Below are 144,179 nucleotides of genomic sequence, written 5' to 3'. Positions count from 1 at the left end.
AGAGCTAGTTAAACCCAACTAACCTAAGAACATCACACACATCCATGTCCGAGGCAGGATTCGAACCTGCAACCGTAGCGGTCGCTCGGTTCCAGACTGTAGCGCCTAAAACCGCACGGCCACTCCGGCCAGCTAACAGGAGTGATGCTACCTTTCATCACACAGTAGATCAGTTATGCGCTGTCACTCACAAGATCGGTCATACAGCACTGGCACATGACTCTGTGCAAGCACATGGTTCACACAGAGAGAGAGAGAGAGAGGAAGCTGAAGTCTAGTCATACGCTGCCTGCTACTCTGTGGATTTAGGCGCCTTGTCTGTGTAGACATAGCAGCCTTTGTCCTTTCATCATAGCAATGGCCAGTCTAGACGTCAGATCCTTCATCTCATACATCAGCAAATATATGTCAGTCTGTTTCCCATAGACAGTGATACTAGTACAGGTGTTTATGTACACCTGAGTGGCACATCGTGGGTAGTGTCCCAATACATGTGTTTTCACCCATGCAGGGTGTCCAGGCTTGGAGCACCTCTACATTCTTTAAATCCTTCGTGTGGGCATCTTCTGCTGTGTGAATGCAGGAAAATACCATCGTGCTCCGTGCAGAGCAAATTTGTATATCATCGAGGAAAGTAGTGCTACAAGTTGTGATAGCCATGGGTGTTACTGACAGTAAATATGGGTCACTGTTCGCAGCCACATTGTATGATCAAAAACTTATGGGTAATTCTCAGTAGCAGAAAATCTGCGTATGTTGTAAAGGTCGTGGCACAGTGCTACTTGGGTTGCTGCCTGGCTGACCGGGCATCCTCCTAAGAGGAATGGTGTGACTCCTTCGCTCATGGTTTCACCCCTCTGTCATGACAAGGACGCAGCCATTTACCTCCCAGTTGGGGTGGGGTCCTTCCCCTTCGATTGCACGTCTGCACTTGTTGTCACACAGCTGCTACTTTACTTAGCTGAACTGCCGATACTGCCGCATCCCACTTATGTCTCAAAGGGGTGACACAGTCGCCTTGTTATGGGGCAGGCACAAATGATACCATCAGGTCAGTGGCCTTCCAATAGCATGGTCACTTGGCCTCATTCTGCTGCCCGTCATACTCGTTCAGCAGGCACTCACTGTGGGATTATGCTGTCATATGTGCTGAATGTCGGCTCTGGGGCTGCTCCTTTCTCCCACGTGTGCTCCTGCTTGGTGTGCCACTCCGTGCCTGTTCAGAGTTGTCATCACCAGCCACCATCTGCACATTGGTCAGGATACCCAATTTTACTCAGTTGTCATCATACACAAAGTTAACATTTTCTTACTCTAAGTTAAATTTCAATGATTCTAGTTACAAAATTTATTCGTATTACTGTACTAGTACACCTTTGCTTGGTTTTAATGTTCATTGTATCCCCGAAATCATCTTACTTAATCAAAATACACTGCCAGAAAAAAATTGCAACACCAAAAGTGATTAACGGAGAGTAATGAAATTTCGGGAATATTTTTGTCTAGGTAACATATTTAAGTGATTAACATTGCGAGATTACAGGTTGACATAAGCGTGAATAAGCCAGTGCTAATGTGAAATGCTGGTGCATTAATAATCGATGTGACCGCTAGAATGCTGAATGCAAGAATACAAATGTGCATGCACTGTGTTTTGCAGGTGCTGGCTGTCAGTTTGTGGGATGGAGTTCCACACTTGTGCACCTGGTCAGTCAATACAGGGACGGTTAATGCTGATTGTGGATGACGCTGGAGTTGTCGTCCGATGATGCCCTGTATGTGCTTGAATGGAAACAGATCTGTTGATCAAGCTGGCCAAGGCAACATGAAGATATTCTGTAGAGCATGTTGGTGTACAACAGGGGTATGTGGGTGAGCGATATCAGTTGGAAAACACCCCTCGAATGCTGTCCAGGAATGGCAGCACAACAGTCGAATCACCAGTCTGACACACAAATTTGCTGTCAGGTTGTGGGGGATAAATACGGGAGTGTCCCTACTTGTATATGAAATCGCATCCCAGACCATAACCCCAGGTAAGTGTCCAACGTGTCAAGCACACAGAAAGATAGATTGCAGGCTCTCAGCTGGCACTGGAGCAGAGCTAGGTTTCATCAGAAAAAACAATAGATCTCCACCCTGCCCTCCAATTAGCTCCTGCTTGACTCCACTGAGGCCGCAAATGGCGGTGGTTTGCGGTCAGTGGAAAGTACGCTACAGGGCGTCTGACTCGGAGCTGTCCTTGAAGTAACAAATTTGAACAGTTCGTTATGTCACTGTGGTGCCAAATGCTACTCAGATTGCTGTTGCAGATGCTATATGATTTGCCAGAGCCATACGCCGAACACAGTGGTCTTCCCTCTGGATAGTGCCATGTGGACGTTTGGAGCCCGGACTTCTAGCGATCGTACATTCTCGTGACCACTACTGCCAGCAGTCATATACAATGGCTGCATTCCTGTCAAGTCTTTCTGCACTATCGGAGAAAGAACATCCAGCTTCTCGTACCGCTATTACGCGACCTCATTTAAACTCAGTGACGTGTTGATAATGGCGTCTTCGTCGTCTTAAAGGCATCCTTGACTAACATCATCTTACCATGTCCAATGTCTAAAGTAACTAACGTTCGCGACCATTGCGGCGTGATTTAAAGCAAAGCTGATTTGAATCCTCTAGTGCAACTGGCGCTACATTAGAATAGACATCATCCTCCAGGTGTAGAAACACATCCACCAACTTTCTTTTATGTTGTACAACTACTTCTTGGTGTTGTGATTTTTTTGCATCAGTGAATTATCTGTATGTCGTTATAAGACTTGCTTTTTACATTATTCTCTATGTAATATTTACATCCCTTTTTCCAATTTAATATTTATCTGTATTCATGTTATCACACATACCATCCATTATTGTGTTATGTGTTAGTGGTTTAATTATAGTTTGTTATGTCATGCATTAGTATCACTCATTTATTTACATTAAGTTCCCTTCTCATACATACAATGTTAGCTGCTCAACAATTTATCTCTATATCATTTTTCTGTCAGTAATAAGCACATGATAATATAATACCATCACCTTATACAACTACCCTTCCTCACCAAACTTGGCCTCTTTCTTTCTCATGCTTCATTTGCTTCTCCCCTCAGTTCTATTTTTATCTTGTCTAATCCTGTTATTTCAGTGCTACAACTGGAATTTCGTAATTAAGGAAGCAATAAATAATCATACAACTGATTATCTCATCAATAGGGATGCGGGATTTCAGCCTGAAACTCTTCATTGGCTGCTATTAAATCACGACGAGAAAATCAAGATTTTTCGAAAAAAGACCCTTCATAACATTGGTCTAGTTCGTTTAGTGAGTAACATCTGGCTGCACTGTCAGTAAACACAGTGTACAGGGCATGCGCAGGAGGTCATTCTGCGATTTTCGGCAGAGTGCGTTTGAGTATGCGCCATCTATCTGCAAATCACTGTGCATGCGTGATTTCCGCACCTGCGATTTCTTCATGCGTGTGTTCTATATACGGGGTGTCGAATTGCGGATACTGTCTGCCGTACGTAGCCAGCTGCAAGGTTCAACCACCTGAAGATGTTGGACAGTTGCTCCAAGGAAATATTGTGTAATTTTCACAGTGTCGTCTGGTAGTAAACCCATGAAGACTATTTACAACATATCCGCTGGGAAAGCTTGAAGAGTCAGTTCTATAATAATTGGAAGGTATTCCCTGTCATTCTTATTTTCTGCTGTCTAAAATTTTTGTATCATCAATCCTTGCATGCCAAGCCATACTATTTTTGAAAATGTTTTGATTGTGATCAAAATATCTTGCAGTAATGAATTCTGAGTTGGGTACACCAAGTGCGACATCTCCACCATTTCATGTAAATGCCATTAGTAGAACAAAGTGGACAGGAGCCCAATTTTTAGCGCAGGTTGCCTACATCAGGGGCAACTGTGACTTTCGGGGACAAACCTGATGTTGTCTTTTGATTGACAGGTTATGATCCCCTGCGGATAATCCTTACTTCTGATTGACAGGTCTTTAATCTATAGCCCCCCCCCACCAATCCTCCCCCTCCCCCTCCTTCTTCCAACCCCTCAGGAAACCTCCAACCCCCGTTCCCCTCACTGATGCAGGTACACTTTCAGGCCTGACTCATTCGAATAGCCACCTCCCACTCTATCAGTTTCATTGATTACTTCATTAAATTGATCAATTAATTAACCCCTCCCCCTCTGGTAAATCCCCCAACTCTTCTCTACCCTCTCCCTCTCCCCTACCTGAAAATTGAAGGCAGTTTGCAGTTAATGTGGAACATTAGTGTATACATGAAAAATTGTACAAATATATTGGTATCATCTTTGGTGGCTTAATCACTGCTGGTTCCTTTTAAAGTGAGAAAACCAGCATTCCCATTGCCATGGGGGCCTCACCTGATAATTGTGCAACAGCAGCCACAGGTGAGTTTCTGTATCACAGCCTCCCAAACCTGATAAGATTTCTTTACACAGAACTGACTCTTCTTTACACAGAACTGACTCTTCAAGCTTTCCCAGCGGATATGTTGTAAATAGTCTCCGTGGGTTTAGTACCAGATGACACTGTGAAAATTCCACAATATTTCCTTGGAGCAACTGTCCAACATCTCCAGGTGGTTGGTGACAAAGGATTTCATGACAGGAAATTCAATTACATTGCAGAGGATATATTTTTTTATTTACAAAATATTCAGTCTGCAGGGGTTGGATTTCTCTTGCTCATTATCTTTGCTGTTTGGGAAAATGCAGGTCTTGTAAGAAATAATTAAATCGATCTCTTTTTTTATTTCGATTGCGCAAGGAACACTGTCATGAAACACACGTCACACGTAATTACACTGTTAAAAATCGTTCAATCGCGAAGCATGTGCAAACCACTGGAATGCACAGAACGTCACCCGTGCAGGCCACACCACACTGGCAAGAGCCTAAGAAGCGACAGCGCCACACGGAGGTGTCCGCTCGGACCCTGTGACTAACAGACTGGATGTCATGCTAATCCTCGAACTAAAGCATCCGAGAAATTCCAGTTGAAACACGTACTCTTTCTCTGTTACCCTTCATGTTCTGCTAAGCCTGCACGTGCCATCAATCATCGTCGGATCAAACTGCAAACAAAACAGCCTTTATTTGGTAAACGCTTGCGGAATACTGACTGACGCATGTGAGAACTTCTTCCTTCCAAGGCAAATGGCTGATTGGGAATCGTTCGAGAAACACTGCTGAAGTCAATAAACGATTAATTTCTGGCCATGTGGTCATGATGTAGGAGATATAAGGCGAGCGCAATAGCTCACCGCTCCCAGTCGCAGCCAGTCTCTGGAAGAAGAAGAGCCATGAAGTCTCGCCAGCAGTCCAGATCCTCATCTGCCTCTCTACCACAGAAGAAACGTAAAGGTAAGTATTCTTCACATGTCGTTGCTACTATTATTTCATGTAGCAATTCCCTTTCTTTGTTCAACTCTAAGTCATTGTCTGTGGATTCTTATTGTTTCTTCTTCTTCTTCCTTTTCTTATTCTTCTTCTTTGTTCAGCAACCTCTGGGGCGTTTGGACCAGCAGCAGCAACCATCGCCTCATCGGGATTTGCAGCGAACTCTGGCGTGTCGGGATCAGCAACGGTAGCAGCACTGTGAAATCCTGTAGCGCACATAGCCCACTTGCTGGAGAAGGACAACGAGCTGGTATCGTCTGTCCTGCTCATTAATTTAGACACCCAGGAAGTGCCCAATTCTCCGAAGAACTGTGCGGGTGGCCCTAAACAACATGGTGCGGGTCAGTATTGGTCTCCGACGCATGCGCCATCTCAGAACATTCCAATGTTACTGGAAGGACAGAGTGTTGATGTGGTGGATGCGAAGCTGTCGATTCGCCCCCCCCCCCCCCCCCTCCCCAGTGCTCTACTGCTTTTCACTTCAGCTTATAACTTAGCAGCTAGTGGTTCAAAGTGCTTTAGTATTGCTACAGAAGCATCAGTGGACATTGACTGGCGTGTTGTGTTAGAGATTGAAAATCCATCGAGAAGTGTTAAAGTGTGGTTTACAGAGCTGGAATGGGATGAACTGTGTCGTACAGAGCATTACATCAATGAACAGATGGTCTCTGAATATTTTACATCTCCTGACATTTACTGTGCGTGTCTGACGCTTTCTATAACTTCATTTTACGGCGGCGTGACACTCATGTTGAGATATGGAGATCGATCCATTTGTGATTGTGTTTGGAGCAGCCACCTACGACCTAGCAAAATTCTTGGCATCTTTGCTCAAACCAATGATAGGCAAGTGTGCACATCACATAAAGAATTCTGGTGATTTTATCAGTCGACTTCAGTCACTACAACTGCAAAGTAGTGATTTATTGGTCAGTTTTGATGTGGTTTCACTGTTCACAAGGGTGCCTCTGGTGGACTCACTACACCTCATTGGCAATATGTTTGGTGCAGACATTACAGCGTTGTTTGAGCACACTCTCTCCTCTACATATTTTATATTTAACAACGAATTTTACGAACAATCTGATGGTGTCGCCATGGGGAGTCCTTTGTCTCCCCTGGTAGCCAATCTTTTTATGGAGGATTTTGAGGAGAGAGCACTCGACTCTGCCACTTTTAAACCGACAGTATTTTGACGGTACGTTGACGACACTTTTATAGTGTGGCCTCATGGTCTGGACCGTCTCCAAGAATTTTTACGTCACATGAACTCCATACATGAAAACATAAAGTTTACCATGGAGATAGAGAGAGATGGTTGTCTGCCATTTTTAGATGTCTTGGTGCGACGGAAGAGTGATGGCACACTTGGTCACTCGGTGTACAGAAAGCCCACTCATACAGACCTGTATCTACAAGCTACTAGTTGCCACCATCCAGCACAAACAATGGGCGTTCTCAAAACCTTGGTCCACCGTGCCCATACTATCTCTGACGCCGACAGTCTTCAATCGGAACTGGAACACCTGCAAAAAGTATTTTTGAAGAATGGCTTTTCACCTAGGCAAGTGAACAGAGTGATGAAGACCTACAAACGACGGAACAAGGAAGAGGAAGAGGCCTTTAGGTCGACTGTTTATCTACCATTTATTGGGAATATTTCTTCACAGATAGGCAGAATATTGAGAAAGTATCAAGTGAGAGTCATCTTTCGCCCTCCTTCCAAAATTTCATCACTTGTGGGATCCGTTAAAGACGACCTGGGCCTGCGTAAACCAGGTGTTTACAAAATTCCGTGTGAATGCGGCAAATCATATATAGGGCAAACAACACGAACTGTGTAGGAACGCATTGTGGAACACCAACGGCATACTCGCCTTCTCCAACCCACCAAGTCCGCAATCGCCGAACATTGTATTTCCACAGACCATTCCATGAATTACAACGACACAAAAATTTTGGCCCATACATCAAACTTTTGGAGCTCGATTATCAATGAAGCTGTGGAAATAAGATTGTCTGACAACGAGACTCTCATCAATCGAGATAGCGGTTATCAGCTAAACTCTGCTTCGAATCCTGTTATAGAGAAACTTCGTAGTCGACGTAGTTATCTGCATAAAGATGGAAATCGACCTGACACCGATACGCCAGCCTTTCACAGTGGAGGGCGCGAGGCGCAGCGCACGGAGCCGTTATGAACGCGCACGCTGAGCTGCGCATGCGCACTGTCACCTCAGAAGGCCTTAAATAGCGGAGCTCAGCGCGTACTCGATGCTCCAGTCTTACTGTGCCTTGTGTTCTTTTAACCGTCGCAGTGTGTGGCTTTTTATGTGTGCTACTTTTAAACAGTTTTTTCTCTCCATTTTACAGTCACCCCGTTTTTTTGTCTATTGCCTTCCATGATGTTCCCCTTTTTTATATCTATGTTCACCTTATTCTCTCCTTTGCTGTTTTTAAATGTCTTCTATTGTTTTGTTCTATGTCTTTCGGCTGAAGAGCAGCGCCTATGCTGCTGCCAGCCCGCCCCGATGGGGAATTGAAATACAATAAAGGAAAAAAAAAAAAGCATACTCGCCAGTACTACTACAGTGGCATTCACCTGAAGATGGCTAGAAGACTATGCGCCGAAATATCGTGGCAGGAAGTTACTGATATCCGGCAGTTCTCCCGTGTTTTTATGGAACAATCGATCCATTTATCTGCAACACTCCACCATTACAAACTTGTTTGGTCTACGGATAGCACTTCCCTTGTGCTGGAAAGACTGAATCATAAGCTGCCTTGTGGTCAAATTGTATATAAAGATATCGTGAACTATCTCTGTATGTATAGTGTACATGCAGATGATATAGAACGTCAATACGGTGTCAAAAGCAGAGACTAATCTCCCATCAGTTAGAGGGAAATACATGCTGAATTTACTGCATACACGAAACATTTATTCAGGAAATTCTGTAAAAAGTGAATCAGTTGTTTTTGTTGTTGTTGATGATGTGATGCAGCCTACGTGTCATTGAAGAAATTAAATAAAATAGATATAATCGCAAATCCTTGTTGTTTTTCATATTTAACTTCCCAGTCATTACATAATGTAAAATGTAGCCATTGTAGCTCACTCAGTAAGTTGATTGCGCTATAGTGGCTACATATATTATTATTGTTATTACTGTTATTATTAAAAGCGTTCATTTTTTCTATAAAAGCCTGTTGCATACCGAAACCGGACGTAGTCGGTATCATGGCCGGGTGGGTGAAGCATCAGAACTTTGTTGTCAGTGACTGGTCCTGTGAAGATGCAAAAGAAGACCTAAAGAAGAATGGAATATTCCTTCCTCATAATATACGAGCAATTATTGTAGGTGCATCCAATTGTAGCAAGACTAGTGTCCTCATAATCCTGCTAACACAAATAGACGGAGTCCGATTTGACATGTTTGTGTATTTTCAAAAAAACTGTTTCAGCTGTTACAGGAGATATTGCACGACGTAAAAGGCGTTACATTCACGACATTCGGTGAAAGCGTTGATATCCCCCCAACCTGAAAAAGTAAAGCCGAATACTGTGTTCATATTTGACGATGTTGCTGTGGAAAACCAAAACCAAATCCGAAAATGTTTCGGTTTCGGTCGTCATATGAGTGCTGATGTATTTTATCTAAGCCAAACACTTACCAGAATCCCGGAACAGTTGGTAGGGATAATGCAGATCTCATTATAGCCTTCAACCAAGACAATCTGAACTTAAAACACATTTACTAAGCTCATGTAGGAAGTGACATGCCGTTCAATGATTTTGTAAAGATATGTGCCGATTGCTGGAATCATTCATATTATGGATTTATCGTTATTGCTAAAACACGAAAATTGTATGATGGTAGGTACAGGCGAAACTTCCAAGAGTTTCTGTATACAGAGTGGTCCATTGATCGTGACAGGGCCAAATATCTCACGAAATAACCATCAAACGAACAAACTACAAAGAACGAAACTTGTCTAGCTTGAAGGGGGACGCCAGATGGCATTATGGTTGGCCCACTAGATGGTGCTGCCATAGGTCAAACGGATATCAACGGCGTTTTTTTTTTTTTTTTTAATAGGAACCCCCATTTTGTCTTACATATTCGTGTAGTACGTAAAGAAATATGAATGTTTTAGTTGAACCACTTTTTTAGCTTTGTGATAGGTGGCGCTGTAATAGTCACAAACATATGGCTCACAATTTTAGATGAACAGTTGGTAACAGGTAGGTTTTTTAAATTAAAATACAGAACGTAGGTACGCTTGAACATTTTATTTCGGTTGTTCCAATGTGATACATGTACCTTTGTGAACTTATCATTTCTGAGAATGCATGCTGTTACAGCGTGATTACTGTAAATACCACATTAATGCAATAAATGCTCAAATTGATGTCTGTCAACCTCAATGTATTTGGCAGTACATGTAACGACATTCCTCCCAACAGCGAGTAGTTCGCCTTCCGTAATGTTCGCACATGCATTGACAATGCGCTGACGCATGTTGTCAGGCGTTGTCGGTGGATCACGATAGCAAATATCCTTCAACTTTCCCCACAAAAAGAAGGCGAGCTATGTGCTGGACATCCATCATGTTGGAAGTACATCGCCATTCTGTTATGCAGTGAAACATCTTGTAGTAACATCGGTAGAACATTACGTAGGAAATCAGCATATATTGCACCATTTAGGTTGCCATTGATAAAAGGGGGGCCAATTATCCTTCCTCCCATAATGCCGCACCATACATTAACCCGCCAAGGTCACTGATGATCAACTTGCCGCAGCCATCGTGAATTTTCTGTTGCCCAGTAGTGCATATTATGCCGGTTTACGTTACCGCTGTTGGTGAATGACGCTTCGTCGCTAAATCGAACGCGTGCAAAAAATCTGTAATCGTCCCGTAATTTCTCTTGTGCCCAGTGGCAGAACTGTACACGACGTTCAAAGTCGTCGCCGTCCAATTCCTGGTGGATAGAAATATGGTATGGGTGCAATCGATGTTGATGTAACATTCGCAACACCAACGTTTTAAGATTCCAGATTCTCGCGCAGTTTGTCTGCTACTGATGTGTGGATTAGTCGCGACAGCAGCTAAAACACCTGCTTGGGCATCATCATTTGTTGCAGGTTGTGGTTGACGTTTCACATGCGGCTGAACACTTCCTGTTTCCTTAAATAACGTAACTATCCGGCGAACGGTGCGGACACATAGACGATGTCGTCCAGGATACCGAGCAGCATACATAGCACACGCCCGTTGGGCATTTTGATCACAATAGCCACACATCAACACGATATCGACATTTTTCGCAATTGTTAAACGCTCCATTTTAACACGGATAATGTATCACGAAGCAAATACCGTCCGCACTGGACGAATGTTACGTGACACAACGTACTTATACGTTTGTGACTATTACAGCGCCATCTATCACAAAAGTGGTCCAACTAAAACATTCATATTTCTTTACGTACTACACGAATATGTAAGAAAAATGGGGGTTCCTATAGTTGATATCCGTTTGACCTATGGCAGCGCCATCTAGTGGGCCAACCATAGCGCCATTTGGTTTCCCCCTTCAAGCTAGACAACTTTCGTTCTTTGTAGTTTGTTCGTTTTATGGTTATTTCGTGAGATATTTGGGCCAGTCACTATCAATGGACCACCCTCGTATATATGACTGCAGCAGTTTATCGCTATTACGGAGAAAAAGTAAGAGGCAAAATGCAGTATTATCGCATTCAGTTGTTTCTTTTTTAGTCTTTAAAGGGAAATACTTTTTTTCAAATAGCTACGCAGTGTGGTTTTCGGCCGTCCTTCTCTTCCGACGACCTTCTCCTTCACCTCACCCATCTCCTTTCTGACCAGCTTAATTCCCGTCGCTCCGCCATCTTCCTCTCCCTGGACCTCGAACATGCTTATGACCGCGTCTGGCATTCTGGTCTCCTCTTCAAGCTCCAAACCTTCGCCCTTCCCATTAACTATGTCCGTCTGATTGGATCCTTTCTCTCCCGCCGTCCTTCCTATGTCACCACCCATAACACGGATTCCTACACCTTTTTCCCCTCCGCCGGTGTGCCCCAAGGCTCCGTCCTCTCCCCCCTTCTGTACCTTTTGTACACGGCGGACATGCCGCCGCCGTCATCCTCCGTCCACCTTCTCCAGTTTGCCGATGACACCGCCTTCCTCGCCCTTGCCCCCACCCTCCAGCGCTCCCAACAGCTTCTCCAATCCCATCTTGACCGGTTCACCGCTTGGTGCAACCAGTGGTTGCTCAAGGTCAATCCCTCCAAAACCCAGGCGATCATTGTAGGCAAAACCACCCCTTCCTTCCGCCTCCTTGATTTCTATATCACCATCTATGGCCGTCCTATCGCCCTCACTCCCACCCTTAAATACCTTGGCGTCACCCTCGACCGTCGCCTCTCCTGGACCCCCCACCTCCGGACAATCCAAGGCAAGGCACGCTCCCGACTCAGTCTCCTCAAGCTCCTCTCCGGCCGTACGTGGGGTCTGGACCCCTCCACCATCCTCCACACCTATAAATCCCTCATCCGCCCTATCCTTTGTTACGCCCATCCGGCTTGGATCTCCACCCCCCCTACCTTTTATAAATCCCTCCAAATCCTTGAACGCCATGCTCTCCGCCTCGCCTATCGCATCCGTCTCCCCTCCCCCACGTGGATCCTGTACGATCTCATCCCCTTCCCCCACCTCCTCCTTTTCCTTGAAAGGATACGTATCCTGTACACCTCCCGTAAACTCGATCCTCCTCACCCACTAGTCTCCCCGATCCTCTCCCGCCCACGCCCGCTGCCGCGCCTGTATTCCCACATCCCACCCGGTCTCCATCTCTCCACCCTCCTTACCCTCTCCCAAAGTGGCTTCCATCAGCTCCCCCTCCCTGATGATGTCCTCCTCCCCTCAATTTACCCCTCCTATCAACTTTGACCCTGCCCCACCCCCCACTTCCGGTGTCCTTTCCTTTAGGCACCCTCCCTCCCTTCTCTTCCCTTCCCTTCTCTTTCCTTTTCCCCCGTCCCCTCCCTCCGCCCCTCTTCCCCTGGGCTTCCCCTCCGCCTTCCTCCCTCCCCAATATCTCCCCTGCCCGTGGCATCTCTGTTCTCCCCTCTCGCTCTCCCACTCCCCCTCCTCCTCCTCCTCCTCCTCTCTTGGCAGGTCCCCGGACTCGCACACGCATAGTGAACATTCGCGTGCCGGAGATCATCGCCATCAGTGTCTCGTGTGTGTGCCTTCGTTTTGTGTTTAGCGTTCTTTCGCAGTTACACCTCCACTGTTCACATGTGCCGTCGCCGTCCTCCGTGTTCTGTGCGCCGTGTCAACAAGTGTTAGTGCTTTTATCGTCCAGCGTGAATGGCTTCATGTTTATTGTTTTTTTGTCTCTACCTTTTTTGCCCGCCATTTTCATTGTATTGTCTGTGTCACCTATTTGTCATATGATTGTACCACTTAAGGCTGAAGAGCGGTGTAATATGCTGCTGACAGCCCGCCTGTATGAGGTGCTTAAAATTACAATAAAAAAAAATTTCAAATAGCTGCTTTATTAGGAAAAAACAAATACACAATTTATTACATTAGTAAAACTACAAAGCATGATATCCTTCAAAACAAACATTAAAACACAAAGGTGCATTACATTTTATACAAATGTATCTTGTGTCACTTCATTTGTCATGTTTTGCAGATACAATACCATAAACTCTCTCTAGGCACCTTCTTCTTTGGTGTTTCTGAGATTAGCAAGAGAAAGTGTCACTTGGTTAAGTGTAAGGGATTATTACCATCAGCTGATCTCCCACAATGTCCCTCTATTTATAGATGGTGTTGAGTCTCTAGTATCTCCTTCATGAGCTTCTGCTGAAAAACCATATATTTAAATGTTTCTTCACATTTGTGTTTTATGTAATGCATAATCGTTCAGCACAGACAGATCAACCAAATGAAAAAATACTTTTTTAAACCATTTTATAGTTTTTCATGCACATTCTGCTGAACTTAGCATCATGTCACACTTCTTGATGGCCTCGATATTTTCGGTGGAGCTTACAATGCAAGCTGCATTTCTTTTTGCTTCAATTTTATCATTTGTTGCGTTTATGAAGAGTCAAAAGCATCTTTCATTCTCACTTGTCCTGCCATTTGAAAACAAGAAGTTTATCTGGTGACATAAAGTTGATCTCAGAAGTTTTAAGTATTTTATAAAGCACCCATACCTTTATGGTTTCTGCTTACAGTTCCAAAAACATCCTCATGAGGGCGAAAAAAGTACCATTATGCTAGTGTACCAGCTGTCAACATACAGTGTATGACGTTTGCCAAGGTTTGGATAGAATGTACTGTTTGAAGAAGAGATGACTTTTGCAGAGAACTGAGCTTTCAGCAGTGCAGAAATTTTAGAAAGGAACGAAAGCATTTGGAAATGCTTATCTCAAATGATCCACAATACGCCTAATTTCCCATATTTTGTTATCTCCAGGGGCCTCATTGTTAACACAAGGTGTAACATTCTTAGTAACTGAAGGTACCTAGATTTTGACATAATTTATGCAAACATTAAAGTAGACAGTAATGGACTGTAGTTCCAATAACTCTTCATTTCGTTTGTTCTCACTTGAGCCATCAGAAAATATATGGCATGGAAACAGTAAATTTCGTCACTGTTTGTGTTTCACCAATGTTGCTGTCCTAATTTTTCACTGTCATTCTTGCGAATACACTTGTCATATAAATTACATTGTTCAGATAAGTAGTTTAAAGTTTCTTGACTAAAGAAAACTTGAAACTAGTCATACCATAGGAGTAGACAAATAGTTTAAAGTGATGATTTTGCAGTCAGAATGACTGTTATTACAGTTACATGCTTTGGGGTCGAAATCAGAGCCTGTCCATCAAAATAATCTGTTTTACGGATTTTAGCAGATTTGTCGGGCATATGCTCAGGCACTTCTTCAGAATTGGAGGAAGAAGCGATAGCAAATCAAAATCTATATCTGCACTTACTGGTTCAGGATTTACTGGTTCACTAATATTTTGAATATTTATGCTGATGGATATACCTGTAGGCTCATCAGCATTAGTATCTGTCCAACCATAATCAGCTGGGTTAGGCATGATGAAATCCTCATCATCACTTTGATCAAGAAGACTCAGGGGCTGATCTTCTGTAAACAGAAAATTACGTCATGTCATTGTATTCAAGAATGCAGAAAGCACAGCACACAAACTAGGTAATGCTTCAATACCAATGACCTCTAAAGAGAATTCAGTGTTCAATAAGTTATTTGGGTAATTCCCAGTATTTTCACAATTAGACCGCATACTTGTGCAACAACCATCTCTGACCTGCTGGCCAGGACATAGATGTTACATACATCTCACACATCTATATTACTGTAACAGAAAACAGCTGTAAATATTTTTCATAGCAAGTTATATATATATATATATATATATATATATATATATATATATATATATATATATATATAAACAAATATGATGTAACTTACCAAACGAAAGCGTTGGTATGTTGATAGAGACACTAACAAACACACACACAAAATTCAAGCTTTCGCAACCCACGGTTGCTTCATCAGGAAAGAGGGAAGGAGAGAGAAAACTGAAAGAATGTGGGTTTTGAGGAAGAGGGTAAGGAGTCATTCCAATCCCGGGAGCGGAAAAAGGGGGAAAAAGGGACAGGTATACACTTGCACACACACATATCCATCTGCACATATACAGACACAAGCAGACATATGTAAAGGCAAAGGCAAAGGTTTCCCTCTATATATATATATATATATATATATATATATATATATATATATATATATATATATACACTCCTGGAAATGGAAAAAAGAACACATTGACACCGGTGTGTCAGACCCACCATACTTGCTCCGGACACTGCGAGAGGGCTGTACAAGCAATGATCACACGCACGGCACAGCGGACACACCAGGACCCGCGGTGTTGGCCGTCGAATGGCGCTAGCTGCGCAGCATTTGTGCACCGCCGCCGTCAGTGTCAGCCAGTTTGCCGTGGCATAAGGAGCTCCATCGCAGTCTTTAACACTGGTAGCATGCCGCGACAGCGTGGACGTGAACCGTATGTGCAGTTGACGGACTTTGAGCGAGGGCGTATAGTGGGCGTGCGGGAGGCCGGGTGGACGTACCGCCGAATTGCTCAACACGTGGGGCGTGAGGTCTCCACAGTACATCGATGTTGTCGCCAGTGGTCGGCGGAAGGTGCACGTGCCCGTCGACCTGGGACCGGACCGCAGCGACGCACGGATGCACGCCAAGACCGTAGGATCCTACGCAGTGCCGTAGGGGACCGCACCGCCACTTCCCAGCAAATTAGGGACACTGTTGCTCCTGGGGTATCGGCGAGGACCATTCGCAACCGTCTCCATGAAGCTGGACTACGGTCCCGCACACCGTTAGGCCGTCTTTCGCTCACGCCCCAACATCGTGCAGCCCGCCTCCAGTGGTGTCGCGACAGGCGTGAATGGAGGGACAAATGGAGACGTGTCGTCTTCAGCGATGCGAGTCGCTTCTGCCTTGGTGCCAATGATGGTCGTATGCGTGTTTGGCGCCGTGCAGGTGAGCGCCACAATCAGGACTGCATACGACCGAGGCACACAGGGCCAACACCCGGCATCATGGTGTGGGGAGCGATCTCCTACACTGGCCGTACACCACTGGTGATCGTCGAGGGGACACTGAATAGTGCACGGTACATCCAAACCGTCATCGAACCCATCGTTCTACCATTCCTAGACCGGCAAGGGAACTTGCTGTTCCAACAGGACAATGCACGTCCACATGTATCCCGTGCCACCCAACGTGCTCTAGAAGGTGTAAGTCAACTACCCTGGCCAGCAAGATCTCCGGATCTGTCCCCCATTGAGCATGTTTGGGACTGGATGAAGCGTCGTCTCACGCGGTCTGCACGTCCAGCACGAACGCTGGTCCAACTGAGGCGCCAGGTGGAAATGGCATGGCAAGCCATTCCACAGGACTACATCCAGCATCTCTACGATCGTCTCCATGGGAGAATAGCAGCCTGCATTGCTGCGAAAGGTGGATATACACTGTACTAGTGCCGACATTGTGCATGCTCTGTTGCCTGTGTCTATGTGCCTGTGGTTCTGTCAGTGTGATCATGTGATGTATCTGACCCCAGGAATGTGTCAATAAAGTTTCCCCTTCCTGGGACAATGAATTCACGGTGTTCTTATTTCAATTTCCAGGAGTGTATATATGTGTGTGTGTGTGTGTGTGTGTGTGTGTGTGTGTGTGTGTGTGCATAAACATGTGGTGTGGAACATTGAAACAGTTAGCATTTATATACATCTGGAGCAGTGATAGAGATAATGAACAGTTGCAATTATGCAATAAAAAAATTTTAATGGTATAAAGATCTCATTTAGAAATGTTTAAAGTTGACCTCTACTTCTTGGAGTAGATTCTATGATATCGTTTGCCTCTTCCTTTTTTATTTATTGCATTGTAATCGTTTTGTACCAAAATGTATCTAATATTTTGTTTTGCATTGTCCATTATAATTTTTCATTTTGCATGATACTGGCTATCTAAATTTGAGATGAACATTTATATAGCATTTAAAACGTTTTTCATAAATTAAGTAGCCATTATCTTCGATTGTTACTACATGGCGCAACTTATTTTGTGTTCACATTGTGGCAACTTCAGCATGTGCCACCTCCAGCTGTTATCTCTCACAGCCCTTAGTAGCATGAACCATGCTACTTCATGTAGCTATAATTTTACTAGCATTTACCAGCTTTATGTCAGATCCAGTGTTTTTAATTTTATGTGATTTTAACATTAATTTCTTAATGTAATATCTTATGTGAAAAGAGAATTATTGGTTTTAAAATCGTTCGTTAGTTATTACATTTGAGTACAGTCTTCTTAAAATATGTTTGGGATGAAAACAGGTTATTCTTTCGTTTCCTCTATGTTAATGTTTTTTTAATCTTTTTAGGTAATCATGAATTTTCTGATGAAGACACCCATAGTCTGTGTCAAAACCTGGTAAAAGTAAAACTTTGTTGCAATTGGTTGGCTGTTGTGTACCTATTATATTTTCTTCCATTTTTTATACCAATGGTATCCAACATGTAACGTAAAGCTGTCATCAAGCCAAAGGATGGTTTGAACACCACAGTGCTTTACTAGGCATGGTCCTATCGATGGTGGCATGCCATTGCCTTCTTTTAACCTTTGAAGTGACTTACCCAACCAGTTATAGATTTTATTTATTTAATCGTGTCCAAGCCATAGACAACCCACATATTACATATACACACAAATACAAATACAATACACATATGTATAAGTAAAACAAACCCAAAATGCGGAGTCACATTACAATATAAAGACAAACATAGTATATGTATATATCATATCTCGTCCCGCCAAAATTCAGCGCATTTAACTGCCAGTGCCGTAGCGTTTGCCAGATCTTCTTTCCTGCACACTTCCCCCATGTTGCTGCATTCCAGGAGGTGGTCCATTGTTTGGGTCTGTCCGCACTGGCACATGTCCGTCCCATCTCGGTATCCCCATTTACACATGTTTACGTTGCATCTGCCCACCCCAGTTCGTAGGCGATTGAGGGTTCTCCATAATGGCCATTTTAGTTCATTTCCAGAGGCCAATTGTTCGTTAGGTGAGATTAGAGGGGCCTGGTCTCCCGTAGGCAGTGTTGCTTTCCATTTTGACAATCTGGCCTTTTGTTTTGAGGTTTCGAGCGGTTGAACTGAGGTGAGGAAACTCCGTCTTGATTTTAGACGTGTGTCTGGAGGGTTTTGTCCGAAGAGAGGATGGCGCTGCTCGCGCAGCTGCTTGAGGCGCTCTGCTTCGCTTGCTATAGCTCGTCTGATGTTGGGTGGAGCTATGCCACTAAGCAAATAAAGTTGGCTAACCAGGCTGGGTCTTAGGCATCCCGTGATTACGCGACAGGCATCATTCAGCAGAGGATCCACTCGTTTCGCATGCGCTGATCTTTCCCAAACTGGGGCTGCGTATTCAGCAACCGAATAGCAGAGTGCAAGTGCCGACGTACGTAAAGTATGTGGGTCGGCACCCCATTTTGTGGAGGTAAGCTTACTCAGGAGGTTGTTACTTGTTGATGGTTTGCCCCTGACCACGTCTACATGATGTCTGTAAGTAAGTGTGCGATCAAGTGTGACGCCTAAATAACAAGGAGTGCTGCTGAACGCGATCCGTTGGTTGTTCCACGTGATGTTTAGGGTATGTTTGGCGTCTCGGTTTCGAAGATGGAATAGGCAGGATAATGTTTTTGCTGCATTCGGGCATAGGCAGTTGGCTTCGTAGTATGGCGTTAGACCGTTGAGGGCATTCGTAAGGCTAATTTCTATGTCGTTAAAGTTCCGGCCCTGCACGGCTATTGCAAGATCATCTGCGTAAGCAAAGCTCCTAGTCCCTGGTGCAACTGGTTGATCATTCACATGTATGTTGAAAAGAGTGGGTGCGAGGACACTGCCTTGGGGTAGTCCATTTTTCTGGATACGCCATCGGCTTCGCTTCCCTCCTCGGTTTACGATGAACCGTCTGTTGCTGAGAAGAGTTGATATAATTTGTATCAGCCCTAAATCATTAGTCATAGCGTATATTTTAGTGAGCAGCAGTTTGTGATTTACAGTGTCGAATGCGAATGAGAGGTCGACAAGTACGGCTCCAGTAATTAGACAGTTCTCGTACCCATGCTCTATCAACTGGGTAAGATTCAAGACCTGTCCAGTGCAAGTTTTCCCAGGGTGAAACCCCGCCTGTTCCGGAACTATCTGATGATCAATATTAGGCACAAGTCGATTCAGGAGCATGCGTTCGAACACCTTGTACAAGCAGCAAAGTAATGTTACCGGTCTGAAATTTTTTGGCTCGTCCAATGGTTTGCCGGGTTTTGGAATGGCTATGACCTTGCCCTTTCTCCAGATTTTCGGGATGTTGTTTAGCCGGATACAGGTATTGAAAAGTAGGGGCAGCCAGTTTTTCGTGTACTCGCCAAATTTAAGGATCTGTTCATTCCTAAGGTCGTCTAGCCCTGCTGCTTTACCAGGTTTCAGAGATTTAAGTGTGGACTCTAGCTCTTCGATGGTAAATGGACGGCTGTAGTAGTTCGTGTCACTTTCGCCACTTCTTATTGGGATGGTTTTTGCCGGAGTCTTCGTTTTCCTATTAAGAACGAGTTGGTGCGCTATTTGGTTGGCTGTTACTCTTGGTGCTTCCGTTTGCTGCTTAGGGTCATTATTTAGCTTCTTAATTGTCTTCCAGGCAATCCGGCTAGAATGTTTCATGTCTACACTTTTTAATTAGATGTTGCCATTCTTCTCGGCGCTTCTCGATTAGCTGGTCGGTAAGTGCATTTGCAAGTTCAAGAGTTTCTTCAGAGAATAGGTTCTCCTCATACTTTTTCTTATATGCATCGTATAGTTGCCGGCTGTCTTTTGTTAGGCCCGGTACAAACTCCGATCTGCAGCCCCTAGGGATAGACTTTCTTGATACATTCTGGACGATTTCTATGAACTTATCGTAGTTGCTGGGTGTTGGTTCTAGAGTTTGCAGTTTCTCGTCGATTCCAATTGCGAAACCTTCCCAGTTTGCCCTCTTGAAATTAAATCTTCGTCGAAATGGAATCCGCACTGGCACCACTGCTGAAGTAACTGTGAGTTTGATGGGTCTATGTTGGGAGTGTGGAATAGGACCCAGGACATCTTCACGCACTCAGTTACCAAGTTCTGGCTGACGAAGACGAGGTCAGGGTTGTATCCCCTTTGCCACCTGCCGCTGTTAAAAGAAGGGGGTTAGTTTGGCGTCGTGTATGAGACAGAGTGATTCAGTATCTGCCCATGTCTCCACCTTGAGTCCGTCTTCATTAGATTCATTGTACCCCCAGCGTGTATGGTGACTATTGGAGTCATCCATTACAATACTGCCAGTGGGATGGGGAATATTGCGCAGCAGGTCATATTCGAATGGCGTATTTGGAGGCTTATATATTGATGTTATTGTCATATGATTAGCCTCAACTCTGAGAAGTTCAATGTTGTTTTTGTCTGAAAGTTGAAACCCATCGTAGGCTACTCCCTCTCGTATGAAAATTGCACTTCCGTATTGATCGTCAGGCCGTTCGATTGCCAGTTTCATGCCCACAATTTTAGGTCTATAGCTGTTTGGGCCACGGTGCGTTTCCTGTAGGCATACGACGTGACATTCGTTCGATCTGCACAAATCGGCCAGTATATCCTGTTTGGCAGGTGATAATCCCTCCACATTTATGGAGATGATAGTCAAATGTGGTCTTAAGAAGGACCGATTATGAGAGTCGTCATGCATTTTGTTCTCTCTTGTAATGGCTTGGTGGTAGCAGAATCAGCAGGACTACAAGTAGTCATCCGAGGGCCGCGGCGTGGACGCTTCTGCTGTGGCCCCACCAGTTATAGATAAGATCTACATTAAACAGTAGACCAGTTATTGGTAAGATCTACTGTTTAATGTGGAAACCCAATCGTGGTGCATCTCAGCATTTTTCGCACTAACAAGCAGTGGTAGAGATGAGAAAAGCGATCAGTAACAGATTAAAACTGTAGAAGTGATCAGGGAATTAACCTATGACCTTTATAATTATGGTATCTGACTTTATCAGCGAAACAGCAAGACACACTGAATCGCAGATAATTACCATTGTCACATATTCTTTCTGTTATTCTTGACTAGTGCTACATCATCTGCTGAATGTGCACTTGGTCATGGACCAGTAATAAATGCAATAAGATATAGTCCAGAACCTCTGAAATCTTAAATACATTGAATGTAAAAATCTACTGAATCATAATCGAAAAGATACATTGATATTAATTGCATATTGCCAACTAATCTTGCATCATATATTGAATGTGTGCTTAATCGTGTTTTATTGAATCATTAATGAATGCAGTACAATATATTTCACTACCTTTTTAATCTTAAATGCATTTGCATAAAGAATTATACTGGATGACAGTGAAAGATGCACATCATAATATTTCAGTTGGATTCTATATTATCAGAGCGCAAAAACATGAAATAAATTTTACAAGTGTGTACTGTTTGCTTGTACATTAATATCACACATAAATTATAAAACAGAGTAACAAAATGTGTATCAAATTGTAAAGCATTGTTATGTGTGCGAATTTTATCCATAATGAATGCAGCTGAATGATAACATCTACCAGTCACAATAAAAGTTTTGAGGCTTGTGCCGGTCTTCAGTTGACTTACCATCATTTACATGTTCCTATACTCAGTGTTGGAGATTACTGTTTAAATAAAAAACAAATATTGTGATGATGACTGAGTAGACACAACTGAAACAACTGGAAGTGGCTAAGTGAAATGTGTTGAAAAATGCTGTTGCAGTTACATATAGCTGGAGTATCTATAGCATTCCTACATTACATTTATCACATTTTTTTGTAAATACATTTCGACTTCTTACGATGTAACTGTGTATTAGACACTATGGTAATTATTGGTACTTCCATGTTATGCTGTTTATGCAGTAATGGCACTTGAGGTGTTTGTAGAGTTCGGAAGTGCAACCACTCACAACATCCAACTTACTTACATTGGATAAGAAAAGTTATGGTCAAAGAGCTTGGTTCTCAGATGTGCAGAAATGTTTCACACACAAAAGCAAGATAGATATTACACATTATGAAAATGAAATTGTTACATAATTGTGGACTCACAACTTGTAATGTGTCACTCCATTATCAAAGGCATAATATGGAAGTACCACTAACTACGGTGGTGACTAATATACGCTTACAGTGTAAAAAACTGAAACATATTTATAAAAAAATGTGATACATACACTGTGGAAAAGATAAGGATACTGCAGCTATATGTAAGTGCTATAATATTTTTCAACACATCTCATCACTTCCAATTGTTCAGTTGTGTCTATTTAGTTACTATCACATTATTTGTTTTTTATTTAAACAGTGATCTCTGACATTGAGTACAGAAAATTGTAAATGAATGTAAACCACCTGAAGACAGGCACAAGACCAAAACCATTTATTTGTTAAATACAATCACCTTCTGTAGTGACCAGTAGCGGTTATTATTCTACACCCTATTGTTGTGTATATTAGTTATGTGTTGTGAGGGACATTTATTAATATTATGATGAAGAATATATCGTACTGTCAGTATAGTGTGTTCTGCAATGTATTTTAGTAATTGTTAAATGTAGTACTGGTGAAACTAAGGAGTATAAACTGTCGCTGTGGCCACAAATATTAGCAGTACCGGTAATGTTTTAGTGACCGTAATTACTAACTGTGGTCAATTAACCTTAGTGTAACAGAACATTATGGGATGATAATGGTTAGTCACAGGTAGATTTCTGGTTATATATTTTTTCTGTGATGAGAAGTCAAATTAATTTTTAATTATCATTCATTGTCATTTTATTGACCCCCACTAATTTCCAAATTTTTCACTTTATAATTTAAAGAAAGTTAGTTAGTTGTGTGTTCCATAAATCGTATCTGCGATAAATGTTTTGATGTGGAAAGTGTCAACAGAACAAACTTAGGACACATATTACAAAAAAGTACAAAGTATCTGTGCGGCTACTACATGCTGACTATTTACAGATTGTTCTAAAAATAAATAATTATCTCTGTTCAAGAGTTACTCTGTGATATAGAAGCTTGTAGCCATATAAAAACAGTGGTTTCATTGATCCAGTATTTTATGTCACTTTGTTATATGCCAGAGAGGTCTTTCCGCGGGGGTGGGGTGCGGGGTGCAGATCCCAAGTTTTCAGTACTTGTGGAAGATTACATACACCCCGTTTACATGGAGCTCCCAAAATCGGATTTAGTTATTCGATTCCGTAATACCACTTCTGGCTGGTCATGTAAATGCTTCAAGATCGAATTTGCAAATCCGCTCCCAGTTGCCGGCTTTCCAATTCGTCTTTCGCTCCAATGTAAACGCATCCTGTTTTGAAACACGCGTGCGCTGTCATGTTTCATTTTGGTTTTAAAAATTTTGGATTAGTATGGACGGAGCGGCTTTTTGTATAGTGCAGGATTGGTAGAAATATAAGACTACAGCTGTTTATACCTCATCTTATTGAAGAGATCGGGCGATTGCGCTGCCTAAATCAGAAACTGTAATAGCTGTTTTCCGGGCACCATATTTAACTCGGCTAGCTAATGTGCTTCAGACCTGAACATATAAACACGACAGCAAAAAACGGTTTTTGAAATTCGGATTTCGTGTTTCAGAAGATGTATCGCATGTAAACGCAGTGATAAATATTTTCTCACGTAATATCGATAATAGCGAGCATGCGTTTAATCGATACAGAAGTCGATCACGTTATTGCACTTTCGATTAGAGCAGCAGTCTCATCCGAAAACGACTACGTATGCCACGGACGAAACACGAGGGTAGTGTGTATAAACGGTTTTGAGAAAATGGCTAATTTGAGACAGACTCCTTTGACTTGCAGTGGACATACTAGACCAGTAGTGCATTTAGCTTTTAGTGATATAACGGAATGTGGATACTTTTTAATATCGGCTTGCAAAGGTATGTCGCGCTCTGTTGTCGGTTGCTTAAATACTGACCTAGTTTCCATGGCCTATTTAATCTCGTTAAATCACATTTGTGTATGTTCGCTTGTGTTAATGTTTAGCTTGTGTGCATAGTGAAAGCAGTTAAAAAAGAGATGTCTTTGTTATAAGGCACTGTAATTTAAAGCGTAAGAGTGAAGCTTTGTTGTGTAGCAAGTCAGCCTTGATCTAATTCAGTGTAAATAACCTTCACCGACTGGTCGACTAGAAGGCCTTCATCATTTGAACAGTGGCCCTTTTCTTTACAGCTTTATGGAATTCCTTCCCAATTACGTAAATTAACTAAATATATGAAGTCTGACAGCGAAAGCCGGGGGAAACTCGTAATTGCTTAGCTTATGTGAATTAATGTGAGGAATGATTATTCGACCTTATTGTAATTAACTGTTTCCGCAGTTTTCATGTTTCAAGTTACGACAAGGGAGGTATCATCAAGAACTTGTGCTTATCACATCCAAAGTTGTCACAATAACACCTCTACAGCTAGGCCTACTGCAATTTTTTTTCCCGTAGTTATTAGTAGGCAGGAATAAGGTTGTCGCGTCTCCAGAGTGGTTCAGTAGGGTCGTGGTTCCATCAGTTTTAAATGTTAAGGATACAAATTGGTTTTTAAGTAAGCATAGCGTCCGGCTAAACGATGTTCACCAATGAAAATAATCTTTCAAATTGAGTATATATCAGTAGGAAATAAACTGCCCAAGTGATGTGATTTATATAGTATTAGTTTTAATTAGTAATGATGGAGACTGAATTTCTGTAGGAATACATACACCCTTGCAATAACGAGACATTTCGTTGTGGATGGAGTCGTGACAGCTGGACCAATATTAAACTGAGAGTGAAATGTTGTCTTAATGTACACCTGGCCTAGTCTCAAGTTTCAAGTAAATGAATTATAACAACATTTTAAAGTTGGTTTGGAAAGCTTCTTATAGCTCTGAAACTTGTTTGATGAACATCTTAAATAGATTATTTAAGATAAGGCAGAGATTGATAATGGCTCCTGTGGTAGGCTTGTTACTTCTACAGTGTAGTAGATTTGAGAAGTGTGTGGACAATTTTAGAATTGATTACAGATACGTATGTTAGATAACAGAGGGGCTATGCAACCATAGTAATATGGTATCTTATGCACTATAAACAATAGCAGATTGCTGGTCAGAGATCAGATGTTGAATTCACATTCATTTGGTGGGTGCATTTGTGTTCATCATATTGGAATGCATAAATTTGCCAGTAATGACTATGATTCATGTAACGATTTTTCCAAATCATTTTTTGACTTGGGCCCCCCACTAAAATCTGGGTTGTGGTGACAAAACAATCTGTAATATATCCTGATGTCTAGGTTAGATTGAAAGGTGATAGTTTGGTGGATTAAAGGGAGTCTACTTTCTTGCCAGAATGTGATATTTGCTTGGTTAGTTAATGTTTAACAATATCTGTGAACTCTTTACAATTCCACTATGACAGTTTTGCTGTGAGTTAGTGAAACGAACGAATATGAGCTGGAGGGGGGGGGGGAGATTATGGTGTCAGATTGACTTATAGCACAGCCTAATGTTTACATTTGTGCCATATTTAATGCATTTTCCCATTATTAAAGTGCCTTTCATCATAAACTAAAACTGCAAAGTAAATTCAGAAAACCTGTTTAAGGTAAGAGACAATCCAGTAGTGAGCATTTTAATATTTATTATGTGTGTATATCATACATAAACTACGAAAACTGCAAGGGCAGTCCTAAATTTAAAATTTTCTTCTGTTCATTGAACTTAGTTTTTCATCCCTTTGTTTAGCTAAGTCCTGTAAATCTGATTATCAGTTGAGGAACATAACGAGTTAAAAGTTTTAAAAAAAGTGTTATGTAAAGAATTACTAGGCACTTGGTTTCTGAACTATTTTCTGACCCATGATAAAAATGTTCGTAATTGGACCGAATGTTATGTTTCAGCCAGAAACCAAGCAACAAATTGTTGAATATGGCAGGACTTTCCTTCTATTCAAGATAATATAATGGATGAACTATATAGCTCCAGTAATTCCTGGGTATCAGAGCAAAACATAACTCTGGTAAACCAACACTGTCTACATTGAGAATATGTTGTCAGCCTTAAACATTTCAGTATAGTGTTAAATGTGGCACAAAGCTTTCCTCGTCTGAGATATGAGGTATGGGTTACTTACTACAGATGTTGTGCCTCAAGCTAGATAGATGGTTTTGCATTAACTCCGCAAATACAGGTTATTCCTGTCGTAGAATGCAGAACATTGGCGACATGTGCAGGAAAGACTCTCTAAGAATGACGGTGCTTGCCAATTATTCAACGTATGTGAGTTTGTTGCAGTGGTCGGAACATCTAACATATGCAAATGCTATAGACATTAAGTAACTGCAGCATATGGTGTGCTTAACTCGATTTTTTAATGACAATGATAAGGTCCATTTAGTATTTCGGTTAAGTTTTAGATCGGCAAATTTTATCCTTGCTGGTGTCTTTCTTGTTTCAATCATCTGTACATACAGTTTTCCACTCTGCCACTAGGATGATAGTTTGTGAATGTGCCATTCAAGGCTTTTATGACGAAGCATTGGACGGTGTTGCTTAAACTACACAGAACACTTGTTGAGGAAGATGTTGACTGTTGGTGGAACCATACAGGGCATAGACTCATGAGTATCAGTTTTTTAGTTTACCTTTTTTTAAATATTTGTTTTATAATGAATATTTTGAGTAATATGATGATTATGATGATGATGATATATGGAACATTATGCTACCTATTGTGACAAACCTGACTGTTGAAGACCAAAGAATGGAACACTGTGTCTGATGAATTAAAAGGTTTCTACGTTTTTAGTTACATGTGGTAAGCGCATATTGCTGCAACATTACACTTATTTCTAAAAATCTTGAGACTGCTCACCATCACCATGAGAGCAGTGCAGTTACCTTCCTGGATTTGTGCGCGCGTGCGCTTTTTCGTAAAGCATGGATACAAACTCTCCTCTTATTATATCACATTCTCCTCTGTGATCTGGTGACGACAGATGGCTCACCCATGGTTAAGGCTACTGTAAAAGTCGGCAGTCGGTGAGCATTCTAGACACAGGCCAGTGTTATAGGGGCTGTCAACTTCTACAATACTAATAAACATCAGAGATGTGCTTATAACCACAGTGGGGTATATGTTGTGGCACTGGTCATGATAAAATCATGAGAGCTTTGGAGAAAAGGCATAAGTACTATTTTGCGTTTTTTCAACCCACCCTGTGGCATGTTTTTGTCACCTTTCAGCATTGTGTGCTATATCCATGTACTAAAGGTAGAATGTTGCTTGGCATCTGCATGCTCTGATTACCACATGGAGCACCTTTCTGTAGTCATCCACAGAGTCAGCATCATCTGAATATTGTGAAGTGTTAAACTGATATAGTATGGAGTTTCAGTAATGTCATCTACCACACATACAGGAGCTTCAGAAACATCCCCTGTATGTTATTACCTTGTGTCCCACATTTGGCTTCCTTACTGTCAGCAGAAGATTTGTATGTCTCTGAATGTTAGTAAAGCTGTGTGTTCCCCCAGTGTAGCACTTATTCTTCTGGACCTATCTTTCACATCTGTCATTGTTTCTTTTTATACGTAATGTGAAAGTGAATCCTTGATTACAAACTTTTTTTACCCCTACATGGGTTTTGTTGATATTGTGAATAATTTGTCTGTACTTTATATCTCCATTTCTTTATAGGGTTTTCAGAAATTTCTTCCATTTCACATTTTTAATACGCTTCTCTAGGTCTTCAAATCCTATAAAAATGTCGAAAAAGTGTTACATGTTTTGAGAAGTGATAGCATTAGCCAAAATAAGAGAAAAATGCCCCGTACACAAGGGCTGTTAAAATGCATGCCTTAGGAGGTATGAACATTTGTTCATCTTCATTACTGTGAAACGCATCTCTTCTACTGCAAGCTCTCTCCTGTTATGAACAACTTGCACAGTGCAATAAACAAATGAGAACACAGTTCTGTTATTGTTCACAGATACAGCATACAGTAAACGTCTTTTCTTGGTGTTACTGTAAACCATATTTACAGTTCTTGGAAAATGTAGTGCATATGTTAGCTCAACTGGAACCAGTTCATGTTTTGATAAGTTTCTGAAATACTTTTACATTACAGTTTTATCTACACTCGTGCAGCAAAGTGGAAGCCTAATATTCCACTCCGGCATTGGCAGACATGATGATCTGTTCTGGCCTGGCAAATGGAAGCAGGTGTTGACTCCTTGCGTGGAAGCAGATTGCGTTGGAAGCTCTGTTGTGTCTCAGTAACAGAATCTGCTCATTTGTATATGGCAATCTGTAGGTTGTTGGTAATAGCAAAGTGCTTGCAATAGCAGAGCAGTGTTTCATAGTAGTAAAGATGAATAAGTGCTCATTGCTCTACAGGTATGCATTGTAGAGCCCATGTTTTCTGGACTTTTTTCTTGTTTTCTTCCATACTACCACATCTCAAAATATGGAATACTTTTTAAAATACCCTGTATTTTGAGTTTTTATTATCTTTCTGTTAAGTGCAGGAGTAAAATTATTTGTACAGTTTCTCCTTTTGTAAGTCAAACTTACATTTATCCTAAACCTTTTGAGCTTTTCTTTTTGTTCTTGACTCTTGTGGATAAAATATTTTTGCTGTATCTGACACATGGCAGCATTTTGAAAACCACTTCTGGCTTGGGAAATGACGCACCGGACTTTTGAGTGCCTTTGTGAGGGAATGTGTTTGTTGATTCTTTACTGAATATTGAACGAACTTCTTGTCCGTATAGGCAATTCAGGACTTCAACATTTATTTGAACATCTTGCAACCACACAGTCTTGATGCATGATGGATTACAAAAAGATAACTAAAGTTAATTACAATACTTCACAGTAATATTAGGCATGCTTGTATATTGATAATTTTATTTTAATTAGTCACAAATTGAAATTGCCCTTTTTTAAATGTTGTTGTCTTAAGTCAAGGTTAACCTTCGGAGTAAATGTAATATTTCTTTTGTAGCAAAAATTCCCAGAATTACACTATTATGTCATAGCACTTATGTACGTGACTGCTGTGATTCAAAAATTTTCTCATGTTGAGGATACAAAGATCTCAGAGTAAATCCAATAATTGAGAATCGGAAAAGGGTGCTTGGAGCAAATTTTTGCCAGCAGCACTAATTCAGCGGTTATAAACCCCTGTTTATGTGGGTAACTGTCTTGTCTCAGTTGACTACTGCAGTACCCATGGCATATCTTCCTGCACTGAGATATGCTGTAGTGTCCGTTTGTGTTAAAAGGTGTGATGGCCTAAAAATCTTGCATCTGCAGAGAGGTGGCTACTATGCAGTTTCGCATCCGTTTTCCTAGCGGAGGGTGTTAGCAGTTCATAATGGATATTAACTGAATGTCATGATATGGAACATCACTGCCAAATAATGGTATGTTTAGACCGATCAGAATGTCAGCATAACATCACATCCCTTAGCTCTACACTGGATGGTGCACGTAAGGTAATGAGAGAATCTGTACTACAAAACATCGGATTATAGTAGCAGCATTAAAGTACTGGCAATGACAGTAGTCTGGTCCTTTCAAAGTTCCAAATAACGTCTAAATCGTTTGTTGCTTTACGCAGCTTAATTTTTTTCTGTATTGAAATGATCTTCATAGTAAAAATTTTTGTTTACTTCCTTATTCGTGCACAGCGTAGGCTCTCTGTATGTCCCATTACAATAAATCGTAAATTATTTTTCAGTTACAGATATTTGATCTCTTGTGAGATAACTTTTGTTTAATATGACATCATATTCGCCATCAGCAACTGATATGATGTCCTTTAAAAAGTCCATGAGACTGTGAACCCCAACCATGAGAAGTTAACCAGCTGTCGGAGAATAACTCATGCATATTACACAATGTGACGTGAAAACAAAGCAAACAGTAAAATTAAGAAGCACAAAATCTCTTGATATTAAATAAGTAATAATGACTGTGCCATCTCCCATCATCATCAGTGCACTGTCCTCTCTGTTGCATTCCCAGTATTCAGTATATTTTGGATTTTAGAAATCTACATTCAGCACACTGTCATTTGTTCTGTGATATGCTGCCTTTGAGGCACTCAACAACCTGTGCTTCTCTCAACTTATCCCGTATCATTTACTTAATTTATTACCTTTCTGTGATTTCTTCAGTATTAACCTACAGTTCATAACCAGTAAATAATGCTCAGAGACCAATTTAAAATCTGTATTCATAGTCTCTCTTACCATTATATAACCTATCAGAAACCTTGTGGCATCTCCATATCTCTTCCATGTATAAAACTATTTTTCACAATTCCTAAATCAGCTGTTAGCAACGGTTAAATTATGCTTCACGCAAAATTGTACTATGCAGCTTCCACTGTCACTTCTTTTCTGTAGTCCATGTTCTACTGTTTTTCTTTTCTTTTTTCTACTATAGAATTCCATTCCCCCATCACAATTAAAATTTTCATCATCCTTAACTATCAGAATAATGTCTTTTATCTCATTGTACATTCTTCAGTCTCTTCACTGCTAGTTGGCATATAAATATGTACTACTATGGTGAGTGTTTGCGTTATGTCTTTCTTGACTTCTGTAATGTGTTCACTGTGCTGCTTGGACCAACCCAAGTTTTTGGTACCACACTTTGTCTTGGACCCATGACATACACGATCAGTTGTAACGTTGTGACCACCTACCTACTATCAATATAGACGTGTCCAAGTGATAGCAGCATCAGCTGGCAAGGAATGACTGCTACTCAGACACATCCACGGTGCATGTAGTATCAGTGAGCGTATTGTCCACCTGTAGAATGGGGAAGGTGTATGATCTATCTGAGTGTGACCGAAGGCATATTGTGATACCTCAGCAAGAGCATTTCAGAAACTTGCATAACTTTTTGGGTGTTTGAGGAGTGCTGTGGTGACTGTCTTCAATATGTGGCAAAACCAAGGTGAAACCATATCCACATGTCATTGGGTTGGGTGACCATCCCTCATTACAGATGTCAGACTTCATTGGCTGGGCAGACTGGTACAACAGGACAGGTGGGGAACTGTGGCAAAACGTCATCAGGCTTTAATGCTGGGCAGAGTACAACACACAATGCGCCAAACACTCCTATTGGTGGGCCTCTGCAGCTGATGGCCCATGCATGTACCAGTGTTAATGCTACATCGGCAATTACAACTGAAATGGGCAAGTGCCTGTCAGTGCTGGATGTTTGCCCAGTGGCAAAGTGTTGCAGAGTCTTGAAGCCCAGTACCTTCGTCATACAGATGGAAGGAAGTGAATCCTTCGTCTTCCAGGTCTTCCAGGAGAACAGCTTCTTGATAACAGTACTGCGGGACGGAGACAAGCTGGCAGCAGCTCCATTATGCTCTGGGGGAACATTTACGTGGACATCCATAGGCCCAGTGGAGCTCATGCAAGGCACCATGACAGCCAGGGAGCATTGTACACTGAGACCACATACATCCCTTCATGACAATCATTTTTCCCAATAGCAGTGGCATTTTGCAACAAAATCATGTGCCATGTCACAAGGCCCAGAGTGTGATAGTGATTCTGGGAACACAGTGGCAGGTTCCATTTGATGTGCTGGCCCTGTAACTCGCCAGATCTGAACACATCTTGGATGTGATTGAACGTGACATCAGAGCTCATTGCCCCCTCCCTGGAGTTTACTGGAATTAGATGACTTGTGTGTGCAGTTGTGGTGCCAATTCCCTCAAGCGATCTACGAAGGCCTCTGCTTCCATGCCACAAAGCGTCGCAGCTGTTATCCATGCCAGAGGTAGGCATGCTGTCTATTAAATAGTTGGTCACAATGTTCTGGCTGATCAGTGTAACTGTGTTGTGTTGTGTGATGTCATTGGAGTGTGGAGTCATTCAAATGGATCATGTGCACAGATGATGTGTTGGAGTAAGCGGTGGCGCACTCTAATGTTGGACGTTTGTGTTTCTAAATTGTGTGTGAGATAAGTTAGTGCAGCACTGGACATAGCACTTCGTGTTACTACGTGTTTCGGAGTCTGGTTTTGATAGTTTTTGATACCATTGTGCATGGCAACTATAAATAAATTTTAGGGTGGTTTTAGTAAACCAGTCATTTTACACAGTGTCTGTAAATCAATTTAAGGAAGGACAGGAACACAACAATGTTACAATCCCACTGGTTTTTTATTATTCTTGCATATCCAGATTTCAGCTATAAAAGCTGTCTTCAGTACTAAAATACAAGGAAGTTACAGACTCATAATTCATTTACTTAAAAAAAATAAGTAAGAGACCTTGTTATACAATAGCAGTGATCTAGCAGTGATCCATTCTAGTCAACTCACCATTTGAGTGATTTACCTTTCAACAAACTCGCACCAGTACATGTCACCGTATGACTTTACTGATGTGTAGGGAGAAGGAAACTGAGGTGGTTGTTTACAACTGCTACAGCAGCCACAGTTTGTGTAATGTAGTATAAGTAAAGCCCTCTGTATTACAAAAATAACTAACCCCTTTAATTCCACTGTAGTAGTTTAAGCCTTTTTAAAATAAATAAAGCCAGCAAGTATTTTTGCTTATCACCCTAAAATACATCAAGAAATGCCAATTTACAGTGTCGCAATAGGCACCACAACAACAAACACTGTCTGAAAGTGAGCTTTCGACCAACAAGGCCTTCATTGAAAATAAACAACATACATACACACACTCACGCAGATATGTCACACATACATGACCAGTCTCGGGCAACTGAAGCCAGAATGTAAATAGAACCTGTAGGTAACAATAAAATGGAAGATAAAAATAACAAATACATTTGCTTGCTGTACTGTGGCAGCTTTAGCACAAAAATAGCCTTGGTTTTTGAAAAACAGTATGCAAAGGTTTCCTTTTCAACTACAACCAACCTTGGATATGGTTTGTCTAATTATGTTGATAAAAGTGCAATGCGAATCAGGTGTGTCCAGGATGGAATTTCCAGATTGTGATTTCTATTAGGAGGGACAGACAGGTAGAAGATTTGAGTTCAGGTTTGGCGAGAGTGTATCTTTGTATAGCTGGGATATAGTTCAGAGATCCAACTTGAGAATGGCAGATTCATGGACCTCCTGGAGGAGAGTTACACTGCCATCTGAGGTCATCTTGTGTTCACCTGCTCAATGAGCAAGAATTGATAAAGTGAAACAGGTTTTGGGAACTCTTCGGTGGTCTCCTGCTTTGAGGCAGGACCCAGAAGGAAACTAATATGGAAATTTTGACCTAACATAACACTAGTATGTGGAAATGTAACTTTTTGTCAGTGGACTGTCTTATCTTCCATTAAGTTGGTACTATCAAACGTTATATCAGTTTTACCATCAAATAAGTGAAACACCGTTCGGCTATTAGTCTTACGGTCTAGATATGGTGATTTATTATAGTTTTCTTTGCAAGTATCACACTTGGATCTATACCATATGTTACATAATAAATTTATGTCAATAGACGACATCTGTGTGTTTTTATTAAATCTGTGTGGTTAAATTAAACAAGTCATGTTGATATTCGGTATTTTACTACAATGTTAACAAATCTTCATAAAAACAATATGTATGAACTTTTTGTATTTCTTTTATATTAATTATTTAATTTGTCACTTAATTATTATGATATGAGCAACTATGCTAGATTTTAGATTGGATGAGTTTCATATTGATGTGAAACTAAATTTTATCAAGATGATCTTAAAAAGAAATCTAATGTGATGTAATAATTCTGTATAGGACAGCTGTCAGAACATATGAATGATCTTCTGCATAAGATTTAGTGGATCACTTCACCACTATTATATGAACAAACACATTGTGAATCAGCATTTCCTGACTTATTTTAAGGTGATAATCAAATATACTTGCTGACTTTATTTATTAAAAAAGGCTTAAACTATTATATTGGAATGAAGGAGGTTAGTTATTTTTGTAATGCAGAGGGCGTTATTTATACATGATGCAAACTGAGGCTGCCGTAGTTGTTGTAAACAACCACCTCAGTTTCATTCTACCTATACACCAGTAAAGTCATATGACAACATATAGCTAGTGTGATTTTCTTGGATGGTCTGTTGACTAGATTGGATCATTGCTGTTGTATAACATGGTCTTTTTTATTTATTTCTTATGTAAACTGATTCTGATTCTGTGATTTCTTTGTATTTTAGCACTGAAGGTGGCTATTTATAGCTAAAATATGGATATCCAAGAATAATAAAAACAATGGTTTTGCAACAAATTGCTGGGTTCCTATCCTTCATTAGTTTGACTTTATTGGCTTATCAACAAGTTATTTTAGTGTTATTAGTTGTTGCTGATTTGTTTTCAGTTTTGAGATTGTTAGTCCATGTTGTTAATGGTTTCAAATTTTTTTCCCCATTTGGTACTAGGAATGGACCATGTGACTAAATTTACTGCTTGTTTGTTATTGCTATGATGGGCATTTATATGTCTGTTACAATTAAATTTCTCCATTATACAGCCTTTTGGTGATGTGTGTGAGGTGTCAGCAGTGTGGGAAATTTATGAAATGAATCAAAGTAGTTGCTTCTCGAACCAGGGCCGAGTATTGCCATGTTGTCATGATGATATTTGGAGGTGGATTGGGAGTTCCTGGTTTGAAAATTCTGTGCTGCTCATACAGTGTGTTGTATTGTTAACTTATTATTGGTGCTAGTGCTTGTCGGCTTGGTTTTGTTACCATGAGATGGGTGTTAGTGATCCTTCTCGAACCAGGGCCAAGTATTGCCATGGTGTCATGATGATATTTGGAGGTTGATTGGCAGTTCCTGGTTTGAAAATTCTGTACTGCTCATACAGTATGTTGTTTTGTTAACTTAGTATTGGTGCTAGTGCTTGTCAGCTTGGTTTTGTTACCATGAGATGGGTGTTAGTGATACAACTGTCTTAGGGTGGTTTTCTTTTTCTCGTGAGGTTTGTTTAGATTTTATAAGTATAAGGTGGTCTTTGGGAGTGCCTGGGGTAGTTGTGGAAATTTATGAGTCTACATTTGGGAAGGCAAAGCATTGGGTGGGCAGTTGTGCTGTGTGTGTGTGTGTGTGTGTGTGTGTGTGTGTGTGTGTGTGTGTGTATTCTGATGTGGTTTTTAAGATGATGGGTGAGTGTGCAAAATTGGTTTTGGTAAGATTAATTGGAGAATTACATTGTAGAGGGTTCCATCATTGTTTCAGATTTGTTTTCTTCATTCAGGTACTAGGGGTTATTGACATTTAACATTGGACCATAGTGTAGAGTGCAAAGGTTATGCAATGGGGGAACTTGTACTAAAGCTATATGAGGAGGGAGGGGGTGGAATCCATTGCAAGGAGTGGGAAGAGGCACTCTTCTTCTCCTGTATGGTCTCCTGGTGATAAGTATTATTGAAGGAAGAGATTTCCTGGCAACTGTTGTCTTTTTTGATGCTTTTGGAAAAGGATACATGTTCGTTAGTTAAATTTATGGGAAGAAGGGAGGGAAGTTCGTTAATGTAGTTTGAGTTATTGTTAGGGTGAAAATTTTGTTTGTTTCGTTTGGAAAACCCCCTCTGCATAGTTATGAATGATGTTGGTATTATTATTTTCCATTTTAAATGGATATTGTGTTGGAGAAGGGCTTTAGTTGGTTGGTGAATGGTGTTGAAATGGGGGCAGAGTAAGGCGGGGGAATGGGTTTTCTGTAATGGTTATCTTTGTGTGTGGGGGGGGGGGGATTGCCAGCCTAGATTTATTTCTCAGTTGACTTCGAGTGTTTTTTTTTTAAAATGTGTATAGTATGTTTATGTAAGTTTGAGATGTGGGTATTTATGGTGTTTCTTGATCAGAACTTAAAGCCCATATTTAGCAGTTTATAGTGATGAGTATCATGGAATGTCATTTTGCTCGGTTTATGTTTTGATAATAGCTAGTTCTGTTGGTTGTCGTTTGTTCATGTTGTTGGCTTTGTTTGAGCATTATAGGTTAAGTGAAATTTTTGATAGCAGCTTTTTTCAGGTTTCTGTTATTGTGGTTTCATTGATTGCTGAGGTTTTTGTGTGGTCGGTTTTTGTGTTAGTATTTGTTGTATGTATTTGTTGTTACGATTGGTGTGTGCTTAGTTTGCCCTTTCCCAGTACACCTTAATTCTCGCAATTGTCATTTTAGTTTTGTGTTATTTCTGCAATTAAATATTTTTCATATTGTTTGTTTCTGTTTGAGTGAGTAATGTGTGATGCCATGGTTGCAGTTATCACCATCTTCTTGATGTCACGGATCAAAGCTGATGTTGGTACTGCAGTCTTTGGTATCCATTACTCATGATATCTTACCTGTATTCCTATTTTCTTACTCATTGCTAGCCCAGCTCCTGTATTACACCTGTTTGATTTTGTATTGATAACCCTGTACTGTACTGACCTGATGAGAAGCCCTTTCTTCCTCCCTCCGCATCTTTCACCAATGCCCAGAAATCAAACTCCAATTTATCTATTTCTCTTTTTAAAGTCTCTAACCTACCTGATTTAAACAACCAATTAAAACACAAAAAATAAAGTGCAGTGTCCAGGTTCTCCATCCACCCAATTTTTTGGAACCAGCCCAATGCACATCTTCTAAGAACTCAGTGAAATGACGAAAGACACAGTATGCCCCAACTCACTGCAATCACAGCTTGGAAGTCTCACTGTCCATATCTGTGGAGAGTAACTGCAGATCTTCCTGTCCCACATCAAATGCAGTTTAGTTTATGCCAGGTGCTACAAAGAAGTATGCTCAACTCTCAGTAAGCTTTGGTGGGATGAAGACAGCCACTCCAGTTTTCAGGCAGCCTCAAGATTGACAGCAGTGGGTGACAAACTTATGGTATTTTCAGTCATGTGTTCAGTCATATTGTATAATATTGTTGGATTATGTTGTGTGTGTGTGGGTGGGTGGGGGTGGGGGGGGGGTGCTTGAATCTTCTGCTTTCCTGTGTATCACTGAGCAAGAGGATGATGCCTCCTGTGAGGAGTAGGTAGAAGCATACTATGTGCAATGCAAATGGATTCTACTGTTTTCATTGTCTTCAAAAAAGTGCTGGATCTTTACAGTTGTTCCATCACTTATACCTACTCCTTTCTTCTTTCATAAAACTGGTAGAATGCCTTTCTCCTTCACTAATTTCACGTTAGTCGAACTAAACGATCAGAAACTTTGAACTCGTGAACTGCACTGATGTCCAAAATTAAAGCAACGAATGGAAATTTTGCAAAGTGGGTTTATTTTGCCTCAAAACAATATAAACAGGCGATAGTAAAGTAGAAACAATGTAAAAAAATAAATCATGTAAACAACTGCATCATGCGCCCTAATGGTAGACAAAAATGTTCTTTTCCAACATTGCGGATTTGCATGCACATTCCAACAACGGGTTCATGTGCTCAGTATGGGTGTGACCACCTATGGCAGCAATACAGTTCTGATGAAGACGGTGCATGCTCTGAATGATGTCATCAGTCTCATGTTGAGGCAGTTATGCTCATTCTTCCTGCAGAGCTGTTCGCAAGTCTTGGAGAGTGGTTGGTGGTTGCAACTCATGTCCCAATTGCATCCCAGACGTGTTCCATTTGATTCAAATCAGAAGAGTGAGCAGGCCACACCATCCGCGCAGTATCTTCCGTCTCCTTAGAAACATAAACCATCTGTGCTTGGTGATGTGGAACATTGTCCATCTATATGAAGTCTGAGCCCAGAGTACCTCGGAACAGCCACAGATGTGGTCCCAAGATCTCATCACAATACCTGACAGCAGTTAAAACTTGCTGGTTCATCTGTACAATTTCATTAAGAGGTGTTAGAGTGCTCAACATAATCCCTGCCTATACCATTAGGTATCCTCCTCGATATTGGTTTCTTTCCATAGTGTTCTGATTCTGAAATTCTGTTCCACGTTCCCTGCAGATGAGAATCCGTCGAGAATCAGTCTGGGTGAAATCAGTACTCATGTGTGAAAGGAATGTTAGCCCACTGTTCGACCACCCAGGAGCCCTGTTGAAGACTCCACTCTAAACATTTACTTCTGTGAAGATGCGTCGGAGGTACACATACAGCAGGTCTCTGACTATTAAAGCCACTCTGCCAAAATCTTTGTACACTGTTTGTCACGATACACTGCGTTCAGTGAATGCTGCGAGGTCAGATGCCAGTAGCCATGCAATACTAAGGAGGTACTGTCTTGTTTTTAAGCCAAATAATGGTCCTCTCTTTCAGAAGTCAAGTGGTTGGCCCTGCTGTGGTATTTGGGATACAGTCTTGGCCTCTACAAGCTGTCGTCACATCCAAGAAACAACAGAATGATTCACATTAAGCCAGTGGGCAACATCAATTTGTGGCTGACTGTCCTGCTTCTTTCTTCCTAGGCCCTCCACCACAGAGAGTTTGACAGGCATCTTCATGCACCATGCTGCACTGTCTGTGGTGACTGTGTACACAGTGATTGTGGACTTGAGACTAACCAACAAGCACCAGCCCGTTTGATAGGTGCCACGATGTCATCGTTGGCGTGGTTGTCTGTTGCCTGGAATGCCATATCCCATGCGGAACATGATTGTACAGACATTTGTTGACAGTTTCTATGATTATATCGTGAATGAGACACAGTACAGGGGAAAAGCAGTTGTTGCTTTAATTTTGGACACAAGTGTATTTTTTCTCTTGACCATTAATTAGGGAGCAAACTTAAAATTTTAACTTTTTCGTCTTTATGTGTCACTGAACACTTACTTTTTAGTTTCTTGATAAACTCAAATGTTCAGTGTGGGATGACTTTGGAGGTAGGTTTTCTTCTTTTTTATAAATGCTGTTGTTATCTGCATTATTAAAGCACAATTCTAACAATTTTTCTAATTTTGTCTTAAATTCATTGCACCTTGCTTTCAATAGCTGCCTTTCTTTTTCCACTACTCAGTTTTCTTCTTATTTTCAAAGCAGGGGGTACCTCTAAATTAGAACAAGCAAAATCCAATTTGCTAATAGCTTCCTCATTAGAATATAAATGTCATTAACAAGGTTACATGATTCTGGTTCTGGATTCATGATAAATATTTTTCAGTAACAATTTGAGCCCAGAGAAATTGCATTAAGGTTCACTCAGGAAGCTGTTTTACTCACTTAACAAGGGCAAATATTCAAGTTTTATTTGCCTCAAGCCTTTAATAATTGGCTTTTCATTAACTTTGAATGGCTCAGAGCACTTTTTTCCAAAAATAGTGATTGTACTTCAGAATAAATTTTTTCCCATGATACTCACAAACTGATGATACAAAGAACTAACTTGCAATTTAAACAAGTTCATTAACATTTTTTAATTTTTTGAAACTGAACATACTCTATTATGATGTACTTCACTTGCTATCTGTTCAATAGAGCACTGTTCATCTATTTTATTGTATTCCAGTTAGTCTTTCAAATTTATTTATTGTTAAATTTTAAAATTATATTCATTAATAAAAAATACACTCATGACAAAAGCTCATTTAATATCCTACACGTTCAGTTATGTATGTACATCCATTCTGAGGTTTCTGAGCAGACTTACAACAACAATGCCATGCACAGTAAATGTAGTGGGGGTAAACAGTTCATGTACTGAATTGTTACTGGCTACTGGGCTCCGTACAGACCTGGTATTCTGTCCACTGAGCTCCTGTACTCACTCCTCTCGAGGATTAAACTCGTGCAAAAAAAAAAAAAAAAAACTGTAGCCTTCTCAACAGTAGAGAAATTTCACATTTTTTTTATTTTATGTTTATCATTTTGAACATGTAATAATGTGCTATGTAATTGAGAATAAACTTAGATGTAAACGTGGGCAATTTTTTCAACATAGAACTAAAACAAAAGTTCCTATTGTTCAATATTTTGCTATAATAAACAGCACTAACTTAATATAGGGTGATAGTTATAACTAAATATAAATTACAACTAAATTTTATTACACTGAAACAATAAACAATTGCAATAGGCAACAACCGTAAGATCAGTCGTAGTATAATGTGAATTATTGCCTCATTTTCAAAAATTCATATTTTTGTTTACAGTCGAATATCAGTGTTGTGATTTGTACAGTACTTTGCTATCATATGGGTGTATAAAATGTGCAAAAACCAAATTTTTATATTCAGTCCCATCCGAGATAACTAGCCCCAAACTTTACAAAAAATAAGATTTTTCAAATTTCAAAAATTTATAAAAAAATAAGGAAACATTTGTCAGTGTTCTTTCACTACATAAGGCTAGTAGTTTATGATAACTAACTAGAGAAAAAAATGCACTCTGATAAAGCACTCTTCGGTAGTTATTTTTGGGTCTAAAAAGTCTATTTTCTAAATTGTCAATACCAGACTTTGGCGGTCAGTTTATTTCTGAATTTTGGGTAATAAACCGTGTTGTCGAGGAGACTACAATCATGTTAGTTGCAGTGTTGTAAGTTAACACAGTGCAGAGATATTCAGCTTAATGCTAATGTCTCCAAATTGAAAATTCAATAAAAATGACTACCATTTTGTAATGGTGCAAGGTAAAAATGCTTTAAAAAACTGTTTTGAACTTCTCAATTATTGGTAATCAAATATAAAAAATCAAAAATAATGTAAAAATGGTCAAGTGATCGTCAAGGTACTTTCAGTAGGTGATGGAGTTGTACAAAGTGACTTCTATATACATTTGGAATGCTGTTACAGTGTAATATATTGGATCTGATTATCATCTGCAGACAGTAGTTTGTGTATTTGTTGCTCACATGAAATGATACCTCTTTTATCTTCTGTATGTTCGGTTTGAGTTTCTAACTCTAGAAATAATTATCCAGTTCTTCGTGTAGGTCGTTCGCCTGAGAGAGATTGGTCTTTTGAGCCAATAGGTAAATGTCATCAGTGTATATAAATCTGTGAGCCAGTGTTTGACAAGCCATGGTTCATATCAGGCAAATAGTATTGTTCAGTTTGTGGAATTTTCTGTGTGTGTGTGTGTGTGTGTGTGTGTGTGTGTGTGTGTGTGTGTGTGTGGTCAGAATAAAAGTTAACCGTACAGTGTCAATAAGATTCTTCTGGGTTTTTGACTGCATTGTCAGCTATAAAATTCCGACATTTCGGCAACTATTGCAAGCCGCTTTCCTCTGGGTGTATTGCTAACTGCTGAACGGGCACTAGTTTAACTACTTATTCTATGGTGGAGTGCTGTCATTGGATATGAGGGTGAGGAGGAAGGGTATTGGGTGTACTTTTGTTGGTCTTTGCATTACATGTTGTCATTGGCAGAAATAGGCATTTTCCATTGGAATTTCCTTTATTGCTTGTCATTGGTGGAAATCGGCAAATAGGGAATTGTGCGGCGACTGTAGCATAGTGCTATTTACTAACTGCCCAGTATTGGCTAGGGTGCATCAGATTTGGTATACCCTCCACCGCTGTGGCCTACCGCGTGCCTGTTGCTTAGCCTGTTCAGTAAGGCTGTCACTGCTGGCAGCCAAGACGCTGGGAGTCAGTACCCGTCTTCTCTATTTGTGTTGTCAGATCGCTTGGCTATTTGTATAGTCTCTCTGATCTTCCCCCTCAAGCTAAACGGCTGTTTTGCCAGTATGTGGACCTCTCGAAATTCAGTCTTCATCCTGCACTATCCGTGGTGCTCTGCCACCGCTGATTTCTTGCCTTGTTTGAGATGGATACATCTCCCATGTTCAGATAATCTTGTGCTTATTGAATGCCCAGTCTTGCCCATACTGATGAAACCGTGTAGCTTGGGGATGATGATCAGAGGGGCTGTGAAATAGCCAAGTGTCCTGACATCATGAATAGAGAAGACTGGTACCGACTCCCAGCATCTTGACTACCAGCAGTGGAAGCCTTGCAGGAGGACAGCTCTCGCAAAGCAACAGGCATGCAATAGACCACAGTGGCAGAGAGTACACAGTCTGATGCACCCTAGCCGATACCAAGCAGTTGGTAAACAGCACTACACTGCAGTTGTCACTCAATTCCCTATTCGTCGATTTCCACTAATAGCAAGCAATAAAGGAAACTCCAATGTGAAACACCTATTTCTGCCAATGACAACACACAATGCATAACCAATAAAAGAACACCTGCTACCCCTTTTCCTCACCCTTATATCCAATGACAGCACTCCTCCATAGTATATAAGTAATTAAATTAGTGCCCATTCAGCAGTTAGCAATACACCATGAAGAAGGCATCGTGCAATAGTCACCATAACGTCGTAATTTTATATTAGACAGTGCTGTCACAAACCCAGAAGAATTTTATTGACAGTGACAATGGCCATGGAAGCCTATGTTTACAGTTAACCATACAGTTACTAAACATTTATCCTATAAGGTGGTGATCTTGATTCAAGGAATGGCAGTAGAATATAGTACATTACCAATCCAGGTGAAAGATATTTCATAGGCTTGTGTAAGAGGTCTGTTCAAAAAATTCTGGAAAATTCGTAATTTTGCACCTGTGGTGTGTTGAAGTGAAGTGCAGTTGGCATCCCTGCACATGCCTGTTTTGTAATGTGTAACTGTCAGAAGTTTCATTCTTGTATGTATGTTAGTTATTGTTTGGTGCTGTATTGAGTGGAACGTTGTGTTTCAAAGTTTGTGAATTTCAAGATTGCAGAATTAGAGGAGCAAGGATCTGCATTATCTGCATGACACTCAAAAAAACCTTGACAGAGTCACACCAAATGATGCAGGAAGCCTTCGGTGTTACAAAAGTTTCGCACGGCTTAAAAATGGCCAGACGGAAGTTAAAGATGTCCCTCATTCTGGGCACCCTTCAAAATTTACAAATGACGCTCATGTCAGGACCATCAACAAAATTGTGCATGCCAGTTAGTCAAAGTCTGACTGTCAGAGATATTGCAGAAGACCATAACATTTCAGGTGGATCATGTCATGAAATCCTGAAAAAGCATCTTGGAATGCATCATGTTGTTGCCAAGTTCGTCCCACAGCTCAAGAGTTAAGACAAGAAAGAACTTTGCCTTGCAATCTGTGAAGAGCTTTTGGGTTATGCAAATGAGAGTGAGATGTTCTGTAAGAGAGTAATAGCTGATGGTGACATATGGGTTTACGGTTAAGATGTTCAGACCAAGGTTCACTCTTCACAATGGGACTGGGAAATGTTCTCAAAGACCGAAAAGGGCTTGTCAGGTCAGGTCCAATGTGAAAACCATGCTGATAGTTTTCTTTGACTTTGAAGGATTAGTTCATCATGAATTTGTGCCATAGGGATAAACTGTTAATCAATGGTACTATCAAGACAAGTTGTGAAGTATGCGAGGAAAGGTGAGAAGGAAACAGCCTGAAATGTGGCAAGACAATTCATGGCTCTTGCATCATGATAACACACTCACACATTCATCTCTGTTGGTGCGTGACTATTGCACAAAAAATGAAATCACTGTGCTGCCTCATCCAGATCTGGCCCCTATGGACTTTATTTTTATTTCCAAAGTTGAAAACTCCATTGAAAGGACAAAGATTTCTAACGATAGGCGAAATAGAAGAAAATTGGCAGAAGGCACTTACTGCCATCCAGCACGAGGTGTACCAAGACAGCTTCCAGAAGTGGAAACTGTATTGGATGCAGTGTATCAATTGTGGAGGAGAGTATTTCGAAGGAGACCATCTACGATAAGTAAAAGGTAAGCATAGCAAAATTTTGTGCCCAAAGTCCTGGAATTTTTTAAATAGACCTCATACATTGATTGCTGTTCCTTCTTCACTCCTGACCTGGAGCATACAAATATTATTGCCGGATGGTGGCAACAAGATATGCATCTTCAGTGGTAAGTTGAATCATGAATGTATTCAACAGTTATTTGATTTTTGTTCTCAGATTATCATTAAAGCTTCTTGGAAATTAAGAAATCACCTTAACATTTCCCTGTAGTTCTGTTGCCAAATATGAGTTGGCAGTGTTAAGAACATTCCAGTTTCCCTGATCTCGAAAAGTTCCATTCATATGTTGCAATGTATGTATGCAGAACTACAGGTTGCTGAAGACAGTGTGGCTCTCTCTTCAGTGCTATCTCTTTGATGTAGCCAAGATTGCCGCGCACAAACGGGCAGGTTCCTTAAATTACAAAGCTTATATCATTTACATTTTTGTGTCACTTAAATACACATAACTGGAAGTTACTCACTTTCAGATGAAGTTTGAGAACATTCAGGAACCGTTCGGTATCATTAAAACTGACTGCATTGAATTCATCGGAATACTACTACTGCTGCTGCAACTAATGTTGGTGGTGATGACTTTTCCTACTTCGTTTACAGATGGCAAGCCCATGCTACGCCAGGGAGACACAGGTGACTGGATTGGCACATTTGAGGGTCATAAGGGTGCTGTTTGGGGTGTTGCACTAAACCCGCAGGCATCAAAAGCTGCCACAGGTGCAGCTGATTTCAATGCCAAGGTCAGTTGTGAAGAGTTTTAAGAATTGTTTACTCATTTGTTTGATTATAAGAAAAGGTGAGCTAATGTTTTATATCATGAAATGGCCTATGAGCTCTGCATTTTGAATTATTATTATTGTTTATTACTACTACTACTACTACTACTACTACTATCACTATCACTATTTTGATGCCCAGTTACAAGTCAAAACCATGATATCTATCAAGTGTCTTCACAGTATTTTTGAGGCACATTTTCCAAATATTTTCTGCACCTTATTATGACAATCAAGTAGGGGTGTTAGGTAAAACTTTTTAACTACATATCTCATCATTTTTTCAAGTTGTATCCGGGTAATTACTTTCCTGAAAGCTCTCAGTTCTATTCTCAAGCTTTAAAATGCTGTTTAGTAGACAACCCTTCTAGCATATTAGCCTATGTAAGATCGGGCTTCAAACTGGTCCCTATCAGTTGAAAGTGGTACTAATCTTGCCCGATTTCTCGTGTGAACATATACTGAAAAATATGTGCATACAAATAACCGTTCTCGGACTGTTCTCTTGCTTGCACTTTTGGATTATATATGGGTAGCCTTTTCCCCGTGGCTTTGCACCCTATGCAGTCGACACTTATACTGAACACATCTCCTCCTCACCCTCTCTGTGCCCACCTCTTCCTCCCTCTCTCCACCTCATCATCCCACCTTTACCCCCCCCCCCCCTCTCTCTCTCTCTCTCTCTCTCTCTCTCTCTCTCTCTCTCTCTCTCTCCCTCCCTCCCTCCTTCCTATTTTCTGTCTCTTCATATCCTCCCCCCCCCTCTACTTATCCATTTATTCCTCCCCCTCTCTGACTCTCCTCCTCCCCCCCCCTCTTTCCACCTTCACCTCCCCCTCTTCCTTTTCCACCTGCCTCATACATCTCTCCCCCCCCCTCCCCTCTCTTTGCACCCTTCTATCCAACTCAACCTGTCTCCAGCCATTCTTATCGGCATGTGTAGCCTTTGCAACACAGTTCAATTAATTGGGTCCATATTAACCCCACAATGCATTGGTGTGCAGGGCAGCCTATATGTGAGGGCCCAGAAAACCATTTCTTGCCACTGACATGTAGGCTGCCTTGCAGAGCAGGTTGATTTGGCAGGTCAATGCCATTCCTTCACAACATGCCTGTCATACAAGGTAGTCTGTATGGCAGGGACTGGAAAAACACATACTTGCCTGTATCTCCATTCCTATTGGAGCCTGGAGGCTATAACCCACCCACCCACCTGTCAATGGTGATGCTCATGAGGCCTGCTATTTCTGTGCCAAAGGGTTTGGGAGGAGATCCCGGTCATACATACATACACCCTGCTGTATTCAAAACAGATTCAGATTATCCATTCAGTTGGTGAATAATATTGAATCGTAGCAGATACAGGTTGAGATTGAACTACCGTATTTACTTGAATCTTATCTGCACTTTTTTTTCCGATTTTAGTGATCCAAAAAACCGCCTGTGGCTTAGAATCGAGTGCAAAGTAAGCGGAAGTTCTGAAAAATGTTGGTAGGTGCCGCCACAACTTCTGTCGTCGCATATATGTAGCGCTACACAGGCATGCTTTGCAGGCACAAAGATAAAATACTGGAAAAAAAAAAAATGGTTCAAATGGCTCTGAGCACTATGGGACTCAACATCTTAGGTCATAAGTCCCCTAGAACTTAGAACTACTTAAACCTAACTAACCTAAGGACATCACACACACCCATGCCCGAGGCAGGATTCGAACCTGCGACCGTAGCAGTCCCTCGGTTCCGGACTGCAGCGCCAGAACCGCTAGACCACCGCGGCCGGCTAAAATACTGGTGCCAAAACCTATGCGTCAGTAAATAAATTAAAAGAAAAGGTAGAAGAATGTAAACATTACGCCATGTATTTTTTTGTGTTTGCTGCTATTTCATTTAAATCCTGTCTGCCTAATAAACTACGAAACAAGAGTGACACAACAGCAAACGTGGAAGAATATACATATCATGTCATGTTTATATTCGTATTATTCTTATGCTGAATAGTGATACAGTCAGAAATGAAGCACGGCAACTGACTGTTGTTGTTGTTGTTGTTGTTGTTGTTGTTGTGGTCTTCAGTCCTGAGACTGGTTTGATGCAGCTCTCCATGCTACTCTATCCTGTGCAAGCTTCTTCATCTCTCAGTACTTACTGCAACCTACATCCTTCTGAATCTGCTTAGTGTATTCATCTGTTGGTCTGCCTCTACGATTTTTACCCTCCACGCTGCCCTCCAATACTAAATTTGTGATCCCTTGATGCCTCAAAACATGTCCTACCAACCGATCCCTTCTTCTAGTCAGGTTGTGCCACAAACTTCTCTTCTCCCCAATCCTATTCAATACCTCCTCATTAGTTACGTGATCAACCCACCTTATGTTCAGCATTCTTCTGTAGCACCACATTTCGAAAGCTTCTATTCTCTTCTTGTCCAAACTAGTTATCGTCCATGTTTCACTTCCATACATGGCTACACTCCATACAAATACTTTCAGAAACGACTTCCTGACACTTAAATCTATACTCGATTTTAACAAATTTCTCTTCTTCAGAAACGATTTCCTTGCCATTGCCAGTCTACATTTTATATCCTCTCTACTTCGACCATCATCAGTTATTTTACTCCCTAAATAGCAAAACCCCTTTACTACTTTAAGTGTCTCATTTCCTAATCTAATTCCCTCAGCATCACCCGATTTAATTTGACTACATTCCATTATCCTCGTTTCGCTTTTGTTGATGTTCATCTCATATCCTCCTTTCAAGGCACTGTCCATTCCGTTCAACAGCTCTTCCAAGTCCTTTGCTGTCTCTGACAGAATTACAGCGTCGTCGGTGAACCTCAAAGTTTTTACTTCTTCTCCATGAATTTTAATACCTACTCCGAATTTTTCGTTTGTTTCCTTTACTGCTTGCTCAATATACAGATTGAATAACATCGGGGAGAGGCTACAACCCTGTCTCACTCCTTTCCCAACCACTGCTTCCCTTTCATGCCCCTCGACTCTTATAACTGCCATCTGGTTTCTGTACAAATTGTAAATAGCCTTTCGCTCCCTGTATTTTACCCCTGCCACCTTCAGAATTTGAAAGAGAGTATTCCAGTTAACATTGTCAAAAGCTTTCTCTAAGTCTACAAATGCAAGAAACGTAGGTTTGCCTTTTCTTAATCTTTCTTCTAAGATAAGTCGTAAGGTTAGATTTTTAAATTTTTAGATTTTTTAAATCTAAGATGACTCTTAATTTCTGTGCAGAATGTAATGTACTAAAGAGGGGTCTGCAAAGATTTTCAATTGCAAATGGAGAAAAATTTTCGCTAAACTCACGTTCAGAACATCTTCTATCATACGCAGTCTATTATTTGGTTCTTGTTGATCATTATCAAAGAAAGCAGCAATGTAAGTAACAACAAATAGCAGTCTCCTGCCGTTGATTCGCTTATGAGACAATTCCTCTCTTTCTCTCTTTTTTTTTTTTTTCCTTCCTAAGCCACGGTAGCATGCATAAAAAGCAAGCCATGCCGTGAGCGGCGACAGGTCATAAACTCTCATTATCAGAATGCGACAAACAATGCATTACACAGTTCAATAATCCATTTTCAGCTTAGAATGACATAAACACCTATAACAAAGAGAACGGCGCTTATCAGATCAAACCAAAATAAGCAATCGATTCAAACCAGGCGAAGCACATGATAAAGGAAGGGTACTCGTATAAATATGGACGGAGTGCCTGACACACAGCAATGGCTACTTCGTAAAGCTTAACTGTTAAGCTTACGACTTGAACCAAACTACTGTAGCTGTATCTTCATTCATTCGACCTCAATTATGTCTCATGTTACAATGGACCAACTTTGTTTCGATTTGGAGGGGTGGTCTAAAACTTTTCTGTCCCCTTGAATTTAGTCTGAAATTTCAGGTGCGGCTTAGATTCGGGAAAATTTTCTTTCCCTTGATTTAGAGTCTCATTTTTCAGGTGCGGCTTAGATTCGAGTAAATACGGTAGGCTCTGCACTTGTTGGAGTGACTTGCTGACCACACTTTTCACCGAATTAGTCCGCAGGGGACCATGGTTCGGCAGCAATTGGTTATTGTATGATGACAGGTGTTACATGTGAAGATCTGGAGCTATTTGATGAAGAAGATTATATGTGACTAATACCAAAAATGCCAAATTATCAATTAGGATGAATGGGCATAGGTAACTCAAAGTATCCTGTTGCAGAGCATGTTCTACAACTTGACATTCGTGACCTCATAGCCTGTTTTACCACACGCACCATCTGGATTCTTCCCCCAGACAAAGAGTTTCTCAGAACTCTACAGGTGGGAACTACAACTAAAACATGTCCTTGGTTCTCATCCCCCACCTGGCCTTAATGTAAATTAATTTCTCCTGTCTCAGCTTTTCTTCACTGTAACTAGTCTCTGCTTTACTCCGTTGTAGTTTTCTGCATCTTTCTCTGTCTTTCCCATCCATTTTTCACCACCATCCCCCACTGCTGTTACAGACAATGCACTTATCTTTTCACTCTTATTAACTTATGCACAAGATTTTAATTGTAATCTCTGTCTTGCATAGTACCCTGTCTTCCACCTTTAAGCTCTCGGGTTTTCAAACCTCGTCCGATGCAGTCCCCACCAATCAGTCTTTCCTTCTCATCCCGTACGGTAAGTCTCCCCTGACCTGCAGTTCTGGGTGACTTTCCCAAATTCTACCCCTTTTTCTAGACCTCTCCAGTCCTTTTTCCTTCACCCTTCTTCCTGTCCCTTCAACCCTTCTGCCTGAAGAAGGAGCCACTGACTCCAAAAGCTTGCCAAACACAACATTCATTGTTATACTACTATAATTGTGATACAGAAGAATGCTAATTGTGTTTACACTTTAAAACATCACTCTTTAATTGCTGTAGAAAATTGGTGAAAGGCAGAGGCTGTCTAAATGGTAACTAAAACAATTGTTGGCGCTACATGACTTAAAATTGTTGACCACAGCCGAGCATGGCCGAATTGCACTGAATGCATCCAAAATATTCAGTATGAATGAAGCAATGCTGGACTATTGAATATACCAGACTGCTGGATACCATATTAACAGGCTTATCCTGTAGTAGGTGCTAACTTTTACCAGATGATACTGGGCCTGTTGCTAACTTTTACCAGATGATACTGGGCCTGTTAAATTATTCATACATCATTGGCATCCCCTAGGGGTCCGGGGGTTAGAATAGGCCCGAGGTATTCCTGCCTGTCGTAAGAGGGACTAAAAGGAATCTCACACGTTTCGCCCTTCATGTGATGGCCCCCTGTAGGGTTTGATCTCCATTTTTCAAAATTTTCCCGAAGAGCAAGCCAATTTGCGAAGGGCACCTTTCATGGTGCATCATGTCCATCATGCGCTGAGGCCTATCGCGTCCTTTGTCGACGTGGGTCTACACTTCTGTTCATTCTCCAACTGTTGGGTGAGGTAACCCTCCTGGGTGCGTATTTATCAATCAACTGTGCAGTGTTGTTTCCTACACTGACGACAATGGATTTGTTTGCTTGGTTGTACTTGATATCCAGCACATTAGCCAGTCGGTTGTGGTGGGGCAGCCGTATACCCTGTTGGTTATAGCCCCCAGACCACACAGGTATCCCTCTGCTGATGCTTGCGCCATTAACTCCCCACGTATGCCAAGGAGTAGATGCCTGTCACCCTGGGGCATTGGGACTCCCGGCAATGGCCATCCTGCCAGGTGGCCTTTGGTGCAGGTGGGTGGTGCCTGTGGAGAGGGCCCCTGGTCGGAGTGGGTGGCATCAGGGCAGATGACACGCAATGAAGCGTAGTACATCATCTCTTGCTGGTGGTCAAACACCAACAGTCTCTAAGCATTCATGGGCTCAATTCAACACACAGAAGTATGACCCCAAATCGTTCCCCTCCCTGGCCACACTATGGGAGGAACATCAGGCTAAGGATGGCAGCGGCTCTTATTCATCCCAGTACCTTGTGTGATAGGGAATGTTTCATGACGATGGAGCCTCAGTTTTTTGTTGAGCATTTAGAGGAAAAGTTTGGGGAGGTGGAGGGCTTGTCCGAAATGAGATCTGGGTCAGTCTCGATCAAAACAGCATCCTCTGCCCAGTTACGGGTGTTACTGGCTTGCGAGAAGCTGAGGGATGTTTCTGTAACCATTTCACCCCGTAAGAGTTTAAATATGGTACAGAGTATCATATTTCACAGGGACTTTCTTTTGCAGTCTGACGATGAGCTGTGTGCCAATTTAGAGCGGCAAGATGTACATTTCGTTTGGCGTATCCACCGGTGTCCGAGGGATAATCAGATTGCCACCAGTGCCTTCATCTTGGCATTCGAAGGTTATGCATTACCTTAGAAGGTCAAGGTGTTGGTCTACTGCTGTGATGTAGAGCCCTATACACCTCCCCCAATGTGGTGATTTAAATGCTGAAAGTTTGGCCATATGTATTTCTGCTGTGCTTCCAGCATCACATGTCGAGATTGCGGATGCCCATCACATCCCAATACTCCATGTGCCCTGCCTCCCATCTGTGTGAACTGCGGAGAGCACCATTCGCCTTGCTCGCCTGACTGTGGGATTCGCCAGAAAGAAAGGAAAATAATGGAGTGCAAGACCCTGGACTGGCTGACCTACACTGAGGCTCAGAGGAAATTTTAATGCCTACATCCTGTGTGTATGACATCATCTTACGCCACCGCTACAACAGTTCTAGCCCCATCAGCTCCACCAACCCCAGTCACCTCTCAGAGCCAGAAGACTACACCTGCTCCCTTAATGGAGGGGAGCACTTCCCTCCCTGTTGCTCCTGCACCACCTACTTTGGGAGCAACATCTCCCCCCCCCCCCTCCCCAACCATCAGGGATATCAATCCCCACTTCTGCACCAGAGAAGCGTAAGTCATCCTTGGCTCCTCTCGCTAGGAAGGGGTCCCTTCCCAGGTTTCTGCTAGTGGGAAAGATGACACCTGCCAGTGGCTGAAGAGCCCAGAAGCAGCTGGTCGTAGGGCTTCAGTCTCGGAGACTGAGTCAGTGAGGTCCTCCCAGCCAGGGAAACTCAAAGAGCAGCTAGAGAAATCCAAAAAAAAGATCCCCAAGACCAAGGGAACTGTGGTGGTACCCACACCACCGCTACCTACAAGCTCTGTGTCTGTGGATGAGGTGGAGATTCTGGCGTGTGTTGAGGACATAGATCTTGCCGGACCCTCAGACACAATGGATATACCGGGTGATCAAAAAGTCAGTATAAATTTGAAAACTTAATAAACCACAGAATGTAGATAGAGAGGTAAAAATTGACACACATGCATGGAATGACATGGAGTTTTATTAGAACCAAAAAAATACAAACGTTCAAAAAATGTCTGACAGATGGCGCTTCATCTGATCAGAATAGCAATAATTAGCATAACAAAGTAAGACAAAGCAAAGATGATGATATTTACAGGAAATGCTCAATATGTCCACCATCATTCCTCAACAATAGCTGTAGTCGAGGAATAATGCTGTGAACAACACTGTAAAGCATGTCCGGAGTTATGGTGAGGTATTGGCGTCGGATGTTGTCTTTCAGCATCCCTAGAGATGTCGGTCAATCACGATATACTTGCGACTTCAGGTAACCCCAAAGCCAATAATCGCACGGACTGAGGTCTGGGGACCTGGGTGGCCAAGTATGACGAAAGTGGTGGCTGAGCACACGATCATCACCAAACGATGCGCGCAAGAGATCTTTCACGTGCCTAGCAATACTTTTTTTTTTCTTTTTTCCTAGTAAAACCCCATGTCATTCCAAGCATGTGTGTCAATTTTTACCTCTATATCTACATTGTTCCGTGGTTTTTTAATTTTTCAAATGTAATCACCCGATAGACTGCTCATGCAATAAGTTGGTGGCAGCACGTGACCCCGAGGTGTAAACTGCCTCATTGAATTTTCCAAGCCTTCCCAGTCTCACGATGTCATCATCCTCCAGTGGAATTGCAGCAGTTTTTTCCACTGCCTGGCTGAGCTATGGCAACTGTTAAGCTTTACACGTGCTTTCTGCATTGCCCTCCAGGAAACCTTGTTCCCGGCAGTGCAGACCCTTGCCCTTCACAGCTATAGTGGATATTACAGGAACCATAGCAACTGTAATAGAGTATCAGGTGGAGTTTGCGTTTTTGTCCTAAACTCAGTCCGTGCCCCCCTTCAAACCCCTCTTGAAGCTGTGGCTGTCTGAATAAGGATGACACAGGAAATAAATGTCCACAGTGTATATCTTCCTCCAGATGGTGCAGTATCCCTGAATGTTTTAGCTGCACTGATGGATCAGCTCCCTCAACCTTTCTTACTTTTGGGAGATTTTAATGGCCATAACCCCTTGTGTGGTGGCACTGGCCGAGACAGAGGTGTTGAAACTTTACTGTCTCAGTTTGACCTCTGCACCTTAAATACTGGGGCCGCCACACATTTCAGTGTGACTCATAGTAGTTACTCAGCCAGTGATTTATCAGTTTGCAGCCCAGAACTTCTTCCATCTATCCACTGGAGAGCTCATGACAACCTGTGTGGTAGTGACCACTTCCCCATCTTCCTGTCATTGTCCCAGCATCAGGCCCACTGATGCCTGCTCAGATGGGTTTCAAACAAGGCGGACTGGGAAATTTTCACCTCTGCTGTCACCGTCGAATCTCCCCCACACGGAAACATCGATGTGATGGTTGAGCAGGTGGCTACAACAATCATTTCTGCAGCAGAAAACGCGATCCCTGGCTCTTTAGGGTGCCCCTGGTGAAAGGCAATTTCTTGGTGGTCACTGGAAGTTGCTGAAGCAATTAATGAGCGTCAGCGAGCTCTGCAGCAGCATAAGCAGCACCCTTCCCTGGAACACCTCGTAGCCTTTAAACGGCTGCGTGCCCGTGTTCACCATCTTACCAAACGATGGAAGCAGGAGTGTTGGGAGAGATAAGTCTCGACCATTGTGTGCTATACGTCAGCTTCCCAAGTCTGAGCAAGGATCAAACGTGTTTTCAGGTACCTGACCCCAAGAGGTGTTCCTGGTGTTAACATAAATGGCGTGTTATCTACCGATGCATTCGCGATTGCCGAGCACTTTGCTGAGCATTATGCTCGAGCCTCTGTATTGAAGAACTACCCCCAGCCTTTCACACTCTCAAACGGCAGCTGGCAGGGAAAGTCCTTTTGTTCACTACACGCTACATTGAATCCTGTAACACCCCATTTATAGAGTGGGAGCTCGTCATTGCCCTTGCACATTATCCTGACACTGTTCCTGGGCCAGACCAGATAGTCAGATGATTAAACATCTCTCATCTGACTACAAGTGACATCTCATCATCTTCACCCGGACCTGGTGCGATGGCATCTTTCCATTGCAATGGAGGGAGAGCTCCATCATTCCGGTGCTCAAACTCAGTCAAAACCTGCTTGATGTGGATAGCTATCAGCCTAACCAACGTTCTTTGTAAGCTGCTAGAACATATGGTATGTCGGCAGTTGGGTTGGGTCCTGGAGTCAGTTGGCCTACTGGCTCTGTGTCAAGGCAGCTTCCATCAGGGTCACTTTACCACTGATTATCTTGTGTCCCTTGAGTCCGCCATCCGAACAGTCTTTTCCAGATGCCAGCAACTGCTTGCTGTCTTTTTTTATTCATGAAAAGTGTGACACGATCTGGCGACATCGTATCCTTGCCAGTTTATGCAAGTAGGGTCTCAGAGGCCTGCTCCTGGTTTTTATCCAAAATTTCCTGTCGCTTTGTACTTTCCATGTCCAAGTTTGTGCCTCCCATAGTTCCCTCCATATCCAGGAGAATGGAGTCCCGCAGAGCTCTGTATTGAGTGTGTGTCTATTTTTAGTGGCAATTACTTGTGTAGCAGCAGCTGTAGGACCATCTGTCTCACCTTCTCTGTATGCAGCCGACTTTGTGTTTCATAGTGCTCTACCAGTACTGGTGTTGCTGACCGGCACCTACAGGGAGCCACCGACAAGGTGCAGTCATGGGCTCTAGCCCACTGTTTCCAGTTTACGGCGGCAAAGTCGTATGTTGTGCACTTCTGTCAGTGTCATACCGTTTATCTGGAACCAGAACTTTACCTTACTGACAATCCCCTCACTGTAGTGGAGACATCGATTCTTAGGACTGGTTTTCAACGCCGGTTTGACTTGGTTTCCTCACCTTTGTCAGCTTAAGCTGAAGTGCTGGCAGCACCTCAATGCCCTCTGCTGCCTGAGCAACACCAACTGGGGTGCAGATCGCTCTAAGCTGCTGCAGCTCAACAGAGCTCTTGTTCAATCCCACCTTGACTATGGGAGCCTGGTTTACGGTTCGGCAGTGCCATCAGCGCTGCGTTTCCTCGACCCAGTGCACCACTGTGGTGTTCACCTAGCGACAGGAGCTTTTAGGACGAGTCTGGTGACCAGCATCCTGGAGGAGGTCGGAGTCCCTCCATTGAAGGTTAGGTATGCACAACTGCTGGCCAGTTATGTTGCACATGTTCATAGTTCTCTTGCACATCTGAATTACCGTCTCCTTTTCCCACCCACAGCAGTTCACCTCCCAGGTCAGGGCTTCCAATCGCAGTTTGTGTCTGATCCCGTCTTTCTGAGCTGGAGTCCTTGCCTTTACCACCTATAATTGAGGTCAATTCACGTACACCTCCATAATGTACACCTAAGCTGTGACTTCGCCTGGACTTTTCACATGGACCTAAGGACTCAGTTAACCGTGCGGCTCTCCGCTTCCACTTCCTCTCGATTCTTGACATGTATTGAGGCCATGAAGTGGTTTACACCGACAGCTCGATGGCTGATGTTCACGTCGGCTTCGGGTATGTCCATGATGGACATGTTGAACAGCATTCCTTGCCCGATGGCTGCAGTGTTTTCACTGCTGAGCTGGTGGCAGTATTTTGTTCGTTCATGCCCTGGGGAGTGGTTTCTTCTGTGTACTGACTCCTTGAGCAGGCTACAAGCTGTCAACCAGTGTTACCTTCGTCATCCTTTGGTAGCGACCATCCAGGAATCCATCTATGTCCTGGAACGGTCCAGTCGTTCAGTGGTGTTTTTCTGGACCCCAGGTCACATCGGAATCCCAGGCAACAAACTTGCCGACAGGCTGGCCAAATGGGCTATGCAGAAACTGCTTATGGAGATGGGCTTCTCTGCAACTGACTTGCGTTCAGTACTACACCACAAGGTTTTGCGGCTTTACGCACAACTAACTACTTGCCATTAAGGAGACTATGAATGTGTGGAAGACCTCCTCGCAGGTCTCTTGCAGGGACTCTGTGGTTCTGTCGGCTCCGTGTCGGCCGTGCTTGGGTGAGACATGGCTACCTCCTGCGCCATGATGACCCACCTCACTGTCGCTGCGGTGCCCGGCTGACAGTGGCCCATATCTTGGTGAGTTGTCCTTCTTTGGTTGCCCTGCAACGGCCTCTTCAGTTAAGAGACTCGTTGCCATCAATTATAGCTGACAACACCTCATCGGTTAATTTCGTTTTATGTTTTATATGTGGCGGTGGGTTTTATCGTTCCATGTGTTTTCACGTGTATCCATTGTCCCTTTGTGTTCTCCACTATAATGCTTTTAGGCTGGATGCATTATTAGTAATGTTGGTTGCCCTCCTGTCGTTCTTCTGGCAACTAACATCATTGTCTGTAAGGACAGACAACATTTTTGAAGTAATACTGAAAACTTTGACAATTGTGTCAAACAGCTAGTCTGACAGCGCAAACGGTAGTGAAATATTGTAGACGTGACTACAAACAGAATCGATGCTATTACATCATCAGCAGTCACCAAAGGCAAAATGGTTATGAAAAAAGCTGAGGTCAAACTTACAGGGACTGATATCAACTTATTTAACAGACAAACTGAGAATGTTCAGTTCAGATGTGGCAAATGTGTAAAAATTGTGGTTGAAGTTTAAATATGTTATAAACCATGATCTATAGAACTACATTGCAAGTAAAGTAATAAACGACAGCAAAGAACCACCCTCATTTAATGGTACCATTTGTAGAATATCATGGGAACAGAGATGACCACTGCACCCTCACTGCAAGAGAGTTTACAGGGATGCTAAAATAAAGTTAATAGCAATGCATGCATCTGTAAGATATGCCATATCTGAAGCCTACAATTATTTTCATAATCAGATGTGATAATAGATTTATCAAAAAATGGTAGGAAGTTATGTTTATGCACAAAGTCAGTGAAAGGAACCAAACCTTCCATTCAGTTCCTCATGGAATGATCTTGTGCCGAAACTGAAGACTGCAGACAGAATACAGAATTTTTAGATTCACAATAAACAATGTATTCACAGAAGAGAATACTACCATTCCACCATTGTTTGACTGCCCCTTGGATTTACAAATGAGTTGTCTCAATATTAGCACCCATGGCATTAAAAAGAATGAAGACTACTTAAAACAGATAAGGCAACATGCCCTAGTGGATTTCACGTTAGACTTAACATTGAAGACATCACAGAATTAGCACTGTCCTAGCTTATATTTATCAAGAATCACTCTTGAAGTGAATAGTTCGTATGACTGGAAGAGTGGGGGCAGCAATCTGTAGTTGTTTGCTGATGATGCTGTGGTGTACAGTAAGGTGTTAAAGTTGAGTGACTGCAGGAAGATAAGAGATGACTTGGACAAAATTTCTAGTTAGTGTGGTAAATGGCAGATAGCTCTAAATGTCGATAAATGTAAGTTAATGTGGATGAGTAAGAACAACAAACCTGTGATGTTCGATTACAGTATTACTATTGTCCTGGTTGACTCAGTCAAGTCGTTTAAATATGTGGGCTTAATGTTGCAAAGTGATATGAAATGAAATGAGCACGAGAGAACTGTGGTAGGGAAGACAAATGGCAGACTTCGGTTTATTGGGAAAATTTTACGAAAGAGTGGTTCACCTGTAATGGACGGCTGGTGTGGCCTATTCTTGAGTACTGCTCAAATGTTTGGAATCCATACCAGGTCAGATTGAAAGAAGACATCGAAGCAATTCAGAGGTAGGCTACTATATTTATTGCCATTAGGTCTGAACAACACATAAGTGTTACGGAGATGTTTTGGGAACTCCAGTGGGAATCTCTGGGGGGAAGGTGACGTTCTTTTCAAGAAACACTATTGAGGAAATTTAGGGAACCAGCATTTGAAGCTGACTGCCACAAAATTCTACTGCTGCCAACATACAATGCGCATAAGGACCACAAAGATGAGATACAAGAAATAAGGGCTCACAAGTTTTTTCCCTCACTTTGTTTCCCAGTAGAATAGGGGAGAGAATGAATAGGAGTGATGCAGGGTGTGCTCTGCCATGCACTGTACTGTGGCTTGTGGAGTATTTTTGTAGATGTGGAATGCCAGCGAGGATGTGATGTGAAAACATTGTTCTGTGCAACACACAGGGAAAGTGTGCCCATGAAGGTAAGAATTCCCTGAATGAGTAGCTTGTACAGGAGGTTTTCATGCCACACAGTCTCATCTATATTGAAGAATAGCATCAAAGTTCTCTCAGTGCCTTGTGGCATCCATTACAACCTGGACAAGGCATAGAAGTCGACATGTTGCATGTCCTCTTACTGCAGACTGCTTCTCAGGGAGGAGTTCTTAGCTTCCATATGTTTCTGGAGTCATTTGAGGTACAGAGGTTTGAAGATTTTTAATAGTGCAGCTACCAAGCCAATTGGCTTGTAGTTTGAGGGGGAAGCAAGAGTCCTTTCCTAGCATTGGGATTATGATGACCTCACCTTGTTTGTTTCTCCATGGCTTTTGGATACTGTGCAGTGATGAAGATGCCGGTGTCTGCAAGCTTTACTATGGCAGCCATTGGCATGTACTTGGTAAGTTCATAGGTCAGCTGGTCTGCATCATCAGCTTTCCTGCAGTTAAACCACCAGAGCTGTTCCAAATGTGATGTTGTTGCCATCCTCTTGTGCAGACAAATATGTTGGAGGTATTCTCTATTAGCAGCATGTTAACTAATGGCTTTTCATTGTAGTTTGACCAATAAACTATGCCTCCACACCATTCAAAAAAGTTGATTGTATCACCTTTTTTCTGTCATAGCACCAGTTGATACTCTGCTCATAAGTGTGCAGTTGTGTGCTATGTATATGTGACAAAAATATTTTGCGACTTGTTTCCATATGGCTGTTTCATGTGTCGTTGTAGTGATATTTCATCTTTTGTGTCAGTTGCTTTGTTTTTAGTATGAAGGCTTTCACGACCGGATGACATATCTTCTGGTAAACCTTCCGGGATGTAAGGTCATGGTCCATGAAACTCTTCAGCTCCTAACGTTTCGTCCAGAGTTGCGCTGGACATCTTCAGAGGGGTTTTTCTCCTCTGGTGAGTCTTGCAAGTGAGTCGGCAAGACTCACCGGAGGAGAAACACCCCTCTGAAGATGTCCAGCGCAACTCTGGACGAAACGTTAGGAGCTGAAGAGTTTCATGGACCACGACCTTACATCCCATAAGGTTTACCAGAAGAGTTGCTTTGTTTCTCAAAATTGCTGTTTTTGTGATTTTGCTCTAATGTACGGAAATCAGTGTGTAATTATTACAGTAGTCCAATCAGTTTATTCTGTGTATTATTCCTTTCAGGTGTGGGATGCTGTTTCCGGTGAAGAAATTCATTCTTTTCAACATAATCATATTGTAAAGAGTGTTAATTTTTCTTCAGATAGTGAACTTTTTGTAACTGGTAGCAACGAAAAGCTTATCAGAGTCTTTGATCTCAACAAACCAGAAGCAAGTAAGTACTTTTTCTGTTAGTTTCATGTTCCATGGTTCATTTTGCGTGAAAAATTGCAATAGTATGGAACAAGTCATTTCACATTCACATTGGAAATTAATTTTTAAATACGGCTACATGCAGAACATTTATAAGCTTTGTTATTATTATTGTTATTATTATTATTATTATTCAGATGTGAGATAGTCATTTCTACCCACCACTTTTTACACATTACGCTAATAGAAATTCTCCTTTAACTTTGTTTTCAAATTTTACTTTGCTATCAATGGGTAAGTGACCAAAATTTGTTGCTGCGGCATTGTGCACCCCTTTTGTGTTAATGTCTGAACGTCGTTTTTACTTCTGATATTGTAATTATACACATCATTGTTCCTTTTGAATTGCAATGGATGATTTACAACGAACTTCATGAGGGAGTAAATATACTGTGAACGAGTAGAATTATTTGGAGGAAAATAGTACAGATTAAAAATTATTTCCAGTCCAGCCTTCACTTCTTTGGAAATACATCTACATCCATACTCTGCAAACTATCGCAAAGTGCATGGCAGAGGGTATGTCCCATTTTACCTGTTATTAGGATTTCTTCTTTTTCCATTTATCTATGGAGCATGGGAAGAATGATTGTTTGAATGTCTGTGTGTGTTCTCTAATTATTTTTATCTTGTCCTCACAATCCGCATGCGAGCAATATGTAGTAAGTTCCTAGAGCCTTGAAACTTTGTCAGTGGGCTTTGCTGGTATAGTTCACATCTTCAAGAATCTGCCAGTTCCATTTCTTCAGCATTACTGAATGACTCTCCCATGGGTCAAACAAACCTGTGACCATTTGTGCTGCCCTTCTCTGTATACATTCAGTATCCCTGTTAGTTCTAGTGTATGGTTCCCATACACATAAGCAACATTCTAGGTTGGGTCATATGAGTGATTTGTAAGCAACCTCCATTGTACAGCGATGGCACTTCCCCAGTACTCTACCAATAAACTAAAGTCTACCACCTACTTTATGCACAGCTGAGCTTATTTGATCATTCTATTTCATATCTGTGTAAAGTGTACACCTGGGTATTTGTGTGAGTTCGCCAATTCCAACTGTGCCTCATTGATATTATAGTCATAGGATATTCCATTGTTTTTCATTTTGTGAGGTGCACAATTTTATATTTCTGAACATTTAATCCAAGTTGCCAATCTTTGCACCAGTCTGAAATCTTAACAAGATCTGACTGAATATTTATGAAGCTTTTTTTGAAATGTTACTTCATTATAGATAACTGCATCATCTGCGAAAAGCCTGATGTTACTATTAATATTGTCTGCGGTGTAATTAATATGCAACATGAACAGCAAGGATATCAACACACTTCCCTTGTTCACACCCAAAGGTACTTCCACATCGGATGATGGATCTCCATCCGAGATAATATGCTGTGTCCTACGTACCGAAGAGTCCTCAGTCCAATCAGAAACTTCACTTGATGCCCCATACTGATAGAACTTTTAACAATAAGTGTACTTGTGATACTGAGTCAAATACTTCATGGAAATCAAGAAATACTGCAGCCATCTGACTGCCTTGATCGAAAATTTTCACTTTGTCTTGTGAGAAAAGTACAAGGCGGGTTTCACATGATGACTGTTTTGGTGAAGGCATGCTGATTGGCATGAAGGACGTTATTCTGTTCAAGGTACCTCATTAAGTTCAAGGTTGCAATATGTTCTAAGATTCTAAAACAGATCAGTGACAAGGATATTGGACAGTAGTTTTATGGATCACTCCTACTACCCTTCTTGGAGATGGGTGTTAGTTGTGCATTCTTCCAAATACAGTACACAGTTTTTTATTCAAGGAATCTTTGATAGATTATAATTAGAAGGGGGCTAATTCAGCTGCAAATTCAGTATATAATCTCATTGGGATTTCAGCTGTCTCTCAACACCACTGACACTAATACTGATTTTACTCATCTTTTCAGTAGTATAAGGATTAAATTGGGGCAATTCTCCTGGTTTTTCCTTTGTAAAGTTGTCTGTTTCTTTATATGTTTCTTTACAATGACCATGGAGCATCCCTCTGACTAAGAACTGTTGTACTGGATGCATATCTATCCAGTGGATTGCTGACTGTTCTTTTATGCTTGAGTCAGAGATCCTCTACATGCTCCTGCCGTATGCGGAAACTTTAAAGTTCCTCATTGAGATATGACGCTGTTGGTTCTTTACATGTCTGTCGTAAGTGGGGTTCTGAGCTATCTGTTATAGGTAGATTTCAGAGAAGGTATTTGGTAATGTTTCACAGGGTGTCTTCTCATGCCCACCACTAACAAAACTGTAATGATCACAGTATGATTGGGGAACTTACGTACAAGTGAACTGAGGGTTTTTCTTTTTTCCCCTAAAGTTTTTGGTTACATCAGGAGATGAGGCTGGTGGCAATAGAAAGGTCTAATTACCATTTTTTGCCCATCTGTGATACTGAGTCTTGCCCAGTCAGTCTCACATGTAGCTTCAATTTCTATCTTGGTGGATTTAAGTTCCTTGTCTACTGTGACAAGTACACCACCTCCATTTCCCATTAGCCTATCCTTTTGATAAGCACTTAAATTTTCCCCAAAAATCTCACTGCTATTAATTTCAGGTTTCAACCAGCTTTCTGTACCTAGCATTATATGAGCGCTGCTTTTCAAGAGTGCTTCGAACGCAGACACTTTGTAGTGAATGCTTTGGCAATTAACAATTAGGATTTTAATACTCATTCCCTTGAGAGGCATTTTTGTCGATCTTACACTGTTACTTCTGGGTTTCCTACAGCCATTGTTACCTAGATTGAACCGAGATTCACCTATTTTAAAAACCTTGTGTGCATCCCACACACAGTCAGCTACCTGGGTAGCAGCCTCTGATGGGTAGTGCACATCTGATCCATTTAGGTCCACCTTACAGTTCTCAACCCTATTGCTCAAGTCCAGGAAGTCGCAGCCCAGCTTGTCATAAAACTTTCGAAGTCTCTAGTTCACTCCACACACAGGACCAGAGGGCTGCAATCAGTTCTGGAGAAAATGCTGAAATTGTTAGCTTTGTTGAAATTCCTTGCACAAGGCTGTCTTCCCAACCTTCTCTGCCAGTCAGCGGAATGATCGAGGTAGGACATCAGAGCCTAGATGACAGGCATAATTTGTTGCAACGTCTGCCACAATCTGCAGTTGTTGGCACCCTTTTCTTTCAATGTCTGCCAGAATAGCCTTTTCAACGTGTTGACTGAGGCCTCCAAACATACTGAGTGCACCTGTGTCCTTTTCTGTCTCTTGCTGGTATTTCCCTAAGGGATACCATCATTAGCCATACGTGTGAACTGCTGACAATTAATAGACCCTACCTTTTTGTGTTTCCCTCTTGACACTAGATCAAATAGGTTTCACCAAAACAGTGAACAGTTCCACTGGCTCAGTTTCAGTGAAAGACAGCACCTCAGACTTGTTGGTTAGGGGGATCAGTGTAACACCCAGAGTCCTCCAAGGTCCCGTCCAAACTATGCAGGATGCCTAGATCTACCAGTCTAACGGACGAGTAATGACAGAACCTGTACTTTCTGCAGAGGAGGCAAGTTCCATAGGAGCGAATAGTACTTAAGGTACCTTTGGTACTGGTACCACATTTACAGGACTCTCGGGAGCTCTTCCAACACACCGATTCAAAGCAGCTGCTGATCATTTGACAGTAGACAGGATGATTTCCAGCTGCTTATGAATGTCAACCAACTGATCCTGTGTTTGAGAAGAGCATTCACAATGGGACTGCACTTTGGCTGGTGCAAGTGAACAAATAACCATATACTAAGCCTGCTAATTCTTTTATATCTGTTGAGGAAAAAAATTGCTAATTTTCTAAAAGGAGCATTTACTGAAAACAAGATTTCTATTAAGGCAACAGAAAAACTTGTGGTAAAAATTACTAATTTCCTAAAACTTTTTGAAGTTGATTGCAGTTATTAGCAAACTCAAAAATAGAATAATTTTATGATATATATATCATATGCTTGTGTCTGTTTATGTGTGGATGGAGATATATGTGTGTGTGCGAGTGTATACCTGTCCTTTTTTTCCCTTAAGGTAAGTCTTTCCGCACCCGGGATTGGAATGACTCCTTACCCTCTCCCTTAAAACCCACATCCTTTCGTCTTTCCTTCTCCTTCCCTCTTTCCTGACGAAGCAACCGTTGGTTGCGAAAGCTTGAAATTCTGTGTGTGTGTTTGTGTGTTTTTTATTGTGTCTATCTACCAGCGCTTTCCCGTTTGGTGAGTCATGGAATCTTTGTTTTTAATATATATGGTTATAATAGAGGGAAACATTCCACGTAGGAAAAATATATCTAAAAACAAAGATGATGTTGACTTACCAAATGAAAGTGCTGGCAGGTCGACAGACACACAAACAAACACAAACATACACACAGAATTCAAGCTTTCGCAACAAACTGTTGCCTCATCAGGAAAGAGGGAAGGAGAGGGAAAGACGAAAGGATGTGGGTTTTAAGGGAGAGGGTAAGGAGTCCTTCCAATCCCGGGAGCAGAAAGACTTACCTTAGGGGGAAATAAGGACGGGTATACACTCGCTCGCGCGCACACACACACACACACACACACACACACACACACACACACACATTTGTAAAGCACACACACACACACACACACACACACACACATATTTGTAAAGGCAAAGAGTTTGGGCAGAGATGTCAGTCGAGGCGGAAGTACAGAGGCCTCACACAAAGGAAAATTCTGAAGTTGGCTTTTTTCATATAAATAAACGTTTGGGTGACATGGATTTTTTTACTTAACTGTTTCTGTCCCAGCATCTACACTGATGTGCCAGAGAACAACACTCCAGCATGAGTTTATCTCGGTCAAATCTAGAAAGATGTGTGGAACCAACAATGCACATTTTTTGCTTGTTGCAGCTAACAATGCAATAGTGTTTCATTATGATGATAGGAAATAATGGTTGCATTAATTTTGTATACTTTTCAATTTATGGTAGAGATTCTAACAGTTAGTAGGTAGTATTGTACTTAATCTATAACCTAAGAAAACTGGTAGGATGGATAGTGGTCTCCTGAACTGATGCTGTCTTTTAAGCAATGCATTGTTTACGCACAGTCATTCATTCTGAAATGACATTTTTTTCTTTTTTAGTTGTTGGTGCCAGTATCATCCTATAATTGAAAGAAGCTTCAAAATTTAAAGCCAAAATCACAATTTCCTACAATACTAGATCATCTTTGGTTGTAAGCCATTTTGGCTAATGTAGGTCTTTGTTGGTACATATATCAGACCCACATCTTTGTTCTAGCATAAATTACAGTAAATTGGTTATCAGCAACTTCCATTGTTACTGATAGTGTTATCTCCGACACATGCATTTACTCAACTTCACAACATCGTGTCAAGTGGTTTAAATTTGCAAGTGACTCACTTTCAAAATGGCTGTAAAGTAATCATCTGAAATATTGTAAGAGAAAATAATACTATCCTGGATGCATGCCTGAAAGTTGGCGAACTATTCAAGGAACTCTCATTTAGTTTACTCATTAGATAATCAGAGAATGAATGTATCATGTCCGAAGTTCTCACTGTAGTTGTGGGCACTCTGCTAAGAAACTAACCAGTGAGAGTAGCCAGAACTTACTAAGTAGTAGGATGGAGATTCTCCATTGAATTCAGGCTACACTAAGAAACAATTTTCTCTCACCACATGACTTAAAGAGATGTCCCTGGAAAAAGCTGACATCTGTAAATCAATAGTAGTGTATGGAGACCAGGAACAGTGATTGTTGAGTGCACTGTAATTAGTCTAATCTTGTCTGCTGTCACAGTGGGAGCACCACAATAGGGAATTGCAGTATGTGTGTACAGTAAATCCCCTTTTTACTCTTTTCAGTTACTGACCCAAAAAGTGTAAAATTCAGGAAAACTAGGGAAACACACAAACTGAAAAATGAATAAACTACTCTTACTGTCATTCTATTTTTCAAAATATGAAATTAAAACTTTTTGCGTATTTCAAATTATGTGAAATAATTGTTTTTCTTTCTAACAGCAATGAGGTTTGTTCTGTCATGAAACCACATTAAAAAGATATTCGTGTTGTGAGACTCATTATTGATAACCATTACAAAATTATGATAAGTAAAACTTGTAACACAATAATGGTTATAACTCTCAAGTTAGCAGTCTTTGTAAACAGAGAATAGTGGGCATGAAATGTACAGCTTTTTGCTGACAAGGAGGTTACCTGGTTAAGGGATGTCCTAGGTGAAAAAGAGGTCAGAAATTGTCATCATGTTACATGGCATCTGGAGGAGGAATGTTTGTCTGACATCAGGTTGTACCAACCTGAGACTGCACACACAGTATTCCACACAGAAGTAACAATTTGTGGAAGCCCATTATAGAGACAGCTGTCTTCAAAAGTGGTGTTTATTTGCATGACTGTGACATTAAATTAAAACTGTTGAAGTAAAATGCAGTGGGCAGAAAGGTGGTTACTGCTAGAGTCACTATCATCAGATCGTGATTATTTTTAAGGCAATAACTCATACTTCCGCTACCTTCCATATGCTGCAAACCTGTAACACAGGTGGCCATGACCCAGCACATTGACAATGAAAATCTAGCTTACTGCACTAATGCTATGTTACATGATCAACAGTTTTGTGTATAGTCTGCATTTTCTGCTTTGATCCAAGACTGACTTTGAGCAGGAATACAATGCACTGTTTGCAGAAATCTGTGTGGAAATCAATGTTAAAGCTTGTGATAACACCAAAGAAAACTTAAAATTGCAGAAAATGTTGTAACATGGGATCATTAATGACAGGAAAGCATTACGTTAAGGAGAATAAGACTTCTTCTGGGACTGACAAAAATAACGTAAAAAGTGAGAAAACATAAAGTACAGGAACGTAAAAATGGCGTTTTACTGTATTCAGAGGTTCTTGGAACTTTGTAATCAGGCTGTTGTGGGATAGCTCACATCTATCTTCAAGGGTGTATCACTTCCAATTTTTCAGCAGCAGTGTGCCAGTCTTCTGCAGCTCAAACAAACCTGTGACTATTCATGATAGCCTCCTTTGTACACTTTCAATATCCCCTGGTAGTCCTGTTCAGGACTGGCGCCACATACTTCAGCAGTATTTTAGGATGGGTTGTGAGAGTGGTTTGAAAGCAATCTCCAGCGGGACTAGTTTTTTTCCTAGTGTCTTACTGATGAACAGTAGTCTGCCATACACCTTGCTTACTGCTGGGCCTGTGTGTTCATTTCGTTTCATGTCCATATGAAATGTTGCGCACAGCTATTTGTGAGTTGAATGATTCAATCAGTGACCTCAGTAGTCATTAGACATCCTGAGAGAGCAGAATGGGGCGCTCCGCAGAGCTCAAGGACTTCGAACGTGGTCAGATGATTGGTGATCACTTCCGTCATACATCTGTATGCGAGATTTCCACACTCCTAAACATCCCTAGGTCCACTGTTTCCGATGTGATAGTGAAGTAGAAACGTGAAGGGACACGTACAGCACAAAAGTGTACAGGTCGACCTCGTCTGTTGACTGACAGAACGCTGACAGTTGAAGAGGGTTGTAATGTGTAATAGGCAGACGTCTATCCAGACCATCACACAGGAACTCCAAACTACATCAGGATACATTCCAAGCACTATGGCAGTTAGGTGGGAGGTGAGAAAACTTGGATTTCATGGTCGAGCAGCTGCTCATAAGCCAATTACACCTGTAAATGTCAAATGACACCCCGCTTGGTGTAAGGACTATAAACATTGGACAGTTGAACAGTGGAAATATGTTGTGTGGAGTGCCGAATCGCGGTACACAATATGGCAATCCGATGGCAGGGTGTGGGTATGGCGAATGCCCGGTGATCATCATCGTGTGTAGTGCCAACAATAAAATTCGGAGGCGGTTGTGTTATGGTGTGGTCGTGTTTTTCATGTAGGGGGCTTGCACCCCTTGTTGTTTTGCATGGCACTATCAAAGCACAGGCCTACATTGATGTTTTAAGCACTTTCTTGCTTCCGACTAGTGAAGAGCAATTCAAGGATGGCGATTGCATCTTTCAACATGATTGAGCATCTGTTCATAATGCATGGCCTGTGGTGGAGTGGTTACATGACAATAACATCCCTGTAATGGAGTGGCCTGCTCAGAGTCCTAACCTAAAACCTAGAGAACACCTTCGGAATGTTTTGGAACTTCGACTTCATACCAGGCATCACTGATTGACATTGATGCCTCTTCTCAATGCACCACCCTGTGAAGAATGGGCTACCATTCCCCAGCCTTCCAGTACCTGATGGAACATATGCTTGCTAGATTGGAAGGTGTCATCAAGGCTAAGGGTGTGAGGGTGAGCCAACACTATATTGAATTCCAGCATTACCAATGGAGGATGCCACGAACTTGTAAGTCATTTTCAGCCAGGTGTCCGAATACTTTTGATCACATAATGTATCAAAAGCAGACTGAATAATTGTTTTTTTTTTTTTTTTTAAAAAAAAAGGCAGTAAGCCTACTTCATTACAGACAACTCCATCATCTGTGTAAAGTCTGAGGTTGCTATTAACTTTTTTGCTAGATCAAGACCACAAGAGACAATAAAATATATGTTGCAAGTTACTGATAGGGACTGTGCTTGATTTGAAATATACTAATTTCATATTGGTCCCCACAATTTCTGAAATGATCACTGACACTATACTTTCTTTTAGGAGAAAAATTTAGCATGCCTTCATTGTCTTGCTGAAACTGTTAGCAATTTGCACAATAAGATTGAGTGGCCAGCATTTTGGAACCTGCTAACTTTGCTAAAGAAGCTTAAGTGGTAGCATACACAATAAAAAAAGAGGTAAAGCTTCTTAGTCAGTAATTATTATTTTATTTTCATGAAAATTTTCCTTCTTGATAAATAAAACTTACTTTACATGTGAGCAGCCCTTGTAACGTACTAGAAAGGTTTATTTGCATTTAGTGGGCTCATATCACATACATGTTTTGGATTGTAATGCTGCTGTTTATGGGTTGGATTGACTTTTGTTAAAGAAAGTACATTACACTGCAGCACATAGTTTTCAATTGAGTCACATTTATTGAAACACAATTAAGATTTTATGATCATCAGCTTTATAACGGTCAGGAGTTTCAGCATTTAAAACAGATCAACAAACAATGTCACATTCAATTGGTGGCAGACTAAATCACATTTGCATGGATATGGAGCATTTAGATACTTCTTCCACATAGATCTCTCTTCCAGTATCTGATTATATGTTGCTGCGAATGGTTTACATAGTTCTGTATAATTTGACTATCAAACTCTTAAGTTACAAATTATCACACCTTTTGAATGACAGCGATTGTGAGTTGTTAGCAGGTTGGATGCACAACTCTACTCAACAAGTAGTGTATCCACTAAGGATCAGTGTACCTCCTACCTATTCCTACTTTCAAAATTCATCTGATCCCAGATTCCTGGCCTAGTCTTCGCAGCATTGGATGAAATCCTACTTTTGTGAAACAAATACTAACAAAGAGATAGAGGGGCTGGCCAGTACTTACCTCAGCTCAGTACAGCCGATAGATACACAAAAACAGAACCGAAAATTTACGTTCCTAGCTTTCGGAACAAATGTTCCTTCATCAGGGAAGAGAGAGGGGAAAGAAAGGGAAGAAGGGAAAGTGGATCCAGTTACTCATAACCCAGGTCATGAAGCAACAGGGAAAGGAAAACAGGGAGGGTAGCAAGGATGGAGGCATGGTTGTCAGAGGGAAGCCAAAGATATTCTACTGTAAGTACTGTGCCAGCTTCAAACCAAAGAGGATGCATACAGAAGTAAAGAGGTATACAGTATAAAGATAAACACAACTATGTAGGATGAAAAGATGCGTGAATGGCTAAAGAGGAAAGGGAAAGAGGAGAAGACTGAAGAGTAAATGGGAGTGAGGTTGTTTAACGTAGGTTCAGTCCAAGGGGATGGCGGGATGAAAGGATGTGTTGGAGTGCAAGTTCCCATTTCCGCAGTTCAGAGGGACTGGTGTTGGGTGGGAGAAGCCAAATGGCACATACGGTGTAGCAGGTTCCTAGGTCCCTAGAATTATGCTGGAGGGCATGCTCCGCTACTGGGTATTGGACATCTCCTAGGCGGACATTTCGTCTGTGTCTGTTCATGCGCTCAGCCAGTTTAGTTGTTGTCATACCGATGTAAAAGGCTGTGCAGTGCAGGCATGTCAGCTGATAAATGACGTGTGTAGTTTCACACGTGGCCCTGCCTTGAATTGTGTATGTTTTACCAGTAGTGGGGCTGGAGTAGGTGATTGTGGGGGGATGCATGGGGCAGGTTTTGCAGCGGGGTCGGTTACAGGGGTAGGAACCGCTGGGTAGAGAAGGTAGTCTGGGAATATTGTAGGGTTTAACAAGGATGTTACGGAGGTTAGGGGGGGCGACGAAAGGAAACTCTGGGTGGTGTGGGGAGAATTTTGTCAAGGGATGATCTCATGTCAGGGGTTGACTTGAGAAAGTCATATCCCTGGCGGCGTAATTTGTTGACGTATTCGAGGCCAGGATAATATTGGGTGACAAGGGGGATGCATCTGTGTGGTCTGGGGGTAGGAACATTGTTGTTAGACAGGGAGGACTGTATTGCTCGGGAGATCTGTTTGTGGACCTGAGCCCCGTACTCCTACCTTCTACCTATTACCCAAAATCCACAAGGAGAACCATCCTGGCCGTCCCATTGTAGCAGGCTTCAAAGCCCCAACAGTACGTATCTCAGCTCTGGCAGACCAACACCTCCAACCTATCACCCGCACACTCCCATGCTACATCAAAGACACAAACCACTTCCTAGAACGCCTCAAATCCATTCCCACTCCTCTCCCACCTGAAACCTTTCTTGTCACCATAGATGCTACATCCCTTTACACAAACATCCCACATACCCATGGTCTCTCTGCCCTTGAGCACTACCTCTCCCAACACCCACCCGAAGATCTTCCAAAAACATCGTTCCTTATCACACTTACCAACTTCATCCTAACCCATAATTACTTCACTTTTGAAGGCCAGACCTACAAACAAATCAGGGGAACAGCCATGGGAACAAGGATGGCTCCGTCCTATGCTAACCTCTTCATGGGCCGCATGGAGGAGGCTTTCCTGAAGACCCAACAGCTGCTTCCCCTGGCCTGGTATAGGTTTATAGATGACATCTTTGTGGTCTGGACTCATGGTGAAGAAACACTCCTTAATTTCCTCCATAATCTCAACTCCTTTTCGAATCTGAATTTCGCCTGGTCCTTCTCCAAAACCCAAGCCACCTTCCTGGATGTTGACCTTCATCTTGTTGAAGCTCACATCCACACCTCTGTCCATATCAAACCCACAAACAAACAACAGTACCTTCACTTTGATAGCTGCCATCCATTCCACATCAAACGTTCCCTTCCCTACAGCCTAGGTATTCGTGGCAAACGTATCTGCTCCAGTGATGAATCCCTCAACAATTACACCAATAACCTGACCAGTGCTTTCCTCTCCCGCAACTATCCTGCAGACCTTGTCCACAAACAGATCTCCCGAGCAATACATTCCTCCCCGTCCAACAGCAATGTTCCTACCCCCAGACCACACAGAAGCATCCCCCTTGTCACCCAATATTATCCTGGCCTTGAATACATCAACAAATTACTCCGCAAGGGATTTGACTTTCTCAAGTCAACCTCTGAAATGAGATCATCCCTTGACAAAATTCTCCCCACACCACCCAGAGTTTCCTTTCGTCGCCCCCCTAACCTCTGTAACATCCTTGTTAAACCCTACAATATTCCCAGACTACCTTCTCTACCCAGCGGTTCCTACCCCTGTAACCGACCCTGCTGCAAAACCTGCCCCATGCATCCCCCCACAACCACCTACTCCAGCCCTGCTACTGGTAAAACATACACAATTCAAGGCAGGGCCACGTGTGAAACTACACACATCATTTATCAGCTGACATGCCTGCACTGCACAGCCTTTTACATCGGTATGACAACAACTAAACTGGCTGAGCGCATGAACGGACACAGATGAAATGTCCGCCTAGGAGATGTCCAATACCCAGTAGCGGAGCATGCCCTCCAGCATAATTCTAGGGACCTAGGAACCTGCTACACTGTATGTGCCATTTGGCTTCTCCCACCCAACACCAGTCCCTCTGAACTGCGGAAATGGGAACTTGCACTCCAACACATCCTTTCATCCCGCCATCCCCTTGGACTGAACCTACGTTAAACCACCTCACTCCCATTTACTCTTCAGTCTTCTCCTCTTTCCCTTTCCTCTTTAGCCATTCACGCATCTTTTCATCCTACATAGTTGTGTTTATCTTTATACTGTATACCTCTTTACTTCTGTATGCATCCTCTTTGGTTTGAAGCTGGCACAGTACTTACAGTAGAATATCTTTGGCTTCCCTCTGACAACCATGCCTCCATCCTTGCTACCCTCCCTGTTTTCCTTTCCCTGTTGCTTCATGACCTGGGTTATGAGTAACTGAATCCACTTTCCCTTCTTCCCTTTCTTTCCCCTCTCTCCTCCCTGATGAAGGAACATTTGTTCCGAAAGCTAGGAACGTAAATTTTCGGTTCTGTTTTTTGTGTATCTATCGGCTGTACTGAGCTGAGGTAAGTACTGGCCAGCCCCTCTATCTCTTTGTTAGTATTTGTTTCACATCTTTATATGAGATTTTCCATTAATCATTTAGATCACCTATATGAAATCCTACTTTTATCAATAAAGTCAACTGCAAGTACACTCCTGGAAATGGAAAAAAGAACACATTGACACCGGTGTGTCAGACCCACCATACTTGCTCCAGACACTGCGAGAGGGCTGTACAAGCAATGATCACACGCACGGCACAGCGGACACACCAGGAACCGCGGTGTTGGTCGTCGAATGGCGCTAGCTGCGCAGCATTTGTGCACCGCCGCCGTCAGTGTCAGCCAGTTTGCCGTGGCATACGGAGCTCCATCGCAGTCTTTAACACTGGTAGCATGCCGCGACAGCGTGGACGTGAACCGTATGTGCAGTTGACGGACTTTGAGCGAGGGCGTATAGTGGGCATGCGGGAGGCCGGGTGGACGTACCGCCGAATTGCTCAACACGTGGGGCGTGAGGTCTCCACAGTACATCGATGTTGTCGCCAGTGGTCGGCGGAAGGTGCACGTGCCCGTCGACCTGGGACCGGACCGCAGCGACGCACGGATGCACGCCAAGACCGTAGGATCCTACGCAGTGCCGTAGGGGACCGCACCGCCACTTCCCAGCAAATTAGGGACACTGTTGCTCCTGGGGTATCGGCGAGGACCATTCGCAACCGTCTCCATGAAGCTGGGCTACGGTCCCGCACACCGTTAGGCCGTCTTCCGCTCACGCCCCAACATCAAGCAGCCCGCCTCCAGTGGTGTCGCGACAGGCGTGAATGGAGGGACGAATGGAGACGTGTCGTCTTCAGCGATGAGAGTCGCTTCTGCCTTGGTGCCAATGATGGTCGTATGCGTGTTTGGCGCCGTGCAGGTGAGCGCCACAATCAGGACTGCATACGACCGAGGCACACAGGGCCAACACCTGGCATCATGGTGTGGGGAGCGATCTCCTACACTGGCCGTACACCACTGGTGATCGTCGAGGGGACACTGAATAGTGCACGGTACATCCAAACCGTCATCGAACCCATCGTTCTACCATTCCTAGACCGGCAAGGGAACTTGCTGTTCCAACAGGACAATGCACGTCCGCATGTATCCCGTGCCACCCAACGTGCTCTAGAAGGTGTAAGTCAGCTACCCTGGCCAGCAAGATCTCCGGATCTGTCCCCCATTGAGCATGTTTGGGACTGGATGAAGCGTCGTCTCACGCGGTCTGCACGTCCAGCACGAACGCTGGTCCAACTGAGGCGCCAGGTGGAAATGGCATGGCAAGCCGTTCCACAGGACTACATCCAGCATCTCTACGATCGTCTCCATGGGAGAATAGCAGCCTGCATTGCTGCGAAAGGTGGATATACACTGTACTAGTGCCGACATTGTGCATGCTCTGTTGCCTGTGTCTATGTGCCTGTGGTTCTGTCAGTGTGATCATGTGATGTATCTGACCCCAGGAATGTGTCAATAAAGTTTCCCCTTCCTGGGACAATGAATTCACGGTGTTCTTATTTCAATTTCCAGGAGTGTATATCAGAATCTTTGAACATTATACAGTTTGCAATTACCATTCCAGTAAACAATGCATACACGTTAGAAGCTACCATCAGTTATTGATTACTCTATTGTCACATTTGAAAGTTTTGACTTCACTTAATACCGAGAATGTGGCAACACTTCAATTTCCTCTAACAAAGTGTACTTTTCCAACTTTGTACCTGCTTACTTTCTAGTTCAGTTTTATGTACACTGGTTTTAACTACATTAAATTTCTTTACTTCATTGTAAATTGCAAACGTTCTACATTCCTGATGAACTTAGACAATCTTTTCATGCACTACTTGTACTAACAACTTCAACTACATCAGCATTTAGGTTCTCAACTCTATCTATATGCTTTGCATTGGAAATCATCTTATTAATTCAGTAAAGCCCCATTTTAACAAATCTTTGGGAACTCAGATATTTCTTCCTTGAATAAGGTTTTCCGTAAATGGGGTTTTTGCCACAGCACATGGAAAGAGTGATGAAGAATCATAATTCAGGCATTAGGTGATGAAAATGCTATTTAATTACAAAATTGCCAATATCCTTGGCTACAAATTTAAATGTAGTAAATACAAAATTGACATTTTTCGCAGAACATGTCCTTTATTTTTTTGAAAAAATCAGAATGTCCTGTTTTTGTTCTTCCAGCATAGTGCAGTGAAAGAAGTTGCTGCTCTAGCTCGTTGATATTAGTCAGAATTTATTTGTTTACATTAAGAGAGGAAAAGAAATTCCTGACAGCATCAGTTCCCTGTGCAGCAGCAACAAAACTTGATGCAACACTCTCCCTTTTCTCTTTTTGGTCATTGTCATTGGGAGCTCCTACCAGTGTTTCTTCATAAGCACTTCATTAGCATCAATCTCAGGTATAAAAGTCAGGGCATCATCATTACTACGTGCTGGAATGTTGCATTTTTAGATACTCCAGCCTTCTTCTGGAACAGTGTTGTCTTCTGCAGCAACTTTAGTGGCACAGCCATCCTTTGTGGAACAATTTAACAGTCTGTTGTGTCACAGAATTTCGTGCAGCAACAAATCTATGCCTGTAGAAGTCTTGAGACTCATCATTTCCTTACTCTCAAAGAATGAAACTGACTGATGCACAAGTGCTACTCTGTATTTGGCGTTAACAGAGTAGTGTGTATTATACGTAGATCCAGAGTCTGCATATGACTTGTGCCGTTCAGAGAAAAACACATACATTCCTCAGGAATTGTTCCATGGGATGTATAGGGCATTAGTCAAGGAGTCAAATTCCTTCCTGTTGCACCCATTGTGGCATCTAAATGCCTGCAAAAGTCATAAAGATTCCATCTCCAGTGTCTGCTCTTGTACTCAAAAGTATAAAGCAGCATTTTTATGTTTTGGAAACACCTGGGAATTAACACAACATTCTACTTACATCACTATTTACACAGAATAGCATCATACCTCTCTTTACCTTTTTTCTTTACCTCTGTGGCATTTTTGTCCATTAATGGAATATGATTTTGCAGGAAATAAATTATCAAAGAAGGCAGTTCCATCAGTGTTGAAAACTTATCTGGGCTCATAGACCTGCATCAATCATGGCAACGTAATGTTCTTCCAATAGTTCACACCTCTTATGGCGAGAGCCTCTCACTCCACTTAAACTTCCGAATGACAGATTATGATGTTCTTTAAAACGATTCAATGAGCTATTAGATGTGCCATAATTTTCAGTGTTGATCTTCAGAGCAATTTCACAAACCTTCTCTCGCAGTATGTTCCCACTTCTAGGAGTGCTTCTACTTCTTGAAACCACACTAGAAGAATATCTTCCATGTCATTAAATGTAGACTACTGAGTGCCCCTCCTTTTTGGATCCGTAGGAATTGTTAGGTTCGTCATCTAAGAATCCTTCCTTATTTTTGAATATGCTGCACATGTAGACGGCACTATATCTTATTTCTTTGCCATGTTGGAAATATTTGATAAGATTATCATTTACGATGCAGATAATCATCAACTTTTGTTGAGTTGTTAACTTCCAACATTTGAAGGCCATAACTCCACAAAATTAAAATTGAAAACTTCAACATTTCCGTAAACAAACAATTACACTTATTGTTCTGTGTACTTCAGACTCTAGAGGTGGGTCATCGAGTTAACAGACCAGATTCACTCGGGTTCAGGGGTTTTCAGGTCACCTCGAACTAGATTGTTACCAGCTTGAGTTGTGTTTGCGCGGTTCACAGCGGCCGCCACTCTAGATGACGGTTTTGTGCGAGGTTGGAGTTCACCACTGTCTTCCAGACTGAATCAAAGTTGAACAGAATTAAGTCTATGCCTGCAAAATGGAATATCACTATCTGTGAACTATAAAAGTACAGTAGCTTATTATTATTTATTTTGTTTCATCAAACTTCGTGAAGCTTTTTTGTGTTTGTGTGTGTGTGTGTGTGTGTGTGTGTGAGAGAGAGAGAGAGAGAGAGAGAGAGAGAGAGAGAGAGAGAGAGAGAGAGAGTACAAGGGATCTATATAGAAACATTAATGTTGTGACTGAGGGAACTCCCCCACCGCCAGACCGGGGGTTCGAATAGGCCTGAGATATTCTTGCCTGTTGTAAGAGGTGACTAAAAGGAGTCGCACGTGTTTCAGCCTTTATGTGATGGTTCCCTGTAGGATTTGACCCACATTTTTCAAAATTTTACCGAAGAGCTAGCCAATTGGGTAAGGGCACCTTACATGGTGCATCATGTCCATCATGTGCTGAGGCCTTGCGCATCCGTCGTCGACGTGGATCTGCACTTCCGCTTGTTCTACAGCTGTTGGGCGAGACCATCCTCCTGGGTGTGTTTTCCTCCATCCTCTGTGCAGTATTGCTTTCTGCGCTGTCGACGATAATGGACTCATTAGCTCATTTGCGCCTGATATCCAGCACGGTAGCCAGTCCGTTGTGTTGGGGCATCCACGTACCCTGTTGGTTGTAGCTGCACACACAGGGATCGCTCTGCTGATGGCTCCGCCATTAACTCCCCATGTATGCCAAGGAGTAGATGCCTGTCACCCTGGGGCATTGGGACTCCCGGCAGTGGGCATCCTGCCAGGTTGCCTTTGCTACAGCTGTCTGGCACTCGTGGAGAGGGCCCCTGGTCGGAGTGGGTGGTATCAGGGCAGTTGACACGCTATAAAGTGTAGTATGTCATCTCTTGCTGGTGGTCGAACACCAGCAGTCTCTAAGCAGTCAAGGTTTAACTTCAATGCTAAGAAATATGACCCCAAATTGTCCCCCTCCCCCTGGCCACACCATGGGTGGAATGCTAGACGAAGAATGGCAGCGAAGCTTATTCACCCCGGTATCTCGTATGTACGAGAGTTGATGGAGAATCTTTCTTGTCAATGAAACCTCAGTTTCAGCACTTAGAGAACAATTTTGGGGAGGTGGAGGGCTTGTCCAAAATGCGGTCAGGATCAGTCTTTATCAAAACAGCATCCTCTGCCCAGTCATGGGCATTACTCACCTGTGACAAGCTGGGGCATGTTTCTGTTTCCAACATACCCCATTGGAGCTTAAATATGGTTCAGGGTATCATATTTCACAGAGACCTTCTTTTGCAGTCCGAAGACAAGCTGCGCGCCAATTTAGAGAAGTGAGGTGTCCATTTTGTTCGGTGTGTCCACTGGGGTCTGAAGGATAATCAGGTTGCCACCAGTGCCTTCATCTTGGCCTTCGAGGGTGACACATTACCCTAGAAGGTCAAGGCGATGTTCTACCATTGTGACGTAAAGCCTTATATCCCTCCCCCAATGCGGTGCTTTAAGTACTGGAAGTTCGGCCATATGTCTTCCCGCTGTACTTAGAGCATCACCTGTTGGGATTGTGGACGTCCTTCACATCCCGATACTCCCTGTGCTCCACCTCCCATCTGTGTCAACTGCGGAGAGCACCATTCAACTTGCCTGACAGACTACAGGATTCTCCAGAAAGAAAGAAAAATAATGTAGTAAAAGAACTAGGACCGACTGACCTACACTGAGGCTAAGAGAAAATATGAGAGGCAACATCCTGTGCATATGACGTCAACGTACGCCGCCCATGTGACAATGGTTCTACCATATTCCGTTCCACCGTGTACAGTTGGTTCTCACAGCTGTCAGACTCCACCTACACCCTTGATGGTGTGGGGCACTACCCTCCCTGTTCTTCCTGCACAACCTACTTCAGGAGGAAGGGATCCCTTGGGGCAATCCCTTCCCAGGTTCCTACGGGTGGCAAAGCTGACACTCGCTAGAGGCTGAAGCTGGTTGTAGGGCTTCACAACTTGACCTCTGCCCCCTTAAATACAGGTGCCCCCACACATTTCAGTGTGGCACTTGGCACATATTCGGTCATTGATTTCTCCGTTTGCAGTCCTGGCCTTCTCCCATCTATCGACTGGAGAGCGCAAGACGACCTGTGTGGTAGTGACCACTTCCCCATCTTCCTGTCACTCATGTGGCATCATGCCCATGGACGCCTACCCAGATGGGCTTTAAACAAGGCAGCCTGGGTAGCCTTCACCTCTGCTGTCACCGTTGAATCTCCCCCACATGGTGCCATCGATGTTGTGATTGAGCAGGTCACCACAGCGATAATTTCTGCGGCAGAAAACGCGATCCCTTGTTCTCTATGATGCCCCCGGTGGAAAACAGTCCCTTGGTGGTCGCCAGAAGTTGCTGAGGCAATTAGTGTCAGGGAGCTCTACAGTGACATAAGTAGTGCCCATCCCTAGAGTACCTAATAGACTTTAAGCGGCCTTGTAACCGTGTTCGCCTGCTTCTAAAGCGACGGAAACAGGAGTGTTGGTAGAGGTATGTGTCGACAATTGGGTGCCATACATCACCTTCCCAAGTCTGGGTGAATATCAGACCCTAACAGGTGTCCCTGGGGTTAACATCAAAGGCATGCTCTCTACCAACACAAATGCAATTACTCGAGCCTCTGCATTGGAGAACTATCCCCCAGCCTCTCGCACCCTCAAACGGTGAATGGAAAGGAAAGCCCTCCTGTTCACTACATGCCACAGTGAACCCTGTAATGCCCCAGGTACAGAGTGGGAGCTCCTCAGCGCCCTTGCACATCGCCCCTACACTACTCCTGGGCCGGATCGGATCCACAGTAAGATGATTAAACATCTCTCGTCTGACTACAAACGACATCTCCTCGCCATCTTCAACTGGATGTAGTGCGATGGAACCTTTCCATCGTAATGGCAGGAGAACACCATCATTCTAGTGCTCAAACCCGGTCAAAACCTGCTTGATGTGGCTAGCTACTGGCCCATCAGCCTCATCAGCTTTCTTTGTAAACTGCTGGAATGTATGGTGTGTTGGTGGTTGGGTTAGGTCTTGGAGTCACGTGGCCTACTGGCTCCATGTCAGGGTGGCTTCCACCAGGGTCACTATACCACTTATAATCTTGTGTCCCTGAGTCTGCCATCCGAGCAGCCTTTTCCAGATGCCAACGTCTGGTCGCCATCTTTTTTTACTTACGTAACGCATATGACACGACTTGGTGACATCATATCCTTGCCACATTGTATGAGTGGGGTATCCAGGGCCCGCTTCTGATTTTTATCCAAAACTTCCTGTCACTCTGTACTTTCTGTGTCCCAAGTCGGTGCCTCCCACAGTTCCCCTGTATTCAGGAGAATGGTGTTCTGCAGGGCTCCGTATTCTCGGTATTGAGTCTCTCTCTATTTTTAGTGGCTATTAACGGTCTAGCAGCAGCTGTAGGGCTGTCAGTTGTACCTTCTCTGTATGTGGATGACTTCTGCATTTCATACTGCTGCTCCAGTACTGGTGTTGCTGAGCGGCACCTACAGGGAGCCATTCACAAGGCGCAGTCATGGGCTCTGGCCCGCGGCTTCCAGTTTTCAGCCGTGAATTTGGGTGTCATGCATTTCTGTCGGCATCGCACCGTTCATCCGGAGCCAGAGCTTTACCTTGATCATCAGGAACCAGAACTTTACCTTAATGATCCACTCACTGTAATGGGGACATACCGATTGTTAGGACTGTGTAGTGGGGACATACCGATTGTTAGGACTGGTTTTAAACACCAGATTGGCTTGGTTACCTCACCTTCGTCAGCTTAAGCGGAAGTGCTGGCAGCACCTCAATGCTCTCCGCTGGCTGAGCAACACCAACTGGGGTGCAGATTGCTCTACACTGCTCAGCTCTACACAGCCCTTGTTCAATCCCGCTTTGACTATGGGAGTCTGGTTTATGGTTCGGCGGCACCCACAGCATTGCATTTACTTCACCCAGTGCACCACTGTGGCATTCGCCAAGCGACGGGAGCTTTTAGAATGAGTCTGGTACCAAGTGTCCTGGTGGAGGACGGAGTCCCTCCATTGAAGGTTAGGTATGCACAATGGCTCGCCAGTTACGTTGTACACGTTCGTAGTTCTCCTGCACATTTGAATTACCGGCCTTTTTCCTAACCATAGCAGTTCATCTCCTGCATCAGCGGTCGAGGTCAGGGCTTAAGATCGTGGTTCGCGTCCAGTCCCTTCTGTCTGAACTGGAGTCCTTCTCTTTACCACCTCTCCTCAAGGTCCATTCATGTACATCTGCATGGTGTACATCTAGGTCGCAGATTCTTTGGACCTTTTGCAGTGGTCCTAGGGAGTCTGTTAACTCTGGCGGCTCTCCAATATCACTTCCTCTCGATTCTCGATATGTACGGGGACCATGAAGTGGTTTACACTGATGGCTCGATGGCTTATGGTCACGAAGGCTTTTCGTATGTTGATGGAGGACATATTGAACAGCACTTCTTGCCAGATGGCTGCAGTGTTTCCACTGCAGAGCTGGCGGCCATATCTCGTGCTCTTGAGCATTTTTGCTGATGGCCTGGTGAGTCATTTCCCTGTGTACTGAATTCTGGAGCAGCCTACAAGCTATCGAGCAGTGGAACCCTCGCCATCCTTTGGTAGCCTCCATTCACAAGTCCATCTATGCCCTGGAATGGTCCCGTCATTCAGTGGTGTTTGTGTGGATGCCAGGACACTTTGGAATCCCAGGCAACGAACTTGCCAAACGGGGCTACGCGGGAACCGCTTCTGGAGACGGGCATCTCCGAAACTGATCTGCGTTCTTCTTACGCTGCAGGGTTTTTCAGCTTTGGGAGACGGAATGACATAACAGCACACAACAAACTGCGTTTCATTAAGAAGACTACGAATATGTGGAAGTCTTCCGTGTGTTCCTCTCTAAGGGAATAAGTTGTCCTCCGCTGGCTCCGCATTGGCCATATGTGGCTAACGCATGGTTACCTCCTCCTTTGCAAGGACCCACCTCGGTGTCGCTGTGGCTCCCAAATGGCAGTTGTCCACCTCTTGCTGGACTGCCCACTTTTAGCCGCTCTGCGTTGGACTTCTAACTTTCCCAGCACCCTACCTTCGGTGTTGAGCGACAGTGCCTCAACAGCAGCTTTAGTTTTACGTTTTATTCATGAGGGTGAGTTTTATCATTTGCTCTAAGTTTTAGCACATGACCGTTGTCCCTGTGTGTCCTTCACCCTAGTGCTTTTAGGGTGGAGGTTTTAATGTGTTGCAGAGTGGCTGGCTTCTCCTTTTTATTCTCATGGCCAGCCAGCCATGGCAATGTGCTCTCTTGTTTTGATCTCTTCTGCATGTTTCTTGTGTCCCTCTGTGGTTTGCTTGTCTGATTTTGTCCATTTTAGTGTTTGTTTGCACTTTTGTCATTCTTGTGTATTTCTCCTTTCTTCCAGCTGTGTTTTGCATGTCTCTATTATTTTACTTCCACCCTTGTGGAATTATTTTAATCGGATTGAGGGACCGATGACCTAGCAGTTGTCTCATGAGTGTATTTTCAAAATGTGGCCTATAGTACAAAAACCATTCATGCACGTAAAGTGGCAGTTGGCTACATTAAGATCGTCTGATCACTGTCAAACTCTTACAGAAAATTCAATGTCTCTCATGAGTGTTTTTTCAAATTTCATCTGTAGTGTGGTCCCATTAATGCTCGTGATGAGGCATTTGGTTAACTTAAAAAACCGTTACAGCAAATTCTGGATGTATCACTGTCTTCAAAATATCATGTCAGAAGACTGAAAATTGCGACCTGCAGAGAGATAGCCATTCAAGCTTTTGTTGAGGCATGGCTATTAGATTTCCAATTATAAAAACATTGAATATGTAGCTTGTAAGAAAAAAATTGCAATAGGTGGAACATATACTTTTACATAAGACATTTGGATGCCAGACAGTAAAAAAAGTGTATTCAGTTTTGATTGCGAATTTCATATAAGAAACAAAATTGCGATCAAACTAGTTCGCAAACAGTGCAGATACTAATGAAGGAAGTGAACACTATTAGTTTTGCTGGCAACTCTGTTTGGTTTCTATATCATAAGAGAAGCTACAACCCGAGTAGACGTGTACATGGCAAATGACATTGAAAGGTAATCTAGCTTTTCCTGCCAGCTTGGTTTGAACAAGTTCTAGGGTCAGCTTGGTTTATGGAGTGATCTATCATGGGTTGAGATTATTACTAACTCAAGTTGAACGTGTTGCATGGCGATTGGTGCTGTGTTAAAGGTTGTTTCACATTAGTTAGGTGCTCACCACTGTGACACGGATACAGTAAATTGTGAGTGTCTCATGGGTCTGTCTTTAAAAAGTTGTAGCCCATAGTACAATATTCATTTATACTCGTGACACTCCATTTGGCTATATGAAGATCATCCGATAACTTAAAATACATACAGCAAGTTTTGAATGGTTCACTAGTCTATTTTCAAAACAATAAATCAAAAATTGTGGTATGAATTTATGCTCATGAACAGCCATTTGACTACCTCACGATTGACCAATGGCTGTCAAAATTTTTACTGCAAATTTCAGATGTTTCACAAGCATGTTTGCAAAATTTCAAACCACAAAAGCCTATATAGTTGACCTGTAGTGCAGTATGCAGTTATCATATACAATCATTTGGATCCCCTTTGATCACCTGATAGCCCTCAAAATCTACACAGCATGTTTGTCTTTTCACAGGTCTATCATCAAAATTTCAAGCCAAAAGACCTGCTTCCTATGCTGTATCTATCATGTTTGTGACTTAATTTTGTAGTCACTTATTGGTGCCACGAAGCTCAATTTGGTGAACTGAATTGAATGGTTATCTACTCTGACACAAAAGAGGGAATGGTATTGAAAGTTATTTCAGTTTTCTGTCCTAACTCGGTTTGCACTCGATTTATGCATACTTTCAACTTAGTTTGGCTTAAACCGGAGTTGGCCCATCGCTACTAGATTCAGTGATCATGGTGACACATCACATGACCTAAGTCACATGGAAATCAATTCCTGATTCTTTCATCACATCTGTTGGTATCGTTACAAGGAAGTCAAGTTATTGATTACAATCTATGTACGTGTAGAACAGTTGAACCAAATACCATTTACTGCATAAAAAAAAGCGAAATGAAATGGAAGGAAATTAGAAAGACACTTAAGTATGTAAATATGTTACGAATTGCGTAAAAACTGGATTTCAATTTGCAAAAGTTTCATGTACAGCAGAGTCCCTTAAAAGCAGGGAGGAATAACATTGTTCTTATGGGCATTTTATCAAGACTGATGATTTCCTTAAAAGAGGGTTTGTTAATTCAGGGTGTTACTGCTCTAAGGCCCTCTATTGACATAAATTTCTTACATAACGTATGTTGTAATTTCAATTGTGGCACAATGCTTGCAAAGAACAATATAACAGATTTCCTTATACTTAGCCCTTAAGGCTAGTAGTTGAATTTACTTGTTTGATGGTACAGCCAATATAGTGCAGGTCAGTACTAACAAAATGGAATCAACAAAATACACTTCATGTTCACATTCCTGTGTCATGATGTCTCCTGCCCAGAAGCAGAAGGCCATTAAGAATTTCCAAAACTGGCTGCTTTTCACCAGCACTTGCTCATTGAGCATGTGAATGCCATATGACCTCAGATGGCAGTATATCTCAATCTCCTCCAGGATATCCATGAAATTACCCTTTTCAGCTTTGTGCAGCTACCTGACACCGGACATCAGCCGGCCAGGGTGGCCGAGCGGTTCTAGGCGCTACAGTCTGGAACCGCGCGACTGCTACTGTCGCAGGTTCGAATCCTGCCTCGGGCATGGATGTGTGTGGTGTCCTTAGGTTAGTTAGGTTTAAGTAGTTCTAAGTTCTAAGGGACTGATGACCTCAGAAGTTAAGTTCCATAGTGCTCAGAGCCATTTGAACCGGATGTCAGAAAGGGGAGGGTGTGTCCTCTTTCAACCAAGTGATTACTGAAGTTGCAAGTATTGTAAGTAGGATATAGTTGACAGATGCAACTTCGTATGTAATATATTTTAGCAGAGAAGTTGCCTATTTATAGCTGGAATTTCAATACGCAAGAATAATAATAAAAAATGGCATTGTGACTGATTGCTGTGTTCTTATCCTCTCTTTATGACAATTTTTCCTATTCAGGCTTTGCCACCTATCTATCATATAATATCTCAGAGTATGATAGTATCCAATATTCTGTCAACCTTGTTCAAACACCATGTTTAAGCTGAAAATTAAAATGTGCTTCCTTTAATATTTACATGTTTATTAACACAGATGGAGGCACTATTATACATCACTGAATTCCCAAGCCTGGCTGTGGTTTCCTACACAGAACTTAAACATTTTTTACAAGAAAGTGTCTTTTATTTCATTACAGTTACTATAACTATAGCCGCCTTCAGTGTGAGTTGCTGGAGCTTTTCATTGTGATCCCTGTCTCCCAGCAACATCTGTGGTAAAGATTCTCCCATGTGGGTGCTCTGATATCACCATATCTCGCTCGTGCATTGTACAATACATGTAGCAGAATAATTACAGATAAAATTTATCATTTTTTTAATTCTCCCCCCCGCCCCCCCCGCCCCATATATATATATATATATATATATATATATATATATATATATATATATATATATAAACAAAGATGATGTGACTTACCAAATGAAAGTGCTGGCAGGTCGACAGACACACAAACGAACACAAACATTATGAGACGAATAAGACACCGGGCGTGTGAGAAATATGTGAGCATCTGGCTAAGAGATTGAGGTGTGACAGACTGAGATGATCATTTATTTTGGAAATGGTATCTGACAGATCATATAAAACGACAAAGAGATTACTAAAAGTCCAGAGGGATATGTAGCGATGATGGTAATATTCTCCGCGGTGTATGTTTGTGTTCGTTTGTGTGTCTGTTGACCTGCCAGCACTTTCATTTGGTAAGTCACATCATCTTTGTTTTTAGATATATTTTTCCTACGTGGAATGTTTCCCTCTATTATATATATATATATATATATTACCAGCAGGGATACGACTTCCTCAAATCCTGCCCTGAAATGAGATCCATCCTTCATGAAATCCTCCCCACTCCGCCAAGAGTGTCTTTCCGCCGTCCACCTAACCTTCGTAACCTGTTAGTTCATCCCTATGAAATCCCCAAACCACCTTCCCTACCCTCTGGCTCCTATCCTTGTAACCGCCCCCGGTGCAAAACCTGTCCCATGCACCCTCCCACCACCACCTACTCCAGTCCTGTAACCCGGAAGGTGTACACGATCAAAGGCAGAGCCACGTGTGAAAGCACCCACGTGATTTACCAACTGACCTGCCTACACTGTGATGCATTCTATGTGGGAATGACCAGCAACAAACTGTCCATTCGCATGAATGGACACAGGCAGACAGTGTTTGTTGGTAATGAGGATCACCCTGTGGCTAAACATGCCTTGGTGCACAGCCAGCACATCTTGGCACAGTGTTACACCGTCCGGGTTATCTGGATACTTCCCACCAACACCAACCTATCCGAACTCCGGAGATGGGAACTTGCCCTTCAGTATATCCTCTCTTCTCGTTATCCGCCAGGCCTCAATCTCCGCTAATTTCAAGTTGCCGCCACTCATACCTCACCTGTCTCTCAACAACTTCTTTGCCTCTACTCTTCCACCTCGACTGACATATCTGCCCAAACTCTTTGTCTTTAAATATGTCTGCTTGTGTCTGTATGTGTGGATGGATATGCGTGTGTGTGCGAGTGTATACCTGTCCTTTTTTCCCCCTAAGGTAAGTCTTTCCGCTCCCGGGATTGGAATGACTCCTTACCCTCTCCCTTAAAACCCACATCCTTTCGTCTTTCCCTCTCCTTCCCTCTTTCCTGATGAGGCAACAGTTTGTTGCGAAAGCTTGAATTTTGTGTGTATATTTGTGTTTGTTTGTGTGTCTATCGACCTGCCAGCGCTTTTGTTTGGTAAGTCTCATCATCTTTCTTTTTAGATATATTTTTTCCACGTGGAATGTTTCCCTCTGTTATATATATATATATATATATATATATATATATATATATATATATATATATATATATATATATATAAAGTGGCTCAACATTCTGAGTGGTGGAAATGTATAGAAAGAGGACAAAGTGGTATCTTACACGATGCTTTTAAAAATCGAGGTGAAGATTGTAGTGTTCCTTAATGCAGATTTCTTCGCCTCTAGTGTTTATTTCCTTGCTACATAGTATCGGGATTGTATCATCCACACAGATATGTCATCTCTGGAACACTTCCTTTACCCAAATCTCTTATGAACCTAAAAAATTCAGGAGTCAATTTGATAGAGGTGATCCAGATGACTTGAGCAGTAAGCTAGAGGTAATTCTGAAAGAAGACTTCTGTGAGGCCGTGAAGAGATTGAAAAGGTGTGCTGTACAATGTATCATGTCATATCAACCACATTTTTAGTAAATAAACAACAAAACTCATATGCTTTTGGTTTTGAATTTCTTATTGCTTTAGTTCGAGAACTTGGACTGCACTTTGTACAAGTCAATTAGTTGGGGCTGTAGTGTTCCTATTGCCAGCATGAATAAATGGTCCGTTCATCAGTTTCATTGCCTGTGATTCTGGTCGTGACTAGAAAATGCTAAAAGTTATATTATGTACAGTTTATTTTGTTTGAATGTGACATAGTGTATTCACAACAATCCATTAACATAATGTTCCTTAATTTGTTATTATGGTATATTTAATTTCATGTGAGTTTCTCAAAGCATGATGGAATAAATGTTCAACATAGAATTTGGTCCTTACAGAAATTCAGAGTTATTTTTCATAGGTTATATGCTTGACAGGCCCTTCCACATTTGCTGGACACACTTCGGGAATCAGGCATGTGTTGTTCTTCAGGAATGACTCTCATCTTGTGAGCTGTGCTGACGATCGCTCTCTCAGAGTTTGGGACCGAACATCTGGACAGGTGATTGTTATCTTAAATTTGAAGGAGAGCCTTTTCTTCTGAGTAGCTTCTTTCTCAAGTGATTGTATTTCTTACTTCAAATTTAAACTTTAGTTTGTTTGTGAGTACATATGTGCTTTCCTAGTACACATTGAAATCCCTGTGCCACAGTACTCTAACACATTGCTAGTGGAGGCAAAAGAAAATAGTGTGGGCCATTGATGGAGTATTGTATGGTAATTTGTTTTTGGTGGCAGTGGGAATATTGCAGCTGTTTTAGGTCAAGCTAGATAGCTAAAGAAGTAAACTAGATTGGCCTGACACATCTACATCACATTTGCTGTCACCAACAAAGAATGATCATACAGTACTTCACTTTATCAGTGAGCTGCACGATTTTGTTTTGTCTTCCCTAGTAGCATGTTATGGTATTGTGGCATGGGGTTTTCGATGTGTATTAGGAATGCAGATACATGCCTATGAAAAATAAAGAATAAATATGTTAATGGTTTTTCAAAGTGATGATTAAAGTTTTATGACGACTGATTTATGATGTGAAACAAAGCTGAAAAATCATTTCGTGTAGACCTGTTTAGTATTCTGTTCGTTTAGGTTCACTGGCAACATAAAATTGCGCCAGAGGCCTGTGGCTATTATGTGAATAATTGGATATGTCCGTATCCCTGCTTCAGGGCACTAATAACACGAATCATCTTGTTGCTGGCAACCTAAAGTGATGATAAGGACATGTACACATCAATCTGTTGGAATAATGAAGCATAGTAATTTTTGCGTACTACCTACTTGTTGTTGGGTATTTGATAGCCTTGTCGTAAGTCTGCCGGTGTTAGGTCATTGTTGTAGGTTACGCACAATAATGCTTCAGAAGAAATGAAGAATTGGGAAGATTCACTGCTATACAACATGATCATTCACTGAATTGTACTATAATTTTTTGGGAAAATGATTCTCTTGTAGGTGGCAGAACCTTGCATTCTTTATGACAGGGTGTAAAAATGTACATGTTGAAACAAACATTTGTCACATGGCCTTCAGCATTTCATGTTGCTTTTGCCTAATCCTAGTTAAAATAGGATTATAGACCAAAATAGCTGATGCAGAGCTGTTGTACATATTATTCGGCCTTGCAAACTTGATGGCAGTTATTGTTAGGATGGAAAGGTCACCAGTTATGCCATTAACAAAAAGTGTGAAAATTGGACATACTCTTTCATTCAGGTAGGCATGAAGCATAAAATCCACACCAGGAGTAGTACTCTGCACAAGAAGCAGAAAATTTTTAAGAAAAAGTGAAAACTGATTTTTGATGAGAAGTGGGAACACCAATTGTGAAGTACCTGTAGACATCCATCTGCAAAATAAGGAGATCATGTGGCAGCATTATTGCCGTATTCACTAAAGTCCTAGTATGAGACCTGGGTGAATGAAGAGCTTCCATGCTAGTTTGAGCATAAATATATTTAATGCTAATATTGCTTACATATGTGAGGTGGGCCAAATCAAACCATTTATGAAATGCTTCTTCCTTCGTGCAACATGCAAGTGTATATCATAAGGAGGACATTAAGTTGAAGTGCATGTTTAAAAATTATTACAAAACTATAATGAGCATGAAGTTTAATTTGTTTTACGAGAGATGTCTTCCCAAGGTGTTGTGTACACCTGGACAAGGCCAGGATTTAGTATGACGTCTTGAAACACTTCAACTCGTCAACCCCTATAAATGATCTTAACAGTAGTTAATAAAACTTTGTTTGAAGACATTAATTGTTGATAACTATACATATGTTGACAGTTTTCATTTTAGAATTAATATGATTTCTGTAAGTAGGTGCATAACTACTATTTTTTGGTTTAGAATCTAGTTATTGTGTTACTTAAATAAACTTTCAGAAAGCATTATAACTTGTATAGGATGAAATGCTTTGCTGTTACACATGTTACAGCACTTGTGGGATTTGGCAGTATCCAGTCATGAGCTGGTCATTGATAGCAGTTATTTAATACCATGAGTCTGTGTACACTACAGTGATCATATAACTTCTTGTAGTGAAATATGCTTCAAAAGAGTGTGTGGAAAGTGTGTACTATTTTTTGTGTACTTCAGCTTTTTTAAGGTGTTCCGTTAGATAAATTGTTATGTAGTTCCAATATTTCAATCATGTTTTATCTATGTTTGTAGGAAGTACAGAAACTTGAATTCTCAGCCATTCCCAGTAGTTTGGAGGTGTCACGAGATGGTACAACGATTACTGTGACCCATGGGAATATAGTAAGCTTTTGGGATGCAAACAGGTGAGTTTTATTTCTAACAGAATTTTGTTAAATACTTTTTTTAATTTCATGATATGAGTAATTTTGACGATAGTGTTCTAAAAGAACATTAAAGAAGTAAACACAGTAAACTTTTCTCATAATGCTTTTCCCTGTCATTGCAAACATCTCAGACTGTGCTGTTGAAGATTTTTGTACACTCTGACTACAGAACTATGATTCATGATGTCATTGGAGAGCAATTTTTTTTTTCTTTCCGAGGTTCATTGAATGTTACGTGCAGAGGAAAAGGTGTGATTTGTATCCCAGCTGTTCATAGTAGTGTTAAACACTAAATATATTTTATTGGCAAATTGTACATTTCCTTGTAATATTCTTGCTGTTGGGTCTTTAGTACTGTTTTTCCAGAAATTGCTACCAGTAGCCCAAAATTATCTATTACACTATGTTTGAATACACAGAGTTGAAAAAAAAAAATTAAATACTACCATAAAACGTTGTGTAAAAAAGGAAAAGTTTATTTTTAACAGTAGTGCAATGTAGGAGAGAGTCACCAAATTAACCACAGTATGAAGAAAATAGAATAGGAATGTAGGCCAGGTAGAAAATGCACTCAAGTAAGGATATTGAATGCCAGCAACATAACCAATGAAGAACAGTGTTTGAAGATTTTCTTTTCATCCCTTGGATAGTGTACTAACAAAACAGAAATGTTGCATTAGGTTCCAAGAATTAATACACTTATGTAATGTTGCCAGGAATATATAAAGCCATTTAAAAAGTTCGGAAATGTGTACAAATGTAATAAATATAAACTGACAAGGGGACCTTTCGATCTTGGAAATTCAGTTCTGGATTAGACTTCACAGGTTAGTAGTATACCTCAAGGGTGTCCACTCATCGAAGTCTTAAAGCACATTATCCAGAAAAATTCCAGAAAAAAAGGCTCTAAAGTTTTAAACATAGCTCCTACGTATGTCATATATGGGTCATAAGTAGCAAGGCAGCAGATAAGTTCAGTAGTGTGCAAGACTGTCATGTGGCTGGTCTGGGTTCGATCCTACCTTACTGCTGGTAAGGCTCAATTTAGGTTTTTTAAATTAATTTAAAAATTGTAACAACTGTAAAATAACATTAATGACCTGACATATTATCAGTTAAATCATAAATAATTTTTGTTTATGAAATGGCTGCTGCAGCTACTTAAAATGTGAATTACACTGTAAATTTTTTCTTTTTAAAAAGCTAAATAATTTCAAATGCATTTTTAGTGGAGATAAATCAGTTACCACTGACACTAAATTCTGGGTGGAATTTGGTATATTGAATTTTCTACAGTATCACGGTCATTTGTCAATTTTGTATTTTATGTGCATGCACCACAGTGATGATTGTCATAAAAACATTGAAAACATAAACATTTTGGCATCTTGCACAATTTATGAAGGAAGATGTTTATAGGAACAAGGTTTTTAAAAGATCTGTTGTAAAACATACTTCATTGACATTCCTGGAAACTTCTCAGTCATCAGAATGTCTGGAAGTATATCAGGTTTATCGGATCATTTCCTTAAAAATTGGCGGTGATATTATTTTCAATAATATGGGCATAATTTTTTTGTATATGCTTTACCAGATTTTTTTACTTGTCTATAAAAATAGACTTCCCATGGGTGAACAAGTGGGGTATATTTCAGAGGAATCACTTCAAGTTTACATGTTGGTGATTTCTCATCATCCTGAAAGATTTTGTCATATAATTCAGGCTTTGCTTGTCCACACAGGAGTCAATAATTAACAGAAACTGTTCTTGATCCACATAAGACTTCAAACTCCATTTGAGAAAGTCAGTATGCAGTTCTGTCGTTAGCTTCCTAGATTTGGAAGACGTTATTACAACGTTTTTATAATGTTGCTGTTTATTTTACTCGGGAACGAAAGTTATAGGTTGCTTATTGTAAGCCCAGCACACACACACACACACACACACACACAATAGGATGTTTCCAGACAGCATATTGAACAGTATATGTGGTGCCTCACGTTGCGTTGTGTCTTTTGATGAAAATAGTTTTGCTTCCTCTGACAGCCAGAGTCCTGTTGTACACTGACTGATACTGGCATCCTGAAAAGAAAAAACAACTGAAATTGAAGAATTTTGTCAAAGAATCGTAAAAATAGAGAACAAAATTAATTTTTGAAAACCCTGCAATAAATACCTGTCTGGTCAGTGTTGATAACAAAATCTCAGTTGAAATTCAAAACTAATTTTAACATCTGGGTTCAAAAAGTGTCTGCAGCAGCCAAGGTTTCTTTGATCGAAGCTGTTTCTTTTCTTGAAACAAACCTTGTCACTTTTTGCTGACAAATTCCGTGCTTATTTTTGAATCTATGAACCCAGCTTTAAATTCAGAATTGGAAGCTTTAAATTCAAAATCTGTAAACTGCTGTGCTGCTGCTAAAGCCAACTGTTGTAAATACCACATATTCACTTGTCGATAATACCGTATTTACTCGAATCTAAGCCGCACCTGAAATTTGAGACTCGAAATTCAAGGGGAGAGAAAAGTTTTAGGTCGCACCTCCAAATCGAAACAAAGTTCGTCTAGTTGTAATATGAGACACAATTTAGGTCGAATGAATGACGATACAGCTGTAGTAGTTTGGTTTGAGTCGTAAGCTTAGCAGTTACGGTTTACCAGGTAGCCATTGCTACGCGTCACGAGCTCCGTCCGTATTTATACGGATATCCTTCCTTTTTCACGTGCTTCGTCTGGTTTGAATTGATTGCTTATTTTTCTTTGATCTGATAAGTGCCGTTCTCTTTGTTATAGGTGTTTACGTCACTCCAAGCTGAAAATGCATTACTGCACTGTGTCATGCATTGTTTGGTTTGTCGCATTCTGATAGTGCGTGTTTACGGCCTGGCGCCGCTCGCGGCGTGGCTTGCTTTTGTGCGTGCTACCGCCGCTTACAAATAAAAAATAGAGAGGAGTCGTCTCATTAGTGAAACATTCGTTGTTACTTACACTACTGCTTTCTTTGATAATGATCAACAAGAACCAAATAACAGACTGCGTATGATAGATGATGTTCTGAACGAAATTTTTGCGAAAATTTTTCTCCGTTCCAAAATCTTTGCAGGCGCCTCTTTAGTTCATTACATTCTGCACAGAAATTAGTCATCTTAGATTTAAAAATCTAGTCAGTTGCCATGCTTCATTTCTGACTGTATCACTATCAGGCATAAGAATAATACGAATATAAACATGACATGATATGTATATTCTTGCGCGTTTGCTGTTGTCTCACTCTAGTTTTGTAGTTTATTGGGCAGACAGGATTTAAATGAGATAGTAGCAAACACGAAACAATACATGGCAAAATGTTTATATTCGTATTAATCTTATGGCGAAGAGAATACTACATGTGATTCACAATTCATAAAAGCTCCTAATAGCAACCATCTCTTCTCACAGGTAGTAAAAAATTCAGAACGTAGAGTTGGCCATATTGACAAACATCCCAAACAGTCTTGCCAGTCAGATTTTCGTAGTACATTGAAATGCTGCTACATTCGAAGATCAACAATACAGAATTTGTATTTACTTCTTTGGATAATGTACAAAAATGCAGTGGTCGAAACTCTGGGCGGAGGAAAAAGGCTCGTCTTCCACTTTTTTTAAAATTTATTTACTGACGCAGAGATTTTGGTGCCAGTATTTATCTTTGTGCCTACAAAGCATGCCTGTGTGGCGCTACATATATTCGACGGCAGAAGTTAGTTGTGGCGGCACCCACCAACATTTTTCAGAACTCCCGCTTGCTTTGCACTCAATTCTAAGCCGCAGGCGGTTTTTTGGATTACAAAAACCGGAAAAAAAGTGCGGCTTAGATTCGAGTAAATACGGTACTCTCAGGCTTCAACAAAACGATCATACGTCCAGAAACTGATTGGTGCGTACTTGCCAAATTGATTGCCTCCTTTTTTTTTATATTGCTTCTTCCTATTGGGGCAAATATTCCTCCTCCCTTACAAACTACATCCCTTCATCTTTTTTTTTTTTTTTTTACCCACATGGGGTGAGCCTTTGTGATGTGAGCAATGTTAATTTTGTAATTCAAAGAAAGACAATCTACTTCTCTTGCCTTATTTTCTTCTGGTTCATATTTATCCAATGAGCTGTGGTCTTCATACATTCCCAAAGGTTCACATTCACAGATTCCGATGCAGTCACATTATTTGCAGCAAGCAAGCTTTCATAATAAACGGTCGCATCTTTTAACATCACCTTTGACACTTCGCAATATTGTAAAAATTCCAGTAATATTTCACAGTACAGAATCCTCCAATCTCTGTGAAAGTCACCGAGCGAGGTGGTGCAGTGATTAGCACACCAGACTCGCATTTTGGAGGATGACGGTTCAAATCCGCATCTGGCCATCCTGATACAGGTTTCCACGATTTCCCTAAATCGCTGCAGGTAGATGCCGGCACAGTCGCTTGGAAAGGGTGGGGCAGATTTCCTTCCCCATCTTTCCCTAAGCAGAGCTTGTGCTTTGTCTCTAATAACCTTGATGTCGATGGGACAATAAAAACCTTCTGCAAAAGTCAGGAATGCACTGGCACTATGGCAGGTAAGGCCCATTGCTCGATTAGTTTGGTGCGGGGCTTGACACTTCCTGACCGTCTGCATGTTCGTATATACAATAGGGCACAGCTATACTCTGCTCTTCCACGAAGACACTGGGTCCTTGAATTTACAATGAATATTTATAACCTTTCCACAACTTCTAATATTGCCTAATTTTGTAATAATTTTGTAATGATAGTAATTAATTCCTTAATTTACCTCCATTGAAAATGCATTTGAAATTACTCAATTTTTAAAAAGAAAATGTTGACGAGTGTAATTCACATTTTAAGTAACCTGTGACAGCCATCTCATAAAGAAAATTATTTATGACTTAACTGATGATACTTTAGGTCATTAACTTTATTTCAACATTGTTATAATTTTTAAAGCAATTAAGAAAACAAAATTAAATCGAGCTTGCAGGTAGAATAGAACCCGGATTGGCCATATGACTTTCTAGCACACTACTGACTGAGCATACTTCACATGTATGCTAGAATGCTACTTCCGACTGTATATGAGCTGCGTGTATGTTATGCTTGAAACTTTAGAGTCGTTTTCCTTGGATTTTTCTAGCTAGTGCGCTTTAAAACTTACGTGAGTGGACGCTCTTGAGGTATACTACCAACCTGCAAAGTCTCATCCTCAACTGAATTTCCGAGACCGGAAGGTCCACTTGTGAGAGGGGCATGGTGAAATTGAAACTTGTGGAATTATTCTAAATGTCTGTGTGTGAAGTGAATATTGGGCACTTCCAATTCTCCATTTCTTTGATCTGCAAGCAATGAACTCGAGGCCAAGAAGACATAAACTTTTTGGATATTAGTTTGGGTTATGAAATAATTGACGCAATATTCTCACTTTTCCGAAGACAACATAACATTGATAAGAACAAATTGAAAATTGAGTTGTTGTAAGTGCGTGTCTTTCCAGTTAAAAACTGATAAAATTTTGAAAGGCTGGAAGTGTTAGGCTGAAGATTGTGTATGGAGATGTCCAGAAGAGGTGTCTAGAGGTAAATATAGTAACAAGAGAAAACTAAATTGGAGAACCACCTCTTATGGCTAGTAAGAGAACACTAACAGGACAAATATTATAATCACAGGAGTTCCAGTGTGGAAACGATAGAGTGAAGAAGGGTAACCACTGGCCTATAGCTTACGTATGGCAAATACTACAGCACTGGGAATTGCCTAGCTTTTTAGATACTACTTTTTTTTCTAGTTTAAGTACACAGTTTTATAGGCACAATCATGTATTATATTCGATGTTCAGGACCTAGAAATGGACTGAAAATAGTGAGTCACAAAATTGAGATTGTGGTTGGGTTGAGGGGGAGTGTGGGGTGGGGGTGTAGTGGGATGGAGGTTGTTCTCTCAGATTAGCTTTACACAAATTTTGTATTGCAGGAAAAAATCACATATTTTTATACTTCAAAGCATTGGAAATAACAGCTGAATAGGCCTCTAGTCATAACATATTTATCTCTCTCTCTCTCTCTCTCTCTCTCTCTCTCTCCCCCCCCCCTCCTTCTCCCCCTCCCTCGTACCTTCACATCCCTTTCTCTCCTGAAGTGTGTGTGTGTGTGTGTGTGTGTGTGGTTTTTTTTTTACAGCTGCACAAATAAACCTTAATTGTAAAACATTTTCAGCTTGGAGAAGATAAGAGAATTCACCGTCCCTACACAAGTAAATTCTGCATCGTTGCATCCTGATAAAACTATATTTGTTTGTGGTGGAGAAGACTTGAAAATGTATAAATTTGATTACACTACAGGAACTGAAATTGGTAAGTATCAGTATTGGTTGTGTAAAGAAAAAACATAATTTTTTTCATGTTTGTTGTTGTTTTTAATATCTCTTTATTATTACAAGGAGACAAAAGTGGCTCACCAATATTTATCTTTAGGCAGTGAAATTCCATATACTATTGATCGTAACTTGTAGAACTTGTATGTTCTTTCCTTAGGGAGGAAAGAGGAATTGGTTGAGAAAGGTTGGAGAGCGGGTGGTAGGTAATTAGAGGGAACAGGCCTATCTCAATGGAGAGCCAGGGGAGACAGTGGTGATGAAAACGTCAAAAAGAATGAGCTAGTACCATAGAAAAAACATTTGAGAACATATTCTCATTCAGATTACTTTCTTCTCTTCATTTTGTCTCCCTCCCTTTCTCTCTCTTTTAATTGCTCTTCCTTGTCTCATTTTCTCATTGCATGCAGTATTCATTTAACTTTTAATTTCTCTCCTTTAATCCATCTTTACTTCTCACTTTGTCTTACGTATGATGCCTGAAATGAAGTTATTGTCATCATCAACTGCTCACTGTATTCATGGCTAGGACTGTCTCTGCAATTTTTACCCGCCACACTTCCCTCTGCACCAAGCTGACTATTCCTTTATGCCTCAGATTGAGTCCTATCAAGTGATCCCATCTTTTATCAAAGTTGTGCCATACTACTTATTGACCACACTTCACTTCCCTACACTCCAGACAAATATCTTCGTAACAGATTTCCTCACACTTAAATTTATATTAGATGTTCAGAAATTACTCTTTTTACAGAAATTCTTTTCTTGCTCGTGAGAGTCTGCATTTTAGATCCTCTTTATTTCAGCCATCATCAGTTATTTTGTCACCCAAATAGAACTCATCTTCTTCATTTAGTATTTCATTTCCTGATCTGATTCCCTCAGCATTGCTTGAAGTAATTTGATTACATTTCATTACCTTTGTTTTACTTTTGTCTCTTTTCAAGGTACTATCTGTTATGTTCAGCTATTCTTCCAAGCCCTTGACCATCTCTGACAAAAGACACGAACAGTATGTCACTCGAGAAGTACCCAAATCTCAAGAGATGGAAGCACATGCCAGAGGCGTTGATGTGTTAGCGCAGAATCTGCATATACTATTACTGGCACTCAAAAACAATCATCTACTTATTGGCTTCACGATCTGTATTCACCTTTCATGTCATTAAGTTGTGTTTGAAATGGATTACATTGAGTAGTGACTCAATTGGGAGAAAATCGTAGTTGTAGTACTTTCTACTCATTTCAAGTCACAATTTTTCTCTTGTTATAACAATTTCATAAATTTTATTGTATCTTGTGTCAAAATATTGAACCCTGTATGCTTAGTACACCCAATATTCTCAGTAATTTGTTTTACATATTCGAACTTCTGCTGTCCAACAAATTCTGCCCGCTGCTGTACAGTAGAGTGCAAAGTTTGAGGCTTCAATGCATTAGTGTAGTATCCTATAAGTATATCCCCTGTTCTAATAAAAGATTTCACAGAGACACATAAAGAGCAAGGAAGAAGTTAGAAACAGTGTTGGTGTGACAGTCAAGATTTGAAAGGGTAGTCCACTGTTACTTTTTACTCTTCCTGAACATTACCTCACATGGGTTGGTTCAGTTCCTCTCCATGTCTTCCCATAATCTGCACACATTATACAATTTTTTTTACCCATTTCTTTTCTCTTGATGAAAGACTTTTCAAAAATTCCTAAACCAGATACTTACACTTTTTTAACTTCCCTTTGTTTTCTACCATGGTATTTCGCAGTTGCACATGGGGACACTTTTGTAGCATGTATTTGTATGTATTTTAGACATCAATATAAATTTGTTAAAGAAAAAGAATAGAAAATAATAATTAAAAATTTATAAAATTTTGTCTTGCTTTCTATTACTAGTTTTGTGCCCAACTTTCTAGTTTTATTTAAATTAGTTAGCATGTGACGTTAATGTACGAAGTTGCAACATTGCTATTACAATTTCTGCAGACAGATGCCATGGTACTCCACTCCCCATGTTGGTAGAAAATCACTTTGTCTCTATCTCCTATAAAAATTGCATAAAATACTGAAATTTACATGTGGTAAAGATCTCAATAGTATCTCTGTGTCAAAAATCTGTTGTCAATTTTAATTAGGTCCAGAATTATGTTGTTCAGATGAAATTTTAGTGTCAGAAAAGTTTCCTGCTTGAGAATTGGCAGACAGTGCTTTGTGCAGCAGAGTAAAAAAAAGTGGGAGCTGACAGTGTCAGGTTCCCTTTCCTTTGATATCAGTGTTCCTCTGGGAGCATTCCAGCCAGCTAACTGTGTCTTTTAATTTATGATCTCAGTGAGAAAGTAAGCACAGAGCTATCCCTAGTTGCCGCGTAAGGCACTTACACTAAATTCCACAGGCACTTTTCACGATCACATATCTGTATTTGTGAACAACTTAATCCACATAGAAAGTATTGTTCCACTCATTGCCTCATTCCTACGAATTTCGCAGTCTTGATGATAAACATCTGCTGCTGTCATTGTTTGTGCATTGCCTGGACCTCAAATTGTGTGTGTTTAAATGCTGTACCTTTGCAGGGACTATCAGGCGAAAATGCTACATCTGTATATTGTTTAATCTTTACCTGATAAAAGCCGTTTTAGAACCTTGCTGAGTTCATATTTTTATACTGTTCTTTAACTTTTCTCCAGTATTACAAAATAATTGTAGTCTTTGCTTGTTCCAAAGTTGCGTTGTGTTGCGACCTTCGATTTGTTCTGCATGACCTCCCAGATAATTTGTAATCATCGGATGTACTAGTCATGTAAAATACTAATAAAAAAATGCTTACAGTTACAATCATCTGTAATTACTTTCACACATCTCACACAAGTGTAAGCAACATTTATTACTGTTTACAAGTGTGTGTAGTACTTCTGAAAACTTGCTGTTACTTCACAAGTTCATTTTCCTCTTTTATTTATGTTTTGTATAGCATTTCATATAGAAGATTATGGTTATTTAGTGGTTCGAGTATGCTCCCCGTTTAATGATTGGACCGTTTTTCTGTGTTTAAATATTTGTGTGTTTTAAAGCAGTGATATTGTATTTTAACAACTATGTTTTTCATTTAGAATCCTTCAAAGGTCACTTTGGACCAGTTCACTGTGTGAGGTTCTCCCCTGATGGTGAGCTGTATGCTTCTGGTTCAGAGGATGGAACTTTACGTTTGTGGCAGACAACCGTTGGCAAGACGTATGGCTTGTGGAAATGCATTGAGGGAACACTGGCAGAGCCAATTGCCCCACAAAAGCAGGAAGTTTCAGCCAGCTAGAATTGACTGCTATGGAAGTCTCGTATTTATTTGACTTTATAAATATGTATAAAAAGAATTATCTTTTGACAGCTGAATCTCTCTCGTGTTGTCATGATTTTCAGTGACTGAGGACACTTCATATGATAGGGTTTCAAGGAAAATGGAGGAGGAGAAAGAAACTTACTGCTTCATTTCATGTTTCTCTGGGAGAGACATGTGATTTTTTTTTTTTTTTTGGATGCATTCATGTGACAATTACCATGAACGAAGACATCACTTGTGGTAGTTCTGAATTGTTTAAACACTTTTTTTTAAGTGAGTCACAAAATATTTAATGGCTCACCAAGTTGTACTTCTGCAATTTTAACCCAAGTCTTTAGAACTCCCTGCATTTAGAACTGTTACTTTCTTTGTGTAGTCAGTTCAGCTCCTATTAGAAATATTTAAGCATTTTTGTTATAAATTGTTTTGCTTTGTAGTAAATATTGATGTGTAGCTTTTTGTGGGAATCACAGTGAGGAAATGTATTCATCAGACCATTAAATCATTAACTAGTATTTACAAATGGCAGTATTTCCAATTTTGATAGATCTTAGCTATAGTAGTATATATTTTGCAGCTTACTCAATGTGCAGTAGTTTCAACTGTAGAGCCATGTTAGTTATTGAAAAACTTTGCTCCTGTGAATATAGGACCTTTTCTCATGAAAATTTCAGATTATAGACTCATAAATTGTCCAATTGTAAAAATATACATAAATGTGGTTTCATGGAGTATAAAATTTTATTATGATTTATTGGCAACCTTTGCATTTTTGTGTTAAAATCATATTTTATGGCTTACGTTTTTATTTCTGATTCAGATGTAATTACCTTGGTAAGATTTCTCACAGTAATGTTTTATGGTTTAACCAGAGCAGTTCTAAATGAGTATTGTGGGCTGAATGTAGTAATTTTTCATTGTTGTGTAAAGCTAATTTTTAATTCATGACAAATAGGATAAGGGTATAGAAATAATTCTAGTATAATTGTGCATTTCAATAAATGTAAGTATTCATTGTAGGTGATGGTATATCTTTTTGTATATGTGTGACTGTAAGTGGGACAGGTATGCCAAGTTCCTGGGGCCAATGCTAATTTGGAATCAGTTTCCACAGTGCATTTACTAGGGCCATGAATTAGAAATGTGGGAGTGGGCATACCAAATGAATATTTTTCTCGGGCTGTGTTCGTAAAAAGAACACATGGGGTATACGAAGTGGTTTGAGCATAGTGTATTTTATAACATTAATACTTTTTATACCATTAATAAATAGTAGCTTCCATTTTGTACAGTGTATTTATTGTGTGGAAGAACTAAGCCATTATAAGAGTATGTATGCCCTGTATATTATTGACTGTATGAAATTAATTATGTAAAAAGTTCATTGTAAAATGAAATAAATCTGTACATGTTTTGTTCATATATTATGTAAAGATCTGTATTAGTTTTTAGTACAATCATAACAGTTGCAGTAAACAGGTCCCAGAAACTTCCATGAAATATGCTCAACTGAACAAGAAGCATTTCCGGGTGAACAATGAAGTGCTTGGGTGTGGTACCATTTTAGTAAAAATATGTAAGTAGGTGCTGAATATGAAGTTCTGTCAAATTACAGTTGAATAAATGGGAAACATGAATAATTGTTCCATGAAGGCAAAAACTCTTAAGAAGCTTGTAGAGACAAAAAAACTGAATCAAAATGAGAAATCAGGGTTGCAGTACTCGAGCATCATTTGTTGCTGACAAAAAGAGATAGGTTAGCAGTGAGGTAGTGAGAGGGTGAGGGGTAGGAGGACAAACTGCCTCTATACCAGTAAAAGACATTGAGTAATACTATGATTATACTTGTGCTTGGGTTCCTCTTCTATTCCAGTTTATCTGAATTCTTAACATTCTCACTGTAAGAAAGGGCAGCCAACTTCATAGACCACTACACATGAAGCTGCAACTGTTAACCTCAATTTTATTGTTGTTAGTATTTTGTTAATAATTTATTTCAAGTTAAATAATAAGTGTACTCATGTAGGGAATTTGAGGACTTCATACAGGTGTTTTACTATTGTAGTTTGTCACAGCATGGATCAGCTATCCTTCATTATATTAAAATGTTGCATAAAAACACACTTGTTATTTTTCTAACAAGAAGTGCTGTTGTGGAACAGCATGTGAAAATAGGGTGCAGGAGACTGCTTGATGACATTGGACTAACTTTCCTTTCGTTTACCACGTGTGCCATTTCAGTCTTGTTGTCTACCTGTATTCTGAAGAATGAATATTAAAAAATTCTAGAGATTTAACTGTAGTTTAAAGTGTGCTCCAGCTTTTTCTGGTTTTGGAAACGATACTATACCTTTCAGACTCAAATGAAAACCATACCCAGTTAGCAGCTTGGTGAACAAATAATTATATTTGTGTATTCCCGTTTGCATTATGGATATTATTATTTTTTGTAGAGCCATCTGTACAGAAAAAACTGGTTAAATTGCATAAATACGAGGGTTTACTGAAAAGTAATGCCTCCAACTTTGTAACTCTTGGCAGTTGGCAGAATTGTTCCGTAGCCTCCTCTCTACAGTTCCAGTTGGCGGGAAGCCTTAGCATTGAACAGTTGTGTTGTTAACAGTGTAAAGTATGGAACCCTGCATATACTCGGTCAATGCGATTTAAGAAACGTACAGTCACTGAATTCTTGACAGCAGAAGGTGATTGTGATGATGCGAGTACTGTGCGTCATTGGGCGAAAAAGTTTAAAAATATTGAGGTGGGAACATCTGACCTGCGTGACAAACAGAGTTGGACATCCTGTGGCAGCAACCAGAGTTTTACAAGCAAAATGTTGACAGATTGATTCAGGATGATCGTCGTATCACTCAGAGAGAAATTTCAAGCACATTTGGCTTTTCACAAGAACGTTTGGGTAACATTTTTGCTTTGCTTGGCAATCGGAAGATCTTTGCACGATGGGTATCCCGGATGCTGACTCGTGAAATAAAAGCGCACAGATGTTAGAGAATGAAGGTGATATCTTTCTCCATCCAATTGTCACAGCAGACGAAATGTGGGTACACGATTACAACCTGGAGACGAAACGTCAGTCTGTGGAATATAGACACACAGACTCGCACCAGAAAAAGAAATTCAAGACGCAGCCCTCAGCTGGAAAAATCATGGCCACAGTATCCTGGGACGCAGATTGTGTTATCAATGTTGATTTCCTTGATTGTGGAACAACAACAATTTCAGAGTGTTACATCACAACACTGCAAACTCTTAAATGATGGCTAACAAGGGCCCGAAAAGAAAGGGAAATATTTTCCTGCGGCATGACAAAGCCAAACCACATACTTCACGTGCCACCACAGCAGAAATTCAGAGACTGAAACTCACCACCCCAAGGCATTCTCCATACAGTCCAGATTTAGCACTTTCTGACTTCCATCTGTTCCCGATAATAAAAGATGATCTGCGGGGACATTATTATGCTTCTGATGAAGACGTTGAGAGAACTGCGAGACTGTGGTTGCGGAAACTGAGTGTTGACTTCTTCCGTGACGGCTTCAGAAAATTTGTTCATCATTGGCAGAAGTGTATCCAATTGGCTGGTGATTATGTGGAAAAGTGAATATTGGTAATAGCGATCACGTTCTAAGGATTATTTCTGCATTTGATTTATTAAAATATTCCCATCCAAACGCAATTAACGAAGGTGGAGGCATTTCTTTTCATTCAACCCTCGTATTAATGATGCAACAGTAAAAAGATGGTGACCGAATAACATGGAATTACTACAGATTCTTTCAGTGTAACTACTGTTGTGCTGATAATTATTTAAAACTGTCCTGAATCTTAAGTGCAAATAAGACAAAGGCAGAAAATTGTGAAGTGTTAAATAACGATTTATTGTGGCTGCTCCTCTCACTAACTGCATACTTAGATTCATTCCAGATTTCCACAAGTTTCTCTTTTATGATCTGTTTTGTTTGCCTCAAAGTGCTTGTCTTTGTGTGTATTGCTTGATGTACATTGTCAGGACATACTTCGTGAAGCAACAGTAACTAAAACAGTGCTTTATGTACACTTAAAATTTACGAAAGATTTTGGTATTGCAAATGCCTGGCTTTGAAGAAATGAGTAAGTAATTACTTTCTTAGGACAACAGTGTTGCAGCATGCATGGAAAATGAGGATATATCCCCTGAGGAAAAATGTGTAACTGTCAAGAATCTTCGACTACTGTATTTATCTGATTATAAGATGAGATTTTTCCCCAAATTAGTCATTTAAAAAATACATGGTTGTCTTATATTCACAGATTTAACTATTGCTGCTGAAGTCAGCAGGGGGGGGGGGGGGGGGGAGGAAATCACTGAAAGCTGTGTTCTCAGGTCACACTGTAACTACAACATATTCGGAAGAAATAGCCAAATGTGTGTGACAACAAAGATATAAGTTTCACATGTCTTGCTAAGAGGAGGATGATGATGATTTAAAATAGTGATACCACAGACAGGCTAACTAAGCAAAAAAGGCAGTGAAGTTAGAAATTAATGAAAATAATTTCTTTTTGTGTATTTCTCTACATATTATCAAAGGATAGACAATGAATCAATGGCAAAGGCTCGATTGTGTGTGATGTAAACTTTTTATGCAGATACCGTGGGTCGTCAAGGTCATATTATACTCAAGAAAAATATATCTAAAAACAAAGATGTGACTTACCAAATGAAAGTGCTGGCAGGTCGACAGACACACAAACAAACACAAACATACACACAAAATTCTAGCTTTCGCAACCAACGGTTGCTTCGTCAGGAAAGAGGGAAGGAGAGGGAAAGATGAAAGGATGTGGGTTTTAAGGGAGAGAGTAAGGAGTCATTCCAATCCCGGGAGCGGAAAGACTTACCTTGGGGGGAAAAAAGGATAGGTATACACTCGCACATACACACACATCCATCCGCACATACACAGACACGAGCAGACATTTGTAAAGACAAAGAGTTCGGGCAGAGATGTCAGTCGAGGCGGAAGTACAGAGGCAAAGATGTTGAAAGACAGGTGAGGTATGAGCGGCGGCAACTTGAAATTAGCGGAGGTTGAGGCCTGGCGGATAACGAGAGGAGAGGATATACTGAAGGGCAAGTTCCCATCTCCGGAGTTCCGACAGGTTGGTGTTAGTGGGAAGTATCCAGATAACCCGGACGGTGTAACACTGTGCCAAGATGTGCTGGTCGTGCATCAAGGCATGTTTAGCCACAGGGTGATCCTCATTACCAACAAACACTGTCTGCCTGTGTCCATTCATGCGAATGGACAGTTTGTTGCTGGTCATTCCCACATAGAAAGCTTCACAGTGTAGGCAGGTCAGTTGGTAAATCACGTGGGTGCTTTCACACGTGGCTCTGCCTTTGATCGTGTACACCTTCCGGGTTACAGGACTGGAGTAGGTAGTGGTGGGAGGGTGCATGGGACAGGTTTTACAGTGGGGGCGGTTACAAGGGTAGGAGCCAGAGGGTAGGGAAAGTGGTTTGCGGAATTCATAGGGATGAACTAACAGGTTATGAAGGTTAGGTGGACAGCGGAAAGACACTCTTGGTGCAGTGGGGAGGATTTCATGAAGGATGGATCTCATTTCAGGGCAGGATTTGAGGAAGTCGTATCCCTGCTGGAGAGCCACATTCAGAGTTTGGTCCAGTCCCGGAAAGTATCCTGTCACAAGTGGGGCACTTTTGTTGTTCTTCTGTGGGAGGTTCTGGGTTTGAGGGGATGAGGAAGTGGCTCTGGTTATTTGCTTCTGTACCAGGTCGGGAGGGTAGTTGCGGGATGCGAAAGCTGTTTTCAGGTTGTTGGTGTAATGGTTCAGGGATTCGGGACTGGAGCAGATTCGTTTGCCATGAAGACCTAGGCTGTAGGGAAGGGACCGTTTGATGTGGAATGGGTGGCAGCTATCATAATGGAGGTACTGTTGCTTGTTGGTGGGTTTGATGTGTACGGACGTGTGAAGCTGGCCTCTCACGGGATGTGAAAGCATTCATGGACAATGAGCTGGCCGAGTTTAGTGACATTACATGGAATTTCATGTTCCACTTTATTGCAAAGTGTTAAAGGAAGAAACTGTTAAGTCGGATTTTTACTCAGTTCATGGGAGGAATGTGTCCAATGAGATACATCATCAGTTTTACAACACATGTAGAACGGGGGACACCATATTGGATTAAGTCATCCATCTTTGGGATTTTTTTTTTAATTAATTAATTGAAAGCTGCTTCAAAGCACTGGTACATTGAGGATCTCTTGCAAATGCATCACTTTTGGTATTATTTGTTATAGTTAAATGTAAAACGTGGAGTTTGCTGGTCTCCCATCGGGTGCCTCCCCAGGTGGCGGATAGGGGAATGCTCACCAGATATGGTGGGTACCGGGGAAATAAAATACCCGGGGTGGACCAAAACTAGCAACTGCTGCCTTGTAGTATGATATTGGCTTATCAAAGGCTAAAGGAAGAAAACCTTGAGTAAAAATTACCTGGTCCTCTGGGTTGGGGGTTGTGCAGTGGGCCAGCTCCTCACTCACATAAAAATGCTAAAATACCTAATAATATGCCTCGGAAAAATTGGAACTTTGGACGACGAACTGGCGATGAGAAACGGAAAATGATGTTTGGATGCTGGAATGTGCAAGATTTCCACTAAAATAAATTTACTACCTGCAGAACTTGACATGTTCAACATGGATGTTGTCGTACTCTCTGAAACGAAGAAGAAAGGCCAAGGAGAAGAAGAACTGGATAATTATGTACATATCTGGAGTGGGGTATCAAAAGCAGTAAGAGCCAAAGCAGGAGTCTCCATTATGATAAGGAAATCGTGGAAAGAAAGAATCACAAATTGGACATTCATCAATCAACGTATTATAACTGTTGAAATGACATTATTTGCTAGGGAAGTTGTGATTATTGGCGTATCTGCACCCACGAACGACACAAAAGATAAGGAGAAAGATACATTCTGCGCCACCCTCAGGGAGACTATTGAAAAAATCCCAAGAAAAAAGGAACTGATTATCGTGGGAGATCTGAATGGAAGGGTAGGAATTAGAGAATCCTGTAGAATACTAGGAAAACATGGAGAGGACGAATATAATGACAATGGGGAACAATTGATTGCAATTTGTGAACAATTTGATCTAAAAATTACCAACACATTTTTCAAACATAAGGACATTCATAAATATACTTGGCAACAGAACACTAAAGAACTTCGTTCTATAATAGATTATATTATCATTAGGCAAACAAGTAGTTTCAAGGCAGTAGACGTCAGATCTTACAGAGGAGCCCAGTGTGGTTCAGACCACTATCTAGTAAAAATGAAGTCTTTCTGGCCATGGAAGAATGCAAGGAATGATACAAGTAACATAAATAAAACGAACCAGACTGAGAAAGATGAAAATTTACCTTTTAATATTGACAGCCTACAAGACGAAAGTATCAGAACACTCTTTGCGGCCAGGATGGAAAGGAAACTGGTTGAATCATTTGAAGGAAGTACAGAGGAAATATATGACTATATAAAAGCTAATGTGAAAATCATAGCAACAAAGGTGTTGGGTAAAAAAGATAGCAACCACAACCGTGCAGCAGAGTGGTGGTCAGAGGAACTAGAGGTCCTCGTTAGAGCAAAACGAAATGCGTTCCTTTAGTGGTTGAATGATAAATTGGAAGAAACAAGATCAATATACAAGGAAAAGAAGAATGAAGTGATGAAAAAAATAAGGATGGCAAAAAATGAAGCGTGGGAAAGAACATGTGCCAAGGTGAATAGCAAATTAGGATTTGGGAGAGCAAAAGCAGCATGGTCAGTATTAAAAGGGCTTCGACAGGATACAAAAAAACAAAACTAATCTCCAACTGATAACACAAAAGGAATGGGAAGAGTATTTCCAAATATTATTAAATGAAGACAGAGAAGAATATCTAGAAGAAGAAACAGTGGAAGAAAAAGGACATGAAGATGATGATATCCAAATTTTAGAAAGTGATGTACTTAAGGCGTTGAGAACAGGAAAGAATGGTAAATCACCGGGACCAGGCAATATCAATCTGGAGTGTCTGAAATATGGTGGTGACAAAATTGTGAAACTGATAACACAGCTCTTCAACAAAATGATACATGGAGATTCCATACCCAATGAGATGAAGCTAGGTTACATTAATACAATATTTAAGAAAGGGGATCGGAAAATTTGTTCAAACTATCGAGGAATTTGTGTTTCAAACACATTACTGAGAATTTTTGCAAAAGTAATTAAAAACAAACTGGGAAAAAATTTTAGAACCCAAGAAGAACAATGTGGATTCACAGCTGGGAGATCACGTGTAGACCATATTTTCACATTATGACAGATTTTGGAGAAACATAGGGAAAAATTAAAAAATATAGGATTAATTTTCATAGATCTAGAAAAAGCGTATGATACTGTTCCAAGAAAATTACTTTGGAGAGCACTACATATGGCAAACATAAACCCTTCCTTGATTAAAATAATACAGCAGATGTATAAAGATAACATTTGCCAAGTGAAAGTTGGTAATAAACTTTCACAGAAATTTAGAACAAGCGAAGGCCTTTTACAGGGCTGTCCCATGTCACCATTATTATTTAAAATCTATATAGATATTAGCCTTAGAACATGGTCTCGTAAATGTAATAGTATGGGATTAGAAATAAGAGATGGAGTTTACCTACATCATTTATTGTTTGCTGCTGATCAAGTAGTCGTAGCACAAGATGGGGAGGATGCTAACTATATGTGCAATCAACTAGCAGTAGCATACAAAACTTGGGGTTTGAAGATTAATTACCAAAAAACAGAATACTTGACTAATGATTCAGATGAGCTATACATTGAAGGAAAGAAAATCAAAAAGATAAACACTTTCTGTTATTTGGGATCCATTTTAGAAATCGAGGGAAAATCAGAGTCAGAAATCAATAAAAGAATTAGTAGCGGACTGAGGGTCATTGGGATGTGTAACTCAGTCTTATGGAGCAGGAATGTAATGAGCAGAAATAAAAAATTAATATACAAATCCATATTAGAGAGTGTGGTCTTGTATGAAACGGAGACCTGGACAATTAACATGAAGCACATTAAAAAATTACAAGCTCTAGAGATGGACTTCTGGAGAAGATCGGCAAGAATCTCCAGGAAAGAAAAGATAAGGAACACCGAAATAATAAGGAGAATGGAAATAAAAGAAAGAATATATGATGTAATGGATAGGAAGAAATTACAGTGGTATGGGCATGTACGACGAATGGAGAAAACCAGAATACCAAAATTGATACTGGAGTGGGAACCGGAGGGCAGAAGAAGAAGACGACGACCTATGACCACCTGGCTCCAAAATGTACAACACACAATGAGGAGAATGGGCGCAGAGGAAGAGGACACACAAAATCTAAACACCTGGAGGAATATTTTGAAAATATAGTTTAAGAATGTTTATTGTTTGTATTGTAATTTCCAAGTAAATTATTATGTTGGAGATAAGCCTCTGTAATGAGGAAAATCTCAAAATAATAATAATATAATGTAAAATAGTGATATTTATGGGTACAGTCTTTAGGTATTTGTATAAATTGTGTAAGATATAAGTAGGATAATGCTGCCATGTGAAGAGCTGTACTGTAACTGACGGTCAAGAGCTACGAAGTGAAAGGTAGCAGTTGTGCATGTGGGTACTGACAGTTGAAAAGGCTCTAAAAAATTCGACGACATTTTTCCCTCTCCACTTGAGAGAGTATTTGTTTGATTTTGTGAATGTGACAGGGAATGTGGACCAATGAAATGCAAGCCTGCAATCTGTGTCACTGGCTGACTCCCCCTTTTTTGAAGATCACTATCAGAATTAATGCAGCTATTTTATGCATTTCTTAGTTCATAAAAAAGAACTACAGCTGGAGAGCACTGTGGTAATAAATCACGATGAGGAAAACCATATTCTATGAGATACAGCAGGTCATTTCAGTGTGTTGCAGCAGCCGCAACAGTTACCAAGTCTGGCGTGCTTCGCATTGACAGTCGCATCCGATGTGAGTGTGAGAGGAGAGATGAAGAGAAGTTGCCAGAGAGAGTTGGTCAAACGTAGTTCACTGATAATCAGTGCAAACTTCAGTCCAGAAATATCAACAGGTAACTTGTCTCACCAATTTTTGAACTTGTGTAATAATTATATCCATTCTGTACAGCCAAATTTTTATGCAAGATTGTGCTGAGTCTATTCCCCATGACAGAATATTAAATATGATGATAAATTTATAGAACTGCACCTCCTGGATTTTACAGGTGTCAAGACTCTGGGGTTTAATATTTGCAAGTCTCAGTTTCACTTAAAGCTTTGTCAGTAGCTTGATTTACAGAGGAATATGCAACTAGTTTTTCGTATTTTAAGGATTGATTGCAGTAATCTCTTGCACAATAACTTCCAAGCATTGTATTTAGTAGTGCAACAATCGGATGGTTATCCTGCCTATTGTAGCCATTATTTTTTTTCCTCTCTGTATAATTTCTGTAGACATCATTGTGTACAGTTCCAACTAACACAACATTAAGGATACATAGAAAGTAAAAAATTGGGAGAGATGGCAAAAGAGACACTCTGTCTCCAAAACTTCACAATGCTTCTCATAAAGCATTTACCCTGGCAATCTTGAAGACAGGCACACTTCTTATATCGTGGTTTTATGCTACACTGAGCACAGCAGCAGCATAACTTTTTCGTATAATGGGGCACAGACTTAATCACCAAAAGTCGTCCATTGTGTTTGCAGTGAAACAGTATACAGACAATTTACTGGAAGGTGTACAACACCATACAGTTTGTGGGGAAATGTAATTTCTTTTGAGACTGATCACTTACCTGATGATCCAACATGAACTATCACTCATTGGTTTTAAAGTCTCCTTAGGCTAATGGTTAGAATTGCTGTCTAGTGATTTGTGGTTCTTGGGTTCAATTTCTCCTACCCTCAAAATTTTATTCCACGATGAATACTGGAATTCAGTCCATCCAGTCTTATGAGACCAAAGGAGAAGTTGTTTGGGAAAATAATAAAATTGGTGGATACACTAGCAAAACATCAGATTGGAAGACCTCTACCAGGGCGGAGCCAATAAGACATAGACTTATTTTTATTCATATAGTGCATATCAACAGATAATCAAAAGAAATTATAGACCTTCAGACATACCACATATGCCCCAGGGAAGACACTGCAGTTTTGTAATGAACTTATCCTTCTTAATATGGAGAAATACTGTGGATGCAAAGCAAAATATAAACTTGCATACTGTTTACGCGTATACTTCCTACTGAGAAGTTCTTTATTCAGTGGAACATTATGCACTGTGTTTGCTTCTGGAGTAACCTAAACTGGGATTTGTTCTAATACTTTTTAGCAGTTTGTAGCTGTGTTCCCATTAGATTACAATCGAAGCAGGTACTTGGTGTGTATTGCAGTGGATGTATGAAAAATGTGGTCACTTTACGAACTTGGATGCACCATTTTTGCGAGAGAACTGCGAACACTGGTGGTTTGCATACGTCACTAACAAAGTGTAGAATTATTCACATCTTCAGATACCTCCCTAACATTTATTGTTATTAATAAGTTAAAAAAAGTCAGTTGTAAAATAAAACCTGAGAATTGAAGAGTTGGTGTTCTGTGTAAATAAGAGAAGAAATAATACCTGATCAATTTTTCTCGAAAAAGACTGCAAGCAAAAGTAGCAAATGTTCTTGTTAAGGGACAGGACTAGGTAAAATGCTTGAGGAATGATTAAATGTGTCATGTTATTATGAATGTCACTTCCAGAACTGTGGAAGTGCAAATATGATAGGTATGTGTTCATATCACATTATTGGTGTTGGGCGCAACAAGTAAAGTTGTGAGAACAAAGCCTTTCGCGGCAACACTGATACGTAAAACTTTCTCGGTTTTCTTGCCATGCCATGTGCAATAATTGAATTTATAACATTACCCTGTAGGTGAGGCAAGTATGATGAGAAAATCACATTTCCGTTAATAAACTCATGTTCTTTGATAATGTCTCTTTCTATGCCATTTAACTTATGGTGATACTCTTGCTATAAACTGAAGAACACACTGCTTTTGTTTCTCCCTTTTTTGTCATAAATAATTTCTTGTAGTTTTTCATGAGTTTGATGCCTCTTTCTGCTGGATCATTTTCAACATTCAGTTTATTCACTAGTTCTAAAGCAGTGACGAAATCTTCATTTTTCATGCCACTATGAAGGAGCTGTCTTGAAACTTCTCACTCAGGTCCAATTGTTTGATCCTATTACTGATGATTTATGTGATCTGATTGTTTTCTATTTCAATATTTCCATGATTTCATGCATTGACTTTTTTTTAAAATAATAATAAAATAAATCTGGATCAAAAATGCAAAGGTGATAGATTCAGGAGACAGGTGTCGTAAATGACTTTTTCAGTTTGTGTGAAGCCACATGAAAGATGTCACATGTGGACCTTCAAAAGAACACTGAAATCTACAATTGCTCTTTGGTTGCAGAAGGGGCAAAGAATCACTCTTCAACATGCACAATGACAAGGAAAATACAAACTGCAATCTCTTCGTGGGGTGATAATTCATATTCATCATGGAACACAAACATTTTGAAGCAATAAATAGTTTTTACCTTCCAGCTTGCATGATGGATAGTTCTTGGAACATGGAAAGGTACTTGGGAGTCATTGCTGTTTGACATCCTGTTCTCTTTTCTTTTTACTTGTGGGGATGGTATTTTTGAGATTACTTTATCAGCTGGTGTTCCTGGAGCTTTCTCAAAATCAAGTAACTCTGACTTACCACTTCTGGAAGACGACACCAATTTGGTAAATCAGCCTGAGGAAAAATATTAGAAATATCTTGAAATACCAAAATGTGAATAGAAGACAGCACTGAATGAGTTAAGTTTTTCTCTTATTTTTTAATGTATTTATGTATAACATTTATGTTATTAATTAAAAAATAAATAATTTAGTGATTTGTTGAATTTCACATTCACTTTGCTCTAGCCTCTTCCTAGCTGTCCCTGCCTAATAAGATGTCCTTGTTTTGTTTCTCAAGCAGCAGGTGACTGATTCGGTGCATGAACCTTGGCTGTCTTTTCAACCTTTCGTCGATCAAAAACTTTTTCTTCTTCAGTGGTAATGATACTTAATGCATTAGAAGTTGGAATATCAAAAATTTATTTTGTTAAACAAAATATGGCGTTTTTGCTTATGCCTGACAAACTTGCAGCATGATTTTGTAGTTTCCTCCATGCTGATATCAAACTTCTAATTTTGGCATGCTATTTCTCAGTTCCTGTGTCAGAATTTGTGCTTTCCCAACCAAATCATCACTGCTGCATAGATAGTGTAACATAGTTAATTTACATTTCTGCAAACAGTACAAGAAAACCACATATGATTTTTATGAAAATAATCAATTTTTGAAAATGTAATTGGAAATCTGTAACAGGAGAAAATACACATAAGTGTATTCACCTTTGCAAGCCCTAGGAGCCAGTGGCTCTTTCTGGCAGAAGGGGTGAACGAGAAGAAAAAGAGTACAGGAAAGGTCTGGTGAGGTTACATAAGTCGCCCAGAATCCCAGGTCAGGGGAGACTTACCAGATGGGATGAGAAGGGAAGACTGATTGTTGGGGACTGCACCAGACAATATTTGAAGACCTGAGAACTAAAGATGGAAAATAAGATACTACACAAGACGGAGATTACTGAAAAAACATCTTGCAAGAGTTCATAAGAGCAGAAAATTAAGTGCATTGTATGTGGTAGAGGCAGGAGGGCAGGAAAAAACTGACTGGTCAAAACGCAAAAGTATAGAAATCTAAAAGGGGATGAAGAAAGGTGTAGCTACTGAGAAGAGATGCTGAGACAGAAGAAGTTACAAATTAAGGCTGGGCGGCTGACAAGAACCAAGGACGTAGTTTAATGCCAGTTCCCATCTACTGAGTTCTGAGAAACTGGTGTCTGGGGGAGAATCCAGATGGCCCTTGTTGTGAAACAGGTGCTGTGATATGTTGCAGGGCACAATCTGCAACAGGGTATTGTGTCTTGTTAGTATACACCCTCTGCCTATGCTCATTCATCCTACCATAACTTCGTGGTAGTCATGCTAACGTAAAATACTGAACACAGTTTACATAACAGCTGGTACACCACATTTGGCATTTCACATTTGGCTCTCCCTTTGATAGTACAGGGTGACACACAATAATGGGAATATTTGAAATGAGTAGTGGCAGCCATGGGCAGATGGCAGCACTGAGGGTTCATGACAGCAAGTAAACAGTCCATCCAGTGGAACGGACAACAGCATGAATTAGCCATGAAGATGTTTTATAAAAAAACTATGATAGTTTGGTAGCGGCGCAGAAGGAGTTTAGACGTTTTTATGATTTAGGACGTCATTATGCCATTCCGTCGAAACATGCGATAAAATTTGGATTAATAACTTTGACGAGTCTGTAGAGCATGTTGGGTTACGACAGTGGTATGTAGGCAAGCTTTGTCTAGTTGGATACACCACTTGGAATACTGTTTATAAATGGTAGCACAACTTGTCGAATCACCAGACTGACACACACATCTGCAGTCAGGGTGCATGGGATAGCCATGAGTGTGCTCCTGGTGTCATATGGAATCACACCCCAAACCATGACTCCAGTTGAAGGTCTAGTGTGTCTAGCACACAGATAGGTTGACTGCAGGCCCTCAACTAATCGCCTCCTAACCAACAAATGACCATAACCGGCACTGAGGCAGAACCAGTTTCCATCAAAAAACACAACAGACCTCCATCATGCCCTCCTATGAACTCTCACTTGACATGACTGAAGTTGCAAATGGCAGTGATTTGGTGACAGTGGAATGCATGCTAGAGGGTGTCTGGCTTGGAGCTACCCTTGAAGTAGTCTAGTTGTAACAGTTTGTTGTCACTTTGTTGCCAGGTGATACACAAATTGCTGCTGCTGATGCTTTACAATGCTTCAGAGACCCACGCCGAACACGAAGGTCGTCCCTCTTGGTACTGCCATGTGGCTGTCCGGAGCCCAGTCTTCTTGTGACCGTACATTCTCGGGACCACCACTGCTAACAATTGTGTACAGTGGCTACATTCCCGCAAAGTCCTTCTGCAATATCCCAGAAGGAGCATTCAGCTTCTCGTAGATCTATTACATGACCTTGTTCAAACTCAGTGATGTGTTGACAATGGCGTCCTTGTGATCTTAAAGACATTCTTGACTAACGCCAACTCACCACATCCAATCTCAAAGGTAACTAACACTGCTCACGACCATTGCATCATTTATTTAAAGCAAACATGATTTGCATACTTGTGCCATTCTTATGTGACTGGTGCGAAATTTGAATAGACATCATCTTTCAGGTGTAGAAACATGCCTACAGACTTCTGTTTATCATGCAGCTTCTCCTTGGTGTTGCAGTTTTTTTCCATCCGTGTCTTTGTTGTGACAGAGACTCTTTACAGCAATACATCACCATTCTCACCTCAGCCGTCACTAGATGTAATTGCCACACCAGCCTAGTTCAAAACCAGATTTCCTGAGCCATCAGAGCCAACACTAATATTACTGATCCCACCAAAAAAGAACTTAAGAGTACTTCTTTTGTCACTTAGTATTATCCTGGCCTTCAATGTTTTTATCAGCTGCTTTGATAAGGCTATAACTTCCTAAAATCATGCTCTGAAATGAGGTCCATTTTATTCGACATTTTGCCTGCCATACCTAGAGTAGCTTTGTCTGCCTCTCAATCTCCACAGTGTCCTTGTCACACTCTATGCTTTTTCTGCACCCATTTCCCTACCCCAAGGCTCCTGCCCCGGGGACTATCCCTGCTGTTTACCATAGGTGTCAGTTTCTTATAACTCGTCAAGTTGGAACAGTGTTACACCATGTCCTTAGTTCTCATCAGCCACCTGGCCTTAATTTGTAACTTCTTCTGTCTCAGCATTTCTTCTCAGTAACTATCCGGTTCTTCACCCAATTTTAGTTTCCTATGTCTTTCGTGTTCTTACCTGTCAATTTTTCCCTGCCCCCCACTTGTACATGATGTTTTGTCAATAATCTCTGTATTGTGTGGTACCTTATTTCCCATCTTTAAGCTCTCAGGTTTTCAAACCAACCTTGTCCAGAACAGTCCCAAAGAATGCCTTTCCTTCTCACCCTGGCCAGTAAGTCTCTCTTGACCTGGGGTTCTGAGCAGCTTTTCTGAACTCTCCCAATTTCCTAAACTTCACCAGTTCTTTTCTTTCACTCTGTTTCTTCTCCTTCATCCCTTCTCTCAGGAGGAGCCACTGGCTCCAAAAGCTTGCAAATTTCAATGTTCTTGTTGGCAACTCTATATCTCCTCCATATGGTGAGTAGCAATCTATTATTTTCATAATACTGCTATTATTCCTCCCTGGATCTTCTATAGTTCATTTACATTATATTTTTAAGGTTTCTCTGATATGAGGTCTGTTAGAAAAGTATCTCTCTCTCTCTGATGGATTTGAGTCTAGTGCACTTGCATGAGTTGACCTTGAACCTTTGTGTGCATGCATGAATTTTTTTTCTGCCTGTTGATAGTGTCAGTTGCTGGCAAGCAGCTGTTGAGTGAGGTAGTGTGTAGTTCTAGTATCGCAGTTTTCATTGCAAGGGAAATGATGAAACGGCTGGAGCAGTGTTACGGCATCAAATTTTGCCAGAAACAGGGCGATAACCAGGTGAAAACATTTGGAGGATTCAGATTTTGGTGACGATTCTGTGGGCATACCACAGATTAAGGAGTGGTACAACGGGTTTAAAGACAGCTACATCATCATTAGAATGCGAGCTACGCTTTGGTCAGCCATCAACATGCTGAAATGACTAGGTCATTGCCACAGTCCTTGATGACTATACTCCAGCACATTCCTCATCCTTGATTCGGACTTCTTTGGTGAAAAACCAGATTGCTGTGCTTCAACAGGCACCTTATTCTCCTGATATGACCCCCTGCAGCTTCTAGCTGTTGGCCAAACTCAAGACGCCATTGAAAGGAATGAGATTTCAGACAAGAGAAGACACTATGGCAGCAACGATAGTCGAGCTAAACTCCATTCCAAAAGAGTTTTTCTGCAAGTTCCAATAATAGTGGCACCACTGGGAAATGTGTGTGGAGTCCCAAGGGAACTAGTTTGAGGTTGATTAGGTGTCCAACACGCCAGATAACCCAATTCCCCCCACCACCCCCCCCACCCCCTGCCCAGTCCAGCCCTATTGTCAGATTTTTTTCTAACAGACCTAGTGTGTGACTGCTTGCTTCCAGCTATTTCATGGGTATAATATCCAAGTAAATAAATTTTCTTCTGTGAACAAATGCTTACATGCTTTTGCTACAACTGCTACCTTTTCTCTAAAGTGAAAGACTGTTGGGATGGTGCAGACTGGGTCATGGACAGGAATGTCTCAGCCTGGTCTGTCTTCCTTCTGCCTGTCTCAAGGTCATTTACCTCTAGTGTCACCTAGTCAATGTGAGCAGTGCTGCAAGAGTGCATTCTGTTAAGAAGACTGAAGTAAACAAACTACTTACATTGGGTAATGAATGAATCTGTCATGCAAAAATCAATATTTTTTGTAACCGATTGTTTTATTTATTTATTTGGATTTTCCAAACTTGAAGGCCCAAGGGCTCCTTCCGCTCATTCTACTGAGCCAAAATTTCACACAGCTTATTTTTACTTGAAGTGGAACCAAGCTGGAGGATAGCTCAAAGAAAAGTAAAAAAGAGTTACACGACTCCACAGGCAACTGCCATTCTATAATTACCAAGGAGAGAATCTCTGTTTTGTAAACAGCAAAAAAAAAGTTTCATACTTGCCTATTAGAGTTCAGTTGTGTCGATTGAACTCCATCACAATAATGTCAAAAACAGGTGAGAATGAAACTGAATTATACATGTACGCAGCTCCATTGTATTTTTTTAGGTACTGTATCAAAGCAGTCACTTCTATTGATAAAAATCCTGTTCATCTCTATTTACACGAAAAGTTTGTGTTAGAAAAGGTGCTATGAAATGAAAAGACAATGAACATGTTTTCAATTTATATACAAACAATATTTTTATACACATTATTACAATAATAAATAAACTGGCAGTCATATATATGTATTTGCTTTAAACATAGCTTACTGGCTAACACACTTTCATGCTTAACAAGAAGACACTCAGTTCTAGAAATTTACTCATTTGACAATAATAAGATTTAAACATGATTGTATCACTTACAATATCATTCATTCACACTTAAACTTTTTTGTGTGCAGCAGGTTCCTATATATATATGTCAGAGTAAATTTTCTATATTTGGAAACCCATCATGCTGAAGGTGTGAAATCATGAGGCCACTTAATTTTGTTTTTGACACTTTTGTGACCATCTTTTGACATTATTTAAACAGTGGGACATTGTTGCACAGTGCACACACAAAACTCCCAAGTTTCAACAGTAATACTTTGTTCCTTTCAGTTCTGTAGGTTATGTATAACTATTGTCAGACTGGGGAAGGGGAGGGGGGGGGGGTGGTTCTCTTATAAGATTTCAGGAGTTTTCAAGTCTTTCTTTGTTACTTGAGGAACTGGCTAGTGTTAAAAGTTTTACACACATATCCTTAAACTGAATGGTCACATAACAAGCTTTACAATTGGCTTTGGTATCGACAAGTAATTTTAGGCCAGTATCATCTGTATCTGTGGAATAGCAAACATATCTTTCTTATCATAATGAGAAAGAGTAGGAAAAACGTCAGTCTCTTACAGTATATGAGATGCCATTTACAATGCTTATTGTGCCTTTAACTATGTTGGAGGATGAAACAAAAATGGTTGCAATGTACATACAATATTTTGTACACACAGAATGTCATGAATGGCACTGTAATATCATTATTGTTGTTAGTTCCAACTGTTTTTGTAGTGTGAAAGAGGTTATCCTCATCACTTTCTGATTTGACAGCAACAATTGTTTCTGATATGGTGTCAGAGTCTTTGTGGGAGATCATTTTCACTTTTCACCGCATCAGAAATACAAGATATCATTCTTGGATTCTGAAATACAGCACTCAGCCAACAAAACTCGATAGGTCAGGCAGTTTAAATGCTACTCCAAGAGGTGCTGGACGTGGTGATCTCGGTCGTGGCCTAGGTCTCTGCCTAGGAGGGGGTGGCAAAAGACCTATGGGTACAGAAAGTTCTCTTGCTCTCGATGGCAATGGTGCAGCAGGTGAGTCACCATCAGGTACTTGAAGCAGGAATCCACACTGTGCTGTGCATACATCGTCACGAAACACTGCATCGCGGCCTGAGTCGCGCACAAGCTGACTGCAGTCCGATATCCTCAGCGAAGCACACTGTGCCTGAAAAATTAAAAAAAAATACATCTTTGACACACTGTTGTTTTTAAAGTCAATCTTTTGACTACTTTGATGCTGTCCTTCATCTTGTCCTATATTGTGCCAATCTTTTCATTCTGTGTAACAATTACACCCAACATCTGTATTACATGGTCTTGTCTTGATCTATGTTTATTTTTCCCCTTACTGCTTCTTCCAGATCCAGGTTAAGTATTCCTGGAAGCTGGAGCAGATGTCCCACTAACCTCTCTCTCCTGGTAAGCAACTTCTATTCTCGCCCACTTCTTTTAGAGACTACTTCTTTTGTACTTTATATGTCCACTTAGTTTTTAATGTTCTTCAATGGCATCACATTTGCAGTGCTTCCAGTTTCTTCTCATTTGGATTTTCAGTGAACCACACTTCCCTTTCATACCGTTTTGTGTTCCAAACATAAATTTTCATGAACTTATTCTTCATTTCGACATCATATGAAAATATTGCATCAGTAGAGACTTTTATTGAAGACAGCTTTCTTTGTGTGTGTTAATCTACTTCTGATACCTTCCTTGCTACAGACATTTTGTGCAGTCCTCCTTCCAACTAGGAGAATTGTTCCCCTTCTTCCACTACTTCGTCATTCCAAAATTTGATGTTAAGCAAGTCGTCGTTCTCCTCTCTAGTACTCTTCATCACTTTTGTCTTTGCTCTATCTATTGTTAAACCCCGTTCAATGCCTTTCAGAAAACAGTTCCTCTAAGACTCCGTTACATCTAACCTGGAGGACTAGGTTGTCTGCAAAGTGTAACATTGCTGTATGTTCCCCTTGATTTTTATTCCTCACCCGTAATTTACTTACACTTCCTTTACTGCTTCTTCAACATACAAGTGCCAACCCTGCCTAACATCCACCTTAACATGAACTTGCCTTTCATATTATTACATCCACTTACATTTTGTAAATGTTATAGATTACTTTTCTGTCCCTGTACTATAGCCCCAATCTTCTAATGACTGTGAATGTCTTGTGCTATCGTACACCGATGAAGGCTTACTGTAGATCCACAAATGCGTAGGAAAGTATTCTGAGTTTTTTCAATCTACCACTTGTGACCCCCATGTGATGTCAAAATTCATTTCAGGAAAGGGAAGAAGTCCCAGAGAAGCAAACTGATTCTTCCTCCAACCTATTCTTCAGTTTATTAACATATTCAGCTATTTAAAAATGTGACTTAGCAAACTAGCTGTCACATTCATCTGCACATAGAGTTTTGACACAAACTCAAACTGGTTCCTATAGTTCCCATATAATTCAATATCTTTGAAGAATATCATAGAACCCTGCTGGCTTGTCTGAGCCCAGAACATTCAAATGGGTCATCTGTTCCATATCAACTTCATCTTCTTCTACCTTTGGGACAGATCCTTTCCATAATAAGTCTTCAAGGTACTCTTGCCCTCTGGCTGCCTTTTCCTCTGCATTTAGTAGTTTTACATCTGCACTTCATAAGTTAACACTTTTACACTTTACTTCTAAGAGGTTACTCTAAACCATCCTTTACATCACATCAGTTTTTCGTAAAAGTGACCTTTCTCCATATCTTTGCAAGCTTCTCTCACCTTTCTGATTACTCTCAATATCTTTGCAAGTTTCTCTCACATTTCTGTTTACTTTAATTCCCAAGCAACCTATATTATTGTATTCTCACTTCATTTGTAAGATACTTATAGTTCCTTCCTTTGCTCATAAGGTCAAGTATTTTTTGAGACACGCGTGGTGGCTTCTTTCTGTTTCTATACTCACAGTTTTCTGCCATAATTTTACAGTCCTCTTCTACTGAATCACTCTTTACACTTTTACTCAGGCCTTCAGTCATAGTCTCTGAGAAATACCACTTCATATCGCTATGTCCTAAATTTTCAGTATTTAGTTTCATTTTTTTTCTCACCTTGAACTTCACCCTTTTGTTGATAACTACTAGTTTATGGCCTGAGTATATTTACTTATGTAGCTACGGTTTTCTGTCCAGGATTTGATTTTTAAATCTTTCTGTGACTATGTAATCCAGTTAATATTTCCCGGTGCATCCTGATCTTTTCCAAGAATACCTTCTCCAGTGATTTTGGAAGGTGTTCACCACAAACACTTGAAACCTACAGCACAACACTAATGGTGTCTCTCCCCTCTCAACACTTTCCGTCACTACATATTCTCCAATAACTTTCCTTTCCATCACCCCACGCAGAATAACATTGCAATCGCCCATGGCTACCAAATTTGCATCTCACTTCAAATATTTTACCAATTCTTCTCTTTTCTTGTGTATTTCATCATTATGTGATTGTGATGTGTGCATGTAAACCTGTAAGACAGGTGTTAGTGTTTGCTTAGTTTCAATCCTTAATAATAATAATAATAATAATAATAATTCAGTCACTGTACTGGCCATAGTAACTTACCACATTATCTATATTTCTGTTCATAATTACACCATTCACCGTTCACTGATGCTCTTGTTATTAACCCATAATCATCTGACCAGAAAATTCTGTTCTTTCCACTTCACTTAATAATTTTTTTCCAATTATAACTTCAGCCTTCTCATTTCCCTTTTCAGGCTATCCAGTTTTCCAGCAACATTCAGACTTCTAACATATCACACAATGATTGGTAGAATGTTGGCCTTATTCATCCTCCTGCTGACAACCCCGTCAAGGGAAGTCCCTACACAGAGATCTAAATTGGGAACTGATTTACTTCCAAAATTCTACTGAACGAAGTGGCCATCACGAAATTAATTTTGGAAGACTACATGAGTTGTTATATGTTTTATATATCTTCAATGCAGTGGTTTCCATTGCATTCTGTATATTTATGCTGTTGACCATTGTTGATTCTTCCACCTTCAATGGCCTTTTCACACCCCAAAGGCAAGAGGGTGCCGTGAATCTCTATCCACTCATCAGTCCCCTTTTTGATAATTCCATTGGCAGTACGAGAGTGACATCTTATACCAGAAGTTTTCAGTTGCCTTAGCTGACAATTTTTATTCAAAACGTATGCAAAATAATATAGGTAGGAACTTCAGAAAATAAGTTACACACACTATCCCTTGCTAAGAGTATTTCACAACAAGATTTGCATGATGTCAGAAGAGTAAACTTATCTGGGTTTCCTGTAGAGAGCTCTTCTACACTATGGACAAGAGGTGCGTCACAGTGTATCTGGAATTGTTACCCGAAGTTGAAGAAAATGAGACAGTATGAATCATGTATGCAAAACATCTAAATTGCACACAGATACACTGTGAAATTCTGGTGGTACATGGACCAAATTTAATGTCACATCCAGTCATTGTGAAATGGTGTCCACAATTTTATAAAGGCTGCCCAGGTGTGGGTGATGCCGATTAGGAAGGAAAGCCTTTGACAGTGACCACAGATGACAATGTCTAGGCAATCATGAAGCTGAACGGACACCTAGGTGGAAAGCGATTTTCCAGTACTTCGGACGTTCATACAGCAGTTCTCAAAGACCCCCCCATGACCAAGTATCAGATTGGTAGAACATTCTGACTATTGCTTACAGACACATTGTAACCATGTTAAAAAATAGTGTCATATATCTGTCTCTTTGAAGTGTAATGCAGCATTCAATAAAAGTTACTTGTCTCACCTTAACACTGTGTAACTTACTTTATGCAATATCTTGTAATACAGTAATAAACCATGAAAGCCGTACTTACTAAGGACAAAAGTATCTTCAAATTCATATTGCATTGAGGAACACCCAGCTCTTGAGCATGAGTGCCTTCTTTCGGCAGTCTCCCAACTTTAGCAAGAGCTAAGCAATCTTTCGCATTCTACTTGCTCTACACATTTTGCTATCTGAAGTGACCATTGAAATGATCATCTATGTCAAATGTAAACCGTGATCTGTGAGAGCAGCATTGACACTTAGTTACTCCTTGGTTTATGCATTATTTTTGTCTGTTCTATGATTGTGCAACTGAAACTGGTATTATGAAATGAAAAGTAATTTGACTTTGCTCTTATGATTTATTCTGTTCATTTTTCCTATATCTTGTCTTACAAGTGCCAGAATTATCTTAAACTTGTTAATGCCATTTTTTGTGACACATCTAGTTGACCACTAACGCAGTAATGGGAGGCAGTGTATCACTCCATGGAAAATCCATGAAGGAATAATGACAATATTATAAGGATACTGACTGCTACTCCCTATACATACAGTGGAGACGTTAAGTTGCAGACGGGATCAATCGCTTCCCACGCCCGGGTTCCCGGGTTCGATTCCCGGCGGGGTCAGGGATTTTCTCTGCCTCGTGATGGCTGGGTGTTGTGTGCTGTCCTTAGGTTAGTTAGGTTTAAGTAGTTCTAAGTTCTAGGGGACTTATGACCACAGCAGTTGAGTCCCATAGTGCTCAGAGCCATTTGAACCATTTGAACCCTATACATACAGTGGAGACGTTAAGTTGCAGACAGGATCAACAAAAAGACTACTAAACAGGTAAACTCTCAACCAGAAACCAATAAGCCATCTTCTGCCTCAGAGGCCGGAGGTAGTGTGTGTGTGTGTGTGTGTGTGTGTGTGTGTTTTTTTTTTTTAGTTCAGAAGAAGGCCTTCTGGCTGAAAGCTTGCCTGTTTAGTCCTTTTGTCGTGCCTGTCTGCAAATCAGTATCTCTGCTAGATGGTGAGTAGCAATTTATATCCTTTTCATAAGATTGTCAATGTATCATTTTGGGAGGTTAAATTGCAGATAATGATCAAAATTATGTGTAACGTTTATCTTATGCTGGTATCAAAAATTACATCGTCTTTTATCCAGTTTTTAAGAGAGAGACAGAGAGAGAGAGAGAGAGAGAGAGAGAGAGAAAGGGGGGTCTTAAATTGATGACTTTTAATAAATCCATTATATAGATATTCAAACAATTTGAAGATAAGAAGCAGCATGTATGGCTAAAATATATTATCAAGGAAACATTTGTAGTGAAAAAACGGATTATTAAGAAAACTGTTAATACACTCCTGGAAATGGAAAAAAGAACACATTGACACCGGTGTGTCAGACCCACCATACTTGCTCCGGACACTGCGAGAGGGCTGTACAAGCAATGATCACACGCACGGCACAGCGGACACACCAGGAACCGCGGTGTTGGCCGTCGAATGGCGCTAGCTGCGCAGCATTTGTGCACCGCCGCCGTCAGTGTCAGCCAGTTTGCCGTGGCATACGGAGCTCCATCGCAGTCTTTAACACTGGTAGCATGCCGCGACAGTGTGGACGTGAACCGTATGTGCAGTTGACGGACTTTGAGCGAGGGCGTATAGTGGGCATGCGGGAGGCCGGGTGGATGTACCGCCGAATTGCTCAACACGTGGGGCGTGAGGTCTCCACAGTACATCGATGTTGTCGCCAGTGGTCGGCGGAAGGTGCACGTGCCAGTCGACCTGGGACCGGACCGCAGCGACGCACGGATGCACGCCAAGACCGTAGGATCCTACGCAGTGCCGTAGGGGACCGCACCGCCACTTCCCAGCAAATTAGGGACACTGTTGCTCCTGGGGTATCGGCGAGGACCATTCGCAACCGTCTCCATGAAGCTGGGCTACGGTCCCGCACACCGTTAGGCCGTCTTCCGCTCACGCCCCAACATCGTGCAGCCCGCCTCCAGTGGTGTCGCGACAGGCGTGAATGGAGGGACGAATGGAGACGTGTCGTCTTCAGCGATGAGAGTCGCTTCTGCCTTGGTGCCAATGATGGTCGTATGCGTGTTTGGCGCCGTGCAGGTGAGCGCCACAATCAGGACTGCATACGACCGAGGCACACAGGGCCAACACCTGGCATCATGGTGTGGGGAGCGATCTCCTACACTGGCTGTACACCACTGGTGATCGTCGAGGGGACACTGAATAGTGCACAGTACATCCAAACCGTCATCGAACCCATCGTTCTACCATTCCTAGACCGGCAAGGGAACTTGCTGTTCCAACAGGACAATGCACGTCCGCATGTATCCCGTGCCACCCAACGTGCTCTAGAAGGTGTAAGTCAACTACCCTAGCCAGCAAGATCTCCGGATCTGTCCCCCATTGAGCATGTTTGGGACTGGATGAAGCGTCGTCTCACGCGGTCTGCACGTCCAGCACGAACGCTGGTCCAACTGAGGTGCCAGGTGGAAATGGCATGGCAAGCCGTTCCACAGGACTACATCCAGCATCTCTACGATCGTCTCCATGGGAGAATAGCAGCCTGCATTGCTGCGAAAGGTGGATATACACTGTACTAGTGCCGACATTGTGCATGCTCTGTTGCCTGTGTCTATGTGCCTGTGGTTCTGTCAGTGTGATCATGTGATGTATCTGACCCCAGGAATGTGTCAATAAAGTTTCCCCTTCCTGGGACAATGAATTCACGGTGTTCTTATTTCAATTTCCAGGAGTGTATTTTGCTGCCTAAAAATCTTCATGGAGTTCTGGATTAGCATAAATCCCCAGTTTCAATTTGTATTATACCTCAAAATTTCACTCTTCTTCATGGGGGGGGGGGGGGGGGGGGAACCATTATCAGTACTGATGTGGTGAAACAAAGGTCCTTCCTTCATGTCTAGTGACTTTCATCTAGCCATTGCTGGGGGAGGGGGACTGGTATGGTATGCTATGTTATGGTATGCTATGTTATGGTACATCATATCTCCTATTCTGGAGAAAACCAACCATACCTGTATATAGGCTATTATTATGATGGGGTTGTAACTACCAAGCATTTTAAGGTAACTGCCAGTGCTCTCCCCTGGGACGAATCCGTGTTTCCTTTCTGTCTGCGTCTTGTGTAACCACTTGGTCAAATGTGACATGTTACAAAGTGTTTGTGAATCGTGTTTTAGAGATGTGATGTGAGAACCAGTCCATAGTTTACCTAGGTGGGTGTGGAAAACTGCCTAAAAACACATCCGGGCATGCAGGCACACTGGGCCCCATTGTTAAACCACAAGGTATTTTTTTGGTATGGGAACAGCATGCTTCTCTCTGTCCCTGACTAAGTGATGTGAAAGAAAGGTATGACATTCATATCATGGACAAAAAAATAAGAAAGATGAGAAATTAGTAGGCATATTAAATAAATTTTTATGGCATTTATATAATGATCCTTACTAATAAACTATTATTTATATTCAAATACTCCAGAAGGCAACACACTCCTGCTCCATAGTGATATTACTTCTTCACTTCGGCCTATAATTCAGTAACTTGATTTCAAATAATTCCATACAAAAATTTTGGTATTTTTCACAACCTGACCTGTGGAATGAAATATTACTTAAATTTATACATGTTTTTCTCTGCATGTAACCACTGTACAAAAAATCTCCAGTACAATAAAAAATCCTGATTAGAAACCAGTGGTAGTGTAAGTACTTTGGAACTGCTGCATCATACAACCTCCTAATATTATTGGTAACACTGAATTTGGGGTGCACTGTGGGAAATTTCTTATTTTAAAATAACATAAAACAAAGTATTGTAGATACCAGTTTCATTCTGTTTCCCTTACATAGAGGTACATTTGAAGTTTAATTTATTAGGTTTTGAAAATGATATCTTGAAGGTGGCCTCTGTACTCTTCAATGCATTTGGGGAATCGAAATTGAAGTTTCAGTCCACTTTGTCCAGCATGTCTGTCTATGTTGATAATAGCAGTACAGATACTGTTCTGCACCTCACCAGGGTCTGTGGACGATTGGTATACACCAAATATTTTAAAAAGCTCAATAAGAAAAAGTTGCATGGGGCTAAATCTGCAAGAGTGCTGGCCACTGAAGATAGCCCCTCAAAAAGATGAGACAGTTGGGGAAGTGTTTTCCCAAGTGTGCCACTGACGTTCATGCTCTGTGAGCCAGGTGGCACTGTCTTGTTGGAAGCACACATCCCTCACATCCATTTCTTCAAGTTTGAGAAGAAAAAACTCCTTAATCGACTGGAAATAACACTCAGAAGTGGCCATAACTGTCTTATTGTTGTCTGTCATAAACTGAGGGCCAGTTTGTTGGTCAATTTGGGGCAGGGAACCAAACAGCAAGGTCAGCCATCTCACCCGGAGTAGGGAAGGAAGTTGGTGTGTGCCCTTTCAAAGGAACCATCTCGGCATTTGCCTGAAGCGATTTAGGGAAATCACAGGAAACCTAAATCAGGACGGCCGGATGGGGGTTTCAACCGTCGTCCTTCCAATGCACACCAGTCATTCTGTAAATAGGTGCTACTCATGAAGTTCCTAGGGGTTTGTGCCACTCACATGTTTTGTTTATTTACACATCCAGACATATCTAAATACCCATTGTCACTGAAGAAAACGAGGATGTCATGAGGCAGGTTTTCGATCAAGTCCTCACATGCAATATTATTATTATTATTATTATTATTATTATTATTATTTTTTTTTTTTTTTTCCCCCGCTATGGCCTTGCATCCCCCCATCCCCCAGAAATAAGTTCTGTGACTGTAAGCGACTTCAACAGCTTAAGTTTTCACAGATGTCCCTCTGTGAGAAAGTTGCAATTAAGAAAATGAGGTCATCAACACCTAATATTCTAATATCTGAAGCAGTCATAGGCAGCAACAAGAAACACATTCATAGCTTTGATTCTGAATGGTTTGAATGGAAAAGTTGGTTTCATAACTGTTTATGTATTAGCTGCTTGTAGGTGACGTAACATAGACAAAATATGGTTTTAGAAATATAAAGAAAATGAAAGAAAACCCCAAAAAGTATGAGAAGTCAAAGAAGCATGTTGATAATGTAGTTTCACAGTCACTTTTTGGATCTGTTAGCATTAAGATGAAACGTACTGAAGCCTACAGACTTTGTCAATGAAAATAATATAAAGTTAAAAGGAAGGTCAGCGTTGGCCATAATATTGATGTTTTATTAATAGTAGAATCGATTTTCGATCACATATTGATCATCTTCAGTGCTGTACAAATTAAACTCAGACACTGGTATCAAGTTATCGATAACCAAAACTGAGAAGTGATCAGTTTTGGTTATTGATAACTTGATACCAGTGTCTGAGTTTAATTTGTACAGCACTGAAGATGATCACTATGTGATCGAAAATCGATTCTACTATTAATAAAACATCAATATTATGGCCAACGCTGACCTTCCTTGTAATTTAACATATAAGGTCATTGTGCACACAGCACTCCATGGAGTCGCCAATTAATAATATAAAGGTTAAAAAGAACCATGAAATTTTGTCCAAAACAACAGACCAAATTTTGTTTTGTGGGAACTCTGAAACTCCTTTACATGGACTTTATGAAAAGGATGCTTCAGTAAATCCAGAGGTATTTAAGGGATTAGTAACTTCTGCATCTACATTGGATTCAGATTTATTTAGAATCCTATGCAGTTTTCAAAGGTGTTTCTAACACGATTCAGTGAGAGATACTTGACTACATGCTACAAAACAGATAAGGACAGATATTAGAGAAGCTTTCTTTGTAGCCCTCGTGGTTGATGAAACAACAGATGTTTCAGAACATACTTAAATGGATCTTGTTGTATGGTACATATTGAATCGGAAAATATTTGAACATTTTTTGAAAGTCTTTATTTCAGAAAACCAAACTACAGACTGCATATCAAGATGTATTTTAAAATAATAGGGCATAATCCTTCAAGGAGAAACTAATAGCGCAGACATTTGATGGTGCAAATGTCATGAAAGGCAAAAAGCTGGATTTCAAGCAAAGTCAATGCAGTTTGTAGTAATACACATTTCATTCACTGCTATGGACACTAACTTTAGTGTAATAAAGAGATGTGCAGCAAGTATTGCATGAAATGTGAGAATATTTTTCTCTAACATTCTATCTATTCCATAATTCTTCTTAAGACACTGCAATGCGTGTCCATTCTCAAGAAGCATATGGATGTCAGGCTTCCACATCAATCTCCTGCAAGATGGAACTACAAATTATCAATCGTAAGCAGAGTTCATGTAAATTTCCAACCATTAAAAAAGAGCTTACTGAATTTCAGTGAATATCAAAAACAGTTGAAACCTTTGCTGAAGCAACAGGGATTTTAAAATACTTGAATAATTTACACTCAAATGCAATCTTGAGTAATTGTGTTATAGTTAATGACTATATAGCAACATTCGAAAACTGCTACTTTAGAATTAAGAAACTCAAAGCTCTGTGAGAATTCTTTAAAGACTTTCATGGTAAAAACTAAGGAAGTGTGTGACAATACGTGTTGATACAATGGACAGTTAGTCTTCTACATCTACATCTACATTCATACTCCGCAAGCCACCCAACGGTGTGTGGCGGAGGGCACTGTCATTACCTCCCTTTCCTGTTCCAGTCGCGTATGGTTCGCGGGAAGAACGACTGTCTGAAAGCCTCCGTGCGCGCTCTAATCTCTCTAATTTTACATTCGTGGTCTCCTCGGGAGGTATAAGTAGGGGGAAGCAATATACTCGATACCTCATCCAGAAACGCACCCTCTCGAAACCTGGCGAGAAAGCTACAACGCGATGCAGAGCGCCTCTCTTCCAGAGTCTGCCACTTGAGTTTGCTAACTGCTAAATTGTTCAGCAAGAAATGCTTCACTGGTTTTAAGAATGAACGTCCTACACAAGAGATAGTGCTGTCTGCTGAAGTGTATTCCATTACTCACAAAGAAAAGCTTGGAATGGAATAATAAATGTGACATTCAGTCATATTGAAAATTAACTGAGTTGCTGAAATTTATCTTGGGGAAGAAAAAATCTGGACAATGTTTTAATGAAATTATGAACATCAGCGGCAGAATGCTGGTTTTCAACACTGAAAAGAATGAAAACTTCTAAAAAACCCTATGAATTCGGAAAGACTAAATATGCTTACAATGCTGTAAATGGAGACAAATTCCCGCAAATGTCATCCAGAGATCAAGGAGAAAATTACTGATTTTTTGTGCAACTTGAAACAAGAAGGATGGATTATCTTTTTAAATGTATAGATCAAGCTTTAACTGTAAAAAAATTAGGTTAAAGAAAGTACAAAATATTTTACTTTGTTCTTTTAGGATGCCTGCCTCTGTGCAAGACCCTCATGTAGCAGGACCTGGGTTTGGTTCCTGGTTCTGCCAGGTTGTTTCTGAATAAATTTTCTTTTTATATGTGGTTTTTTTTCCACAAAATTTTAAAACAAAGGCTAGAAATTTTATAGAGCAGGACCCCACAAATTTCAGTTATGAGCCAGAACCGCTGAAAACCCTACAATAAAGAAACATTAACATTTACTTTACAAGCCTTTTGACAACCAATATCTACAGTCAGGTGATAGAGAAATTGTTTGCCATATAATTGCCATGATGTGTGTAATTTAAATTATGGTTTGTGTAATGCATAAGTGCCTCTAGACAGAAAGAGATCCATGAGGAGGTGCATATCACAAACTCTATGGTGTACTGGTGTATGCTCCGATGTCTGATTCTGAATAACTGTTATATTCTTGCAGTTTTATGTTTCTAAAAATTCCCATGTATACTGCATGTATTACTCGCAGGACCCAGTTTCTTCCAGCGTAGACACACAAGTTGTAATGGCTTTATCCCGGCTATTATACAATGCAATGATTTGGCCAATAAGGAAAACCTGTCATGGGTTGATCATTACCTTTAAATTTGAGAAGATATCACAGCAATAAATATTTATGAATCAAGATAATATGATTTTCCTCAGAATCCAAGCGTTTACCAAAATAGCATGCAAAATGAGTGCATTGGATAAATATGAATTTTGAACTTATTTCAGGCACAGTATGCTCTCATTAGTTTTTATTCATTACTCTGACAGTCATTCTCCAGCAGAGAGATACTGCTGATTGTAAATGAAGACACTGTATTATAATTTCCATTAGTCCAAACTACACAAATAGTTCCATCTACTTGTCCCCTACATTCAAAACAGTACAGTGATGTACAATCTGATTAAAATTACTTGTTAGATGACACTTCACACCTTGGAGAATAGTTCCTCCGATCTGAGCTATCAGTTTTACATGCAAACTGTCCACTGTGGCCATCACCACACCAAGGTCTCACTTTACCTACAGTTTTTTAGTAGAACATTGTATGCTTATAATTCATTAATAGGCAATGCTGGCAATCTATTTGACTGCCACCGACTGCAATGGGCAAATTCACTTTGACCTTACAGTCACATCACACAAGCTGTTATCCAAACATCATCTAATGTGCAGCTGACAGCAGATGAGGCAGCAACATAGAATCCCATGACAAACATCAAATGGTAAATAACAAGTAGTTTTAATCAGAGTATAGCCACACAATTCCCTTGACTGAGCTACATGAAAGTGACAGAAAATACTTACACCTTCCGATGTGCAGATGCAGCTTGTGCAAGGAGAAGGGAAAATTGTTTCTCCAAGAGCAAATGTGCGTCCACCCATCTGACAGCCATGGCGTGTCTCTCTCCAGGCATTAAAATCTATGGCTGGTAGTGAATGGCATGGTACTCGGGGATTCCTGCAAGGTTATGAAACAATACTGCTAATTACACATTGTTAAAAATTCATGGTTGACCTGAGTAGTGGTCAAGAAAGAAAAATTTCAACTTTACTTTAAATGAATTTAATGTTGATGTATGTTTTAAGTAGAAGGCACATTATTGTGTAATGTAACTTCAGTATGATATACTCCTCTTTTGCGTAATTTTCTATTTACTATGTTTATGTACAGATTCAGCTTCTGCCTAGTTTCATATACTGAACAGCGACAGAACTGGTACACCTGCCTAATATAATTTACCCCCCCCCCCCGAGCCTGCAGAAGTGCCGCAACATGACGTGGCATGGACTTGCCTAATGTCTGAAGTAGTGCTGGAGGGAATTGACACCATGAATCCCGCAGGGCTGTCCATAAATCCGTAAGAGTATGAGGTGATGGAGATCTCTTCTGAAGAGCACTTTGCAAGGCATCCCAGACATGCTCAATAATGTTCATGTCTGGGGAGACTGGTGGCCAGTGGACATGTTTAAACTCAGAAGAGTGTTCCTGGAGCCACTCTGTAACAATTCTGGACCTGTGGGGTGTCGCATTGTCCTGCTGGAATTGCTCAACTCCATCAGAATGCACAATGGACATGAATGGATGCTGGTGATCAGACAGGATGCTTACATACATTTCACCTGTCAAAGTCGTATCTAGAAGTATCAGGGGTCCCACATCACTCCAACTGCACATGCCCCACACCATTACGATAGGTGCAAATTGAAACAGTATAATGTGGCCCAGTACAGCGCGCTTTTTTGTAACTTCACTGTTTCAAATGGAACCAACAAATTGGGACGCGACTGGGATGTGAAATGCACCAGATCGCATGTCGTAGTGGTTGTGGCACAGTTTCTCACACCACATGAGCACTGCAGGAGGGGTGAGGCGGGGAGCAGGAAGGCAGTCCTGCCATATGCACACTTTGGCATGGCACTTATGGATAGTGGAAGTATATCCCATCTGAAAAATACTGCCATACAGTATACTGAATTTTATTGTCACTGAGTAGAGTTTCGTTTTTCTCCGTTTAAGCGCTCCATCTCTTTTTGTTAGTACATAACAGTTTACAGTTACATATATCTGCATACTTTTTTGTTTTGTTTATTCTCTTGTCAAGAAAAATGCACAGTTCAATAACTGGGGACCCATTAGCCACTGAGATTGTATCTTCTGCCTCCATTATGTCTTCAGATCGTAAGAAGGTACAGACTATTCATCGTGAGGTAGTGAATAAGTAAGGAATATCATAAAATCATGTGACTTAGAAGCAAGGCAGGAAACTAAAATACGGTTATGTGTTTGCTGTCTGTTATGCTGATCTATCTCTACAATGTGTTACAAAAGGTCGAAAAGGGGTCATTTCCACAGGTATGACCCCTTTGTGCTCCTGGTAAAAAGCATCTGAGATATGAAGTACATAAGTTTCACTATCATTATTTGGATATGGATAAAATAAGGCATTATACTATGAAAATGTTGACATCACAGTCAAGAAGCCCTCATGAATGACGATGTTTTAATCAGCACACCGTGATGAGAAAAAGCATTTCAGTGGTTGCATACACACTATCAGCATTAGTAAACTAATTATACAACAGGCTACACAAATGCAGTAGTAGTTGGTATTATTCCGAAAGTATGAATATCCTCTAAGAGGATGGTGATTTGATATATTTAATTTGTTGAAATGTATTGCTGACAACGGCAGATCTAATTTCATGACAATGTTTTTTGAATGACATGAACTCTTCCTCTCACAAAGCACACTTGGCTAGCTTCCGCATTACTTTCACAAGCATTATTCTCAGCTGCTGACGATACACTGACCATTGTGTTGTGCCACATATCAATTGTTTACTTTTCACAATAACAACTATTTTATTCGCAAAACACACATTGTCAGTTTGGCCAGACGTAGATGAGAACCAGCATTTCGAATGTGCATGTCATTCCGAATGAAGGGTATGCTCGTCATTATTTTAATACTGCTCAGATGAAGAAAAGAAATAAAATCCTTTGGTAAGTTTATATTCCAGTCGCTCAGTGTTAAAAATATGATGGGGTATGGGATTCAACCAGAATTCCAACAGAATTGCCGATTTATTACTGTGTGACTGTTAACCTTTTCTCATTTGAAGAAGCATCACCATTTATGAGCAACGGGCACATTTCTCTTGCTGACGGGTTTAATTGTACTTTTTTTGCCAAAACGCAGTATAATTTGCACAAACTCATTTTTGAAGCAGCCATTGTGTCAGAATTCTGAAACAGTGTGTCTCACTAAACAAATAATTGGCGACCAGAGAGCTCAACAGTTTACGAAAAACCTCACTGCGTCGGATTGTGGTAACATAAGAGAAGAAATTTCAGGTTTATTTTCATACTAGGAAACTCTTGTTTCACTAACTTTCGATAACTCTTAAAGAATCACAGTCACTGGAATTTAAAAAATAAAATAGAAAGTACAACTTCTGATATATCATCATAGATAAGAAAGTTCAGTGTGTTTATGAAGTGGCAAAGTACTTTTCTCGTTGTGTGACATCATTCACCAAAATCTCTTTTTGAGCTGTTTAGGGGATATGAGGGATGTTGTAAATATTTCATTCTCGCTGGTGTGGGATCGGGAGTGAATGCACTACATAGGATCCATTTTCTCAAGATCGGAGACAGAGACCTCCTCCCAAGTCTAAACAAAAATTCAATACGTTAGCTAAATTTCATGCATAAATTTCATATGGTGTAATACACACCAAATGCAAAATCATAGCGACCCCTAATTTTCATTGCGAACTTTTTGAATGTTGCATAGTGTCTTACTAAAATGTGTATATCACAATAAGTATGACCATTAGCGAGATGACGGGCACTTCGCCGCGAGGCTGACATATAACACTACAAGTAAAGCAAAAATCCAATGTTTTCACTGAATAGTTCCTGTAAAATTGTTTCAGAAAGATTAAAGGGTGAGAAGCTTGTGTATGCGTCGCAATATGTGCAGGACCAGCAAGACATGTGCAGAATATGCACGTCACGCTGTCGTGTCATGTCATGTCGTATCCCACATACTACCCACGTCTCAATTTGTGCTTAGCATTACAGAGCCTCCACTAGCTTGAACAGTCCCCTGCTGACACGCAGAATCCATGGATTCATGTGACTGTCTCCATACCCGTACACATCTATCCGCTCATACAATTTGAAATGAGACTCATCTGAGCAGGCAACATGTTTCCGGTCATCAACAGTCGAATGTCGGTGTTGAAGGGCCCAGGCAAGGCCTGTGTTGTGCAGTCATCAAGGCTATACGCGTGGGACTTGGGCTCCAAAAGCCCATATCAAAGATGTTTCATTGAATGGTTCACATGCTGAGACTTTTTGATGGCCCTGCATTGAAATCTACAGCAATTTGTGGAAAGGTTGCACTCGTGTCATGTTGAATGATTCTCTTCAGTTGTTGTTGGTCCTGTTCTTGCAGGATCTTTTTCCAGCTGCAGCGATGTCAAAGATTTGATGTTTTATGAGATTCCTGATATTCACAGTACACTCGTGAAATGGTCATACAGGAAAATCCCCACTTCATCGCTACCTCAGAGACACTGCGTCCCATCACTCATGGGCCAACTATAGCACCATGTTCAAACTCACTTAAATTTACTATTGTAGCAGCATTAACCGATTTAACAACGGCACAAGACACTCGTTGTCTTAAATAGGTGTTGCCGACTGCAGCACCATATTCTGTCTGTTTACATATCTCTATATTTGAATACACGTGCCTTTACTAGTTTCTTTGATGCTTCAGTAATGAATGTAAGTCATAGTTATGTTTAAATATCATTTTGTTTTTCCAAGATGCTCCCTACTGTACAAGTAGTACTTCTTATATAAACTATGCAGAGGCAATGTTTTCAGGCTTTTAAAAACTTCTACAGGAATCCCTGTATTTTGCCTGGTTTATCGCTCTGATAATCTTTTTCCATATTTTATCTATTTATTTTTTAGATGTGGAATTCCCCCCAAAAAAGATTCTGTATATCAATAGCTACTGTGTAATGCTATAGCAAATAGTCACCACTGACAAGCAGATTGTTTTTTGAGTAAGAATTTTAACAGCAAATGTAAATGGACAGTGGAACCTCGCATAGCAAGCATAATTCATTCCAGAACCTTACTCATACTGTGAAATGCTCATTAAGCAAAACAATTTATCCCATATAAATTAATATAAAATATGATGATGCATTTCGTGCAGAAAACGTACTAATACTTTTATCTCATTTATGACATTTATTCAAAGAAAATTATACACAGAGTATTATGTACTTTATTATTCATGATATATAACTAATTCTTTTTTACTAGGAAGCTATCCATAGTCAGAGGCTTCTTCTGACGCTTCGACACTTGGCGATAATGTGATCCAGCATTATCGTCAAAAAAATTTGTAGCATGCATAGCTACTGCTTTATTGCAGTGATGATTTTCAATGTACGATGCAACTGATTCCCATGTGTTCAGCATTTCTCTTATTCCACCAGAAGATTGCTACTTTGCTTTTACCACCACCACCACCACCTCCTCCTCCTCCTCCTCCTCCTCCTCCTCCTCTGAACTCCTCTCCACAACTTCCTGCTATGAAATACACTACAAATCCACAAGCTCTTCATTGGTCACTTCTCGGCTGTGACCTTCCACAAGCTCATCGATATCATTGTTATCCACTTCTAGTCCCACACTCATGGCCAAAGACGCAATCTCGTTGACTACAGGGTCCGCAGATACCGATTCAAAAGCCTCAGAGTCACATTCGAAAATGCACTCTGGCCAAAGCTTCACCCATGCAGAAATGAGAGTTCTCTTGATAATCCCTTCCCAAGCCTTTTCGATCACTTGATGCAGGCAACAATATTGAAATGATATTTCCAAAACACTCTGAGAATGAGATTGGTACATTCAATCAACTCAAAGCAATGCTCGAAGAGTGCTTTAGAGTAGCGCTTCTTAAAGTTAGAAATAATCTGCTGGTCCATAGGCTGGAGCAACAGAATAGTGCTGGGAGGCAGAAATTGGATCTTGATGAATTGAAATTCTTCAAGGAGGAGATCTTGTAAGCCTGAAGAATGGGCACAAGTGTTGTCCATAACAAGCAAGACATGAAGTGGCAGATTCATCTTGAGCAAATATTTTTTCACCGAAGGACCGAACACTTCATTGATCCAATTATAGAAAAGGTCACGTTCACCCAAGCCTTGTTGCTGGACCTCCACATCACATTGAACCTGCGCTTCTGGAATTTACTCTTCTTGACGGCTCTTAGAGAGTTTCTGAATGGTAAACAAGCAGTGGTTTAATTTTCAAATCGCCACTTCCATTGGTAGAGAATATCAATGTGAGACTGTCTTTCATTGGTCTGTGGTCAGGCAATGCATTCTCTGCTGGTATGAAGTTACGCTTTGGCACCTTTTTTCCAGAACAGACCTGTCTCATCACAATTAAAAACCTGTCGTGGCAGATAACCCTCAGATTCTAAGAGCATCTTGAAGTTGCTGATGAAGTTCTCAGCTATTTTTCTGCTTCACCATGCCTCACTTTGCTGCAGTTGTCAGTTCTTCTCTTAAACTTCTTGAACCACCCATGGCTTCTCTCGAAAACTCCTTTAGTCGCTCGTGATTCTGGCATTTTCTTAACAAGATCGGCAAAAATCATTCTCGCTTACCCACAAATGGTGTCCTCATTAATAGTGTTGCCTTACAATTGCTTTTCATTTATTCATATACGGAGTAATCTTTTGTTGTCATCCAGAATACGAAACTGGGGTTTAGATACTCCTGTCACTCCCTTTGAAGAATCTATCTCCTTAATCTTGTCCTTTTTCTTGAGGATAGTGCAAATAGTTGATGTAGACCGATTGTGTGAGCTAAATCAGCAACGTTCACACCACATTTGCATTTTTCAATGATTTTAAGTTTCATTTCTAAGGACATTTTCTTTCTCTTATGGTCATCTTGTTGCGGCTTTATCTTTGGGGACATTTCTATGAAGGCTGTTAAACTTTGCACAGAAAAAACACTGTGTGAACACAATTTTAGAAAAATATGTGATGACAAGCTGCACTAAGATGGTACTGAAAAATGTGTGCTGACAAGCTGCACTAAGATGGTACAGAGTGATAAACCCACACTGTAGTATGTACTGAAGACATTGTTCATATGCCACTGCCTACAATGAAAGGTGTTTATATTCTTGAACGTGTCGCCTGCCACAACCAATTGGCTGGTGATGTCGCAGTAAATAATCGTCACTCGTTATACAAAACCACTTGTTAAGCGATTCATTGTTTTACAATTTGCTTGTTATGCAAATTGCGAGTTGTGGGAGGTTCTCACATCATGAGGTTCCAATATATTTATTTATTTAGAATGTTTATGATGCATCTCTCACTTCAAATCCTCTTGAACGTATATCCCTAAAAATGTTGTATGACCCACATTTAAAACATTTTTCCCTTCAACGATAAAAACAGGGCTAGCAGGATGGAGGTTTTGTTTGGTGTGAGAGTTAACTGGTACAGCTTTTTCAGAATTAATGATGAGCCTGTTGGTCCTGAACAGTGGCACTACTTTGTATTACCGATGCTGCAGTTTCATTAGAATATTAGTGTCCTCTGTGAAGAGTACTGTCATTCTGTCTTTTGTTTTATCAGTGAAGTAATTTTCTAACAGCAGAAATGGGACAGGTCTCAGAATTGACCATTGTCAGATTCAGTACCTGATTTACAGCTCATTACTGTTAAAATTAGAAATTCTATCTGCATGAACCCTCATTTTCCTAGCTCCTTGTGGAACTGAAATGGCTCATGATTTGTGAAACAAAAATTCCTCCCATACATTGACTGCATCTACCACCCAACCACCAGAGATAGAAATGGTCTGATGAAGGAGTAACAGATGTATTGGATGGTTATAATCAAACTTTCCCTATTTAATACATTAAAACACAGAAACTAATTGTCGTACAAAGGTATGCTGGCTACCTCTCTAGATATGCTGCACTTGACAGCAGCACATGTGTGAATGCTGCCCTGATAAACCCTGTCCTTCAGGTAGCCCCACAACCAGAAATCACCGGGAGTGAGATCAGGTGATTGTACAAGCCAAGCATTTGGAAATGATCGGCTGATAATTTGATGGTTTCCAAATGTGTTTTGGGAAAGCAGGTGAACTTTACGAGTGATGTGTGGCGGGGCCCCATCTTGTCAAAAAAAACTGTTGAGTTCAATGCCTCTCTCTCCCCTATAGGGTGGGTATGACATGCTGGCAAAGCATATTGCACTAATGTTGGCCAATCACACTGCACGTCTTTGGTCCATGACCGCCAATCTATTCAAAAAAGAATGGGCCAATGACTAACATAGCCGTGAAGCCACACCATATGGTGACACATTCACCATACAGAGAAACTTCATAGACAGTAACTGAGGGTTAAGATATGCACACTCAGCAATTCTGTGTGTTCACCTCACCTGTCAGAGAAAAATGAGCTTTGTTTGCCCATAGGATGGTCCCAGGCCCTCATCAACTTCAACCCTTATGAGAAAGTGGAGAGCAAAGTCAACACATCGTTGTGTGTCCTGTAGTGCACGCTGGTGTACAATCTGGATTTGTGTGGACACCATTTAAGAATGGTTCGAAGCACATTCCATACAGTGGACAACGGGATGTTCAACTGTTGTGACATAGCACGCTCACTGCCTGATGATCAGGAATTGCATGCAGCATTGTCTGCCACAGCAACAGCGATTTCATCAACCACCTATGGTGCAACTAGTCGTCGATCTCTTCTTGGAGCTATGCCCAGTTCTCCAGTTGATGTGAACTTGTCGCAGTTCTGAAGTGCATGCTCCGCAGAGCAGGTGGAGAAGGAGGATCCTTCTGTAATCCTTTCAGCCGGTGATGTTCTAGAAGTGCAGCTGTGTTGTTTTGATAACAGGGCTTCACCAATAATTCCCTGCTCCTTTTGTCCAAGCTCATGTTTACACGTCAACAAATGAACTGCAGCTGGTCAGGTGTGTGAGACTATGAATCACGATGACTGAGTATGGCATGTGGCGATCATAGTTGGAACTGGACGGTGGCGCTGTGATGAATGGAAATCATGCACCCCACATGCTGGACATTAATGCTACCACGTTTGGTATTCTTATGGTATTAGTTTCCATTTTGTAATGTATTAAATAGGGAAAGTTCAATTATAACCACCCAACATAAAACATGAGGAAGAGCATTCGTGGTGAGCTAAAAAAGAATGATGTTTTTACCATAACTTTAAACTCACTTCTGAACTTGCCGGACTATATTAAGGTGAGACCCATCTGACAAAGTATGAATACACATTGCAAACCTTCTATAATGTTTTAAATGTCAACAGTATGGCCATATAATTTTTGCATTTGGTGGACAGGCAATGTGTGGTAGATGTGGAAGAGCAGCCCATGATGCAGGTGTCACTTACTCCCTTGCAGAATGCTGCATCAATTACTCTGGTGTTCATGGAGCATGGAATCAAAGCTGCAAAATATTTCAGGAGGGAAAGAAGATTTAAGAGAGGAAAATAACCTACACAGAGGGCCGTGTTGAGACAGCAAAAAGAAAAACAAGCAAATGTAGCAAAATCTCACTGAAGACAGTTTCTATACTGCAGCAGAGCCTGAATGGGTTCAGGATTCATGTGGAGGAACACAACGCAAACCAATACAGCTGGGTCTGTGAGAGACTCACTGTGAAGAGCCTGACACCACTGTACAAACAAGGCACTGCAGCCTTCATAGAAGGGGTAACCTCTGAAGAGAGAGGGCTCGAAGTTGTGAAGCTATACCCATTTATGACAACCTGCAATTGGTTGTGCCACATAGGGAGACACTATACTCCTTACATCTGTCTGCTAATTATGATATAGTTCCTCAGGGTGTTATGGATCATTGCACATTTCCCCATTGTAATGAGCTATTGAGATCCATGACCACCTCTCCATGAAGGTTGAGAACGTCAGTTCTCAGAAGCATGATGTTTGCTGTACATGGGGCAGAGCACACACTTCAGAACTGCTACAAGACCATTCTCTGCCACAGACCTCTTCATATGCTCTCCTGCCTGCAATACTGCTCTGGGAAGTAGTTGGCAGTTTGCACTTGACTGAACATTTCCCCATCTAGATATATCTGGTACAGCAAAGTACACCTGAATGTAAGCGGCCTAAGTGGATACTCAGAAAAGCTAACTATGTGCTGTACAACTGACTGTGTTTGAACATTGAGACAATAACCAGAGGTGTGTGAGTTACAGTATGCCATTGCAATGGTGATCCACCAAGCCATAAAAGTGTTCAGGCCATCTACAGAGATTGCCTGTGGTTTGATGCGGTGAAGAGTGCCACTCTGCACCAGGGATCATATGCATAGTGCTGCACCGTTAAGTATCTGCAGAGGACATGACAATGCCACTACTTGACATGGCCTGTGCTCTACTTCAGGCCGACGGCAACTCTGTGACAAACGGGGAACAAAACCCTGTGATGGAAATAACTCACTGAGAGAACAGAAGTAGGGGAAACAAGGTGCATGTAACCATGGCAAAATGCACACAACAATAACACAGCATGTGGCTGGTGGGCGGCTAAAGACTGAGCACATGACAACTCTTGGTATGACCGTTACTCTAGGTCCGTGGTGGTGTAACTCTGCAGGAGCACTGGCCTGCTCCACTTACTGCCAATCATGAGTAAACACTGACATCAGTGAGTCTGCTCATATGACGTGACATAGGTGCCCTCGATGGCAGGTTCCTGAACTACTCTACTGTACTACCTATGTCAGTTCACCTGCCTTTATTGGGACGTCTGATGGCGGCAATACCAAACACAGATTCAAAGGCTAGTCAGCTATAGAGAATTAAGTAGTGATATTAGCTGAAGTATTAAGAAGAATAAAAAGAGAGCATGGCAGGAATTCCTAAATTCATTAAATCATTCCAATAGCTTGGCACAAGCATGGGAATCCATTAAAAGGGTATCTGGAAAGCAAAGCAGGACACCTACAGCAGCTGTATCATAGACGTGCTCCAAACAACACTACAAGGCAATTGAGAAATTAGCTGCTCATCCACCACCAAACAAAATCAGCATTATTACCAATTTTCTTCAGTCACAGATATCGACATAATCTCTGGGAGCATATGGAAGTTCTATGACTCTGCGATGTCTCCAAGGTGTAATTAGGCTAACTTAAGTATCTAATTTGCTACTGAAATATCTCCAGACAATCACAATGAAGGAAGTTGTTGAACTGACAAATCTGATATGATAAAAACTTTGTGAAGCATTTTTTCAAGAATATCACTGCTAAAACTAGTCTCAAGACTTGGAGACACTGCCTAGACAGTGATGCAGCAGCTCCTTCTACAAGTGGGAGCTAGATAAAGCAATATCTGACACTCATGATACTACACTCAGTCATGACTGAAACAAGTACAACACACTACACTACGGTAACTTGGAGAAAGCTCAAAGTAAATCCTTCCAGAATGTTTCAATAAAAAAAAGACAGACAGATCAATTTCCAAACTCATGGAGCAAGACAATTTCTCTCTCTCTCTCTCTCTCTCTCTCTCTCTCTCTCTCTCTCTCTCTCTCTTTCTCTCCTGAAAGCAAGCAAGTACCAATTAAGCCCAAAAAATTGTCAATTTTCTGCCTTAACTGTTGGTATAGGAAAAACCCTGGCTTATAGTTAAAGGCTCTGAGGCAGAGACACCCCCCCCCCCTCCACACACACACACACACACACACACACACACACACACACACACACACACACACACACACACACTATACCGAATTTAAATTATCAGAAATATTTTGAATATTTCCCACATGAATAATGACAATCAACATTTTTGGAACTGTTAATACTGATTGATGTTTTCCGAACAATTAGTAGCTAGTCTTCAGGCTGACATTGAAATGCGCATTAGCTCAATGCAGTAGGGACTTGGGGCATGGCTTTTACAGAGCACAGCACATAAAGGCCTCCAGGAGACTCAGACTATGGGTATCCTACTAACTTCCACACAATTTTCACGTCTGACTGCTTACACCAAAATTGAATGAACAGAGGCTGTAACTTCACCACTGAATCCCTTCCTCTGTATTTGTATTTGTATTTATTTATTTGTCCTGTGGATCACATATTGTACAAAGTACACATGATCTAGGACAAGTCATTTTTCTTAACAAATATGTAGTTTGGAGAAAAAAAAATAGGCAATGGACTGCCATTTAAAAAATGTACACAAAATTGTTCATTGATGAATATAGTAACTTCACATACAGAGAATACAAACAATTTACATGGGGAACTAAGAAACATGTAGGCAATGTAGTGCTACTTTAAATTTACACAAATAATCACTGAGATTACAGAATAGTGAAAATGTCAACTGGAAACACAACAGAAGGACAATGTCATCTAAAAGCTACATTAAACATGAAACTAACATTGAGATTTCACAGACAATTAAGTTTTAATACTAATAGAATGTGTACTTGTACATTCAAAAGCGAGTTGAAAAATTTTGGGAAGTGAAACTGAAACATAGTTGTGTATAGTAGAAATTAGGTTATTATTTTGCCTACAGAATGTTTTACTCTAATCACAGTATTTTACAAAGGAACTTCATAATTTTTCATTTCCAGGAATTCTTGTACTGAATAGAAACAGTGCTTTGTCAGAAATGCCTTTAGTTTATTTTTAAATATTGGATCTGGAGCAGTTTTTATTTGTTCTGGAATTTTATTGTGTAATACGACACCCAGATGAGTTACATATTTTTGGTAGGATGATGTCCTTGAAAAAATTTGATGGATATTAGATTGCCCTCTGGTATAATGAGTGTGTATATCATTGTTTTGGATTAATTTGCCTGTTCTTGAGAGGTATTCCCTGGTGAATAGGATTGTTTCTTGAATGAATAGGGATGGGATGCTTAGAACATTAAGTTTTATAAATTGACATTTACAGGATTCCAGCTTTTTGAGGCCACAGATAATCCTCAGTGCTCTCTTTTGTAGTTTAAATATATTTGTGCTGCGAGTTGAAATTCCCCAAAAGATGATTCCATAGCGGAGCAATGAGTGGAACTGCGCATGGTATGCTTACATTAGTGTGGATTTACTTGTAGTAGATTTTAGTATTCTTAGTCCATAGCACAATGATGAGAGCTTCTTTGATAAGTTGTTTATATGTGTGTCCCATTTTAAATTTTGTTGGACCCATAGACCCACAAATTTTGTTGCATTTACATTTTCAATTTTATCATTATTTAACTTTACTTGGATAGTTTTTTGACTGGATGTGGGAATTAGATGGAAGTTGATACATACAGTTTTCCCACTGTTAACAATTAGGCAATTTTTGTTAAACCACTCAGAAAGTTTTTCCATAGAGTTATCAGATATTGTCTGAAGGGATTCAGGGCTAGATCCAGTCAACACTATGCTTGTATCATCAGCAAACAGGATAGTTTTTTGTGGGCTCATACGTTCAACAAGATCATCTATGTAAATGAGGAAAAGTAATGGCCCTAAAACAGAACCCTGGGGAACACCATATCTTATTGTTCTTTCCTCGGAGAGGAAAACTGTGTTATTTATTTTATTCTGTACATTAATATCGTATTGAAGTGATACCTTCTGTCTGCGGTTTTGTAGGTAAGAGCATAGCCAGTTGTGAGCCACACCTCTTATTCCTCTTCTTTCCAATTTAGCAAGCAGTATTTTATGATC

At 40.8% G+C, this 144,179-nt stretch overlaps 2 protein-coding genes across 3 annotated transcripts in view; one reads left to right on the top strand and one right to left on the bottom strand.

Moving 5' to 3' along the window:
• Positions 1 to 23,986: 23,986 nt before the first annotated feature.
• On the top strand, positions 23,987 to 101,575 carry LOC126236249 (serine-threonine kinase receptor-associated protein). The gene is made up of 7 exons (XM_049945399.1): positions 23,987 to 24,174; positions 44,621 to 44,760; positions 59,437 to 59,587; positions 87,108 to 87,232; positions 89,415 to 89,527; positions 95,795 to 95,931; positions 99,055 to 101,575. The coding sequence occupies exons 1-7, from the start codon at positions 24,060 to 24,062 to the stop codon at positions 99,252 to 99,254; spliced, it is 981 nt and encodes a 326-aa protein (XP_049801356.1). The 5' UTR covers positions 23,987 to 24,059; the 3' UTR covers positions 99,255 to 101,575.
• A 15,926-nt stretch (positions 101,576 to 117,501) lies between these two features.
• LOC126236248 (uncharacterized) overlaps positions 117,502 to 144,179 on the bottom strand; it is a 413,771-nt gene continuing 387,093 nt past the window's right edge. For both annotated transcript variants that reach the window (XM_049945397.1, XM_049945398.1), the window contains exons 25-26: positions 131,162 to 131,315; positions 117,502 to 118,773 (exon numbers count right to left, since the gene is read on the bottom strand). In XM_049945397.1, the coding sequence (XP_049801354.1) occupies positions 118,480 to 118,773; positions 131,162 to 131,315 (448 nt within the window). In that variant the 3' untranslated portion in view covers positions 117,502 to 118,479. The remainder of the gene's footprint in view (positions 118,774 to 131,161; positions 131,316 to 144,179) is intronic.

The sequence above is a fragment of the Schistocerca nitens genome, chromosome 2, assembly GCF_023898315.1.
Source record: "Schistocerca nitens isolate TAMUIC-IGC-003100 chromosome 2, iqSchNite1.1, whole genome shotgun sequence".
NCBI classification, from domain to species: Eukaryota; Metazoa; Arthropoda; class Insecta; order Orthoptera; family Acrididae; genus Schistocerca; species Schistocerca nitens.
Note: the sequence above shows the minus strand (reverse complement) of the source record. Positions and strands in the feature narration are given on the sequence as shown.

What these genes read in the sequence shown, in the direction of transcription:
- LOC126236249 (XM_049945399.1), top strand. Translation starts at nt 24,060, where the DNA reads ATGGCTAATTTGAGACAGACTCCTTTGACTTGCAGTGGACATACTAGA. An exon ending in AGCTTTTGGGATGCAAACAG is followed by an intron (nt 89,528 to 95,794) that starts GTGAGTTTTATT and finishes AAACATTTTCAG; the next exon opens with CTTGGAGAAGATAAGAGAAT. An exon ending in CACTACAGGAACTGAAATTG is followed by an intron (nt 95,932 to 99,054) that starts GTAAGTATCAGT and finishes TTTTTCATTTAG; the next exon opens with AATCCTTCAAAGGTCACTTT.